This window comes from Eleginops maclovinus, chromosome 6 (assembly GCF_036324505.1).
Source record: "Eleginops maclovinus isolate JMC-PN-2008 ecotype Puerto Natales chromosome 6, JC_Emac_rtc_rv5, whole genome shotgun sequence".
In the NCBI taxonomy this organism is placed as follows: domain Eukaryota; kingdom Metazoa; phylum Chordata; class Actinopteri; order Perciformes; family Eleginopidae; genus Eleginops; species Eleginops maclovinus.
In genome coordinates this window covers 15,445,627-15,577,303 of record NC_086354.1, presented here as the reverse complement: position 1 = coordinate 15,577,303, position 131,677 = coordinate 15,445,627, and the positions used below count along the sequence as shown (strand labels likewise).

Sequence of the window (131,677 nt, the reverse complement as noted above, 5' to 3'; positions counted from 1 at the left end):
TGACGTATAGGGTCAGAGAGCAGGGAGGATATTCCTCTGCAAGAAACAGACTAGTATTATCTTGCAATAGAATGTTGATTACACGGGTCAGCAGTCCAGCAGGACACTGTATTGTGGCTGAGTGAGGCAATTTACACTTGAGCCTTCATTTGATCCCTGTTCGGATGACAATTTTTCAACTACTCTTATTGCTTCTTGAATCTTCTTTTGAATAAGGATAAGTCTTCCCCCTTTTGAATAATGAGACATCATTAGCAAATACTGATCTTCGGATATCATAGCTAACATAAATAATTCATCATTGCATCATTAATTTTATCATTAATCCTGCTTTCCATACTATATCATAAGCTTTTTCTACACAATACATCATAACAGATTCTTCGTTCATTTGGGCTTTCCTCATTTCTATCTCCAAATAAATGACTGGATAAATGTAGTGCATCCTCCACCTTCTCCACATTATTTTCAGTCCGGCCTGTTGAATCTGCACCTCTCGTTTCATTGCTTTACATCCTCCATACACCACACTGTGGCTGCGTCTGCAATTCAATTTTGATTGCATCTCTTTCCCACATTGCTTATTTTCACGATCCTCCCAACCTCTAGCGCATGTACTGTACTTTTACCTTTACATGTCAGAGCAGCAAGTCTTTAAAATTTAAAACCGCTTAATGGTTCTGGGATACTTTCTTACATCCTTTGAATCCTTTATTTCCATATTTGGTAAGCTCAATGTTAAGACCCTCACCCTGCCAGACGGCAAAGCTTATGCACTTTGGTGGAATGCTGTTCAAGTGGCGTTATGGGCTTAGGGATGAACGAAGACGCACAAAACATGCCATATGCATTAACCTCAAGCATTAACAGTGATACAATTAGTTTACTGATACTGTACTTTGGTCTGGCAAGGGATACCATTAGTGCCCCCTACAAAACTGGAATAATTTATACCTGAGTGTCCCTAACAATGGCCTTTGCCTAAATACATGCAAATGGTTAGTTGTAGCCTCTCCACATCACTTTCATTTAATTTGTGGCATAATGATCGGGGCCTGAGCACAGATTTCTTACAACACTTCGTAGACTTCTGTCCCATTTTCCTTTCACAAAATATAAATTGTTATCTGTCTATGAAGCAAGTATTTAATATTGCCTTATCTCTATGATTTCCATGCTGGATTTTCCATTTAGGCTTGATGATGATGATATAATATACTATGCCTTTTTTATGCCTTTACACGAAAATGACTTTTTTCAATAAAATATATTCGGCCTGTTTGTGACATCCTAATGACATTGAATGCTATGACTTTTGTATGACAAGTCTTGAGGGGTACAATGTGCATTGTATGTCCAACAAGAAACTATTCAAAAGTAAAAATAAATTGTCAATTTATCAGGGGCTGGTTTTGCTGTTGCCAAAAAGAGTTACGACACACTTTTCCCACCACCAGTTGTGTCGTCACTAAACAGCAAATGCAAGTCGTAAAAATGCCAAGTTGACTGCAACGCTCTTATGTATTGAAATCTAAACTTTTATATCATTATGTTCCATTTAAAGAAAATACTATCACAGTAGGAGCATGAAGGGTGGCTGCTTTCACACATTCACATCACAAAGGCAGCACTTGACCTTGCTGCTTGTTCTCTCCAGTTCAGTGACCATGACTATGACCTATAGAGACCCCTCCACAGCCATAGGCAGTGACATATATCTAGCTGTTGACTGGGAGTCCTCTCGCAGCCGTGAGCTCTGAAACTTGCAACCTTCCAGTTAATGGCTCACCTTTTATTGTGGCCATGACAGCAATACATTAAATGTTTTATGTTTTTTTCTCTAAGAAATGTGGGGCTTGGCACTTTACAAACATTTGTAAGTGGTTCCGAAGCTTCTGATAGTGTTGTGAATCATCTTGACCTGGCCTGAACTCTTATGTGGCCTGATATGAAATTCCACAATTAATTTAAATGTGTTTTGAGGCTTCGCAGTCTGCTGAAAACAAAATTAAGGGGCCTCAATTTGTGCAACCATGTGAGAATGCACTTTCTATTTTTGCTCCCCAACCTTTATTCTCTCTCAGAGGAACAAGATGAGCCCTGCCCCTCTAATTAAGTGGCTGTAAAAAGAGCTGGGGTGCTTGCGGAATGAGAATGAGCGCTGTTAGTCTGATAAACACAGCCTTTCATCTCCAAATCATCTGAAACATGTTTGACGTTCAATGCCAGAAAAGACTGGCAGGCTAAACTGTGAAGTTTATTAAAATGCTGGAAATGGAAGAGACAGGCATACTGTAAGTGACAGGCTAAATCAGTGTCGGTCATGGGTCCTTGCACAGGTCGGGAATGACAACACAATAGCAATGATTATGTTACAGAGGCTCATCAGCGGTCTCAATCTGTAGGTTGAAGGCTGTAAAATATACCCAACTCTGCTCATGGGCAATTTCTTTAATGCATTTCCTTTGAGTTCATTTTTCTATATCATTTATATGCTTGGTAATAAATATTCAGACTTATGAATCAGGTTTGATGGGGAATTACTGCAGAATGAAGTTATTCCTGCATACATTTCTCATGCTCACACACTGTTATTACCCGGAAGATATAATCTCCTGACGAGGTTCCTTTGCAGTCTAATAATGTTACTTGGTTTTTCTGGACTTTCCCCAGCTTCTTTAATTTCGAGGCCACTCTGCACTAAATAACAGAGAAAGACTCGGCTCTGGGCTCTCTGCAGTCGCCACACCTGGGCCTTTGCTTCCTTCCTGCCCTCCCCGGGAATTCTTCACTTTCACCACCTGCAGAGGGACAGCAGAAGGGAGGGTCTACCCCATTACACCTTTCCTCGCTCTTTGGCTAGGCTATGCAATTTTATTTCCTCTCAGCTCCATTAGAGCAACCAGTCCAGGCTTGTGTGGAGGTAAAATCCTCTTTAACTGCACTTCTTAAATGAGACAGTGGACATGTGTCAGCATTAGTACTGAGAGAGAAACACACAGATATGTTTTGTGGTCCTGTCAGCCTTAATTAAAGCATAAGTTCACCATTATTATAGTGTCATCTTTAAGCTACAGGTGAGAAAGTCAATTTTAACTGAAGGAATAAGCCACGTCACAAAACCACTCCACATGTTCAGGTTGGAAAGTGTTGCTAGTGTCCTCTGCTGGCTGCAAGTTGAACTGAAGTTATTCATCTATTAACATAACATATGTTTTGAAGAGTTTCAACATCACCGGCCTCTGGGCAGTAGTGTTGTGATCTTCAAATCTTCCTTTTGTTTTTCAGTTTTGAGAGCAATAATGAAGCTAAAAAACGGCAGATGGCTTATACTTCATCTCATGTGGTTAAGACTTGAGAAAAGGCAAGAGCTTTGCATGGTGTCTTTTGTTCAGCAGTGTGACCAAACGTTATTGAAAAACACAGAACACTTTAAAATGTATAAAGGGAAATCCAAAAGTTTACCTGAAAGTATTATCCTGAATGTTAAGTAAAATAATGCGTTCTGCATGAAACCTTTGCTTGGTCAGGAGAGCTTATCATTTAAACAACTTCACACTCCCTGGGGTCCTCCTCTGCAATGCATTTGAATAGTGTGACTATTAATTGAATCATCTACTGCAGAGAAAACCAAAGTACTGAGACAAATTCACAGTAACTAGTAAAGCTTTAGTTTAATTATATGCAAGTCAACTTACAAGCCAATGCACAATAAATTAATACATTTCTTTTAGACAGGAAGTTGCAGTCATAACTTTACAAATGTGCTGCTTTTGAATGTTTCAAATAAAGTGTAATAAGAAAAAACAAAAGTATTTACGTCTATGTTGACAGAAAATGTTGATATTTTGGAAAATGTGCCTATTCACTGTCTTGTTATCGTGAGCTAACTAATGCTTGATAAGACTCTTGCAAACCACCCCTCTCAGATCTGTTACGGCCAACAACTACCTAACCTAGCACAAAGACTGGACACTGAGGCAAAGCTAGCCTGGATTTGTCCAAAGGTAACAAAATCAGGGTAAAATAACCTCTAAAGTCCACTAATAACTAAATCTCTTTTGGTTGACTCATTGCAGTCTCTACCATTTCATATCATACAACATATCACAAAGACTAAATACGTGTTTAATTTTGTTTATTTACAGAACACAAAAAACAATGCATTTTCAATATACAAATAAACCGTTCACAATTAGCATGTTAAACACAGAGGCACAGTATCGAATGAAATAAGTATGAGGTACAGATAATAGATAACAAGATTACAAATGTGTACATAAACAATGAAGGAACACCAACAGAGCTTTATTTTGGCCGTAGGTCCCTCTTTCGATAAAATGGCTTCCAAACACAAAAAGTTGAAAGGAATAAAGTTGTATGGTCATCATCACATCTCAACACAATGTCAACAAGCTTTCAACTAGTAAAATAAAAGGCTTTAGCCAAGCTTCATCTTCTTGGTCCCAGAGCAAATATATTGTGTAATGTCGCTGACAATGGTCAAATCCTAAATTGATTTGTGAATTTCTAACCAAGATCTTTTCTTTATTTTAAGAAACTGTAAAATCCCACACAGACAATTGCAGCATTTGTTTGCCCTGTATAGCATATGCATTTGTGTATAGGTTCAAAGGTTGTATTGTACAGAAATCAGGGATACTGAAACACTGCAGTGCTGTTACTGGCCATGAGCGAAAAAAAGTAAAACAATTGGCAGCTGTGTGTGGAATGCCACTCATACTATCGTCTATGCAGAGTACTGATGAGTTTTCAACCAACTTATATCAAATCAATATATATTAGGGTTTAATTAAAATATTTTCTATGGTTTCTCTCGTTTCAAAACAAACACACGTTCATAAAAATGTAGTAGACAGCTTTAAAAGTGGTCATATTCACATACATCCTACGAAGACAGCTATTTAACAGATTCAGAGAAGCCACATACATGCTGTGCATGTACAGAAGGCTGAGGTTAAAAAATTAAAATCAACATTGCATAGATAAAAAGGTTCATCCTGTATGAGACATAGCCTGTCCCAAATCTAAATGATTCCTTTTTTGCTGCACTGCTTTTCCACATTTTAAACTCTACACAACACAATACTGCATGCTGGACTGATGCGGCAAAGAGAATGTTAATAGCTTAAATGAAGTTTGTTTTGGTTAAATATTAAAAAACAAAAATACATGCAACAAGGTACGGTTTTCTTGATCTGTCCATAAAAAAGGTGATGCACAAATAACAGAGGCAGCCTTTGTGGAATGTGCGTTATGTCCTTAAAATATGTTAAGAAAATATATCTAACTGTATCGCACAGTTGTAATGGATAGACATTTCTTATGATTTAGTTGTTTTCTAATTTACAGTTCATTGTACAGGAATGCAAAATAACCATAGAATGGATTTGTATTTGAAATATGTTATTAAATGTCCTGGTGCTTGAAGGTAACCAATATGTATCTAATATCCAGTTAAAATCCCTCAGACCTTTACATTTTGTCCCTATGTTCAGCCATTCAGTCTTTCTTGTTTCCACTCTTAGTAAAAGTATGTCTAAGTGATCAGCTTGGTCCGAAGCAGTCCTACTTACTCTTCTGCGAGCCAATCATCACTTTGGATACAAAGTTGACGATGGCGCTTGCTGGTTGCTCAGGGTCATGCTCTGCAAACAGGTGACACACATTGTCCATGGAAGTGCCAGATTTCCTCGCCACAAAGCCAAAAACCCTGCAGAGATGGATAAAAACATCAGAACCAGTCCAATCTCAAACTGAACAGGTTCCTTTAATGCTCTTCGATGCTGCTCTGGTTGATAGTCATTAACTTACTTTGCTGAAGTGCAGCCATCTTTTTTCCACCTGAGAGCAGCGAAAGGAGGATTGTTATTAGTAAAACTTGTAGAAATGTAAGTTTGTTGACATGCAGTACCAAATCTGGTTAGATAATAACACATTTGCCTAACAATAGCCATTATCAGTTTTTCTGGAAACTCTTAAATGACATGTGTTGACACTTAAATCAGCAATACTCACTTTCTATCTTGAGGGTCCAAAGCACAAAATATGACAGTATTCACATTGTAATGCCTCCTGAAGAACAGCCTAAAAGAAAACATGGGAGTTTGTTATTGTTAGAAACGGCCCTTGCAGATGTGTGATGTCTGAATATTCCTGTGTGCTACCCACTTCCTCTGGTTGTCAGTGAGGGTGATTCCCTGTGAAGACACCTTGAAGTGAACGACAGTGGAGGTTGGTGGAGGGTTGGAGCTCAGGGACATACTGGTGGCTTTCTGCACCGCCTGGACGCCTGTTAGTGACTCCATCTCCACGGAGCCAAGGTACCACACATTACAGGCTGCAGGAACACATAGATTCAAATTACTCTTGGATCACAGCTGCTAAATGCAAGTACCTGTGGAGTAATGTAGTGTTCCACAGTCAGTAATAACAGGACGAGGAAAAATGTTTGTCCCAGAACTGCACACAGGGATTGTGTCTGTGGTGTGAATGTAGAGTGCCATCAATGCCTTGTCATAATGTCTATTCACAGCAAGTGAGCTTAGACGCATCATTACCTGCACCCTGTTTAAGCAGCTCAGCCGCAGAGTTGGTGACAGATTGTGAGCTAGTCTCCACAACATCTTCAAGCGGATCTGATAGGAAGAAAAGCAAAAAATGTTAGTGAGATTTTTAGTGAAAACCTCAACAGATTACCAGCTGGCAAGACATCTAAACAGAAAGATTTGCAGATATACTAAAACAATTTGAAACCTTGACTTCAATTCATGTATTATGTCGACAAATTACACATAACTGTATTAGGTTAGTTGAAAGCAATAATATTAAGTTTAGATACAAATGATAGGTTCAACTTTCAACTGACCTAACACAATTATGTGGAACCTGTTGACATAATATATTCAATTAAAGTCAAGGGTACATTTTTTCAGTCAATTGGTAGCCTCAAATGAATGTTTATTTTCATTCATGACAATATAAATATATCTGTGACTGTGTGTGTACCTCTGTCAGGTATGATAAGTTTGCAGGGAAGGGCCAAGGGGGTGATTGAATGTTGGCAGACTAGCGCGGTTAAGCTTCCTGTAAAACAAAAAGAGTTTCATTGAGAGTTCATTAACACATCCATACCTTATCTTTAATACTTGCTTTTAATACTGTTTTAAATACTGCAGTAGTGCACAATATTTCTGAGTGCTTTCATTGCAGAATGTCAGCAACAGTTCTATATATAATTAACTGTATATCTACTAAATAAGCAAAAACATAACATATAATGCAAATATATTGCAATAACAGCATAAAAAACAGACAAGAGACAAGAAGTCAGGAGAGCAGGAGGTACCATTATTCTGGTTGAAGAGAACAGACTGGGGGCAAAGCATGCGGTGCATTGCTCATGTTATGCTGCAAGTAAATAATGAGCCTACAGTTGTCGATGCACCAAAGACCTATAGAGTGCACCAAAGACCTATAAAGGGCAGTATGGTGTGTGAGGTCTTTGTGCAGTTCATCCAAACAGCAAGGAGGCGTCACTGCTCCTTACCAGTTGTGAAGCGAGAGGATAGAACAGTATAGGTACTCACCAAAATAGGGCTCATTGGGGCAACCCTTCAGCCGCACACCTTTCTGTGTACACTCAATCAGGAAGTGGCGTACTAATTCACTGGATAGATCGCCTCCTGTGATAAAAAACAAGTCAGATAGAAGGTAAGATAAACACATATGTTACACAGATTAGCAAAAGATATATAACCTGTGGTCTGTTCAGCAAAACTCTTTTCTTTCTGACACCCTATTTACTCAGACCTGAATAATAGCTCCAAGCAGTTGTTTTAGTACATGTATTTTCCCACCATCAAAGTTCCACAAAACATATTAAATCACTACATTCAATCTCTCCAGAGATTAATGGGATTATGATTTAACAGAAGCGCCTCTAAAGGGGCAGGAGGAGTCTATGTGAGGAATGTCTGGATACAAAGGCTTGGAGAAAGCACAGCTCCTTAAGGTGGGTAGGGTTTCACACTTATAAGGAGCCACAATGCCCTGAGCTCAAAGGTGGGATAAGGACTGTGTCGTGATGTTACTACAGGTGCCGTTGGACTGCGTAGGAGTAAAGCAAACAAAAGGACAGGTGTGAACTGGGGGAAAAATGAAAGGATCGTACGCTGGGGTGGGCTTGCGCAGGAAGGGCATAAGGGCATCCTTTGTGTCATGTGTGTTGATTGTGATGGATTAATAGTCCAAAATGGTTATGATACACACCGTGTTGGATTTAATGTCCTCTGGGCCTTTTCTGAGTAAAAAGTGATATGTGAATCTCTATCTTCACTCAATCAGCCTTTGTTTTCGTGTTGAAAAATGGCCAGAGAATGTTTGGCCAGATTCCTCTTGAGACTTTGTTTTCATTCCAATATCCCTCCCTGTATTCTTGAATATCCTTTACAAACACACTAGGAAGTAAATAACCAAGCAGCCTTTTTTGACCCCTGTCCCTGGATATTACATCCATATCAGACAGAGTAATTTGGTGCAGACAGCTTCCCCTGGGCTCGGAGTTGGCTTAAGGAACCAGCACATCCTTTGTTAAGGATGTGAAACATTAGCTGTACATCTAAGACTGTGAGGCAAAAGGGGGTCTGTTTGGCTTCATCCTGATGATGCCCAGGAGAGAAGCACAGTGAAGAGCTCTCACACACAAACAGAGGAAGGGACTCTCATATTCCAGTGCGAGGGCAGGTACAGTGGGCTGTAACTGTAGATGGCTTTGTGATTATGTTATGGATGGGAATCTGTACTGTTGGGACAACCTTCACTATGACTAACTAACTACTAATAACTACGTTTAAGAAAACCCCATTTTTCTTTCTACAGCGAAATGGGCAAATCTTTTCACTTTGGAAGAAGCAACATATAGACATTCACCGCAGCTTCCATGCTTGTCAAGCTCGCTTAAACCCTACTAGAATTAAGCCTTATATGTATGTATTGGCAAGTCAAGAAAACGGTGTCAATCTTCACATTGTAATCAAACAAATACCTGTATTTCCTAAAAGGTTTAAACATATACAAAAAGGTAATACCTAATCAAATTAAAGCGTTGCTCTAAGACGTGCATACAATAAGGTGTTTATGATATTGTTTGAACAACTGATCTTATTTTGAACCCAAATAATATGTATAACCCAAGAACCTACCATACCTTTCTTGGTCTGTTGGAGAACTGAGGGTGGGGGGGTAGCAACCTTCATTGCCAGTCCATAAGCCCCTCTGAAGGAATGGCTGTCCCGGACAATGAAGCAACCAGGCTCCTTGTCCTTCAAGACTGAAATGGCTGAGGGAAGAGAAACATAATTGAGAGGCGGTTATTTAGGTCTGGGAAAAAATGTACCTTCTTTTATTACTATGGCACAAAAGTGGACTCTGGAAACCTACCTTGATCCCTTGAGATATCTGGCTTGTACCAGAATTTTGATGTGTCCTGCACAAATTTTACAGTAACCTGCTTGCTGGCCAGTACATCTGGAAAACACAATTATCCGCCATGTGATCAGCACAGTATTATGTGGGGTTAGCAGGCCGAGTGGCACCAATTAGGACATTAGCTTCATACAGGGATTATAGCTTACCTGGCAGAGGTGAGGATGTGCCCAGCGTCTGAGCAGCGAGTTCAGGCAAAACGTTTGGGAAGGGAATACTCAGGGAGCTCCCACTGTGGGGACTCGAGAACCCACTGAGGGCTGGAGAAGCAGTCCCTAGCGAATGCTCCCCATCTGACACCCTCTTCTTCTCAGGCAGAAGAGGAGGCTGGATCTGGGGCAGCTGTAACAGATTTTGCCCATCCATGGAGGTCAACATTTCCATATCCATGCTTCCATTTCCAAGCAGACTGGAGGTGGTGTTTGGACAGTCCGTGACATACCCGAGAGCCAAGTCATCGTGCTCGTCAAAGCTTTGAGCTGGACTGCGGCTGTGAGCATAGCGAGCCATTCGGCTTCTCTGGATGCTTCGAGGAGAGCTGTGGGCGTTGGGGGCGGGGTGGATGTGGGGGTGGTGCAGGGGGGGAGAGTGGTGACCATAGTCCAGTGACATGGCGTGCAGCGGTGGTTGTCTGTTAACTGGGTAGCTGCTCAGAGACGAGTGGCGGCTCAGGACGGGATGCTCTGGCCAGGATTGGTTCGTGGATGAACTTAAATTAACAGAAAAAAACACAAATAAATATTGGTAAATTCACAGTCAAATAACCAAAAGTAGATTCTTAGCCAATTTACAATAATATGTGCAAAAGATGCATGTTTCTACTGCAGCATAAAGGTAGACTTTCAATGGATGCCATAAAACCAGGGTCTGTTTTACCACACTTGACTCTGTGGCAGGTTGTTGAATATGTTTACCGGCCACTAATGTTTTTAAGTCATGTTTTTAGGTTCTTCGTGCAAAAATTGAGAATGTTGATTAAAAAGGGTAGATGTAACGACGTGTTGTTTGTTTTACTGGGTTTAGCACTAAAGCACATTACTACACCATTCTGAAGCATGTTTTGGAAATTCTGCGCCCTAGCAATAAAAGAAGTGATCCGCTTTGAGGTCCTGGATAGGACAGATATGTACCTGTCTGTCCACTGAAGGCTGGTCCCAACAATAGAGGCAGAGTGTGTAGCACTTAGCGTCCTGTGGCAGTTGATGGAGGGGTCCGTTAAACTGTCCACTCCAACATGACTGATCATCTCTGGGTATCCCCGGGGTTCTGTGTGAGAGAAGGAAAACAAATCAAATCAGGCACCGCTTTTGATTACATTTGGAATATAATGAGAGTAAATACAAATACATAGAATCCAAAACCCATCTATATAAAAATAACTTGGAGAAAACCAACAGAAAAACATGTAAAAAGTTCAAATATGCACACAAAAAAAACAGGACTGCATGAAACAGCAAAAATTATTATCATTATTTTTAATTATTTCCAGTAACAGGCAATCAATATTGGAGTTGAAAGGAAATGAGACTTTGCTCATGGCCTTGAACACGGCCATCAATCTACATAAAACCAATCACGATCTCTGTTGCCACAACCCATAGAGTAAACAAATCTCTATTGCATCTAGAAATTAAAAGGCCTCTGACATAATTATCTAAAAGCTTTCATTTCAATCAGTCATAGCCTGGAGCCACTGACAGCTCTGAATTTAAAAGCCATGTTCCTCCTCCAGCTTTGCGGCAAAGCTCTCTCTAGGTTACTTTGTCAGAGTTAGAGGTGCAAAGCTGAAACAGTTGCTGGTTTCTTCTTGTCCCTATTTCCCCTCGGTCTAAACAGAGGGACCTTCACGGGGGAAGAAACTTTTTTTTGTGTAATGCCTCCTGACCCGCAGTCACCATGGAGATGTGGCAAGAATGAATATGGTGATTTTAGGCTGGGTGTCTGAGGTCGTAAGAGGCACAGCAGGGGCACAGATCAGCTTCCAGGCCCTACAATGTTTAGAAATACTGTAGATCACTATGAAACGTAGTCCGTAAGAGCTCACTGAAAAATTAAGATCATCCATGTGGGGTGGGTAGTTGCTGACACTGAACTTCTCCGTTGATCCAAAAAAATGCCAAATATCAAACAGCGGACTTTATTTTACACAGCTCGGGGTGCAACATATAGAAACACAATTGCTGATGCTTCAAAAGTGTTATGAACGCACAACTCTTCCCATCTCGGGCAATCTTATAGCCAGGGCGTGTTTCATCTTAGATAAATACCACAAAAAACTACATCCATTCAAAAGGAAACAAAAAAGCCTCAGTTTTATTTTAAAGAACAACAATGTAATGTCTAAAAAAAGTGTTCCCTTTGGGCCGTGACCACGCTGACATTCTCTGAAAACCAAACATGAAGGGCAGAGACTGGTTAGGAATCTCCCTGCTCTCGCATTTATGAGACGTCTTTGTTTTCAGGCCTCTGTTTTTTAAACCTCTAAAATTCCACGTACAACAATGTCACCATTATTAGGTTAAGCTAGAGGGACCTGAAATAACACTGTTCTGAGGAGATAGTGTATCCAAACATAGAGTCAGAGGGCAGACATGAAACAGACTGCAATAAACTCCCACTAGCTGTGTTTCTTTTTGTAATTAAAGTAAGTTAATAGATTTGTCTTGTGTTTTCAACAGCTTTTTAACTCTCTTTGAACAGGCTTCTCAAACTCATAGGCTTAGAAAAAGGTCAATGATCCATATTTTTAGTTCACAATGGAATGACATTTCTGCAATTTAAATATATACCTTCAAATTATATGGGGAATTGTTTTCTATATCCCAGCTCTGTTATTCTACATTCTTAATTGCCGCTTTCAATTTCACAGAGAGAGACCAGTTTTCTTTCCTCAGACTTAAGAAATCTTAAAACTGGTTCATGTAATGCATTCAGTTTGCTCTCTGAGGAAATGCTAACCTACCGTTTTCTGTTCTGTAGCCTCCATACGACTGCATGCTAGGAGACGGTGTTTGCCTGAGATGGTTAAATTCTGACATACTTTTCACTGAAAACACAACGAAAACAAAGAGAGAGAGATTTAATTAAACCTATAAAACAAAAAACAAGTCACAATTACATGCAAAAATCTGATGCTCAGATGCAAGAAACATATTTACAATGACAAAGTAAACATACTGCACTTACCATAAGGTGTTGGCGGAGAGATAGGGAATGCAGGAGTGGGTGGAGTCATGTCACTTCCTGCCTCTACCCCGCTGTCCATGTCTGGGACCTGGGCCCTGTAGTCAGCACTGTCAGACCTGTACAACATGGAGTGCTGTAACAAACAACAAACAAAAAAACAAATGCTTGAATACAAACTTATGAAAACAATATTTCATAAAGTGGCCTCTACATTGTGCTGTATTTACCTGGGATGGTGGCACACAGGGTGAGTACGTCCGCTGGCCCCGGTACTCCTCTGTTACACCCCAGCCCGAGTTACAGAACACTGGGTGATCCGTGACATCACTTCCTTGGCGACTCAGACTGCGCGTGACGCCCCCCCGGCCCCTCACTGGACTGGACAGCTGGATAGACACAGGTAGAGATCCACAAGCAGGTCAAGAAATGCTCACAGAATTATAGTCATTAATGACAAAAAATAAACTTTAACATTTGGTACCCTTCAGAAAAAATCAACAACACGGCATCTTCTTTAAATGTTTGTCTACTCTAAAATTAGAGCTTGGAATATGAAGAAAATCATATATCATATGACCTTGTAGGGTTGATCATTTGTGCGTTCCCAAATATTTACACAATGAGAACAGTATGGTAAGTTCAGAAATGTTCCACAATGTCACAATGGGGAATGAATCCAAAGCGACATGTGAGTACTATGTTGTAAATACATTTGGGATTAATGACATTTTAATTTAGTCCGTCCAGTCAAGTGACACACTGCTAACCCCAGCATCCTGCCCTCAGTCTTGTTTTCAGAGGACAGCTGAGGAATGCCAAGGATCTGGCTGGTGTGGAGTGTGTGTGTATGTGGGGGGTCAATGTTGTGACTACTCTTAAGAGAACTGCCACTCAGCACCCGGGTGTTAAATGAGCCCTCCCAGGGAGCCCCGACCTCTCAGCCCTGAAGAATGCTAATGATGCAGAAGTGTTAATGCCGGGATCATTAATCACTTTGTCTGGGTCGAGTATTGATGTCACAGCCAGTGTCGTGCATGCTTGGCAGTGTTTCTCAAAGCATATTTTTCTCTTTCATTATAAACATCCGTGACCAACACTTTATATATACTAAGTGTTACAAATAAAATGGAGCCAAACGTTCCTTCACTCACATGACTCACTCTCCTTGCCATCATTTCTGTAACCTATTATGCCCTCATGAGTTGGGTTGGTGGGTAAGTCAATATGAGGATAATTTTTCCACAGAGATTTGGATATTTCCACTGAGGATTGCAAATCAATAAGCAGGAAGTCTTAAAGGCAATGTTGTCTTAAGAGAACTTTTGCATTAATGTGATTAACTCCTTAATGTGTTGCAGGTTATGCATTGAAGTCGCCCCAACACATTCCTGTTTCAGTTTTTTTTTGTAGCTTTAAATAATGTGATTAATCTTCTTAAATGTATGTTGATTAAATGCATAATGACTGCCAAGTGATAAAAATACAGTAATTAAATGTTACTGCCATGAAGTTCCTGGAGGTTAAAGACTAGAAATCGTTTTGTAAATGAACCAACTTTGTCCTGCAAGCTTAACTTTAGCCTCAGATGGAAAGCAGGAAAAGCATGACTGTTTGAGTAACATTTATACTAGATGCTGATTTAAACCAGACTACATTAGAGCTAGATTTACTTTCAGCAGTCAAACATTAATCAATATAATTTATGATAAATGACAATGATTTGCTCCAACAAAAATTGGGAGAATGACTTGCTATGAATCCTGGCACCAGTGCAACAGAAAGAATCCAACATCAAAAACAATCTGTTACTTCCTACTGATTATTTGCAAATAAGCAAAACGTATTGCCTTTGGCATTTATTTCTTGGAATGACACTGTGTAGATATGCACAGACAGGTATGTCTTTGAATTCGAAAGGAAAAACATTGCCTCCGGCCTCACTTGTTCCACCCTTGGAAATTCCTCAGGCCTCCCCATCTTGTGCCCCCCTGCAAACCACATGCCAGAGTGTGATTCATGCTCTGCTAACATCTAGACAGCTTTCAACTTTTTCTCTGTCTCACAGTTTTTTAAATAAAAAAGTAATAGCAAACTTGATAACCTTTAAGTGGGAGCTACATCTGATAGCAACAACGTTCTTATCTTTGTATCACTGGAGAGAGAAGCATTTATGCTTGTTTATAGAAACAGATGTTGCATAATCTCTCCCTGCACAACAAACCTACCAATTAGAGTTTACATTTAGGACTTATACTGACATATTATTGGAAAAAAAAGAGAAAAAAATCTGATTAGATGGAAGTGTACTGAACATTGTACAACAATGTCAAGCAACTTTAAATGAAATAAATGCTTTGAGTATTTGTGTTTGTTTCACATAATACTGTGTGTGCTCTGCTGTTTACATGTATGTGACTAATAAAGAGGGTTTCATCCTCCGATTCTATCTATCTATCTATCTACTTATGTTGCACACAACAAAAAGCAGTGTTAAGGTCTGAGTTAAACACAATGTTAAGGAATTTGATTTATGTGTATACCTCACTATGCGATCTCTATAATCAAACACTGCGATATGGCAGTGTTCAGAAGAGTCCGATGACAGCTGCTCTCCTTCTTTTCGTGTACCTTACTGATCCTCCAGTCAGATAACTATACATACAAGTCTGAACGAGCAATCTATCCGTAGATTCATACTGAAAACATCTGAAAGCCTGGCAACAACCCTGCTATTTCTGCCACTAAAACACGCCAGGTAGGAGCGGGAGAGGAGGAGTGCTTTGTTAGGTTGACTCTGTTTTGAACGGAGAAGAAAAGCTGATGCTGTTGGACAGGAACTACTAGGTTTTGGAACATTTCTAGCTTGTTATCTCAAGTAGATTTATAATGTATACCTTTGCCATGTTTATTAGACATTTCTAGCAAAACAACTTCTCTGATTTCACACCTTTCTTTTCATGACCACACTTACACCACATCACCACCACCACACCCAGACTGTCTGACTGTCTTACCTGTCTGCTGTGTGTTTTTCACAGTTGCTGTGGTATTATCGTTGAGTCTGAGATTGATACCGTTCGACAATTTGGACACGGAGCCGCTTGCTGGCGTCCCACCGTTCCTCTTTATGGAGCCTCCATTGTTCGATTTCGGCAGAAATGTGGGATCCAGGTCCATGATCAGCTGGTTGAGCTGGTCGATGGAGTTGTCAATGTCTATCGTTAGAGATTTGAATTCCTCGTCCCGTTTGTTGTTGTTATTATTGTTCATCGTAGCTTGCTCCTTGTGTGGCACACTGTTTCTCAGAGCATCTGTTGCCATGTCCCTGGTAGGGCCCTGTTTTTCAGTTGGCAGGCTAGCTTTGGGTAAACTGCTCCCTTGCTTGTTCCCTTGGTATCTTTCCGTATCGTTTCCATTCTCAGGCATGTAGATAAATTGTTGTGCAGCAACCATCTGCTGCTGGCGAACCCAGGACTGTGTGGAATAGCTTCCCTGTCTGTAGACATGCTGCTTGGGCATGGGAGCACTGCTGGGATTAGCGGAGGCCACAGAGTTGCTCCTGGTGCTCAGACAGCCCCTTTTAGTCTCAGCATAGGCTCTCTCATATTCCTCCATGTGAGGGGGGGCAGGGTGGTGGAGGTGGTGCTGGATTTGGTTTTGCTGCTCCTCTCCTCCAGGACTCCCGAAGCCATCTGACAGCAGGGAGTTCTGGCTGCTCTTGTGGCAGGAGGACGACAAGGTCCCTAAACTGTCCACACTGTGCAGATCGTGACCTGTAATGACCTCATCATCCAGGATGTCCGTTTCCCTCTCTCGGGGTCTGGTGTCTCCGTTTATGTGCACCTGGGCTGGGACTATCTGCTGGATGGCCACTCTGGGGCCTTGATCACCCATCTCCTCCAGTGAGGTGTCCTCGAGACCAAAGCCGCTCAAAAGGCGCTTTAGCTGGACCCTTTCCTGCTGGCTGGGGCCCTGGTTAGGCCTTATGGTGTTGGTGTTGGTATTGGCAGGTACAGGTGTGGGTCTGTCCGCCCACAGAGAAGTGCTAGACAGGCCTGAGTCACTGCTGACAGAGAGGGCGTGGTCGCTGTGGTCTGGGCTGGATGTGGCGGAGGTCGTGCGGGCCCCTCTGCCCAGCGTCGCCTCTCCTCCGCTAGGGTTCCTCTTGTTAGCCGCCTTGTCCTGGGTTAGGCCTTGAGAGCGTGGTGCTGCAAAATAGAAGAGATGCAGCGCTTCATACGGTCAGCTGGTATGTCAGCACATGTACACTCAGAGACACACAAACAGCAGACTCACACGGACGAACTCACACAGCACAAAACCACAGACAAAACAAGACTAACATACACAGTCATGTCATCCCATAACCTCCATAATTCAGAATCTGTTACTAACAAAGCTCAACACTTACGACCACACCTCACCTGACAAAGACAACATTATAAACAAAACAGAGCAATGATCAAACTACAAATACCAAGAACATTATTATATTGACAGAAAAATATGTGACTCAATGTGTTAAACGGATCGGTCAGGAAAACCTTAATAATAACCCGAGGTTATGTTATCATCATAGCCACTGCACTAACACTTTACAATAATTCCCCCGTGGCTGGCAGACAACTCACTGCTCCATAGACTCTCTTGTGAACTGGACATAACATGCACACCTTCACATTTGTATATTTCAGATTTTTACTCATTTTTATTCATTTTGGGAAAAATGTAGTATTTCTGATTCTGATTCTGATAATAACTCCCATCAGTCCACAATGTGATCTGCCAAGGTGCTAGTGTATGCCGCGGGTGCAGCAGACATAGGTGTTCCTCCTGCTCAGGTAATATAATAGATGTTAAGTCCTCTGTATGTCGCTACAAGAGTCCGGCGGCGGTCGATCTTCAGAGTCTGACCCCTGCATTCCTCACCCTGCTGTGATAAAGCCACTCTACTCCCTCTCGCCTGCCCCTTGACCCCCAGCATATGTCCAAAAAACCTCCTTAATCCTCAGAAGTGAAAGAAACAAAAACAAAAGTCAGTCATTCTGCCAAGGTTCAGTCAAATCCATCACAAAAGACAACAACAAAAAATCAAGTTAAGCCCAGACTTAGGCAAAATGAGGGCTGGAGTAGAACTGCGTGTGAGCAGCATTGCCAAGTAAGACATTTTCTTTCTGTTTCACTGTCACTCTCTCCTCAACAAAAGAGCTGGAACATGACTCCCATACTTCTCCCTCAATCTGCCGCCTTAAGTACTTGCCTTTCTGTCAAACCATGACTGGAGGATCTGAATACCAGACACGCATGATAAAAGCTTCCCTTCCTCCTCCTCTCCAAAAGCTCCTGTATGTATGGCTTGCCCCCCCTCTCTTGCTCACACAAACACACTAGTTAAACCTGCATCCGGCCTTTAGCAAACCACTGCTCAGGCCTCCATGCAGGTCAGTTCCGCCGGGAGATTTCCAACAAATCCCTCTCGTAACATTCCTCTTGGCAAGGTACAAGCAGGTTGTAAGACAGATGTTTTCCTTCTCCCTCAATGCTGGCCATCTCTCTCCCTCTGTCACCCTTGTCATCATCCTGCCTCCCTTTTCTTTTCCCTCCCCCTCATGGCCACCCATCTGTCTCAAGAAGAGAAGTCTCTTACCTTTGCCACAACTACCAGGTAAGCACACAAGAGAATTCCTCCGCTAAAACGCAACTTGCAGAGGAGAAGAGGCTGCGCAGACACACGAGAGCCGACATGGCTTTCAACCAGCAGATAATGGTCAGGGTCAAATGAAGAGATGCGAATAAGTTGGCCTCTGCTTTCTCTTCTGAGAAGGTGAGAGTGTTTGCACTCCACACAAGGGGGGGGGGACCTTGAGATCTCCAAATAAGGGCAGAGGAATGTAAACAAGTGAGGCGGGGTTTAGTGGTGGAGGCGGGCCCGAAGGAAGCAGTAACCCAACCTTTTGCTCTGCATAAGGGGACTACCCCACTGGGGAAAGAGGGGGGAAAAGGGAAGAAAGGAAAGAAAAAAAGATAGAGAGAAGGCGGCCCAGAAAGGATCAGAGAGAGAAAACAACATTCCTGCAGCTCCAGACTTTTTTACTCAGAAAAAGACACTTTTTAATTAAAGAAATCCTTGCCTTGTACTTGGAGCTCTGAAAAGCAGAAGCCAAGTTGTTTTTTCCTCACTATTGTGTGTCATGAAATTGCATGCCTGCCGTCCTGGTGAACAATAAGAGCAAGAAACAGATGTTCCCTCAACTCAATTATGGGGTTGGACAATTGTTTTAAAAAATGTTTTACCTACCACTACCACTACCTTACACTGCCATTAACAAACCAATGAATGGTTAACCAAGTATGCGTTTAGTTTAAGAAATCAGTCAGACCATTAAGATGTAGCATTCATCATGCTGGTTGTTGTGGTGTGGTCGGTCTTTGAATAATCCACCAATTACAGTGCAGAGAGCTGCGAAACCAGAACCTTTTCCTCAAGCTGCCCTCGTATCGCAGGAGGAGGTCTGGTTGTTTTTGGATATGCAATTACCCAACCCTTCCCATTCCTTCTCAGTTACTACCATCCCGCACCTCCTGAATGCCAAAACCCTGAGTCGAAAGCATAATCATGATCATCATTCCCGTTTTCTTCCACCCAATATTCTGCCTGTTCATCCGATGTGTAGAGGACAGCCCTCTGGGAAATATATTTTTCAAAATCCTTTGAACAATTTGTGCAGGACATTCTGTACAAACAGAAAAGCTTTTGGAGGGAAAACTCCAATATGGGAAAGCAAAAATAGCAGTTCTCATACAGTATACCCCTAGTGGTATCTCGTCATGCAGACACTTCTAAGTATTACCACCACTGAGTATTCTGCCTTTACTTCAATACCATAAAGGTGAATAAACAATGAATAACTACTTTACAAAAAAGTCAACATTACAATGTGTTGCAGAAACAGTGTCTCAGTTACGCTAGACTTTGTCAGTTTCTCTTTTCGCAATTTAAAATTCAACAAACTGTTTATATTTTAGGTTACTGTCAATAGCTAGGTAAAGTTTATTGCATTGACAATCTCCATCCAGTCGTATTTATTAACAACGTTTGCTTGCAGCTGCAAGTGTTTTTAAGAAGACAGAGCATTTTTTCATTTAGGCTTTTAGTCAGGTATAATGGGACAAAAGAGATAACAACTTCTATTGCAAGTGTTTTCATTATCTCTTTAATCACGTCTTGCTAAATGTGTTATTGGATGATATTCTACAAATCTTGTCCTAATAACCCTACAGTTTACTTGGATATAGCCCCTATAAAAAGTATTAGGAACATGTTGCCAGAAGTATGCGTATGCCCCACAAATTAAATTCCATTCACCTACATTGTCTTGAGATGGCAAGCCATATCATCAACTATCATAAACACAAACTATTTGCATGGCTGTATACTGCTACATGTAAGCAAAAAATAAAAATGTGCATGGCCAATTTCTATTCAGCACACTGCTTTCATTTAAATATGCACTATCAAATGATCATTTTTGCAGTGCGCATCCGTATGCCAAGCTACACAAAAACAACCATCTACTTTTACCGCAAACCTAGGGACACTCAAATTAAACTCTTCATTCACACATGGGGATAAGCACACACACCGGTGATTGACAAAAAGCCATTATAGCAAATTAGGTTTTCTTTTCAGGGCCTTAGCACTGTAGTGGCAACCGTTTTGTGGACTTCCTCCTCTTGACCAACCTCTGACTGACAGCCTCTCAGAGTCAAACTGAGCGTGCCGGAGGACTGGTGGTAAGTAGATGCAGAATTCCAACAAAGCTCCCAGTCTCCCGTCTCAGATGTTGTGTTTACATGAGAAAATAAAGGCTGTAAATATCCCACATGAATGCTTTAGAATCAAGGAAAGAAAAATAAATAAACACTCTTTGCTTTGATGGATTCTTGAATTTGAGTGTTTGGCTCTTTTATTGCATTCCCAGAGGAGCATATAAAATTATATATGAACGTGGGGTATTTTTAATGAAAATGAAAAAAGAGCTAATTTTCACCAAGCCGAACTGAGCTTATAAAAAGCACTCAATGAAACTGGGAAAGGGTGGATCTGTATTTTAATGCTACCACCACGTCTCTCTATTCTGGGAGGTTGTTGTGAATTCTGTGGTTGAGTGGAGAGCAACAACCGCAGCTAGGACGGGACGCCCTGTCAGGCTGGCTCTGAGTGTGTGTCTATGTGTGTCAGTGCTGGCGCTAGTGAGAGAGTGTATTTGTGTGTGTGTTTGTGTGGGATGGTTAAAGCTTGCCTATTCATTTGATGTTATGACAAACAAGAAATCTCTTGAGAACTAATTGCTCTTCCTCCGAACCCAACATTCCGTACATACAACACATCTCATCCCTATCTTTCACACAGAAACAACACAAAGGTAAGTCTTTTTCCCTTCCCTTGCCATAACAAAATAATAGTTTCCACGGTGCCTGCCTAGGTTTTAAGGCCCACTCATGAGTAATAACTTCGGTAAGCATCGCTTGCAACATAAACCAGGTTAGTGGTGACAGTGTGTGCATGTAAATGCAACACAGGACCTGTCACACTCTGTTCATTTCCTAAGAGTAAAAGAGCTGATGTGTGTGTTTGTGTAAAATAGAGAACACATGAATACTGGAAAAGTAACTGAGAGAGGAAAGGGAAGGAACTCCATTCATCTAAATAACACCCTATGCATAATTCTTCCATTCATAAAACAGGCAAATGCTTTTTTCCCTCAGGTAGAGTCTGATTCATTAGGCAGCCCTTGGCATGGTATTATGAGTCATGTAGTGACATATGCAGGGTAGTAACTATACCTTCAACATCACAGATGTTCTGGTAGGAGTCCCAGCGGATTAGAGGATCTGCTGTGTTGTAGTCCACAATAACATCCGCCCCATTCTGCCACCTGTCGGCACCTGGACCCAAAAATAACATCAGTGTTGAAACTGTATTGGTTTTTCTTTGTAAGGACAGTCAGTAGCACAAAATACTATTCCTCATTATTTTAAGGTAACATCTGTTTTGGCTTGGGGGAAGAGAAAAGAGGATGTGTCTAAGCAGGACATTAAGGTCTAAATATTTAGGGTTGGGAAATAATGGATATCACAAGCCCTCAGTCAATTGTATTAGTAAGTTTGGATCATAAGTGTTCAATTCATATCAAGCTTAATTTCCAACACAAAAAAAGTGATTCTCTTGTTTGTTTATTCATACTTTCAGGTAACCATATTTACAGGAAATGTTTTTTTTTTTTTGGGGGGGGACATATATTTGCATTAATAAAGGAAAGTGAGAAGAGAACTTAAATTCCTTTTCACATGTCAGTATGTTAAAAGGAGGCCCTACAGCCAGCAGTCAGTTAGCACAGTGTAGCTTAATGACTAAGGCAAAAAGACCAAGACAAGAAAGCGAACTTCTTAAACTATACCTTTAAAAATAAGAATTTCATTGGCCAATAACAACAAATCAGCTCCACACACGTTTCATTCAACGTTTTGCTTAGACCCCTGATGCTGTATATTGAAATCACATCCATCATATTGTTTTTTTTGGGGGGGAGACAATTCCAGCATGCCCCCAAAAAATGGCAAAGTAGTTAAATTATATGGCAGGTATTGTATTGTAACAAACAAATATAACCCTGTATCTCACATAAACAGACCCACACACCATAGTGCCACTCCTTTGGGGCTGTCGGGCAGCACATGCTGTGCTTTTTTACATATCTGTCAGCACACACTTCACACTACATTTCCCCTCTGCAGCATTCCACATCACTTCTCACAGGGGGGGCAGAGGGGGAGGTACAGAGCACAGGAAATCATAAAGGGAAAAATTAAGAATGTTCTGTGTGTGCTTTTCCAAATACCTCTCCCTGTAGCAGCATTTAATTTACAAAAAAAATTCTTAGGAATCTACCTTGGATTTTCTCTGGTCCCTCCGAGAACACCAGCTCTACTTTACCATAATCTGCAAATCTGGGATCTGGAATGTAAGCACACAGGAATGTCATTAGTGAGGCCTTTCAGAAGTGGAAGGATGAATGGTGTTGTCTGCAGGTATGATTCTCTCAGTAAAACGTAACATATTGTGGAAAACAAGATTATTGGTCTCAAAGTGCGAGGTCTAAATGAAACAGACTGAGCCCTTCAAGTGCTGCGAGGAGCAGAGAAGTCCCCGTAAAATTGCGGCAGCAGGTTGGGACCTGCTCTCAGGGTATTTTTTGCTAAGTCTACCTTTGTTGGCAGTCTCCATGTCCTCTTTTTCAAACATCAGGTTGTAGCCCTGCACTGCTCCCGTGTGGAACTGCATCCGGAAAATAACTTCACGTTCTGACGTTATATCACTCTTGTGATAGCATTTAATCTGCAAAAGAAAAAAACACAATATCGGGATTACTAAAATCAAAACTGATGTTGGAAACTCTGAGAAGGCATGTTTTTTTTGTTTTCTTTCTACCATAATGTCTCCTTTTAGAAGCTGGGCAGGCTCCAGGGTGATGCATACACGGTCTCTGTGGCCCGGACCAATGTGACTGAGTGAAAACAAACAGAGAAGTGAGTCAAAGTTAACCGGAGTGTGGAAGCAATCACTCATATTTACAGAAAGCAGTGACTGTGAATAAAAGTGCATTAAAGTAAATAAAAGAGAACATTTGCTTTGATGTTTTCCAATTGTCTTCGAAGTAAACAAATAACTGTACCACGTAATCTCACTTACTAGATTCCAGATGAATACACTGCTTGCATTCCCTGGTAAACCTTGATGTATGGACGACACACTGCAGAGAAAAAAAGATACATTAAATAAAAAGATAAGTGCACTGACAGCATGACCTTAAGAAGACTGTTAGGTAAGATATTCAAGAGTGCCTTCTCATATTGTTTTGCCCACAGCATGTGTGATAAGCTGTTGTTGTGAGTAAGGGATTTCATGTCCACGATATGACGAACACCTCTGTAGTTTCAGTGAAAATAGGGATTTGAATTCAAACATGGATGTGAATTCCCATGAGTATACTGGGAACTCGTAAATACGTTGTTCTCTCCTGTTCTGTTTATGTAAGTGCCTTTATCTGTCTGAGCATGCATGTGTGTTGGAAAAAACTATAAAGACCAGATAAGTCTCCATCTTGTTTACTACTCCGGCTCTGATGTGGTTGTGACTTGGTTCTTTTATGCCGTCATGGTGGCAGCGACTGTATTTTCATTTGGAGTAGCAGCTGTGTGTAGTGGTAAACAAAATGAGTTTAACCTCCAGTGGCGTCGAAGTTTGGGATCCCGTGTAGAATGACGCAGTGCAGGAACAAGGGTGAGGCGTTGATCTTCATGGATCCACTTAGAAGACTGTTGAGGATCCAAACATACCTGACATGGACGCAAAAAGAGGGTTGTTAATATTGTGCAGGACTATTGTCAGTATTCCCATGGTAAACACTCAAGAGTATCAAATGGGTTATTCTTAGAACAGCCCAAAATGGGTTTAGTAGTTACCTTTAAAAACAAAAACATATCTGCTGACTAAAACTGTGCAAATATTAGACAGCATTCAACTGAAGCCGATGTTTTTAGACCGCTGTTCCTTTTAAAATGATACCCCAAAGCAACAGGATTGCTCATAATTTGTGAAATACAGGGCTAAGATATACAGGCTTTTAATGCCTAGTATGGTTCCAGCACCACTAATATTGCACTAAACTGCATTTTCCATTATGCAACTTAATGATGTATTTTCATAAGACCATCCCTGACAAATGTCGAGGTCTTCAAACACAAGCCTGTAATTTGTAACTCACAGTTTATAAACTGGAAATTATGAATCAAGGGATACATCTAATGATCTAATCTAATCTAATTGATGTCAGTGTCCTTTGCGAAAATATCCAACCCAAAGTTGTTTCCGTTGGCATGTCTACTGATTAAAGTGTATGTAAGACATGTCAGGTACATAACATGTAATGTAATGTGACTATAAGATCATCAGGGTTATTTTCCTCTTAACGATAGTTCAACATTTTCAAGTTTCAAGTATTTTTTGCTTTAAAATTAGATGAGAAGATCAATACTGTTTATGTTGAATGCAAAGCTAGGTAGAAGCTTGTAATAGCTTTATATACTAGCAGTAAGGATTTGCCCCAAATTCTTTATGCTAACTAAGCTGCTGGCTGAAGCTTTATATGTAATGTACAAATATCAGAGGGGTACCCATCTTCTCATCGATCATTGATACATCCTAACAGTTCCTTTAAAACATCATTTAAAATTGGAGGAAACATGTTTATATTCTTCAAACAGAGCATTGCAAAATGTATCATCTTGGTTTTGGTTCTTGAAGCTAAAAAGTTGCACTGTTAGAAAACATTTTACAGGCTAACCAGACTAATTTGGCTCATATGTTGTTTTTGGTTTTGCTGAATTTCACTTTCAGGTTTTGAGGGACTGGAACTAAACTAAATAGAGAAACCAGTTCTGCATAAGAGCCATCAGTGTGAGCCATGATGAGTCGCAGTGGTAGACAGGGTTAGGATTACACCACGTCACCATGGGGTCTCATTCTCATTAAAATGATCCACAATGAGTGAAAAGGTAGATTAACAACAGTGGGACATGCAGAGTTTTTATTGAATCAGGTGGGTCTGTGGCATGAAAGCTTTTGGTCAACAAAGCACGAGTCAAACAACACACATATACTGTAGACGCATGCTGCTATGAAGAAGGGTGTGTTCCAGTTGTGGGTCTTACCGTTTCTGCGAGGGTGTCATCAAAGCTGAGACCTTATCATCGTAGTATTTCCTCATCGCAAAGCGGTCCAACGCCTGATCAGCACTTTAAGGGATACAGTGAGACACATTAAGCACTTTAGGTAATTATGATTCAAGAGAGAGATTACACTTTGCTGCTTTATAATTGAATGGTAGTAACCCTAACTTAAATTAGGACAAAACAGACAGACACACACACACACACACACACACACACACACACACACACACACACACACACACACACACACACACACACACACACACACACACACACACACACACACACACACACACACACACACACACACACACACACACACACACACACACACACACACACACACACACACACACACACACACACACATATATATACAAATGCTTAATGGACAAGAGTGAAAGTAACCGGAGAGACAGGGGATTCCAGCAGAGAGGAAGAGAATGCCAGCCTTAAGTAAACACGGAGGGGGAGAGGAGGACAGAGAGAGGCCAGAGTGTGTGCACAGCCCTGCTATTCAGACAGACCTAAAACCAACAGGCGCTGGAGCCTTTTCACCACAGCTCTGGTTCTCTCTCGTCGGCCCTCTTCCTCTCTCCCCCCACACCCCCATGAATCTATTCCATTGTAAATCTACCTCATTGTTTCGCTATCTCTTCCTCTTTCGATTTTTGCCCTATGTCTTTTGCATTTGCCTTACTTTCCCAGTCTTCCTCAAACACAAAGGGAAGCAGAGGCTAAATTGCAGGTTAATGTGTGCTAATGCCACAATGACGGCTGTGTGCAGAAAGGATCTACACAGTGGTAAAACACCAGGCAGCCTCTCCTAATGTTTGCTACGTATCTTTACTTTAAGGATTAGGGAATGACAATGGTTTGAATATTAGAATCGGTTTTCTTCATGATGAATAGACTTCATGAAACTGACACTGTGGCCAGGAGCTGTTACAGTAACTAACATGGTTCAATGCTGATTCATGCAATTCAATACGGGGTGAATCATGGCTCAAATTGTGTGGTTTTCTTTTGAATTTTTTAACTTTTCTTTGACTCACACTCGGACCCTAAAAACCCTAAATCAGAGTAGCTGAATAAAAGAGCCGTGGTTGGGTGTTGACTTTTGCCTGTGGTCTACAGGATGAGTCTTCATAAACTGTTGTGTGTTGTTGTTATCAAAATGAGTCGGCGCATTCTTTTATGATAGATCCTGACACAAAAGCAAACATTTATAGTAACCTATCATTGTCATAGTAGTGGTTACCTGGCTGATATGTCGGTGAAATGCACAAAGGATGAGATGACAACACCAATTCGACCCTTGCCGCCCTGGAGAAACAAGAGAGGACCGGAGATGAATCACTACACATGGAGCACTTTATCTTACCGTAAGTGATGGAAATAATCATAAACACATTTTTTTTATGTGCTAAAGTTAGAACATCATATTGTCTTCCCATGACATATGTTACTCTATATTTGTGAAGTGGACATGGCTAGTTTAGACAAAAACATTCACATATTTCCATCCATCAATCCGGATTTAGCATTATTTTATTAGAATGTGAGGTCATGAATATTCCAAGTCAAAGAAAAATAGTTAAAATATTATGTTTTTAAGGCAGAAAAAGCAACAAAACATGTCAGAAAAGTGCTATGACAAATGAGAACAATAATATGAAACCTTGAGATTGCTTGATTAATAAAGTGGAACTGAAACTAAAGCTGATATAACACAACCGCTGGATGCTCACCCTGCAGTGTATAACCACCACATGAAGGGGGTCAGCATTGAGCCAGCTCTCCATGGCCTTACAGATGGTGCAGATCTTATCCAGGGGTGGAGCGTGCATGTCAGGCCAGCCTGTATCCAGAGTCTGAAAACACATCACACACTATTAACAAATACAGTAGTGCTCAATACAGCTATGCATTACCAATTTAGTTTAGACTGTTTACTGTTGCTGGTTGGACAGAGCTGACAAAGAGTATGAACCTAAATCTATTTTCCCATTACAATTAATTGGTATTTGTTCTTGTGGGTATTGATGTCATTTCTTATTTTATTTTACTTTATAGATGACACAGTAAACTTACCTTGGGGTTCATTCTAGTGAGATCATGTCTTTTCTCTGACAGGTTGATAATCTAAAGAGAACATATGACAGAGTCAATAACTTAAAATGTTGTGTCTAAGGTTACGCATTCTGCTTTAACACTGGTTTCTACACTTATAAGAGTGAAGATGCACTATGCACTTTGAGATCAATACTCTCACGTCAATATCATATGAAAGCCTATTAGCCCTGACATCAATACTGTTTGCACTTTGACACTTGAGCTTATTCCAAGGTGAGACAGCGAGCAGCACATGGAGAAGAACTGACCAGGTAATTATCGGCATGCTTGGACTTGAGCATTCGAGTGACATCCTTCAGATTGTGAGAGTAGATCTCCTCTGTGCAGCCCCGGGGGAAGGACACAGCAATGATTCGCTCTGTGATGTAAGTCAGGTCGAGTTCATATCCCTCCTCCATCTTGAATCTTGGATCTTCCTGTTGAAAAAAAATTGATAAGAGACGCAGGTGGCTCAGGTACTTTAATAACCTCACACAGTTCCCGCTTAAAGCAGGTGACTTTGCACAAGTCAATATTTGGTGGTCAAAGTCCACAGCTTTAGTCATTGTGTCCAAGTTTGCCGTGGTATATCTTTAGAGATCGACCTCAATTCCAGATTGTACAACAGTGGGTGTCTTGTTTGCACAAAAAACGGTCAACATTGTGAGTCACACACACACACTGTACTTTTGCAATGGAAAAATATATCAAAGGCTTTTTAACACGTGAGAGATGAGTGCCTCTTATCACCACTGCAAAAATAAATACAGAGCAGTGCGATCAAAAGGTTGAACACCAGCAATCTATCACCCAATGTCAGTCAGTTGGAGCAACAGTGACAAAGACCAAAAAAAGCTTTCAAACAATACCGGTTAGAACCAGTTGCTGTAAATCCCTGAGTGATGCCGTGTCCCTGTGACCTCATGGCCATGTACTTCCTGCGGTGGTAGTCTGGAGAGAGCCTGTCTCACCCCACCACATCCACAAACACATCCCTTATTCTCTTATCTACTCATCTCTGTATGCTCTGTGCGGGTTGTCAGCCGTGTAATAGAAAGGTGTTGCCTGTGGCCATCACTTGTGCTGATGCTATTAGCCAATCCATCAATAGATCAAAAAAACTATTTTTGTATTGAGTGAACACGCCAAATATGTTTGTTGCTGTTTCCAGTTTATTATGAGGATCTGCTGCTTCCCTTTGTCTCCATTAAGCTTGTGAAATTAATCAATTTGGCAGGTTTTTTTTTTACATGCATTTCATTTAAAAATGTTCATTTTATCACATAGGAAATGACAACTGACGATTCATGAAATAACAAAATATACCTTGCCAAAAGGTACCATGAGGAAATTGTTTTTATTTTTGGACTGATTTGGAAATATTAGACACCAAATACATATGAAATGACTATATTGTATTATGTATTACTATTTTAATTATTTACAAATTATTATAATTTCCTCTAATTATATCATATTTTATCATTTCTATTGCTTTACTATACTTTCTATTATGTGTTTTATTACATGTACTGTATCATATTTATACATAAATAAAGCCTAACGCTTGCTATCATTACTTTATCATATGGTGTATTATTCCGATGATTGCTGTTATAGTGGATTCTATAAAATTGTATAATTACACAAGTTTATAACTTAAATTGTAACAGTATTGCATTAGTTGAAGTATAAAAATGTACCTTATGTGCACTGCCCAACTTGTAGTTTTTAGCTGAATTCATCTTGTATAGCTCCTAATTCTATATACTACATTATTGTCATACAGCAAACCCTACCTACCTACCTTTTAAGTAAGCAAGAATTAGGCTGTGTGCCCATCACTTAAAAAAACAACTCTGCTATACTCATGTGTAACATTAAAAGAGATAGCTGATCAACAGCGATTGATAAATGTTTCACACAAACACAAATGCACTCTCATAAACACATTCCTAAAACTGCCAGAGATATCATCATCCTTCTTAAATGACTCTGATTGTTTGTTGTGATTAAAAGATCCACTTTCAGGAATGTGTCCGTCAATTAAGATTGCACAGACTGCAGGCTACAACCCGACACTTTGAAGGGGGCCAGAGAGAGAGCCATTAACCAGGGACAGTGTAGCCATGGCTTAAACCAACCCTCAGAGCGGAATGAAAGAGGCCATGTGTATGAAGAGGTCATCACTTGGGGAAACAGAGCTTGGTGTTGTGTGCGTGTGTGTTGGTTGAGGTGGTGGGAGCGGGGCAACGAGGTCCTCGGGGATTGTTGGAATTAATGGTGGGGTTAGTCTATTTCCCCTGAGACTCTAAAGGAAAAACTGTTGACTAATGGGAAATTAATGAACAGGTTAGCTTTGTGTCTCTCCAGGGCAGGGGCATGGGAAGGAGGCTTAGTAATGTTTTGGAAGTGTCAAAGAACTCCTCTAACTAGAGATGGGAAAGATACCTAACCTACACTTAACCTCAATGTGACCCAAGAGCAGGAAAAAAACATTTATTAATTTGGTGTATAAAGTCAAACATTTTTTCAATTAAATTTGACATTTTGGGAAAATACTCAAACCATCAAATAACCGATTACATAAGAACCTCCAAGGTAACTAAACAAAGGTAAATACAGGTTTCAACTAACTCAAATAAAACCCAATCTAGATGCACAAAAGTAGTTAACATCACATTATTTAAAAACAAAAACAAATACAACTTTTAAATATCAATTTGTGGCTTAATAATGTCTCCTGAGAGCATTCACACTGCAGAACAACATCCTTTTCGTACTAGACATCTCATTTCTCCCACTCATAATTTAAGCTAACATGAGCGACGTGCCCCAGCACGCACTAAAGATAATTGGTCTTTAATTTGCACTGACTGCTTTTGTTCCTGGTTGAGGCGCAGCATTAGCTCACAAAGGCAGAATAAGCAGTGCCAAAGAACTCAAATCCTGAGCCCACCCATGGCACTGGGAGAGTAAGGCTGGTAAAGGAGCGGGGTAGGCAGAGAGATTGGAGAAAACGGGTTGCCAGGTTTTTCTGTGAACAAGCTGCGACAGGTTTACTGAGGTCAGGATGTTGGGGGTTTAGGGTGTGTCTGGCTCCTCCAGCTCCAACCCTGCAGGTAAGAGCTTGACTAAGGCTGCGTGGGTGCTGTCAGCCATGTTCACACATGCATGACCATCACTTGGGACCCGCTCCAAATGCCTCGCTTTCAAGTACGCAGAACAACGCTCAAAATAAATTAATCAAACATTCCATTTATGTGTAAAAGAAATGCAGGGAAGGCTAAACGGGAAGGCATATTAAAGAGCTTGGACGAATCTTTCTATTTCAAGAGCCACACCCTTCACCTGCCTGTAGGCCTATCTTTGTATGGAATCTTCCATTTTGTAAGAGCAGGTGAACCATGAGATGAAAGAAGGCGGCATCACGTAGTGTGACATAAACCACAGAGAGAACCGTCTCAGAATCCAGACATGAGTTCGTCAGACCCAAAAGGGTTAAATCATGCCAACAGTGACCTCATTGCTGTTTTTACTGAGTGAGTACCCTGTGGTAACAACAGTTGGCAAAAAACTTGAAATGCTTGTATGACACAAATAATATAGAGTCTGCCGAGCCTCGGGTTGAGCCACAGCAACCAAATACATTTATGCAAAAGTTTGTTTGTATGTGATCAGGCTGGTCGCTACATGTCTACAGGCTCCCCGACTGTATTTTCCATTAGCGATTTCAGTGTGGCCATTACAGTGCTGATTGCCTTCACATATTTGTGCAAACCACTGGAACAGAAAATACAATGTAGAGTGTCTTTGGTAAATAAGGGAAGGAACACAAAGGAAGTGCATATTCTCTTAAAGGCAGAAGTCATGAGATGAGGTTATCAACTCTGATAAAGTGACAGTGAAGCAGAAGGTTAAACTGTATTGAAACTTGTATTGTTTTCATCAATCCAGATTCAGTATTAAGTTCATAAAATGTATAAACAATGACAAACTGTACTTGCAATTCACTATCAAAGCCCACCAAATGACTTAAAGCCAAAATGTATTCAATAGTTCCTTGAAAAAAGCTAGAAAATCTAGTTTTAAATAAATATATATTATCTACTAAACTAATCCAAATTTAAATGGATAGGTTGCCAAGTAGTAAAAGGTGTTTGAAATAAATAAAAGAAAACTGAAATGTCATCCACATTATGCCTGCAAACATATGAAAGCAATCAAGGCAACCCCCCCTCCCCATCACACTTGAATGGTAAATTGAAATGCTTCTGTTGGCTCCAACTTCTAATTTATGATTGACATGTTGAGGTAAAGGCCTCCAATATGTGACAACTTATACTTTTATAGGTCCATTCAACTGAAAATATGTGTCTGAAACCAAAAATGATTGCATTGATATTCCTTAGAGCACAAAACCCCAACTCAACACAAACGTTCACTGGAACAGAGCTGTAGCTTTTGAGAGGTTGAATTCAAAGAGGGGTGATAAAGCTCATCCAACCCAGCACGTATGCCTTGGCTCGGTTTTGCACCTATGGAAAAAGCTGCTACACACCTCTGCCTCTTGGGAGACTCTGGACAGATTAATGATCTCCTAAACTGCTTGTCTGCAAACCTTAGTAACACCTTAAGTGCCATAAATGCTTCTGGCTACCTGCGGGGGGGGGGGGGGGGGGGGGGGGGGGGGGGGGGGGGGGGGGGGGGTGTTGTAGCTTTGTTGTTTGCCCATGTACATGAAAATAATGTTATCTGCCTGTTTACAACCCAATCAGATGACAGGAGTTTTACAACCACAACAAATTAGTTTCTTGCTAGTCCTCTGTCTGTAGCCCCCACTGTAGCGTTCACAACCTACAGCCACCTTAAACAACTTGATACCATCAGCTTAACTGTTCCAAACTGCCTTGTATTCATACTTGGCACGAGCCAATACTGTGGGATAACATGTCCACAGTGACATAACAGGCTGGTTGAAGGGCCCGGAGAGGGACAAGGCCACAGTTTGTTCTGGCCTTTTCCTGTCAGGGGTTTTATATGTTTACGAAGTGACTTTGACACCCATTCACTGCTGAAGAACTGAAATAAACAAAACCATGAGTACATCTATTGAAAAAGAAAAAGGCACAGAAGGGGGGAGCTGAGTATTTTTAGTAGGTTTATTTAGTAACCCTGGAACTCTAACATGTATTTGTCCCACATTTTCATGAGATATGTTGAAGGGAATAAAAATGACAGCCCTTAGCAAGTCTGTGCACCCTTAAGGCTCCTAAAGTGCTCCCTAATTACAGTTTTCTATCCCAAGGTCATTGTGGAATGCGTTCCAAAATGGATTACGTTCCCACTCTTGCTCTCTCATTCCCTCCATCTCTCTTTTTCTCTACTCTCTTTATAGCTGTTATAGCCTTCCTTCTCCTGGTCTCCTTTTCTCTGTTTAATGACTTACACATGTCAGCCAAGTGGCCATGGCACAGCCGTGACAAAGTGAAATGCCCAAGTGTTCTATCCCATGCTGTTCCTCCCAGGGTTAGATCACAGTGTTCTGTTTACAGTACACAACCCCAACCCTCTGCCAACCCACCTGTCCAAACCACACCATCAGGATCCCTATTCATCTGTCATCCTGCCAGCCCTTCGTAATTACCACCTGACACTTTGGGTTTTCTGATGCACTATTTTTTTGCCTTGAGGGATAGATATTAATACAACTGACTTCAAATTGAACCAAGGACAAAAGCTATAATTGCCAGTTCAAAAATGGTTCTCCTGTCTTACTGGGTCTGTTATTAAAGATAATCTTGAAAGAGTTTAGCTTTCAAAATGTTTTGAACAACCTGCATGGTTTATGTTGCCTGACAGAAAGAGGGTGTTAATGCAGGTGTGTGTCTGATTTCCAAAGGAGTGACTGATATTCAGGTGAAGAGGCTTGTAGCTGTTGTGATGTAAGGGCGCTTGTACATGTCATCAACAATGGCTGCCTGAGAAACACAGCCCTAGGGCCACAAATACCACGCAGCAGCTGTATCTCAAAGAGAAAAAAAGCCATACTCTTGCTCTGATTGTGTACATCATTTATCTACCGACTGAGAAATTCAAACAGGCCACAAATGGTTTCTTTTGAAACTTCTCAGACTACTGGATACACTTCTTCCACAAGAATGGCCCCATGTGTTTCACATTATAAAAAGGTCTCCAATACACCAGAGCCCACAATAGCAAGAAACCCCAAATTACAGCCACTGCAAAACACAGCTTATTGAGGAAGACATTTAAAAGATAAAAAAGACCCAAATAGTTCAATCCAAGATTTAAAAACTTAAATTCAAATGCTTTAAAAAATACTCTTTCATTTTGAACAGGGAATCAGTACTGGGTCAGTTTGAATGAGTCCCTTCTCTGTGCTGCTGGAGAAGCTGGAGCACAACACAAACACACATCTCTGATTTAAATCGGAGCCAAAATAAATAAAGACAGCAGGGGATTGTTTTGCACTTTGAATAATTGAGCAAACTCAATATAATGTGTCCGAGCAAAGAGCTGAAGAGAAGGGGAAACTAAAACCAGAGTGTGTGAAAGTCTAATCCTGCCCTTAAATACTGACCAGCCCAACTTTCAAAGGCCTCCCTGCTAAGGATTGGCCGTGGAAAAGTTCAGACACAGTGCCCTTACCTTTTAGAACGGAAAGCAAGCACTTCGGTTCTGTCCCTTTGTCAGTCGAAGCTGCAGAAAGAGTAGTGGGTAAAGTCCTGGCCAGAGAGCCCTCAGCCCGTCAAACAGGCTTAGTGCAGGCTGAAAGGCTCATTTTCTTCTGCTGGAATGTGATCAGCTGGACCCAATCCTCTCCCTTTCAGAGGGTGTCGGTGATAAAATGGAAGCCTGAGTTCGGTTCCTGATCTGCTGCTGTTCTGCTGCTCATCCCCCCTGCACACTTCCTCCAGTCCGGGCCGCCGCTGCAGCCGCCACAAGTCCTGGCATGGGATAGTCCTCCCACTGCGCCGCTTGGGCTGTCTGTCTCCCTTGTTCCCTCCCCCTTCCACACTCCCTCCCCTCTCTACGGCCTCCTACCGATGCCTGTCTCCATTTGTTCTCACCCTCACCCCTCACACGCAGACGGATACTTCCTCCAGCCACGCCCCCCCCCTCGCCCCCCCAACGGGACCCCCCAAAAACGCTTCATATGTGGATATCGGACCATGTAGTGGTAATGAAGTTAGCTTTTTCGTGCATATATACATTAAATATTCACGTAAAAGATATATTTTACATATTTATTGTTGAAGTTGTAATGTGTGAATATTAACTTTAACTTTTTATATAATTGTGATTTTTCATTCATGAAGCAACTGTCACGAAATCCATTCTTTCCCGGGATAATTAAAGTATACTGATTTGTATAAGTATGGAAATATATGTACTATATGTGAATATGTGCTCCCCCCTCAAATGCACTTTCCAAGTAAAAGGAATTCGTAAATCTTTTTTTTTTTTTTTTTTTTTTTTTTAACGATGAGAGCGATGTTAAAGTATCCCAATCTCCAGTGGAGTCTGCTAACGCATGTTCAATTATCTTAAGGTCAAAGGAGAGCTTGATCATTTATACTCATTGTATGTTTATAAACCATAGAAACCGTGTTTGTTCACGTATATTGTTTTATATTGAGCGTGATTGACACATTTATGAATATCAGGTTATGCATTAGTTGTTTGTCCATTCCAACATTACAGTGTTGCTATATTATGATATACAACCCAATTTGCAAACAGACTGGCATTTAGGTTTAATCAGTTTTAGCACAGACTGGCTTAGGTTTAGTATGACAATTAGCGCCACTCATTGGTTAAAATTGATACTGCTGAGCCTCTCTTTAAACAGTGAACTGTTATAAAATTGTCTATTAAGGCACAGCAAAGAAATATCAAGCTAATAAAAAAGGAAGGAAAAGAATGAATCAAAATTGTTAAGACAACTTTATTTTCAATTATGTGAGAATAACATGTTAGTTGCAAGGGATGTTTGTAGTTGATCATTAATCATACAAGTCAGTAGTATTGTTACCTAACAAGTCTAGCTGCAAACAACTGAGAATATAAAATAGTCAACTTAATTTTGACTTAATTTTGAAGCAGACTTTAAAATAACAAATTGTTCATTTCTGAAGCTAAGCAATATATTAAAATGAGCTGTGAAAAAGATATTCATTTAACATGTGTTGTTTAGAATAAGAGTATTAATCATACTATGCATACATTTGATTACTGGAAAACCTTATCACCAAAATCTGCAAACTATCAAAAGATTTAAATGCATTCAAAATAAGAATCATTATTCAAACAGTAGCAGAAAAGCATTTAGAAAACCAAACTGTTAAAAGAGTACTCAAACTGCAAATGACCTGTTGTTAATAACAGGTCTAGTTAACATTTTTATGCTGTGTATTAAGATTGAGAAAGGGAGCTAAAGTTGGTACTGGTGGAGCAGTATGAGTAGCTGCTAGAGGAGTAATCCACACTTCCTCTACGAGATCCACTCCTTGAGCCGGCAAGGGAACCAGCCCTGGACCCAGAGCGTGATCCTGGGTTGGAGACATTGTAAGGGCTGCTGATTCCCTTGGAGGATATTGAGGAGGCCTGCAGCATCTTCATACCATTGCTTTCTTCCACCATGCAGCTGTCCATGGCTTGCTTGTAGGAGATCTTTAGTTTTGTCTTTGGGCATGTCAGGTTCTTCTGGTGGTTCCTTGTATCCTGAAGCTTCTGGGCCCCTTGACCATCTAACCAACCTCTACGAATAGCCTCTTCAATGGTGATGCGACGTCCAGTGCCAGGCTCTATCAGGCCTCCTGTCAGGTACTGGAATTCTAGAAATCTCTGGCCAGCTTCATATGGCAACCATGTCTCCTTCACTGCCTCTGCTGCAGACATCTTTCTTTTAGTCTTCACATCCTCAAAACCAGCATAGGCTTTCTGGGCAGGTTTCAGCTTAGCGCTCATGCTTTCGTCGATGATACTCTGATGGACAGCATCCTGCAGCGACAGTCTCTCACCAGTGGCAGGGTTGATAATACCTCCTGTGCATGCCTGGGCCTCCAGTAGCCTCTGTGCTGTAATAGTGTCAACTATGCCTCTTCGGAGCCCTTCAGTCACCGTTACTTTCTCCAAGGTCTCTGTGTCGAATATAGCCCCCACAGGGCTGTGGTCATCAAACATTTCAGGTGGAGAAACAGTAATAGAAATACTGTTGAAGCGTTTACGAACTGTGGGAGAAGATGGTGTGGCTTGGGTTGGACTGCTGCAGGTGTGGATGTCATCAACATTGCTGGCTGCAATGTTCATCTCTATACTGCTGGTTCTGCTGGTGATTTGGTCAGCAAACTGTGTCAAGGTAAGGGTTCCGCTACGATACTCATTTATACACGTCTGATCAATGACACCGCGTTCCAGGCAGTCCTTGATGTCATACTGGGTTCCTGTTTTCCTATCCACTATCACCAAACGCTCAGAGCCATCAGGCCCCTTGATAGTTATCTCCTCCCACTCACACTCTTGCTCTGACAAGCCCAGGAAAGTGTCATAGTCAATAAGCTCTCGATGGTAGGCCTCCCTCACTGACATCTCCAGCCCGGTGTCTGGGTCAACGATGACAACCCTCCTCTTGCGAAGGATATTGGTACGGCTCTCCTGTGACTTCTTGGCCTTCTTTTTGTCATTGATTGGGAGAATTGTTAGGCCTGTTTTGGGATCTGTAATGCACCTGTCCTTCAGCTGAAGATATGTCAGGTTTTCCTTATCATTAGGGTCAAAAAAGCCTTTTGTGTCATCACCTTCATAAGTTAGGATCTCATTCATTTCCTCATCAAAGTATCCCCTTTTATAGGCAACAGCGATATCAATACGGTGGTTCTCTTTGGGGTCAATAATCCCACCGCTGGCAATTTGGGCTTCAAGAAGACGGATTCCATGACCTTTCTCAATAAGATCTTTGTCAATAGCCTCGAAGAGGGAGATTTTGTTTCCTGTAGATGGATCTGTGTATCCAGTTACTGCCTTCTCTGCAGATAGTAGCTTATTCTTAAACTCTTTTCCTATCAGGCCTCTCTTTGCGGCCTCCTCTACTGTCAAGAACACATTGTTGACTGGATCAACAATGAAGCCAGAAGCAGCTTGGGCCTCAAGTAGTTCCAGGGTAGTTCCTCGCATGAGCAGGCCTTCCTTCATAGCCTGATAGAAAGGCATTATTCTGTCATTGGCCTCATCATAGATCCCTGCAATGCAGGAGGAGCCATAGAGATAGGACTTTAGCTTTTCTTGAATTTCACTGATGGTGAGCTCGCCTGCATTAAACTTCGCAAAATCACTTTCACTCAGCAGTCCAGAGATGAAGAGCTCTAAAATTGTGACATACCCTCTGATACCTGGGATTTTATCAGGTTGTTCTGGACCAGAGAGCAGAAGCAAGCCAAAGACAGGTTCCACCACGGCCTTCTTCCGAAGGTCATTATAGCTTATCTTCTTTCCTGTTGTTGGATCCAGGTAGCAGGTGGGTTTTTTGTTCAAAGCCCTGTAGAGCTCTTCATCGATAAGATTGCGATCCAAAGCCAGATCTTTCGGAAGGAACACGCTCAGAACGGGGTCCAAAATGCCTCCAACAGAGTCCTGAGCCTGGAGCAAGCGGATGGCTGTGTCTTTTTTTACACGGCCCTGTTTGCAAGCCTGACCCACAGATAACATTTTGCCAGTGTATGGATCTTTAAAACCTGTGCTGGCAGCTTCAGCTGTCAGCAAGGTGTCTCTGTCTTCTGTGTCTACAATCCCTCTTGAGCAGGCAGTATCCACAGGCATCTTTTCATTAAATGCTGGGTCCATTATGTAGCCTGTTGCAGCTTGGGCTTCAAGGAGCATGAGGGCACTCTCTGGAGTGAGGAGTTTCTTGTTTTTCGCTTCAGTGAACGGCATTTTCCCTTGAGAACCTGCTTTCATGCCAGCAATAATGCCAGTGCCTTTAAGATTAAGCTGGATGTCCATGGCTACCTCATCCACTGTCTTTTTTCCATTTAGGAGTTGGTCCAGTGTGGTTTTAGTGATTATACCACAGTCACAAAGCTGATGGGCTGTGACTTTGCGGCGTACCCCATCAAATATCAGCTTGGATGGATCAATTGTTGAAACATTTTCCTTTGTCTGGGTCTGCCTGGTCATTGTGCTGGGTCTCTGCTGCAGCCTCTTTATCTCTTTCTCCAGCGCCGCTCTCTTGAGAGCCAGGTCTGCTGCCTCCTTTTCAGAGATCGTCAGGCGGCTCTTGTACCTCTCCTCAATACTCTTCAGTTCCCTCATGAGCCTATCTATCTCAGTCTTCAGGGAGATCCTGTCTCGATCAGCCTTGTCTCTGTCTGATTCACACTGCCTAATGTGGCTTTCTCTCAACTCATACTTGCTCTTCATTTGGTTGAAATCCTTAAGGATACCATTATTTTCATCTTGAAGCCGCTGTTTGTTGCGGAGCTCAGTATCTAACGTGATCTTGATACGGGTCAGTTCCTCTTCTATGCGCAGACTACGATTCTTGTCCTGATCCAGTAGTTTAAGCCTGGACAGTAAACTGTCCCTCTCCAGCAGTAGCTCACTATATTGGCTTTGGGAACTATGCATCATGATGGATGTCTGCGGAGAGATAAGAAAACACATTATTATTTCTGTAAAGAAAAGCCAATAAATGATGCACATAGCAAAAAGTAGTATTCCAATTCCATTCCATTTTTCATTTGTGATGCTACTGGCCAAATAAATGTACTGATTAAACTGATTGTGAATCTGAATAAATGTGTTCAATATATCATCAATTTATTATTATTATTATTATTATTATTATTATTATTATTATTATTATTATTATTATTATCATTATTATTATTATTATATATACATCAATTAGTATGCAGTAATGAATCAAGTTATTGTTATTTTTCGTACAACTGAGGTTGAATGGCATAATGTACGAATGGGTGAACATGCAGATCTGAGTAAAATCATTTGTAAGTGATTAAATTTCATGCAAAAACCTTTAACAAAATCATGTGCCCTAATATAACAGAGCCACTTTGAAATACTCAGATTCAAAGCAACCAAAGCGTTCATGCAAAAGCAGGAAGAAATTAGTTGAATTATGTGGGATGATCCGTCAATGCAATCAAAAATACCTCAATTGATTGCTTTTGGATTTTGTCTATTTCCGTTTTAAGTTTTTCCCTCTCGTTGGTCAGGTCATTGATGAGGCTCTGGAGCTCCGTGGTCCTCCTGTTGCTACTCTGAAGCTGGACATGCAAGGCTGAGATCTGAGTTGAAGTATCTCCATCAATAGCGTCTTTGCTAAGCTTCAGCTCATCCCTCTCATGTCTCACTTTCCTCAGCTCCTCGTCCAACCTTAGTCTTTCCTTGGTCAGGTTCTGCGTCAGAGTCTTCAGCTTTTCAATCTCTGTATTGAAGTTGTTAAGCTGGAGGCTCTTCTCCTCAATGGTTTTATACAGGCTCTCGTTACGTTGGTTGAGCTCATCACAACGAGCAATTTCCTGCTGGAGCTTCTGTTTAAGTGACCTCAGGTCAGCTGTGACAGTGGCCAGTTCCTGCTTGGTGACTTTGTGCTCTCTCAGACTCTTCTCCAGAGCCTCCTGGAGGGCGCTGATGTCCTGCTCATACTTCCTTCCACTGTTGGAAGTCTCTATCTGGGTAGATTTCAGTGTGCTTATTGTAGTAGTGTGTTCTCTGCAAGTATGTGTCACCCTCTCCAACTCTGCCTCCATTCTCTTTCTACGTGTGAACTCCTCCTGGGTTGCTTTCTTTTGCTTCTCCACCTCAGCTTCCATTCCATCCAAAGAGCACTGAAGTTCCCGAATACGGCTCTGCAGCCTGGCAGAACTCTGCTCAACCTTGGCTTTCTCGCTGGCCTGCTTCTTCTCCAGCTCTACCTGGGTGATGTGGATCTCTTGCTCTGACACTTTAAGGATGTTAATGGACTCCAAATAGGAGGCGTTCATTGCCTTCAGCTCTGCCTCAGCCTGTTTCAGGTGATTGACTTCCAATTCCAGGGCCCTCCTCTTCTTTCCCTCCTCCTCCAGGTTAAATGTTAGAAGACTGATCTGCCTGGACTTTTCTTGAAGGTCTTTGGTAGCCTCCTTTAGTTTGAGGTCATTCTCCCCTCCCTGTTGCATCAGTGTTCTCAGCTGAATCTCCAATTCACTGCGCACTCTTGTTTCTTGTACCACTGAGGCCCTCTGCTGGCTGACCTCCTGCTCTGCTCTGCTCTTCTGTTCTTCCGTCTGAGCAATGGAGTGCCTGAGCCTCCTCAGCTCCTCCTCTAGATCTCTCTTTTCACTATTGAGTCTGTCAGCTTGCAGCTTCAGTCCTGCTGTGTCTTCTTTTTTCTGCTGTTCGGTTTTCAGGATCGTGGTCTTGGTAACATGGATCTGTGTCTCGTATGTCTGCTTGAGTTCATTAAGCTCCTGGGTGTACTGTGTTCTTACCTTTGAGATATCTGATTCAGCATTTCGTCGACGCAGCTCTTCCTCCTCTAGCAGTATCTTCATCCTCTCCAGTTCACGTTCCTTGTCTTTCACCGACTTTTCCAAATCAATCTTGGTCCAGTTGAGTTCTTCCAACTCTTTCTGTCTGCGGCGAACAGCCCCCTCATACTCTTCTTGTTGGCTGGTGTAGCGCTCCTCTGCCAGTCTTCTTTTCCTCTTTTCTTCATCCAGCTCGTATTTAATTTGGATCAGTTGTTCATTAAGCTTTTGAAGTTGGCTGTGTGTGCTCTCCAGGCTATCCTTGGTGGCATTAACTTGCATTGTATGGCTTATCTTAATCTCTTCCATAGAAATTAGCTTCTCCTGTGATAGAGAGAGCTCCCGCTTTAAGCGGGCCAAAGCATCCTCCAGAGACTTGTTTTTCTGATTACGGTCCTGGATTTCGTCCTTCAGACGCTTCAGTTCCTCATCCAACATATCTATCTTGGTGTTCCGCATCTGTAGAGGGCATTGACAATAACAGGAAGAGCGTCAAGTAAAAAAAAAACCTATTTTATATTAATTTGATCATACTATTTATTTTACTAAGATAATAATATTGACTTGACCCAATGTCTTTAATGGCATTATACAAATCGGAAACCTACCTTTAGCTCCTCCATGTTCTTCAGGAGCTCCCCTAGGAACTTGTAGTAGTCACTTGAGCGGGTCAGGAGCTCTATGTAGTTGGACTGGAGACCAGACGCCTGTTGGGAGTCAAAATAAGAGGATGAAAAATATTCATTTGTTAAATGAATACCAGTGATATCTTTAAATGACATACTGTATGCAATTATGGGATCTACCCTCAAATTGGTTGTATTGCATATGCTTAAAATACAAAGGCAATAACCATTGTTTAATTCTTATTTGACAAACAGAAGATAAACACAATAGCTAATTGGAAATCGGTTTCATATGATGTAATGGAGAGATTCACACCTCTTGTCTGACCACAGAAGCGGGTGACTGCAGCATTGTTCTTTTGATAGGAATGTTAAGCAGTGTTTCCAGGCCTGAACTGTAGGAAGCCAGCTGCAGCTCATAGTCCTGAAAACCCATTAACACAACATGGACTTCATTATTTTGCACCACAACTTATTTTTTTCGTATTTAAAAGTACTTTAAAAGAAAACAAAAAAAATGGGGCAGATTTATTGACCACCTACCTTTATGGAGGATGCACAGGTGTCTGCATTTTTCTGCATATCCTCTACTTTCTCCTTCTTTCCTTTTATTTCAGTGTGAAGAGCCTGCGCAGTCAGCAAAAGGTGGCATTAAATTGACAGATTTAATTGAACAGAACAGAGCTATTACTTTATCAGACAAAAATATTAATGATATGATTATAAGTGGTTCCTAAATTAATAAATAAATTTGGTCTCAAGGGCAAGTAAGTTGACCTGTATGCGTTTTCAAACTTTTCTCTTTTGCTGTTGTAGAATGTAAAAAATCCACACGTACACAAATGCTCCAGCTGTCTCAATTAAAAAAGGATAGGATGAATATTTAAAATTCAATATCAAATCAGTTCAAATGTTATTACAATATGTTGGTATAGAGAAGACATGTGAAGACATGCCTTTTGTTGGTTGAGGTGGTCCATTAGAGTCTGGATGTCGCTGATCTTAACCGTCTGAAGGGTGTCCTGCCGCTTCCTGGCATTGTTGATCCACTGCTCCAGGAAATTGCTGCTCTGCTGATAATGTTGCACCTGTTTCTCCTGCTTCTCCAAATCCCACACTCTGAGGAGGAAAGAGTAGGAGGCAGAGAAAGGGATGAAGGGATATTTTTAGTGTTGTTACTAGCGATGACGGAGAGATGAGGTGGAGAATTATTCACAGGTATTAAAGAAATGTGTGTGCGTGCATAGACTATGTACCTGCTGTCAATCTGGTTTTGGATGCGGCGCCAGCGATCAGACATCTGAACCACCTGGTCTGAGTACTTGGCCAAGTCTACATCACACTTGTGGTAGGGCTCAGTGATTTGACCATTAAAGTGCACTGCTTTACTCAGGTCAGATTCCATTGCCGTCAGAAGGTCTCTTTTTTGATCCAGATCGCTTTTCATTTGCTTGAATAGAAAAATCACAAATTTGATTTAAATTTCCACAATAATGATTCATCCTATTTAAGACTGTTTTACATCAAGAGGTGTTCAATATGACAATATGTACATGATATGATCGACATTCATCAGAGAATCTTCAATTTTGTCACGTTTGGAAAAGGTATTAAGATTCCTTACCAAACTAAAAAATTGAAATATTAAAATAATCCAATACAGGTAACATTTGTGATTTGAAAATGTCCCTTTTTAAGTAAAAAGTACACAAGTATCATTGGCAAAATGCATCAAAAGTAAAAAGTACTCATAATTCAGAAAAATGGGCAGAACAACAAGTTCCATCTGACAAGTGACATTAAAATTGAATACTCAAGTAAAGTATAAGTCACTTTATTTTGTATTGAAGTACAATACTTACTTTATTACCTACTTTTACTATTCAAATACATATCTATAAACAGTGTATCAAACCTTCAGTGTGCTCCGATAGTTTTCCACCTCTCGAAGGTCCAGAGAGGAGGTCTCCTTCTCTGTCAGCCGGGCCTCATGGACTTTAATAATATCTTCAGCCTGATGGAGGCTGTAGAGAAAAGCCTGAACAGCTGACATCCTGTTAAATACACAAAGCCATCATGTTAAATGCACTGGTCCTTGCAGAGGACTTTCAAAGCGATTAATGAGAGAAAAATGGGTTAACTCTATAATCTGCAAAGCTGTATGTTGCAACCAGTTCTTGTCCCAGTACTTATTTATAGTGTGCAGTAATTTTTTTAAGAATAAAAGAAAAAACGATGTGAAAAAAAATGTACCTTTCAAAGTAGGCAGGGTAGAGAGCCTGCAGGCCAGTCAGTTTTTTGCTTATGATTTTCAGTTCAGAGTGGAGGAACTTGGCTTGCTCAGAGTCTCGAGGTATTCCCTCCAGTTGCTTAAGAATCTTTTCTCTGAGTCGCATGTACTCATCATAAATGGAGTCCAAGTCTTGGTGCACAGTCTGCATTTCAATATTTTATAACAATTAACATTTAGCATAATCAGTTGTTTTACACTAGCCTAAAAACGGGAAAGTAATATATTGTGTTTTACCTATATTTTGCACATTCACATCTCACTTGTAATTAGACAGAACTGTATGTTACACACCTTCAGCTTTGTGATGTGCACTGAGCACTCGTGCACGCTGTTCTCCCCCAGGGGAATGTGGAGATGGCTGGTGAGCCCAGACTCAGCCAGCTCCAGCCTGCGATGAATTTCTTGCAGATCTTTTAGCAGGATGACGCTGAGGGTAGAACTGGTTGAGGGAGGCTGGGTTTTGTTCGGGTTATCCTTTACTTCAATAATCGGGGATTCTGGTTTTGGTGGTTCAGGCTTCACCACTCCAGTCCCTTTATTGCCAGCAGGAAAATGTGAAAAATTTCAATGTTTAGTGGAAAGAAACAGCATTACTTTGTGGCCTGACGTTTTAAGAAGAAGATAAGGAAATGTGACACTTACCAGGGTGCTGGATAATCAGTGTATCATAGTAGCTCTGGGTTTTATCAAAGCGGTCCTGGATATTTTTCTTGTCGTCTTCCCCAAACATCTCAGAACCTTGGCTGGTACGCAAGAACTCTTGGTAATGAGTCTCCAGTGTTTTGATGATATTGCGGTACTCATCGGGACGCATGTTAGACAGCTGTAAGACAATGGAGAGGGGTAAGGTTAAGGAAAAGACACAGGATATGAGCCCACTTCAGCAAACCAAGTTTCAGATAAGATGGACACTAGTGGGAATTAGTGTAATAAAGAAGTGTTATTTACTTATCTAATAGCTTTGGAAAATTAAATATAGTCAAAGACAGAAGAAGTAAGTCTCAAACTTTTGACATCATCAAGTATAAGTCTAAAACAGCTTACAGAACATTTGTTTTTCTTTGTTATACTAAAATGACCCTTTTATATATATATAGAAGATCCAGACTTTAAACCTGATCATACATCTTAGTTTTAGCACTGCAGTTTTTGGATTTGAGAAAGACATTCATGTAGTTTCCCTTTGAGTGTATCGACTTCTTTGTGATATCTCACCATGGTGGTAGTGAGGGAGTTGATGTAAGTCATGTCTTTGAGGCAGTATTGCCATGCGATGAGACTCTTGATGTTGATGTAGAGCTGACTCCAGATGCTCATGATGGCTTCATAATACTGCTCATTCCTAGAAACAGCATAAGTCATTAACATCAGACACTATATATTAAACATAATATCATATTTATAAAAGAGAAATATTAACATTGTCATTTTAATATAATGATAACTTGTTTCTTTGTGCGTTATAGATATTTTCTTACCTCTGACACTTATTTTAACCTTTAAGAATCTATTGAACAATGTCAGCAAAGTATTTATAGCCAACCCAAAGGGAAGCTTTTTCCATTTATTTCTAGAAAATTGTGATGTATCCAATACAGTTACTACATAGAGAAATCTAAATTGAACCAACATCTAATCTGGGCTTTTTCATACCTACATTGGACAACATTGACTGCAAGGTTCTTACTTGTTGGCAAGGCCAATGCTGAGAGGGTTTGGTGGGGGGATAAGCAGACACACAGAGGGAACCAACATATCCAGACCGCCAGGTCCAGTCACAAGCCACTTGCTGCGCTGCGAGTTATCCTTCAGGATGCCTTCATTCCCTTTCAAAATCCCTATCTGAAGACAGAAAATCCAAACTGACAAAATGCTGATATATACTTGTAATGCTCATCTTATTATTCTGGGTCCCAGTGTGTGTGTGTGAGTGAGTGAGTGAGTGAGTGAGTGAGTGAGTGAGTGAGTGAGTGAGTGAGTGAGTGAGTGAGTGAGTGAGTGAGTGAGTGAGTGAGTGAGTGAGTGAGTGAGTGAGTGAGTGAGTGAGTGTGTGTGTGTGAGGGAGGGAGGGAGGGAGGGAGGGAGAGAAAGCATATCCTACCTGGTCTTGTTTAAAGTCACATAAGGCCTTGACTATGACGGGGCTGCTAGTCTTGTCCTCTGGGTTGCGAGGTTTCAGCCTGACAATGCTCTTAGATTTGTTTACCAGACTGTGGACCTGCCTCTTATTCTCCATGACTCGCACCTTCTCTTTCTGTAAACATGCAAACATCAGATCTGAGCATTTAACTGACCCACTGTATACGGCAACTGTAAACCAAAGTTAAAAACTCTACAAGGGAATTCAGACAATGAACTGCACATAAACAGAGAAACCAGTTCAAAAGACATGCAAATGGTTTAAACCCGAGTCATTTGAAAGACCAAATAGTTGAGCATCCTTTGTACTTCACACCTGCTTGAAAATACTTATATAAATAAATATTTAGATGTTTAAATGTATAGTGATACCTCCAGGTTTCTCAGGAGTTCGTTGAGGTTATCCAGCGTGCTGTTCTTGTCGCAGCTAAAGTTGTTTCGGATAGTGTCTTGCCCTTTCTGCAGCTTTGCATAGGTCTCATTGGCCTCCTTGAAAAACTGAAGAGGGCAGCAAAAAGCTTTAATTAGTATTCACACTAAAAGACCTGCAGGGCATTCCTTCATACCAGCTAGACCAGGATTGAGCACTTACTTGGCTGTAGGCAGCATTCTCCTTTAAGTGAACATGGATACACTTGGTGATCTGGAGAAGCCAGCTCCACTGGGTCTGTAAGGTGTCCATGTAGGCCTGTTGGCACACACAGTTGTCAGTACATAGCAAGTGAATATTTGTCTCTTTATAAGAATAAATAGTCAGATAAAACAAAACATCTTACATCAATTTTATCAGAGGCAGGGTGGTCGTTGTTCAGGAGTCCATCTGCTTTCATCTTCAGCTTGTTTAGTTCCTTTTCCTTCTCCTCAAGATCTCTCATCAGTCCCTGTCAGGAGAACAGGAAGTAAGGGACCAAGACGTACATAACATACTTAACTAAGAGCTTAATGATACAAACACCAAACCAAGAGAAAAGAGGAGTTCAGACAGAGTTTCCTTACCGAGTAGCTCTCTTGCTTCCTTGGGATATACTGGTCGATGTTCTTGTCTCCCCAGTCGAACATAAGCTCTTCCTCCTCTCTCTCATTCACCCACATGATGGCTTGGGAGATCTCATCAATGATGCCCTTAAGCTCACGCAGCTGATCCACACGGTTGTGGGACATTTTCTGAGACAGACAAACAAGACATTTCAGGAATATGTATTGTATTGTATGTATAACTAAAAAACGATAAACTATAAAAAATACCTTTGTAAAAAATACTTTGTAAAAAGAGTTTGGTTTTACCTGCAGACTTTCCCATTCTTGTTCCATGATTGCCAGGTTATACTTGTCACCCCTCATGTTCTGAAGAAAAATATTGTGTTTGTTGCTCAGTCTTCAATAAGATTACAAGTTGCACACATGATACACAGTTAAAGTATCCAGCCCAAACAACCACTTACCAGGTCATCTCTGGCACGGTCTACTTCCTGGCTCCTTTGTATAGAGCTGTGGCTTCTGCTGTGGCTTATGATTTGTTTTTCTATGGTTTCAGAGTCGTCTCCCCACGGAGCTGTCTCAATCATGCGCTATAAGAGGCAGAAACACAGTTCATTACTTTAAAATGCAATAAATGCTACACACATTTACAATCTCAAAATCAACCTCAATTGACATGACATACCATATTTTGTCGGAACATTACTGTACAGTAGTTTATGAAATACCAGAACTGCATACATACAAGTTTGAAGAAATAATTAATGAATTACCAACAATAAATAATCAGTCTGCCTTTCTGAAGACCTTTCCTATGCTAGTTTTTATTTTATTTAAATAGTCACAAATGCATTGTTTTCTTTTTAAATGATGCAGTGTTTGTGGATAGACAAAAGAAACAAAAAAACTGTTGCAAAATGTCAATCACCGTAAAGGTGTGGGTGTGGTTCATGTGTAAGAAAGATAGAAAAAAAATGTGCTCTTGGGCACAGAAGACTGATCTTTATCCGCTTCAGTCAAAAAAGGCAATGCTTTTTAGAAAGATCAACTTGTTGTTTTGGCAATAAATAGAAAAAAACACAGTGTGCCCTCTTTATTCTTTAAGGCAACATAATTCTTAGCCTCAACACTATTCTCCCTGACGTTTATTCCCTGACGCATTTTCCCTCTTTGTCCTCCAGGTGTCAGCCTTTAATCATGACATCGGTTGTTAAGCAGGAAACTATCCCAACTATTCCCCCCTTGTTAGCAGCCTTCAGCTTTGATAAGAGCTCTGCCAGCAAACCAACCTCAGCCAGTCCCTGCTCTTCACTCACATTTTTTCTCTCTTCAAGCTTTTGTTCTCTAACCACTCCCTTTTCCTTCATGACTGCTTTGCTGAAGCTAAACACACTTTCTCTGTAAAGAGACTGTCAGCAGGACAGCTAATGTCTATAGTAAAAATGTCAACAAAGTGGACTGTAGGTAATAAACATGGAATTAAACCTGTTTTCGATTCTGATGACTGGGAGTACGTAGAGAGAGAGGGGGGCAAATGTAAGCAGTAGGACATCAAGTGCTGTTTCTAGTTTCCTGGTTTAAATAAGGCATGTAAAGTAAGAACTGAGACAGAAAAATATGTGAAGAAGTATATCTATATCTCACGACGGGAGGTGGGGGGGGTGTGAATGATGAAAAAGGGTGCGGCTTGAAGTGGTGACAGAACGCAGGGTGTGTTTTTTGGTTGGGTGGAAGGTTTGGGAGGTAGAGAGTAGATGGGCGTTTTCCTATGAGCATGTCAAAGTTCTGCTAAACTGCCCTATCCCACACGGGTGTCACATTTCACACTCCTTTACTTCTGCTTTGCTTTTTGCTCCCCCAGCTTATTTATCACTATATCCCTGCTCTCCGTTTCTGCCTTCCTGTCTCGCCGTCTCATTCTGAAATGGCGCAACCCTTCCCTCCTCTTTGTTTCAATCCTCCTTCATCCCCCCCGGCCTCTTTCACTCACGGATCAGGTTTTGGCAGCGTGTCCAGATGGTTTCAGTTACAGGAGGTCAGAATAAGTGATAGTGTAAGTTCATCCCCCCCTTCTTCTCCTCCTCACTTCACATACAAAAATGGTGCTTATTCATTCACCCTGGCATACAGGCATGTACACACATGCAGGTGCTACCTTTTTAATTCTGTTCAAACAGGTTATCACACTGTTTATGCCGTCACAGATTGAATCAGACAAGTTCACTGTTACCAGCGACTAGTGGTATCATTTAGTGAAAACAAGTCATTACAACTACTTTTCTGATTAACAAGAAATGCATCATAAAAGTTTGCCATAGGTAAAAGGTGTTTTCCGTAAAGGGGAACACATATGATTAATAACATTTTTTATTCATACATTTTATCATTTTATTTTTGATTCTAAAAAGATTTTTTGTTATGTGTTTTAATGAGGAATTATTATCATAGTATTCATTTGTTTTGTTTTTTTATTATTGTGATCTTAGATTTCTCTAACAAATGAAGTGCTCACCTTTTGCTGAGCAATCCAGGCGATGGCATCATTAAAGATCCTCCCCCCCTCCTGGGAACCCACGCTGCTTTTTCGCCGTCTTATTGTCATATTACCGACTAGTTGCTGTTGGATAGCACCATGCATGTGCTGGAACTGTTCTACACTGTAGAAAAAAGGAGAATATTTTGTGAATCTTCCAGAGGGCACACTAAGCCCTGAACATCAAAGTGATCCACTGGGAAAATACAGCTGAAAACAATATTCAGAAGGCATATAACTCTTCAAAATGCTTTGTCTTCAAAAGCTTTAATTACAGAAGGAACTTCAGATGATCCTGTATGCCCTCAAATACAGCAATATTGTACATACTAATCTGTAGGTACTATGTATTCAAGAATGTATGCATGCAAAGACAGCAAAGTATCAGACTGCAACACATCTTACCTTCTGAAGACATCACTAGGTATACGCATTTGCTGCAGGTCCCTGCCACAGACCATCATCTGCTCCATGGTTTCTGCAGCCATCATCAACAGCTTTTCTGCCTCTGCAGCTTGACCCCCCTATAGAATCACACAGTACAGACACTAAGCTCTTTACTCCTGCCAAATTATACTCAATTTGAATCGTTGTGGATGATATTATCAATTTTTAAATCACATCTGATGCATGAAGAGAAAACATTATAACAATAAAGCTAACATTGTTCTAATAACCACAACCAGTGAAAACACACACTTGAGTTGAGTTTGGTTTGATATGTATGCTTCACTTACACCCTGGATAATCATTTCGGCCCTCTGCAGGAAACTGTGGCACTGGTTCGACAGAAGGATAGCTCTTTGCTGCATTGCCTGTGCACTACACATGAGGGGAAAAAACAAAACATGGTTTTGTAATACAACTTTAAAAAATATCAATGTGAAAAGTTGAATTTTAAAAAGTTAGAAGTTTTAGAGACAGGCACTATTAAAGTAGTAAGTAAGTTACTCGATTTATGTAAATGCATGTAAATAATTGTTGAATTTCATTGATTTTAAACTTTTCAAAAAAGATGTTTAAAGCTTGTATGAAAAAATGCAATGTCAACAGGTCCTTTCTGGTGAGGAATAATACGTTTTTACAGTGGTACAAGGAAAAAGGTCAACAAAAAATGAACCAACTCTTGACTTTCTCTCTTCAAAGAGATTGCAACTCCCCCATTCATGTTTTGTTTTAACCTTTGTTACCCTTAAGTTAAGCATCAAAAAAGTGTTTTTATATTTAAGGAAATAGTTTGAAAAGTTTTGTCACATACATCTTTCCAAACATTAGCACTCACCGCATAATGAATGGTTGAACTGGAAGACATGCAAGGGGCATATTTGCACGTAGGCTATTTCCTATATTGAATATTTGGCAATCCATCAAGATTAATACAATTAGGAGACGAAACTAGAAGAATTACATTTTTGGAAATGTAGGTAAAAATGTAGGATCCTGTTTAGATTTTGGATTTAAGACAATTATACTTGCGATTATGTAGGAACAATTATCTCGACAGTATTTGGTGAGCTAGCAGTGGTGTTAATGGAACCTGTTTGATTACATTTCTTAATCTTAATGCTGCTAATAACAACAACATTTTCGATTAAACATTCCCAAATAGGGTTAAAGGCTTTCCTTGGACACGGCTCACATACAGTTTCTTAATAATGAATGTGTGGCTTATAACGACTTGTAAACTGGGAAAAACGTGTTTTACGACATTTAAAGGCTTTTTAAGCAAAACCTCATGCAACAGGTGATTTCTTACCTCACTCCCCCACCTGCGGCACCCATGCTCATAGGCAACTTCTGTCCCTTAGCGCCGTGCGAGGAGGACTTGGAGTAGGAGTAGACTGTGGTGTATCCGCCGTCCGTTGGGTATTCTGCGTGGAAACCGTTTCCCCCGACCATGTCGCTTCTGAAACTTGCATTCGCCAAATCCTGTCGAGAATTACTCCTCGGGCCCATGGTGGCCAATTTCGGATTAGAACCGTATAAACTCATGTTTGCGGAGTTAGTTTTAACAAAGTCTTAAAATGTCGGTTTGCTGTACTGTCCACACAGGGGACATACCGCACTCCCCTCCCGTCTCCTGTTGCGCAGATAATGCTCTGCTCTGTGTGAATAGACGGAAGCTGGCCGCTTTTGGACAGAAACCACACCTTGCTGTGTTTACGAAACACTCCTGCGCCCATTGGCCTGTGTGGGAAGATTATTGCTGGGGCTGTCTTTTTGTTCTTCTAAAATGTTGTTAAGTATGTCGAAATCAACACTTTTGATTTCAACATGCATACATGAATTACAGCATGTGTTTAACTTCGTGCAAGTTAATGGACAGTCCTGGGAAAAGTCACTTAAAACCTATGAGACGTGCTACGTTGTCACTATTCTTAAAACGAACTACTATTCTTGTTTTGGCAATTGTATAAGAAAACGTATGCTATACGTTTAGACAGCTGAATGTCTAAATGACGTTTAGTCGTCTCTGTGATGAATTTTAGACAAGCTTTGTCATTGTATTGGATTAGGTATGGTAAAGTGTACCTCATACTTTTGTTTACAGTCTATTTACTTTTAGATTAGATAAAACATGTGTAGCCTGTTTGTAATTGTATCTTACTTGAATACATCATAGGGAAATGTGGCCTTCCCTGTTGATGATTTTAACATTATGTTTTATTTTTACTGAAATGTCTAATTTGTCAAGGAATAACAGTTGGAAATGATTCTTCATTGTGATGTATCACAACATTTTTCACGTAATAAAGTCTATAAATAAAACAACATTACATTCTTAATTATGCTTAGGACTACCTATTCTTCAGGCTTTTTTAGGTATCACTACATTTGACTAGTTCTATGAAGAATTGTTCCAACCTCATGATGTGATTTATTTTTAGATTTAGGTTCACACTGTGGTTTCTTGCTCCTTTTGAGCCCCTTCCCTTCATTTAAACCCTGGCAAGCAATTGTGCTGTATACAGTTTACGCTAATTAAAAAATACAGCAGCCAAAACATTTAATACACAGCAGTCAGGAGAGATAGTGGTTGCACAAAGAATTTCTCATCCGTGGTTTAACATTCTTGAGGTCAGAAGGAGTCCATCTGAGTGATGAGTGTTTAGTGTAGCTGCTTGAAGCTGACAAATTACCAACAGCAAGTATACAACATTTTTAATTTATGTTTCCATTTTGTTTCGATCACTATGTCCTTACTTCTCTACCATCTGCATTCTCTGCACACACACACAGCACACCACAGGGGTTTTATATTTTTCAATGTATACACTCCAAATACACATAAACACAAACTCTATTTTTCATCTTCTTTTTATTAACTGTTTTATGTGTGTTTTGTGTCTTACACATTTGTATTTCATTTTCATAACTTTTCCACAAATTCCCCCTTTAGCTGTTAGGCATCTCTGTTACACATCATTTGGAAAGTGAAAGGGAGGGAAGGCAGTTCTAGGGAAATAAAACTGAGTCTGAAAATAAAACGTTACTTGAGTGGGATTTTATTTCCAATCAACTTCTGGTACATAAACAATGGAAAAGACATAACATATACATTCACACTATGTCTCGAGTGTATTGGTCTTTATGAATTATGTCATTATGATGAAGTTTCTGAGCTTTTATGATCAATAAAAAAAAATACTAAAGTTCACTTGGCTGACATATTTTGCCCTCTGGTGAGTGTTAGCCACTAAGCACACACAGGCATTCATTCCATACAAGTGTGGGAACAGATAGAATGAAAGATAGATAGCAGGCAGTCACTGAAACCAACACCCTAAACCGGAATTTTAAGTCATTCAAGCATTACTGTCTTAATTTTTCCCAGTCAAACTTTTCAACTTCATTTAATTAACAAAACTTGGCATGTGTTGTCTGTGCTTGATATAACAGAACCTCATATGGTAATTATTTGATCTTTCAATTTTAATGACCTTTTCTCGAGAAACCAGTATGAAGCGCCAAACACACCCATCTAAATACACACCCAACATGTTTTTGGCTCAGGTGGGTTTGCTTTACGTATACTTGCTTTTTTCCCTAATAGATGTCCTCCAAACGAAAGACACTGCAAGAGTGAACATGTACAATTTTTAAAATTTCAGTCATTAATAACAGCTTCCGTGCCAAGAGAGACAGTACAGTCGGTCAGTGAACCGTGCTGTATGAGAATGAGATAGTGAAGAATAATTCGAAGAATTCCATTAATTATAAGCTGTGCAATAGAAAGGGTTTGGTCTTATTAAACCTCAGACACACAACTGTTTCTGACATTATTTTGCAGGGATTTTTTTTCACAGTATCATCACATGTGTTTTTTTGCAACATATAAATCTTTCTGGGAGATTCAAGTGTCATGACGGTTACAGTAAGGTGTGTCAAATAACGCAGGTATAGTTCTTAGTAATAGTCAGAATTAGTAATACCTTTCTGTCATGCACTGGAGCTACCCTCTTTCTTACCGCCCTTAATCCTTGTTTTCTTTTTAACCTTCACTATCTGTCCGCATTGTCCATTCAGATGTACACAGACCCATTTGAGGAGAAAGTGAACTGTCAGTTTACAGCTTCGGAATAAATATTTAACTTGAGGTTTGCTCTCCAAACAGGTCACTACAATATTTCCTGTTAGTGAAGGGGGAGATTTGTCGCAAAGAGGACTTTGTCACTCATGTAGTGGTGCAATCACCAAACTGATAAATGGAATATAAATCTACACGTATTCACACCAAAGTGCCTGATGTGATATCAAAACAATGCAAGGATATCATCAGATTAACTCTGATGAATCACGTCTGGTGATTCACAGTAACGGCGGGACCTGCTGACACTTGTAGACACAAGTATGATACCACTTCCAGACACTGACATCAGTCATGAGTAAACAGTTAGGTAAAAGTCAACCCTGACAGCTGGTTTATGAAATTACATAGACAATTAACATTGTCTCACTTATTAACACAGTGATCTGAGTTTCCGCAGCAGCTTGTTAACACACAGATGGTTCCTCAGACTTTCCACCGATTCATAGATTCATAGAACTATACATGTCTAGTGGGGGTGGGGGGATAGAACCAAGGATGTCACCTTCAAAACGTGTACCCAGCCCATTTCTATTCTTACCTAAGTTGATAATAACCCCACAGTAATAAATCCCACATTATTGCACTAGTCTATCTCTTGGACTAAAGTGCACTAAAAGGAATTTGTGGTTATATTGTCTGGGGAAGGAGTTTGTCTTTATCACAAAACTTTATGATACATAGACACACAAACACTTAGATACACTGTATCACACTGAATAAGGACATTTTTGTTTTCTCAGGAGACCATATCTGAATCACTAACTGGTGAGTGAAAGTTCAGTCACACCTCTGAAATCCTTTTTTTTTTGTTATACCACTCACCTGTAACCGGCTGATTTATGAGACACAGACAGTCACATAAAACATGCACACAGGTACACACATAGCTCGTCTAGGGCGGGTCCTGGACACACCTGAACTAGTTGCTAGGGAGTGGCAAGCAGGTTAGAATGACAACAAACATCACAGTGAGATAGTGTGACGGTACAACGGTCAACTGTTTTCTGTTGGCCTGCAGCCATGCGATATTTTCTACGGACATTGCCATAAAAGCTTTGTCTAAATGACAGATTTGTCAAAGTTTTTTTTTTAAATCCTTAACTTTCAGATAATAGCAGTGGGTAAAGAATAAAAAGTATAGTGTTATTTTTTTTCCTTAGTACACTGAAAGGTACATAATTTGCATCTAACTTCTTTATTTATTCCGTATTTTATTAAGTGAAAAAAACCCTAATGTCTTTTGTTGCAGTATAGTTTTGAGGTACAACAAAGAAAAAAGCAGCTGCTGTCAAGAAAGCGGTGCAGTTGCTCCAGTCTGCCTGCAGGGGTCACCAGTGTGTAACAAGACAGAACACGTCGTTTGAGGTCCCTCAGTCATCATTCCTGGGTTCAGGATCCAACATGTTTGTTATGCATGCTGAATGCCTGAGCACTGCCTCTTAAGGTCCAATGTACATCAAGCTGTACTCCAATGTTATGAGTCACAATTGTGAGAATGGCAGTTTTGAATAGTCAAAAATAGTACATGCTTACACGCATGTTCTTATGAAACTCAAATGAGAAAGAGTCAACGCATTGAGTGAACAAAAACAGTATGTAATAGCACATCATGGCCAGGAGGGTGAAGCATTGCTAAACATGTTCTGACCAAGTAGGAGTCTGCTTATCACATGGTCCGATAAATATAACCGAATAAGCTTGTGGGTGTAAATCATACCTGACCCGTATTGAACTCTTTATTATCAGAAATATTGTTAAGTTTATTCAATCAGGCTTCTCTAAATCATTTTACAATGAATATAACAACACAAAATGCTCATAATAATAATCCCTAATTTACGTTTTTCAGGTCAAATTTAAGTAATAATATAAAAAACAATAACAGATAAGAGGAAGTTTTGCAACCTAATGTTTAATAATGTTCACAATTATGCATTCATTATATTATATGTATTGCAAAACAATGAATAAATAAGAGAAAACAACTATTTCAATTGTTGATAATCTTCTCTGTTACTGATCAAATATATTTTGTTGATTAAAATGTGGGGGATATGTGATTTGTTGCTATATAGAATATACAAATTACAATGGACACCACTTTAAAAGGTCTGTATGTTATGACTTTATGAAAGATAATATATGATTTGTTAATGTTTTACAGATTAATAAAGAAAAGCTTTGGGTTGCCGGGTTTTGATAATCCATATCCGTAGGTCTGGTGCTTCAATTTTCTCCTTGTTGAATTGTCTTTTTAGTTCTTCAGGTCAACAAATGTCAATGTTTAGTTGAACCACTCAACTGGTGGAAAAAAGTAGAGATCATCTGGAACAAAACCACTCATCATTTACAACTTCTGACTATGAATGACTGCATAATGCTGACTTTCAACAGTCACCTCTATAAAAACTCAAACCTACAATAAAACTTGCAAATGATTGATTTTCTTTTCAGTCAGAACACAGTGTTTATATGTCAGTAGCATATCCCTTCAAATGCCAGGGGCGGATGAAATACTTCGATTTTTTACTTTAGTAAAAACAGCAATACTATTACTAAAGTTAACCTTAGCCTATAACAATAAATAATCAATATTCGTTAGAATCTGAATCTTCAAAGTAATTAAAAGTGTCAGATGAATGTAGTGGAGTTAAATGTACTAGTATAAAAGTAAATAATGACAACAATAATAATAATAATAATAATAATAATAATAATAATAATAATAATAATAATAATAATAATAGACAAGTATTTGCCTCTGAATAGCAGGGAAATATAAGTATGAAAAATACTCAGCTGAATTAAAAGAACATCAACGTCGTGCTTAGGTAAAGTACTTAAAGTGAATGTATTTAGTTGCTGTACACTACTGTGAAATGGTGCTGCAATACTGTAAACAAACCTTTGTTCTTGCATAATACAGAGGTTTGCTGACAACAAATGGCATGTTTATATTATTTGTGTGTGGACAGAGCTAGTTCCTCCTCTGTCAACAGGACATATGTGCTGTGCATACAATCTTTGTATTTATTGATGTATGTTTATTTATTCATTATCGCTACAATATTTAGGACAATGTTGTTTGGAAGAACCCAAGATACTGCACCATTAGAATGTGTGGAACAATGGTTGCCATGGTATGATTTTTAAATATACACTACCATGCAGTCTATATACTACACCAAGTTGCAATATACTGTATGTATTATAAAAGCACATACTCAACTATGTGTAGTTTTATGCACATAGTTTAATAATTGTAATAAGTCTTATACTTTCAAATAATTTGAATTAACAGTACTGGTGTTTTTTTGTTTTTTTTTACTGAATAACGTAATAAAACGTTATAAAAAACATTGATGACATTGTTTTTTATAAGTTGACTTGCTCTAATGCTGCACACACAATGAGCATTTTTCTTTCAAAGTGGTTACCAGTGGTTACAGGTAGCCATGTTGGGGAAGAGTCAACATGCACACAACCTTTATGGGCAGGTGTGTTAGCCTACCTGTGGCTCCCGCAGGAAGCACTTCCCTCAGCTGCCACGGTTGACCGACTGAGACAAAAACAAAAGACACAAGGGATACGATCAGTATTTCCCCTCTTCACTGCTCTAATTCCCTGCGATCCGCCCTTGTATCTGTGCTTGAGCCTGCAGTGAGTCTCGCACGGGTTTTGCTGGCAGACGGAGTGAAGTGCTTCCTGATAATAAAGAGGTGCGTCTTATTTCCATTCCAGTGATTGACTGCGCACGGCTTTCACCGGCGGAGCTGGGGGCATTGACGCATTGTGGAGTCAACAGGGGGTAGCACTGCAACCCGGACTTCGCTACACAACGGAGGCATCTCTCGGCGGAACCGCGATGGCCGTGGTGCAGCTCGACACGGATGACCACCAACCTGAGAACGGTTTCGTGTCCCCCGAAACCACGTCGCCGGGGCTGCTGACACTCATCGACGGCTCGGTGCTGCCATTTCTCGGGGGATTTGGGAAGTACCAGAAACAGCTGATCGTGCTGACATGGATCCCGGCGTTATTCATTGGATTCAGCCAGTACTCTGATAATTTCCTCCTTGCCCAGCCGAAAAACACATGTATCCAGCCGTTGGCAAACCAGACTTATCACAATGCAAGCCATTCCTCGTTGTTGGACAGTCCAAAAAACATCAGTGCGCGGGCAGCTCATATGTATGCCAATGGAAGTTACGGCATCCACAATGACACGGCCAACATGCACTGTAGGTGCAGTGAGTGGACTTTCGAGCTGCACACGGGGCTCGTACAGAACGTGGTTACCAAGGTAAGCTGTCCATTTTATGGATGGACATACTCTGTATCATATTGTCCACTGCATCGTTGAAACCCTATCCGCCCCAATCCTATTAGGATCGATTTACGTTAGAGGTAATTCTGGCACTTAAGATCGCTACACCCATCTTTCAATCAGCAGTCGTGGTGTTAATATACACTATTTGACAGAGCTAGATAGTAGTTGTGCCACAATAAGAGCATCAAAGGCGTGTTTTTCTCCACAGTGGGCCGTCTAGCACTGAGTCATTTTTCTATATTCTGTAAAGATTCACAGACTAGGTTCACATTGGACCTGAAAGTGGTAGAATTGTTTATATGGGAGCATTCACCGTGCTGACACATGTAACAGCTGACACAAAGTGTGTCCTATCAGAGACGCCATCATTGGCATATTGGGCAATACTGCCAGGGCTGTAGTCATTTGTCGGTTGTAGTAATGGACATAATAGACGTGAAGCCATTTAATTTGGAGCAAAGGTCATTACTGCTCTCTCTAGAATAATGCAATCCCATCCCTGGCCAAACATCACACCCTATCACTACACTAACCAAACAGCAGGGAGATACTCTTATTCTGGGCACTTTAAGTGTGTCTGTGATGTGTTTACCACCTATCACATTACCATTGTGTTGTAATATTCCCATCTGCACAGGCCTGCAGTCATCATAGAGGGTCTTGGCTGTAAGAGTTGAATACTTCATTAAGCACATCACCTCTTCTCCCATTGTGGATGCTGCATGTTTACACTAAATTATCAAGTTTTATATTTGAAAAGCATGTTTTAATCCACAGGGCTCTATTAGCAAACTTGACATCATGATTGATAGGGTAATGTGGTTGAATCATCTGAGAAAAGAGTCTAATTGCACAATTAAACTCTTGAAAGAGAAATATTATTAACTAATCGATATTAATGTTCAACAATCTACTTCGGCTAGAAAAAAACCAGAAATGTGGATACATACATTAATAACCTAACATACCCTTGTAAAAAAATAAAAAGTCACTTTATTTTCTGCAAAATCTTCACCTCTGAATAATATGGCATGCATGCAATAATCAAAAGGCTTATCAGAAAGATGGGTTTTGAAGCTTCTCTGTACAGGGGTGGCTGTGGCACCCTGATATTGCATCCAATACGTACCAACAGCCCATCTGCTTATGACTGATACTGTCCCCATTTTAATAAACAAATAAGATGCAACCTTGGCATTTCAATTCAGCTAGAGTATGAGCCAGGGGGACAGTTTGAGTCTTGATTTATTTACTGTCCGCAGGGTAATTAAGGGGGTGGGGTTGCATGAAGTACAAGCCAGGCTGAAAACGCATTCTTTTACAGATGGAAGCCTTTGAAATACTCTCAACCTGCAGCTGTATATGAAGTCATATGTGATGAAAATCAATTGGGTGGATCCCCATTACTAACAATAAAAAAATGTCTGTTCTCTCTTTGGTAAACAAGAAGAAGTTTCTGATATAAGAGGTTTGGTACAAACACATTTCCGGCTCTCCTAGAATGCTGGTGCTAACCTGTAGATGCTAATGTTTTTGTTGCTTTTGCACACATAAGGAGAATGTCATGTTGACACTACCACTACTGCAGGTCATTGACGGCCCTGAGCAGTTGGTGAAGTGTCTCGTCTTCCCTGACCCATTCCACATTCTGACAAGGTCACCGTAAGGAGAAATTGAATCGGATCACGAATCCCGAATGGGATCCAAAAGTGATGCCGAATTGGCTTCATCACCTCTCGTTGGCCTCGTCTATTTTGACATCCAATCCCTCACTCTTTCAAGGCCCTTGTTTTCTACCAGCAGCAGAGATACTAGGATGTACGATCTAGGATGCAGGAAGTGATGACTTGGCATTTCTCCCTGTGTTTGGATTGCATATACTGTAGGCATAACTGCACATGACTGGGCTCAGCTATCTGTGACACTGGATCCCTAAAAAAACTCTGCCAACACCTACGATATGCAGTAGTGTCTCTGTCAAATGTACCAGCACATTCAAACTTTGTGTTACTCCATGTAGGCCTCCATATCACGTGAAGAAAATATGAAAATATATGTAGATTATTTCACCTTATGTGGTGCACATAGGTTTTGTGTTTCAGAAATGGGAGTTCATTTCTGCTCACTCCATTTTGCTCATGGAGTCACAGAAAGAAAGCTTTGACGGAGGTGGTTGAGGTGGTGGTGAAAGATCCAGAGTGGTTAATGTGGAGACCTGTACTAATTGAGTCAAATCTCTCCTCAGGGTACGTCTTAATTGGACTGAGCCTTAGAAATGAGAATGTATCATTACTCAGAGACAGATAGAGTCTCTCTGCAACCTATCCTACTCAGCTCCTATTCAGACGGGTGGCAGCTGCACACGCCTGCCCGAAATAGTGGGCTGAGATGTGCTTCAAAGCAAAGATTAACCTCTATGCTGATTCCCTGTGAAAGCCCTCTTCTTGTTCATTATGTAAGAGACACTTGCCATTAAGAGATTGATGATTTTAACATCTAGTTATTTTCTAATGCGTTACCATACCATTCAGATTGGTACAAAGTTATGACAATTGGCAAAGCTATTTTGTCCTCTTGACCACACAATTAGTCAGAAAGAAGCCAGAAAATGTCTAAACAAGATGCGAGTTGCAAGTTTATGATTTTGATTTGTCTGATCAACAGTCTAAAAACCGCAGGCAAGCATCTTGCAGTTAACAGCTTTTTAATTGTTAGGTTTTGCCAGTTGTTATAGCAAACTGATTATCTTTGGTCGAAAAAACCAAGACGTGAAGATTTAGGGTCTGAACAATGATGGTGTACATTTTAAAGTATGTTCTTCATTTTACAACAGTATATATTTTTTATTATTGAATCATCAACAAGAATAATGGGCAGATTGGGCAATCAATAGTGTAAATAGTTGCTGCTCTAGTATGTCAGTGTCAGTTGAGTATTGTCTTTCTGTAGGAGTATTGTATGAATGCGATAAGAAAGATATGTTGTAAAAGCACATTGGTGGGTACACCCAGACCCAGTATCAGTGTGCTGGAGGTCGTACACCCATAGATCTGAAAGATGATACTGTAGTTTAACACCCGTGCAGGCCTCTCTGCTCTGTGTCCCTCCATACTGTTTACCCAGCTGGCTTGCTCCTTCCACAGACCCTGGATCAGTGTGGGACACTTTGAAACGGTCTCAGCTGTCGAAAGGCGATGACCCCACTGCAGATACCCAGTCAGCACACAATGACAGCCACTCACAGCGTCAGCTGGAAGGAAAGACACTGGTGTGACTGAGAGATAAAGCTGTGTGTGTGTGTGTGTGTGTGTGTGTGTGTGTTGCGTGTGTGTTGCAGGCTTGTTTCTGATAGGTTTCTTAACAAGGAGGGGTCAACATGGAGGGGTGTCTGACACTCTGCTGTAGTGGCGGTTTGTTTATAGAGTTGTGTCATGGAATTCAGGTTTTAGGATTGTTGCTTGATTGGTTGTTGATGCATATCAGGTCACTTTGATGACAGATATGTCTATGTATGTTTGTCAACTTTTGACAAAAGGAGGCAATAAATAATAGGTGGAAAGAAAAAAGTTTGTTGTTTCACCATCTGTCACTGCCGGTTTGCAGGGTTGCAGGGAAACATAACTGCCATCAGCTAACTTGTCCAACATGTCAGTTGTAATCAGTTCATATATAGCATAATCTGAAGGCTGCAGTAGTACGACAGTTTCATTAAAGACGGTCACACCTGCTCTCAGGCTGTGTGTCCCTCAGGCTACATCTCCAATGTCACATATCTGTGTATTGTTTCCTTCAACATTGCTTTTTACAACAAAACTGCCCAGGATAGACAGTATCCAGGTCGTGATGTATGTCTTAGCTCTTTCTTTTGTGATTCTTCATTTACCCTTACCTAAGCTACCAGCACATCACAGGATTTAAACCCTTTGGTGCAGCAGTGGTGCTAAAACTTGCACTTGGAAGCAGAAAAGAGTCTGATAACCAGCATGATGGTCTGTTGCTAGGCAGTAACTATGCAGCAGTCTGTTTTTTCTCCTCACAACTGCTTTAAAGCATCTCTTATCCCACTCTTTTAGCCTGTTATTCTTACCCATATGTTCCTTTATTCTTTGCTTCTCTTTCTATGCTCTGTTTCTACATTTTATAACCTTAATTCCTCCCTCCTCTTGAGCTTTCCTCCATCACCCTCCCTCCCCTTCTCCCCCTCCTTTGAAACCCCCCCACCCACCTTTCTGTAGTGCAACGGACCAGAATTTTGCAACTGTAGTTGAGAGCGTCTTCATCTGGGCTAATGAGACTCACTTGTGTGGACCGATCATTGGTGGCCGGTCTTTCGAGAGAGGTCGACAGACACCCTGGGGATTTTAACTGATTTGCTTTTGGCCCTTCATTGTTCTGTCTTTTCTGTCAGCAGTTACAATTTTTCTGAGTATAATCCGACTCTGCAAACTGAGTTTTAATTATTACTCCCAAATTAGCAAGACAATAGCAAGGGAGCAACTGGCAGTAATGATAAGGCCATTGCGGACAAGCTGCAAGGATTTGACTCATGCTCAGACAGAATAAAAGTTTTCTGGGATTTCTTTGCTCTGCTATAGTTGAAAGTCTTTATATCCTTGTGCTAATAGCAGCGTGGGCGCCCATTAATGATTGATGAGTGTAAAAGCTCAGTTAGAGAGTTGGCCCTTTAAAGAATTGTTTAATAAAACATGCAAATTAGCTTTGAAATAAACCCATTAATGATACCTTAGACCAGGGGTGTCCAAACTACGGCCCGGGGACAAATGCGGCCCGCAGGCCGTTTTGAATCGGCCCTCAGCAAATTCTAAAAGTATAATGGAATATGGCCCACAAATTAAACTTTTGCTTATATTGTACTTCTCAAATATATATGTTAAAATATATGACACAGTATTCATGTGTTAATGAGCCCCATTTTCAAATAATTCCAGTCAACAAATCTTAGTTGGAAAAAAAAAGCCCAATAACTTATTTCTATAATAAGATTGAAATGTAACCTTCATATTTACTGTTATTATAAGCAATCTGAGGCTTCTGTTTTAAGGAATGATCTGCCAACAAAAATAAATGAAACCCTAAAGAGAGATGGGATGTAGGCGGTTTTTTCCTTAAAGCATTTTCAATATCGCGCATTATTCACCTACGTTTGATTTGTTTTCCTAACTTATAACTTAATTTATGAGGCAATATTCACCTCCCATAAGTGGCCCAGCTCTCCGTATATTTTGGTGTATGTGGCCCTCGGTGAAAAACTTTGGACACCCCTGCCTTAGACAAAAGAATGTCCATGTCTCAATTTTAACACTTGCTGCTTTGTCACGTGTATAACTTGATTTTTTTCAAACATTGCTCATCTGTCTGTAGTCACCCGCAGATGTCTGTTCAGCACAATCAACCAACTGTCTTCCAGCTGTGCAGAGCCTGAGTCCTGTGTTATTGCAGACTCAGACTTTCAGTTCATTCCCTTTGGTCATAGTACCTCAGTTGTGCAACAGGAACTTGTTTTTACTTTCTCTGTCTCTTTTCTCTGCTGACATCGATACTGAAACCATGAGTGAGTTGCATGCTTGGATCATGTGATGGCCGGGTGGCTCTGGGTAATCCTGGAGCGTTCCATTCTGAACAGGTCACTGTGGCAGAGGTTAAGAGAGGTTAGAGCCCCAAATGTAAGAACAAACTACACTTTGTATATCAAGAAAAGCTTTATCTGCTACATGAAATAGGCTGAATGTGATTTTCTGTGGCAGTAAATGTTCCTTATTCCCTATAGTGGTAGTAGTCTGGTGAATAGATTAGGCAGAATTGCACCTGCTCCACGCCCGTCTGCCGAATCTTGCAGCTTCTGTCCGCACAGACAACTGGGCAGCATATGTTGCCAAAACAACCCCTAAAATCCATATCCTCTCTGAAATATATCTCCAGGCTAAACTACTTTACTAGGATCAATACATTATAATGTCAATGGCAGTCATAGTTGCAGGTTATGGTAGATTTTATTAGGTATTGAGTTTCTTCCTACAAGGACTTCACATGCTCATACTCCACTGGGCATTTAATTTCCCTCTGAACCTCTCTACCATCTTATGCTGTATACAAGTGTCTGTTTGTCACACCTTGTGTCAAGAGCTACTGTGTATTGGGCGTGTTTGATTCATGTGAAAGCAGGTACACACTGCATTGTTTGCACTCTAGGAATCCCTCCGTGCAGAGTTTCAAACAGCAAAGACAATAAGCAGACACAGATTTGGCAGTACATATTGTTTCTCCACAGTAAAGGAGGGATACATACAAAATAAATAAGAAATGACAGCTTATAGACCTGGTGATTTTTGTCATTATTTTTGTCATCATGACTTGCAGAGAAACAATAAGTTTTCCAACAGTTCAATATAATGCAAATTACACAATACAGGCTTTGCTTAAAAGTTTATATATACTAATGGTGAAAAATATAAATGCAACATTTTAACCAATTTATATTGCTAATTGAAACTTATTTAAATCCTATTCTCAAGACCACTTACTTTCTTGTGCTGATAACCAAGTCTATTAGTATTTCCTTGGGAGAAATTCTTGGTTTCAAGCTGTTTTAGACTAAAAACTAAAAGTTCAACAATAAGCAATAACTTAATAACATAATGCCCCGAATAATAAACATACAAAAGGTAATTATTGGATGAATATTATAACAATGTTCTGCAATACCAGGAAGCCGTGTTACAGAACCTACCCGTCTCATATTTGAATCATTTATGTTTTGATCGGTCATAATGGCCCATAACATTAGACAGACCTTTGTCAATAGATAAAAAATTCTCATGCTCAAAAAAACAGTTGTAGCTTTCACTTAGAATCCATTTTCTACCGGGCATAAATGTCTTTAAACTTATGCATGTGTTTATTTGTCTCTACAGTGGAGTCTGGTGTGTGATTCAGCATGGAAAGTCCATATCGCCAAATTTTCTCTGTTGGTGGGATCCATCTTTGGATACCTGACGTTTGGAGTCCTGGCTGACTGGTAAGAATACAAAAAAACAAAAAACGTAAAGAGTAACATACGGGTGTGTCATACTGAAATCTCTTTTTTCAAGGTGTCAATTGTGATAAAACATTTTCTTTATACCTCTCCCTGTAGGTTTGGTCGCCACCCAGTGCTGATCATATCGGTGCTGTTCATGCTGGTGTTTGGTCTGACTGTAGCCTTCTCTGTCAACGTCCCCATGTTCAGCACACTGCGTTTCTTTGAGGGCTTCTGCCTGGCAGGGATCACGCTTTCTCTCTATGTCCTCAGTAAGTCTTATCTCTCAACTAAATACTCTGTGCTAATGAACCTCTTGCTAAGCCTTGCCACCCTTGTTATTGTTAGTACGCCTTACAATATAGTATTGAACACATGCAGTTGACCAAATTTAACACTCAACATTTATAGTCATTTTAAACAGTAAGTCTTAGCTTGCCTTCAGAAGTATACACTAGCAGGATTTATGTTTTTAGCCATCGACCGTAGATTTTGTCAGCCCAAATGACAACTTTTATTGGCAGATTTTACCTACAATAGCTGACTAATTAACTGTGAGTTAGTTAAAACTGACTTATCAAATGTTTCCAGTTTGTTTAAGTGGAGAGCCGTATAAGAAGTCTTAAATAGCTAATGCTAACAGACTGATGAAGAGGACTAATTCATATGTGCAAAAGTTATTAAAGTTAGTAAAAAAATCAAGTGTCATCTCAAAATCTAATCAAGTGCAAGACAGAGCCGCCAGCTAACATTAACATCCTGGCTCCCAGACAGTTGTCCCAGTACTGAAATCCAACAAAATAAGGAAGTTAGCTTTGGAAGTATTCCATTTTGCTCTTGCGTTTGTTTGTTATTTAGCAAGGTTTATATAAAAGACATAACCCTACAAAAAAGGGAATATTTTTCATAATGGAGTACAATGCACACAACCACAGTATGTTGAGAAATCCAAATCTAGTCAGACCTGGTTATACTTGTAAGCTTCTGTTGGAAAATAGTTGCTTCGGGAGGGGTCTGTAGTAGGTGTAGGCTTCTTTTCTCTGAAACTGTGAACATTGAATATTTTTTGCTGACACATTTAGCTTGAGGCATATTTTTGAGGTAGCACAGTTGAAACCTTTGAATGCTAGTTGTTGCTTTGATTTAAGTGTGTAGACAGTTGCGTTTCACTTTTACACTTAATAAAAACTGCTAAGGAGGAATTGCGCAGCACTTATAATACTGTAGAAAAAATGCAGGCTTTTACAACGAACGTTTACGATTTCCTTGTAGGGAAATTGTGGTTTTACGAACTGGTTTGTTTGAAACTCGGCTTCATGTCTCTTAGCAGCAGTTGTTGCACTGCAAGTTGTAGCGATCAGTTTTGTTGTTAGGGCTGAGTAAATATTTCAACACCATCATGGAAAAATGTCACAATATCATTCCTCCTAAAGTCTTAAATGTAAGATTGTGGCCCACTAAAATAATTAAATAAACATTCAAATGAATGTGATAAATATGCATCGTTATCAAGTGGGTTTTGAATAGTTAAGTACCGTAACACATTAGTGTTGTGATGTTGGGATAATCTTAACTATATTGATTCAACCCATACCGCTCACTCTTACTCCTTCAGTGGTATCCTCCCACTCATGCTGTGTTCCCTCTGACCTGATACATCTTATCAAAAGCCTTTTTCACTTTAATTGTCATTTAAAGCTGAGGGTAGCATTCAGCTGATAGAAGAGTAATTGTGTTGCTATGACCTTCTAACATGTGTTACATTTAATGCCATTGTACATTCTCATCACAGAACAGCAACCAGTACCAGCCAACTTACCCTTGAAGTGAACTGTTTATTTTAGGTGAACAGCATGTGTCTTTTGCTGAGATTTTAATCCTTGTAACTGTTAATCAATAACCCGCTAACGCCAGAAGGGGTTGGGGGTGGTGTGGGAAGAGTGTATTTTTCTCAAAGATGAATCTCTGTTGATATGACAATCTCTCAGAAATCTGCAGAGTAAAAGTTTTAAATAATCACTTCTGTGGGAATGTAGCATTAGTCCCAAAGAAAACAGACCTTTTGTTAGCGCCCTGATAATTGGCGATGCAGTTGATGCACACTGTGGTTCCAGCGATGGATCCTTAAAAGCCTCTTTAGTTGCAGTAATTGACCAGTGCAGAGGGAGGTGGCAAACATTGAGGGAAGAGGAAATTGAGGGAGGGAGGGAGCAAGGGCAAAATAATGAAGGAAGGGGCCTTCTGTGTCCTTGTCATTCAAATTTACTCCACACTGTATACCTTGTAAAGCTTCCACATGCTCCCAAAATAGAAGGAACATTTAGTCTGTTCTCAGGACAAAGGAACGTGGGTAGACCAGAGGGTGGCATTTTATGAAATATAATTTATCTTGACATCTGCATTTGTTGTTTTCACATTAGCCCACTGTTACTGGTTCAGTAAATCAATGGTTCTCAACCTGGAGTTTGGAACCCAATAGGAGATGGTGGGGTCAATATTTGCCTTTACACAAGCTTAGATAACATGCCATTATTCTCTTTATAGAGGCACCATTTCACCCTCTGCAATCATATTCAGTTATCTATACAGTTGCAAAAGGGTCTATAAGTTAAACACACTATCTAAAGTTATAGCTTTAAAGTTTCTGTAGCTTCAAAGTAACTGTAGAGGTAGAAATTTATTCAACCTTGTTCACTTTGATGGGTCGAGCATAGCCAACATTTGGAGATTGATTATTTAACCCATACTAGTACTGCGACCAGTACCTAATATTAACTAATAACTACTATTTAGTGACTTCCACTTGAGCAGGCTTAGCAAAACAGAAGTTTGATTGGGCTCTGCCTTTTTGTATAGATTTTGTATTGCTATACAGCCGCCCTTATTTCTGATCATGCGTGCCCTCTGTCACATGATATTTACCCTGCACCTGCTCAGTATTGACAAAACTCCACCAGAGCTGCTCCAAGAGAAGGAGCCGAGTCGTTCAATAACACATTACTGGAGTGACTCAATTGGTTTTATTTCAAGGCGTTCTGTTTAGGCTATTCTTTCCATCTACATGATATGTGGCCACATGCTTATAAAAGCTATTAGTCATTTAAGTCTTTTGTCAGTCATATGACACTTCTGCATGTAACATTGTGAACCACATGACCCTCCTTTGTGGCTTTCTTTGTTTGACTCTGCTTAAAGAGGAGAGTTGGACCCAAATCCCAGCTTCAGCTGTGTTTGCACTAAAGAAATTACACTAATCCCCCCTTTCTCATCAAGCCATGTGCAATTAAGTCTCAGGTCATGGATCTTGAAGGCTGGGCAGCATTGTATGATGCAATTGTATTATAGAAAACAATCAGGCTTTGGGTTCAATCTCTATTTTTGGTTTGAAAGTATTTTCTACATCCTTATAATAATGTTGTGATTAAACTTCCTGGCCTCCTTATATACAGCCCCGGAAAAAACTTAAGAGACCACTCTAGCATTGTCAGTTTCTCTTGTATTATTATTTATATATACATCTTTTAGTTAAATGATTATTTTTGATTTTTTTACTGACAATTTTTCTCTGTGTTGGAATTCAACAGACACTGGAATGTCTGCCGTACATGTAGAGATAAAGATTTAAGAAGGAATTGGAGTGTTCTTTTTTTATCTACCATGCATTATAGCACCCTAGAAGAATCACATGTGCAAATCCATTGAGTTTTAAAGGACATGGGTTAGCCTCTTTAAGAGTGTAAAGCAATGTATGCAACCTTACTATACTTTCCGCAAGGATGACCTGTCAAAGTAAGCCCCATTGCATGGCCCTACATATCTGAAAAGATGTGACAGTTAAAAGCTAACTGCCAAGAAAGACAAAGAGAAAAGCATTGGTGGCCGTTTGTTTCAGACAAAGGGAGAGAATTGCAACAGGCTAATATTACAAGAGAAAAAAAAGACAGTGGAAATATTGAACAAGCACATGGGAAGGAGAAAGCATTTCTGATTCTGAAAAATAATAGACTAAGATGCAATGTACATAGCAACAACAACTGCACATGGAATTCCCTTCATAAAACTAGACTAATGCATTGTTCTAGTGCATTGATCTGTAATATATTGGCTCCAAAAAAAAGTGCAGAATAACATCGGCAAAAGCTATAGAAATGCATCTGAGGCAGCGCTGCTATTTATACCTGAGTGCTCCATCAGTGTGTGCTATTCTTTTTAGCATCACAGCTCCAGGCAGAGGCGAGGCCCATAGTGGGTCTCTCTTAGCATCATGGTGCTGCTTACTAAAGTGTGTTCACAGTAAACATCGTCACCACCCCACCTCGACCCTGGCCTGCTACCCCCTCATATACAGCCACACGCTGCACATCAGCAAGCTGAGTCCTGCAGCTGTCTACACTGGGCATTTGGGTAAGAATATTGTGACCAGCTCGGTCACAATATGGGGTGATTGGAGCCATAGCTCACTTAATGTTTGTGCTTCCTCATCAGCTAAATGGGGTTCAAATGCATTCTTTTTTTTCTGAAATATGTATTCAAAGAAATTATAGATTGAGCAGTATTTGTACAAAGGCACAAGTTGACACAAAAATGCCATCATAAGTGTGTACGTGTGTACGTATGCTTGAGCTAAATGTTTTCCATCTCACACATTTAATTTCCCGAGCAACTATTAAATGTTAATAGCAGGCAGGATGTTTACTTGAAAAGTATATATAATGGCTCCACAGCAAAGAGCAAATGTCTCTAAACTCTTCCTAAGTGGAGTCCCTGCTCACTGTACTACGTGTATGTGTATGTGTGTGTGTGTGTGTGTGCGTGTGTGTGTATGTGTGTGTGTGTGTGTGTGTGTGTGTGTGTGTGTGTGTGTGTGTGTGTGTGTGTGTGTTTCTTTCTGAGGTGAGATAGAGTAGAGAGGGAGTGGAATAAAAACATATGAGATGCACAACAGCAACAGATATTCCATGTAGTTCATTGTCTCATGGCATGCATCATGGTGTCGGTAACCTTTGGCATACATGCTCATGACTGCTCCGTGTAATGGTCTTCAAGTAAAAAGTAGTTTTTTTTTAATTGAAGAATATGTAAATAGCCAGCTCCAAATGTTATTAATTACTATAATTCGGTATGAGAATTCTATTGAGGTTTCATTGCCTCCATCTTGACTTTCACACACTAAGGATTTGTGATGTGTTACTTCAACTAGCCATGGGATATTTCTGTTTCTCATGCTTGAGTCTTTCTGTCAGATTTGGTTTCTTGTGATCTTGATTGGTTTTGAAAGACTCACCTGCTGCTATGTGCCACAAAGTACTGAATATGGAACAACTCCCTAAGATACATTTACCTTGTTTCTAAAGCCGGTTTAGTCTTGGCTAAAAATCGCATTACATACTTTATTCCTGTTGTCCTTTTGATTTTGTTAACAATTGTTGTTGCTGCGTATGGAAACTTCTCATGTCTAGGAAAGACAATGGACGACAAGTAGAGAAAAATGGACATAATAAAAATGAGAGACACATATTTTAGCAAGTGCATTGTGATTATGTCAATAAGGTAATATTGCTGCTGACGGTCCAGATACTCAGACAATATTGATTTTGTAGGTGGCGTTTGCTGTCACTCCTTTTGTACATTAACTGGTCCAGTATGACTAGTGATCATGTGCACACAGGCATACAGAAAACCTGTTACCAGCAACACTAGGAAGGGAAGTGCATGATAATGAATTCTCCGCTGCAGTTTTCTAAAACGGTTTGTATTGACTTCTCTTAGTGTAAGTGTGTTAGTTAAAACTCTCTTCAAGGTTTTAATCATTTCTTGCAACAATATTATGCCATTCAATCACCCTGTACTACTCTGCTCATGTGACGCTTCAGAACAAATCCAATCGCGCTTGACACAGTCTGACCCTGAGCTTGTGACCCCTCCGGCACAGCCTTAGATAAAGTATCACTGCTCTGCTGTACTCAAATTGAACAAGCTTCTAGAAGGATTTCTATACACAGCAATACTTTTTCAAGGAAAATGTAAAAAAATAGGGACGAGTAAAAGCATTTGGGATTTTCCTCATATTCAGCATGCAAAACAAGTAATGGTAGTGGGACAACACTGATTTGAATGCTCTCATGTGGTCAGTGACGTATGTGTTCATGTGTGTTCCCCAGCTGCCTGTTTGCATGTTTCCTTCATTATGAAAGTAAAATAATGCTTCTTGCTTTGGATGGGATGATCTGCATTGCATGTTTCCTGCCGCAGTGCTTTGCTGTGTTTTTAAGGTTGGCCATGCAAGGACATTCTTCACAGTTCCTGTGTTGCCTGTAATAGGTGCTATTTTCCTCTGTGGTGCCCTGCTGTCATCACACGCATTAATCTCTCTATGCGTAGGTGAGGCACAAGGGACAGCAGAAGCTCTACGTTTTTTCATCTGTGTAAATAGCTTATTGTGGAAATGTCATGTTCCTGTTTGTTGGTATATTGTGACAGACAGAAGGCCTGTATGCTTGCCTTCCTTTCCTTACCTGTCATGATCTCAGGGTTTAAACTGTTTGTGCCGATGGCATTGATGGATATCGCTCAATCTGGCCTGACCTGAGAAGTGCGTGCCAGATCTGCTTTTCATTTCCCATCTTATGGCTATCCCTCCCTGAGGACAGCAGTCAGCTTTGGCCCACACAACTGCAGAAGTATTGTGCTGCCATAAGATGGACCTTACTAAGGAGACTTTTGATTTAATTTAAATGTTAAAAAAATACGAGAAAAGGAAGATTAAGTATAGTAAGAGGGAGGCTAGGACTTAGATGTAGACTGTACAGGCAGCCAGATTTTTACCCAAAGAAAGGTATTTTCCATGATACACAGGTTGACCCCTCCTCATCCTTCCACGCTCTAGCTGTCTCCTGATAAATGGGTCAAGGTGCAAACTCTCTTTCCCTCTAAGCAGGGTTAAAGTTTCCTTTTGTGCAGAGTTTGCGTTTTTGGTTGCCCAGCAGACTTCCTGTGCACAGGAAGTCTGCTGGGAAACCAATGTGCAATAATGTGTTAGCATGCTAACACATTAGGTTACATGGAAATATCCCACATCTGTTTTTTTCCTGTTTCTTTATTTAAGGAGAATGCTTCCACACTGGGTGGCCTAATTGTCATGGTCTACTTTATAACCTTTGTTGTTTGTGAGAGACACTGCATGAGATATCTTCAAGCTATCTCATGTCGCAAATTCCTGAGTGAAGTCCAGTGATTGTCAAAATCAGCATGGGTAACCTTTGCCCTTTCTTTTGATGTGTTAAAAGGGTATGCCGTTTCATTTGTGTCAGAGTGCTATCAGATACTTCTGCATCTCTAAAAGAGCCAGTAGCTCTGTTTTGTGCTGATCTTTCTCTGTGTAGGAGGAAGGAGGGTGTGGCATATTGGTGGGGTAGTTAGGACATACAAACACACTCAAGCACAAACTATATCAAAGAAAAATGTTTTTCCGGTGGGTTTTTACTTGTGGTTTGATAACGAGAATTTCAATACACACAGATCAAAGGAAAAGGCCTGTGGCATTCTTTTGGCCTCAAGATAACGGACTAATCAATGAGTATGACCCTATATTCTGTCAATAGCCGCTCTTCAGTGCTTGAAAGAAAGGGGGAGACTTCAGGATATTTGTGTGCTAACACAATCACCCAAACAAAATGATAAAGAAAACTACTGTGGAATTTCCCCTTTGAGCATTGTTTGGAAGTTATTTCAAATAGTATTTCACCATATATACCCAGAAGCATAACAATCTACCATCATTAGGATTGCCTTTCTGCCACAGCTTTTGGATAGTTCAATTCTATAACCATGTGAGGGACACTTTCAAAGAAATGTGTCCTCTTCTCAGAGAATGTGCCTGGAAACTGTGGGTTGAACAGTGTGCACTGTGCACTCACCCCCACACTGTTTGGTTTCCTTTGCTGCGTGGTCACTGTGTTCCACTGAGGAAGCAATTTGCCTTCACACAGACATCTATTCGATCTGCAGTAACTCCAGACCAAGGTTCATTGGTTCCTAATCAGGGAAGTGCTGTTTGCTGACAATGCTGCACTGGCCTGTCACTCACAGGAAGCACTCCAAAAACTAATCATCAGCTTTGCACATGCCTGAATCCAGTTTGCTCTTGCCAAACATTTCCATCTGTGACCACATCTTTGAGGGCGTGGAGCTTTAACAATGTATTGATAAAGCTCCACACCTACCCAATGAGGTCTGGGTGAGCCCCATGCAGACCACCCACATGAAGATGAAGACTTGAACAGTTAGCATCAGTAAACACATGATACATTAAATGCCTAAACAAATGCAAGGGTGCTTTTTATATAGGGCACAAAAGGTCCTTGGTTTTATGAGCCTGAAAATGCTTAAATGATGTGAATCATTGGCCTTTACAGTCACCAGATCTCGACTTAATTACACACACGAGAGACCTGGGAGCTCACAATTTATAATGTGTGTGGAAAGGTAGCGAGTCCCATTTTTCAATTATATTGACAAGGCCTTGATTAGTCGTTTGTTTCTCCATCTAAAGGAACATCAGAGTTATGTAGAAAGCTCAACAAATCAGAGATAAGGGAGGAGTTCAGAGTTCTTGAACCATCTGGTACTTTTGACCCTGAGGCATGAGAATCCACAGCAGCTGCAATACAGATGCACTTACCTTCTCACCTGTGATACCTGCTCCAGTCTTGTGAATACGTTCTTATTACAGCATAACAATTTAATCGGCTCAAACCAACCTTTGTTATCTTTCAGTGCAGTTATATGCCTCAATGTCTTCTCATCATTAAGTTGTGCTTAACAGAAAGCGTGGCCAGGATAGGCTGTGGAATCATGGCACTGGGCCATATGGACCTCATGTGACCAGTGAAAGGTCATGATAGCCTGTGGGTACAGGGCGTGGCTGCACTGAGTGCATTGAGTGGTCAACTAATCTCTTTCTATTGTAAAACAATGGCCCTCCTTGAGCAGTGTGCTTGACATAAGGCAAGGTAGCTACTACTACTAGAGAGAGGGATTTATATTCTTGTATTGCCAACCTCAGCAAACCTGCCAAAGCTTTATGGGGGATTATCATGATAATTAATTGGCTATTTGGCTTGATCAACGATGATGTCATTTCCACTTTGTACAGCGTGTCTAAATTAATTTCAATGAGGCTATTTTTAATGGTTAGTAAGTCCTACTTGTTTAATCACCCCAGAGATCCTATGTTAGCATCTGTGGTAAGTTTTCTTTTGTGTTTCATCAGATTAGTTTGTGGTAGATTTATGTCAGTAGAACACAAGCTTCAGCAGGGCATTGTGGGAATGCTGATCTTGTGGGTTGTGGAGGATTAGGGTCAGATTGAGGAAGGAGCTCAGGCCTCTTTTCCTTTCACCAAACTATGGTCCCATTCTTCAGCTCCATCTGCAGGACATGTGCCTTTTTATATACATATTTACATTTATTATTAAATCTCTCTACTAATCAGTTTGTCCTGTCATTTCTGTATCAGTGCATGTCAGCATTTTTCATAGCTCCCCACAGGATGTACTTTTCGAGTCACAATGCAGTGGCCTGTTCAGTGCACATGACGCCTTATATATAACCGAAGAATTCAAATCCCATGCAGTCTGTAACCAGTGAACCGTCACTTTTCTCCCAGCAGTACACAGAGAAGGGGTCTCGAGGTTAGTTGGTTCAAACTCAGCAGGTCTTGCACCCATCGCCCCGCTCTCAGCTCATTGGCTTTGTCATTCCAGCTGCGATAGTGTCTGTGAACAGAGAGCATTATTCATGTCCTCAGAAGGGGGCAAGTCCTAATTTAAATTCCGGTCTTTTCCACTGGAATGAAGCAAGCCCGCCGACACCCACTGTATTATGCTGGCCCTGTCACCTTGAAAGGCCCATCTGGAGGCTGTTACATTCTTGGGCAGCAGAAATGACCCATACGGGAAGAAAGTATAAGAAAAAGGATGAATGAAGCAGGACAAAAGATTTAAGGTTTTCAAGAATAGCAGCATTACTGTGCTGTTCAGTATTCTATGGTCTGATGTGAAACCACCTTCTACACTGCAGTAACTGAAGGGCTGGACTGTCTTTGGTTGCTGGCTGCCAGTGTGGTTTGAATGCTAATGGTTGGGTGAATGAATCAGTGCCATTCTGATAGAGGAGAATTGAGTACAAGGAACCTCTTTCTAGTTAGTTCACTCTCACAGCAGCCTACTGTCCTGGTCTGTCTGTTGCCTCTGAACAACAACTGTACGTGCAGATTTATTGCCTTTTATCTAATGTCCCAACTTTTGTAACGCTGTAGCTCTTAAAGTGGGAATAAATGTTTAAACATATCATGTGGTCAATAAAATGTATTTCCAAAGAGATCTAATTTATACTTATAGAAAACAGAAAAGCAACTTTGGAGTCACTTAATATTGTGACACTAATTGCCAGGCCATTCGTGCATATTTTTCTGGATGTAACTGCTTCAAAGCTGTAAACTAGTTTGAGGTATTTATTTGTGTTAAAGTCACAGTAATAAAACAGAAGTTGTCATAATAAATCATGTCTGTGTTGTGTCATAACAACATTTTGATAATAGATTTACCAACTTTGACCTGTTTCTCTCAGCAGAATAATGACTTTAGTTTTTTACCTTTGATGCCACTTTTGCGTCTATGCTAGTTGTAAATTAAACTAAAGTTCAGATCGCATGTTCGACGTAGGATAAATACTGGATGGATTGCACAACATATTGAATCCATAGCCAAGTTTGAATGTCAAGTCTCTCCTGTGTTCTTAGTGGCAAATTATTAGTTTTAAAGGCAATCTAGCATCACAAGCTGTAGCATAACTTTCAAATATTACAGGGATCAAACTATACATTAAGGGTAACTGATTATTATTTGTTTATGTAGGTATAACCTTGTTTAATAACCTCCGCTAACAGGGTTATGTTTTCAGTTCAGTTGGTTGGTCTGTCAGCATGATTACGGAAAAACCACTGGCCCAATTTTCCTTTAACTTAGTGGAAGTGTGCAGCATAGACCTAGAAAATACTTCTAGTTTGTATATATTTTTGTAGATTTTGTAGTATTCTTGCAGAAATATACAGTTGTGCTAACCTAGCTGACATTTTTTGTCATCCTCTTATATCATTGGCATTACCTCATTAATATAAGATAAGTTAAGATGTACCTTTATTAGTCCCAGTGGGGAAATTCAAGAGTTTATGCAACAACAGATTGAGAAGGAAAAAAAAACAGTACAGATTCACACAAGGGTATGAAATAAAAAAAAAAATATATATATATATAAACGTATAAAACAAACTGTTAGAACATTAAATAATTAGAAATGAATAATTAGTAATTAATTCATTAGTAATTGAGTTAGATATGCCAACCATATTCCTTACATCAAGCTAACATTAGTTTGTCAGATAGAAAAGAAACAGCAATAAATTGTGATGTTTGAAAACCTCTAACACTTGCCCTCTTTCTTTTTCTCTCCTCTGTTCTCTCTGCCAGGGATCGAGCTGTGCCTACCAGGATGGCGTTTTTCCATGACCATGGTTGCTAGCTTTGTGGTGTTGGGTGGTCAGCTGCTGATGCCCGGAGTGGCATACCTCTGTCGCGACTGGCAGGTACTCCAAGCTGTCATCATCTGTCCCCTGCTGCTGATGCTGTCCTACATCTGGTAAGGAAAAGACCCGGGCATCTGCTGCACTTTGGCATCAACCCATCTTTTGGTTTTCTTTTGAATTTTAAAAGTGTTTAAAATCAGTTGAAATTCTACAAGAGGCTGAAATATGTGGCGCCATCTGCAATCAGACTCTACTTGTATTAGATTCTAAGCGACCAATGTCTCAATATGACATGTAAACCATATATGCTCTAGGAGATTTACATTGCTTAAACAAAGAAAGTGTTCTTTGCGAAGACATTTTGCTTATCAGGGAATTCCCAGCTGGATTTAATGTAATGTATTTTGTTTACCGTAATTTCCGGACTATAAGCCGCTACTTTTTTCCCACGCTTTGAACCTCGCAGCTTTTACAATGACGCGGCTAATTCATGGATTTTTCCCGCTTTCACAAGCTTCATGCCGCCAAAATGGGATTTTGAAAAAAAATATACAAAAAACTGAGCACCGTCACATAATGTGACGTAAATCGAGCGTGCTCAAACTTCCCATCATTCTGATTACGGTAGTCATTTTGTCACCCTCATCATGGCAAAGACACGGAGAAATGCAAATGATGCAGCTTTCAAGTTGAAGCGAATCATCAGTCACGCTGAAAACAATTGGGCAGGAAAAAACGCACTTCACCTGTGTTCTGAGCTGCACGGCATCGGGAGAAAAGCTTCCACCGATGTTGATTTTTAAACGCATGACGATGCCAAAAGAAAAATTCTCGAGAGGAATTGTTGTGAAAGTCAACGAGAAAGGATGGATGACGGAAGGCCTAATGCATGAATGGCATACGGAGTGTTACGGCAAGCGACCGGGAGGATTCTTTCACAAGAACAAGGCTTTGCTCGTGTTGGACAGCATGAGGGCCCACATAACAGATTCTGTGAAAGAAGCCATCAAGAGGACAAACTCAATTCCAGCTGTGATTTCCTGGGGGCACAACAAAGTATTTGCAGCCACTCGACATCAGTATAAATCGTGCATTTAAGGTGGCGCTCCGTGTTCAGTGGGAGGCTTGGATGACAAGTGGGGAGAAATCCTTCACTAAAACGGGCCGCATGCGAAGAGCAACTTATGGTCAAGTCTGCCAGTGGGTCCTGACAGCGTGGAGCATTATCAAAAAATCCACTATCATCAACGGGTTTCGAAAGGCTGGACTGCTGCGTGTTGAAGAGGGCAGCATGAGCTCAGCGGGGAATTTGCCTCCGGATGAAAGTGACGAGAGCAACAATGAAGACGATCCAACATCGGATGAAGCAATTCTGAGGCTATTCAACTCCGACACCGAAGGAGATGACTTCAGTGGTTTCAGTGCACAGGAGGAGGAAGATAGTGACCAATGACTTTCTTGGTAGGCTACTGTTTACTGCTATTTTTTTTATTTTTGTTACAAGCCGTGTTTCGTTAAAGCCTATTTATTTTTGTTACAAGCCGTGTTTCGTTAAAGCCTATTTATTTTTGTTACAACCCGTGTTTCGTTAAAGCCTGTGTAAAGTTCATTTGTTTCAATGTACCGGTAGGCACCTGCGGCTTATAGACATGTGCGGCTTATTTATGTACAAAATACATATTTAAAAAAATTCTGTGTGTGCGGCTTATATTCAGGTGCGCTTAATAGTCCGGAAATAACGGTACTCATTTGCATTAACCTCTACAGTAACATTTCTTTTTGCTAAAGCTCAGGCAGTATAAAGTTAACAACCATGTGTTCTATGTAAAGTGCTCCACAGCACAGCTGATGTGTTCAAAGCCAGCAAAAAGGAAATCAAAGAATAAAGATTTATATCTTGAGTTATCAAAGACCTTGGATTTCTTCAATGGTAAGGAACTGTTTCCATTCAAGAAAATTCAAAAGCACTCCAAAGCACTTGTTTGATCAAACATCAATACTAGTGATATGATGCACTTCAATAATTGTAGGACAGAGAGAACAGAACAGATAGATGGTGGTTTCTACAGACACAGAGCACGAGTCAGTAACCTTCAGCAGGGGTAGGCACTGTTATCGTGGTGCGTGAGTCAAAGCAAACATCAATAACCGAGCGGTCAGGTGACTAAGCTGTGGAAAGGGTTTTGTCATTGTCTGCTTTGATGTGATCATGGCAATGCTGGATTGAAAAAACTAGCAGAATGCAAGGACATGAAGTGGGGTGTGAAACTGATACTTCTCACATATATTACTGGATTTCAGGCTGAAGGGCAAGCTTTTATTGGCAAACCAGCTAACACGGTAGCCTTTTTTTCTACTGATGGAATAATGCTGTTCACAAAGCACAAACTACTGAGATAAATAAATGAATCAGCAAGCTTGACTCAGGATTCTGGTTTGCTGATTTTGGGGAAAAAAAGTCAAAACAACACCAGTGAAAGGTAATTAATCATGTACTTTTACTTGCACAGACATCTGTTCCAGAGAAATGCAACTAGCTGAATCAAATGAGGCATTGTTTTTGCTGACTGTCTTCATATCGACGTACTTCTGCTAGGAGAAACCTGATCGCTCACAGGAATGTCGCACATTATGCAATACACCTACAGGATAATAGAGCATAGCACATGAAAACAGGGATGGGATGACAGGGACAGGGGTGACAATGGCTGACAGTCATGTGTTTGTTTGTTGTTCCCACTGTGAAGACATCTGGGTTGACTAATTTGAGGCCCCGCCACCTGTAAATGGTATGCAAGTGTTTGTTTGTGAAGCTGGATTTCCTGTTCAGGGTACAGTTTCTAATCCTTCAGTAGGTTTTCATTTAAAGTGTTTTTTTTCTGCATTTAAATCAACGTGTGTTTAAATGGCAAACTGGTCGACAAAAATCTGGATTTTATACTTCTAACCCTTATTAATAGAGGATTCAATCAGCCTTTTCAAAGCAAGATTCATTTATTTTGGACTCATTTCTTATGTGTTATTAACGAGGACATCCCCATCTTTCTGGCAGGATCTTCCCTGAGTCACTGCGTTGGCTGCTGGCCACTCAGCAGTACTGCCGCTCCAAGTGGATCATGGGACACATAGCAAAGAAAAACCGAGTGAACATGGAGCTGGACACGGATAATCCGATAAACTCAGGTAATAAAATACAGATTTTAAGAAATGTCAATTAATAAAAGGCTGCTTTTTACATTTTCATATTATGATTACTGCATGCATTTCGATGGATTCTTCATGTAAAAGTAGTCATTGTGTCAGTGCCAAGCTTTTAGTTTTTTCTCCTTTTTTAAAGAGCTCGGTGTTTGGTACTATCTCCAGCTGTGCTTTCCTTAATAAGACAGATTGACAAGGTTATATCTGCTTTCTGTCTGGTTACCATAGATACGCACCAGTCCAGAGAGCAGTGGGTGTTGAACATTACATTATGACACTCTACAACGATCATTAATTTCGTTATAGCCTCAGTTAGGGGTTCGAGCTGGCAGGATGGTGTGCAGACGGCAGATGGGCGCAGGTCATGCACTCTGACTCTGAGTTAACTGTCTCTGTACTCAGAAGACCTGCCATCAGGAAAGAGCAGAGTGAACTGTGTTGTTGTTTAACGTCATAGCAGAATGCATGCGTTAGCACTCTCACTGTTGTGTTCTTTTCCATTCACTATATTTATCAGTCCATTTAGAAGAAAAAAAACAGAGCCACAGCTGGGAAAAGGTTCAAAGGGGAACTGCTCGGTGTGAAATTGACTGCACTTTTTAAAGAACTGTGTGCTGATGCAGCATTAAGTAAAGTACATGGCCACAGATAATTTATTGTCTTTTTATAGTAACTGGCTGTCCTCAAGCCTTCCTGTAATATTTCCTACTTTTAACTGCTCAGCATGAAATACAACATTGGGCACTGGATGTACAAATTTCAGCTATAGCGCAGCAACTTTTTTAATCACTCAGACATGACAGATGCATGTGTAACTACTGATTAGGTCATTTTTGGATAGTGAGCGGAAAAATGCAATATATCTTGGTGGGGAGAGTCTTACCCCGTTTGAAGCCTGGCCAGGAAATCACAGGAAATCCTGAGTAATGCAGCCGAGATAACCTTGAGGCAGTGTGTGGAATTGTGTCACATGCCTGAGTCAATGTGAACATACTGCAATACAAAGCAGAGGTGTGTTTCTGTGGCAACCCGCAATCTGATACCAACACATCCACTGTATGCATGTCACAAACCACCAACAGATTTATCATGAACTGTTCCCGCTCTACAGTGAAAACTGTTATTCGTGTGTCTCTCAAAGCAGTGGGAGATCAAATGTGCTCATTAAAAATAAATGTGTATTTTTCTGTGATCGCAAATTAATCAGGGGTGTCTTTGTTTGATACCAACACTTCTGTTAAGTTCTACTTTGACCTGACAAAACAAGTTATTATGTTTATATTAACTAAAGCCTGATGGATTAATACTGTGACCAGGCTGATGTTCGTACATATCACAGAATTATTTTAATGGAATCCGTTTAAATGTTGGCTGACATGCAAATAGTATTTTATAGCCTGCATCTTTAGGTATTTAGGGCTTTACCCATATTTTCTAAATACTAGTGTAAGATATTTGATTAAACTGCTGTTTAATGATTTACAGTAATGTATTACTTATAATTTGCTGTCATATTTTGTTTAATGTATCTGTCATCCTCGATGGAAACTTAATTGTTTAACTGTAAATACCCTTGGTACATGTCACAGCCCTTTGAAAAATATGACAGCTAATTGGCAAAGGAAAGATCATTCAAGGATAACTACTAGGCATATAAATAACAGGATGAACAATTTTAATTAACAATACATAGCTTACATAGCAGCCACATTACATAAACTATATATTGTGGGGGGGGACAATCTATCCCAATGCAGTGATCTACTATCCAAAAGAAATGTAGTCAGTTACGTAGGGAGACCTTGCAGTTAAGACTAACTACCCTTTGCATTGCTAGACTCAAAGCTATGCGCAAACATTGATATGGGCCTCCAACATGAGGTGCTAAGATTAACATGTTTGCTTGTTTCCAGAACTGCAGAGAGCTCTTCATAACAAACACAAGAAAACGTGCATTGTGAAAATGGTCGGGACGAGAAACCTGTGGAAGAACATTGTTGTGCTCTGTGTCAACTCGTAAGTGTTTGCCATTTGCTTTAGCACTTAGAAAAACAGCAGCAACAAGTTTCAAGGTGTGTGTGGAAGGAAGACAGGAATGTGTGTGTGGGGCGAGGCAATGCCAGACAGACGCGCCATTTTGTGCAGTCGAGATGGCACTATTAACCTTGAGGCTTAAAACGGCATTAGTCAGTAGCCCTGAATGCTTTTGCCCTTCCATATTGGTTCTGCTCTCTCTTTTCACCTCCGGTGGGATATCCCCTCTCCATCTGACAACTCATCTTTAGCGAGGCTGACCCAGCTTTAACTCATGTGCTTTAGTGCACGGTTTCCCTAACCCCCCAAGTCAGCATGAATTTTACATGAGCTGTGTCCTTTTCAACATTAGACAACCAGCAGAGAGGGTGTGTGAGTGTTTGCTCCTGTTTGTGTGTGGGTGTGGGTGTGTGTGTGTGTGTGTGTAAATGAGTCAGTGTTTACATGTCTTTTGACGTTTCTTTTAAGATATGTTGGGATGAGTGAAAACGTGATAAACCTTGTACAACCCCTCTTCATCTTAATGTTTGCTTGGATCTATTTTCTCAATATATTGTTGTGTTTACAATTCTGCCCCTTCCTTCTTTTGTTTCTTTTAAACATCCACTATTTTCTCTCTGGCCCAACACAGTTTTACCACCTCCTGGTATCTCCTTACCAAGCCCTGTTTTTGCTCTTTACCCAGGCTAACAGGCTATGGGATCCACCACTGCTTCGCCCGCAGCATGATGGACCCTGAGGCTCAGGAGACGACCATGTTCCATAACTTCTATGCAGATTATTACACCATGGCGGGCATCGCGGTGGCATCCTGCATGGCGCTTTGCCCGGCAGTGGGCCTGATGGGCCGGAGGGGTGGCCTTCTCATGTTTATGATCATCACTGCCCTGGCATCTCTGCTGCAGCTGGGCCTGCTTAATTGTGAGTATTTTGTGAGGGACACATGTCCGCTTAGGATGATATCACACTGATGGGGTTTATCAGCTGTAAATATGTGTGGCACGCGTAATCACTCAATCCAAATTTGGTGTATCGTATTTTGATTTCAGTGAAGATAAATGTAGTTTTTGGGCTGATACTGTTCTATATTTCCCTTATTGCCAACAAATCCCATGAGAAGGCCTAAACCAACAATGAACCGATACAAACTATCCACTATATTATGTGTACCAAAAGCCACATACTAATTCCTCTGTGCCACAATGCTCCATTGTTTTCCAATGACTTCATTACCATGAACATGGGCACTGTTGTTTTGAGTCCACATACACATCCCGCTGCTGAAAATACTCACTAGTGTACCAAATGTGTTTTCCTTTATGGCAAAAACAACAAACAAAACAATCAACAATTCCTCTGTGTTTGCCTTTTAACCAAATGAAACAATATATTTGAGACATGTGTTTTTAAGCTTTGATCTGAGGGAAGTTGAGGGAAGTTGGGTGATAATTAAACACGTGAACTCACTATCAAAATTTTAAATGAATAAATTAAATATAAAAATAAAAACAAATGGTTTTGGACAGCATTGGAAAAAAATCAAACCTCTATCATAGCGGACATAATTCAACAGTAGTGTTTATTGACTTGTGCAATCAATTAATTGCTTTTAAAAGAAAAAACAATCTGACCCCATCCAGCATGTGGCTCATACACACTTGCTAACCATAGTGTGTGAGTGAGCTATGTAGGACAGTTGATCCTAATAGAGTAGTCGAACATGATTACAAACTGCTGTTTTGGTCAATGTGTACCAAAAAGTGCTCCAGGTGAACAAAACCATACACAAGTCAGTTTATTTAGTTACAAATGACCTAGCATTAATGTTTAACCCGAGTCAACACATCAAGGTTACGCTCATGTTTTATGTTCTTCTCCAGAGCTTTTTATGTTGTAACAGTGAGCGTGTGTGTGGGTGCGTGCGTGTGTTGTTTTTAATGTTTGACTCGAGATATGTTTTTCTGAGTGTATGTTATGATCTTCTTGCATCTGGCTGATGCATATCTGTTTCTCTCTTATTTCCCTCTAGTGCTGGGGAAGTACAGTGGCCATCTGAATATAGGTAAACCAATATCTTCATTTCTTTACTTTTCTATCTGTAATAGATAAACCGATCAAGTATTTAGTACTCTTGCTCAGATGTTTTTCTAATATCATTTTTTATCTGCTTCACATTCTTTCCAAGTGTGAATTGAATCCTCTGTCACCACCCATCACTTAAGTTACTCCATTATCTTGATGAGGTTTTGGAAATGTGCTGCATAGACATCCTGCAGTATTTCATTAGGCGTATACAAGCCCTGCAGATACATAATGAAGTCCTAGATGTGATTATGTCTGGCTTTTCACTTATTTAGCCCCTTTATGTTGGAGAGGATGAGTCTCTTTTGTATTGAGCTGTGAATCTCACAATCAGCCTTCCTTCACTATTCCCTCTGTTTATCGTTCTCTGTATTTGCTCCTCACTCATCCCCCTTTGGAAAGCAAGAGTGGATCACAGAGCAGTCTCCTCTGATCTTCTTTATGCCATCTTGAACAGGACTCATTCAACAGATATCAACTGAATTCAAACCATCTTTGATCTGAATGGGCTGTTAGTATGCAACCCAATCCGTTAATAACTTCAGAAAACACACATTAGCGTTGGACAAACGTTCTTATTGGCACTTCTCCTTTTGGTTTACTAAATGCTTGAGCAATAATAGACACATTAATTCTACATCCATCAGTTTAATAGACTACAATCAGACTACATTAATGTGAGGAAAGCAAAAAAAATGCCACAACAATTGTTTGCTTTTTTTATTCAACCACTACTCGATAGTTAGTTAGTTCTTGACATTTCAATTGGTTTGTAGCATTGGAGTATTTTACCTTGCTTTGAAATTAAACAACTTCAAAAAGTGAAGTGCCTTTTTAAATAAAATAAAAAAAGGATCAAATCAGGTCTAAAACGAATCAATCAAACCTCTCTCCCATCAGGTTACATCCTCTTAGTCATGCAGTATGATAAAATAGTTTCCATGACTTACTGAAAACACTGATACACTAGAATTTTCACTTTCATTTGTGGAACTGAAAACATGTTTTTTCCAATTTCACAACTAAGAAAATAACCCCTATCCTAATAAGTACAATAGAAGTATTTGAGTCTGGTTGATTTTGAAAGTTCCACATTTGCTTATATTATTCTTTACTTCCATACATCCTTAATTTTCATCTGTCTAATTACCAGTAACCCATTGTCTATTCTCTTTATGTCTTTATGTAATAAGTAATATTAAACTATATATTGTGCTTTTTGAAAACATGTCTTCCAGCTTCCTTTACCTAACCCTTCTACCGATTACACATAGTACAAATTGCCATATGTGTCTCCTGTTTTGTCTGCAGATAGCTCAGGTACGCTGAATAAGAACTTCTCCATTGCCTTTTCTATCATCGGCATGTTCTCCTCCCACGCAGTCAGCAACCTGAGCATCTTTTTCTGTGCCGAGATCACACCCACTGTGATAAGGTAGGCCCACTGAAACAATGGGACTTGTACGATTAGAGAAGGAACAAAAAATGTTGGAAGAGAAGGGGAAACAGCTGTGTTTTTATTGTATTAGACAACGTTTGGTATTACAAATGTAGATGAACAGTCCACAATGTACTCATGTTTGCTCTAATTGGTGCATTGTCAAGCCATCTGGCTGGATGTGTTGCAGAAAGATCTGTTTTAATGTCCTGATTAATTTACAATTCAGTTAATACTGTTTATGGTGTCCATAGCATCACATGTTCCCACAGATGGATTAGCATTTCCACCTCCTGTTAAAGGAGGGCATGAAATCATTGAACAGACTCTCACAGTTCAGTGTCAAATGTAATCCACATCTTGTACAAATTAGCCATCCCCTTTGAGAATATATGACACAGCACTGGATGTTTATTATCTGGGCTTATGTAAACGGTGTCGTTGTACTGTCAGTGCTCCCAGAACGACCTCTGGTGGTCGACCTGGGCAACTACAGGAGGGGAATTAGTCTGCTTTTAGAGGAGGGTGTTTAATGGTGCTGCAGCACTCTCTACTGCTGTGTGCTAAAATGGCAATCACACATCAACAGAAGAATAAAGACCAAAAAAAGCTTTCTTTTATGCTAATTAAGTAGGTGAAAGTTTAGAGTAACGTGTAGATCATGAATTACTTTAATTATAGTAAACAGTCTCTCCTTCAGTGGTTTGTTTGGAGATTATAGGTTTTTAGGTGTGTCTGATCATAAATAAAACCATGTGATAACATTTTCCTTCTTATCACAGGGGTGGGGGGCTGGGTCTGGTCCTAGCCAGTGCAGGATTTGGCATGTTGACTGCGCCCATCATGGAGCTCCACAATCAGAAGGGCTACTTTCTTCACCACATAATCTTTGCCTGCTGCACTCTCATCTGCATCATCTGCATTCTCCTGCTGCCCGAGACACGATACCAGCCCCTCCCAGAGACCCTGGCTGACGGCGAGAGATACACCCGTCAACCTCTCCTCCCCCCGAGGAAACCTGGAGAACAGCGCCTCTTGCTGGCTCAATCTGAGAGCAGCAGGGACTACACCAGGGTGCACGACACGCCACTCCACGAAGCAGCCGCCACTGTGGTGTCCACCATGGACTCCACCGCTTCTTCAGCTGTTGATTTGACCGCTCTGTCAGTGGGAGATATATCAGCTCCAGTGTTCATCGAGGTAAACCCAAGCAAGCCTGAGCTGAAAGACCCCAACGGTCACTCACTTCCATCCTTATCTATAACCCCCATCAATCTAGCCCTAGGTAAAGATGCCGTCATATATGCCAGTAAAGAGCAGCTGCGGTCTTCCTCTCCACCCCCATCCGCCACAGACCCTCTTTTAGCCCATGGCGAAGAACCTCCAGCAGTAGTCGTGGAATCTGTTGACCCATTGACAGAGTCTACCATTCCTGAAATGAATGACACTGGTCCCTCCCTTACAAAAGAGTCAGCAGCGACCCCCTCTCCTTCATTAGACCGCTCCACTCCCCCCGTTCCCCAGACTGTGCCTGCATCCTCCCTGATCTGTACCATACCCACCATCGAGCCCCCACCTAGCTCCACGTTAGAATCACCCAACCCAATGGAAAAGGAGATCAATGGTATCGCCCTGAAAATTGACCCACCTTTGCCTGAGTCACCTCGTTCAGAATCGCCTACTCCATCCACGCATGACAGCCTCCCTCCATCCACTTCCCCCTCCCCATTTCCAGTACCAGATTGCCACATTTCAACTGACCTTCCACCCTCCATTAGTGCAAACTCTGACATTCCCACCCTGTTAGAAATAGTGGAACAATCTACATCCACTCCTTCAAATAGTGACTCCCCTATACCTCCTGTTATAGACCACGAACAGCTACAGTTAGACCCTACCGCTCCCTGTGTTAATGATATATCCCCTCGTTCCTCTACCCCCCCTAGCCCAGAAACAGTTTCCCCTTCACCCCCTCCCCTCCCACCCATTGACTCAGGCCATACACCCTCCGAGGCCTCTTCCACTCCCCCTGTTATAAATAATACTGTCAGCACCACTGCAGAAATTCCTGCCATTGTCCCCGTCACAGACATTGTGCCCACCTCCACTCAAGAATCTACCACTCTGACTATTCAGCCCACGCAGGATTTAGCAGCTTCCTCTTCTGTAGATTCAGAACCAACTCCCATCCCAGATTCAGGATCTACAGAAGCAGCTCGCTCTTCTCTTATGGACTGCACCGTTTCCTCCCCAATAGACTCTGGCGTCCTTTTTATCAGTGACATTGCCAGCACAGAAAACAACACTGTCAATGGCGTGGAGTCGTTATGATCCAGTGTTGCAGCCAGGAGAATGTTGCATGAGGAAGATGCCCAAGCCACATGAATAACCCAGATGAGGGCACGGAGGGGGACGGAAAGTGTCCTACTCAGACTTCAGGCACTTCCTGAAGATTATCCCCACCTGGAGTTGAGTGGACATGTCTTACGGAGATGCTGTACGTTTCTCAATGTCCCCCCTTCTTGCATTTGGCCAATAAATGAGACCACGCAAGTGAGAGTGCCAGATGCTGGTTTTGTGAAAATGTGACGGTATCTGCTCATTTTGAATGTCACTGGAAATCACCAGCCTTTAAACTACTTTAATGTAAATGAATGGAAAATCACTGTCTGTTATTCTAAAAAGACTTACCACTAAAAACCACAATCACTAAGTACTGGTGAAAAATACAATGATGCTAAAAACAAACAAACAAACAAAAAAAACAAAAAAAATCACTGGTACTTTTGCTCAAATGAAATGTCCGTCTAACATATCTGTATAGAAATATCGCCTTACCTGTGTACCTGCAAAAGAAAATCTGAATGTTACAATGTATTTTTTGCCATTAAAGAGGTAAACAATCCAAATTGGAGGGATTTTTCTAAATACGCCAAAAAACTACTCTGACCAAAATTAAATGTAGACTGTGCCAATTTTTTTAGAATAAATACAGTTTTGTCCTGTTTCGGGAAATACTGTTTAGTACAGTCCCCTGCCATAGACTGTATATAGAATATAGTGAATCAGATGACCCCCTTCCCAAAGTAAAGAAGAAGCAGATTGCTAATCAAATTAATAAAAGACTGAAAGCTATATCATTTGATAAATTGAAATTGAGATGAGATAGTTGCAAAAATTGTTTTCACCAACATGTGGTTCATTGTATGAACATTGATATTAGAGGAAATGATGACCCATATTTTGTCGGTCTGAAGAAACTTTTATTTTTTCAATCGATTCAGTCAATGGAATTTATCGTATGCAATTGCGTTTATCTGTAAATGTGATATTGTAAGTAAATGCATAATTAGTTGTTTGGCTTGATTCAGTCTTTTTTTTTAATTCAAAGTATTATTAAGATTTATCTCCCATGGCGTGCCCTTATTGTACAAAGCTATGCTACATTCTTACAGTATTTGTGGCACCTCGGTGTGGTGCCACCTTATTCTTTGCAGTTGGGACAAAGCATGAACATAATTGTGAATGTGTCAGCAAAACAAATCCTTAAATGCAAACCTTAACAAGACACAAAACCTATTTTTGAAATGAAACCAATGGATGACATAATGTTCAATGTGTTTTCCAAATCCTGTTCTGGCATTAACATAGTTTATGTATGTCAAAGTGTTCATATATTCACACGCACAACTAAGTTTACCTTTTAAAAAAATGCAATACATCTTTGTCGAAAACAAATCTTAAAATACAGGTCAAATCCTTATTTATTGGTAGATTAACCTATTCATAATCTTACATCGACAAACTCTTGCATAAGGAGGCACTTTCTCTTCCAAAGCCTGTGTCCATCTGTGGACAGCATTATACTTGACTTGTGTGAAACTTGACAGTTGTTGTTACACACTTCATGGATGGAAGTTGTAATATTTGTCAGAGAAATATGTATGATTACGGATAGAAAAGTGTTTACAACAATAATAATGACAAATAATAATATTAACTTTTACTGTAAAAGAGCCAATTGAATGATGTCTTGTCATTTTAACTGTGATAAAACCCTCTCACGGTATATCATATAACATTAATCCAGGGAGTACTGATGATCTATAAAAGTGGCATTCAGGAGTCAAAGATAAGAACAGACTTGTGTCATTCACCCTATGTTGTGGTTATCTTACAGGTACTTAATCATCAATATCCTCTTTTGCTTTCATCAAAGTTTAATATGCACTGACGAAGGTGGTATCTGAATGCTTTAGTAAACCTGCTTTTCTTTCATCAGATGCAGTTTTTTCTATTATTCCATTGATCTTTATTAGATCCTCAAGTCAACAAACTTCCATTAAGTGAAAGATTCATATGAACATTTAATGTCTAACATGCCATGCTGCTAAGCCTCAAAGCACAATGCCCTGTAATCATGTGATGTCAAATTAGGTGGAGCATGGCGTCTTCACGGGTAAAAAAAAGGGAAAATGGAATGGGATTTTGAATACAGAAATGACAAATAACACAATAACCTTTGCAATAGAGCCACATATAATCCACTTAGCGGAAGAGGGTGTTGACATTGGATTTAAGAAGGAATTTTTGGCATCTGCAGTAAACTGTTTGTTGACTGCAGTGGTCAGTGGCTTCACATTACTCGGAGTGCTTGTTGTCTATAAGCGTTGGTCTATCTCGTCTCAGTGTGCGTATTGCAGATATTGTGTATTGTATTGCCAAACCTCCATTCAACACCAGTGTAAAGACAGTGACTAAGATCAGTTGCTTCCATTTTTCACAACTCCCATGCAGCTATTGCTACACGGTGCTGGTGGAGGTCATTTATCTGGAGTATAATTAAAGTAAAATCACTGAAAGCAATCCAAAGCAATGTAAGCACCAGCGAAAGGGTGGAATAGGAGACAGTAATAGGCAGAAAAGCAAAAAAAAGAAGACTGGGTTATGCCTTTGTAAATAGTAAATGTGTGGAAACGCCCAGTGCCCCCAGTATGATATGATAACATGGACTGATAAATAGATTTTGAACATAGATAAAACTCTCATAGACATGAAGTTCAGGTTTTGCTTCTTTCAACCGTGCGACTCAGATTCTCCTGATGGGGGTTTTGAATGAATGTAAAAACTATGGATTGTACCATTTATAATTTCTGATTGTTTGGTTTCATTTTGTTTTTTGTTTTAACAGACATAATGCACTTGTATATAAGCCATACCTGTTGTTAAAATAAACCACTATTTATTGATCAACTGGATATCAGTGAGTGCTTCATTTTATTACATTTCATAGAAAGAAAATAAAGAGGCTGTACATATGCTGCGTTTGAGGCACACCCATTTCAATTATTTTCAATAAATTTGCCAAAGCACAATTAAAAAGGCCAAGAGTCTGGATTTACAAGTTCAGAAAGGCTTTGAACTAAATACTTACATTTGCATCATAATATGCTTAAAGATAAGCTTTACCACGTCTAATGTCAAACATGTTCATATTAGCTTCGGTTTATAATACGTGGCTATCAAATTATCAAAAGTGACTGCAGCAAATCTGAGGCAGGATAGCAGAATACAAATACAAGTTGGTGTCTGGATCTCCAGCCAAAATGGGTTGGGGAAGGAGCATTTGGAGCTGGGCTCAAAAAATAAGGACAGGGCAAGTGCAGCCATGGCTGTGCCATTTTCTTAATAACAAAAGTAACTTAAAAACCTTAAAGTTCATAGTCAGAGTTAAAAACATAATCAGAATTGTAAATAGCATAACAGCATAGGGTTTGACACTATTTTATAAAGGTAAATAGTAGCTGCTTCTGATCAATGTTTGCCATAATTCAATCCTTTTAAACTGCAGCCTTCAGTAGGATATAACACTATAAAGTTAAGTATTCATGACAGAGAGCATTATTCCCTGGTCTTTATAGAACAACCTCAGTCCAGCGATGAAAGGCAACATTTGGCCTGCATCATGGGACAGGGTGATGTCAGGTGGATGATGCGGCACATTCGTCTAGCCCACTGCATCAAACTGGAGCTCTCCTATTGGCTGACGGCGACATTGGGATGCTGAGCTGTGTGTCACGTCATCTGACCAGCAACACGTTTATCTATCTCACCGGCTCAACACTCGCTCTAGAAATGAGGCAAGTGCAGATTTAGAGAGGAAACACAGCAACAAGAGACTGAAGACTGGACGCCGGTGAAGTAACAACAACACTCGATCTCTGCCCGCATCCGCAGCTCACCATGAGGGAAATCGTTCACATTCAGGCTGGACAGTGTGGTAATCAAATTGGAGCGAAGGTATGAATATTACTATTACTTTTTGGAAGTGAGATAATAAACGTAATTTAAATGCGTAACGTGCCACGAGTTAATTTCTGGGCTTTTTTTTTTCCTGTTGAATAAACCCGAATCATTAAAATGCTACTTTTTCACACTCATGTATGTATACCAGTTTAAAAAGTTTTCAGGTATTATTATTTGTTTATATATGTGCAGGGTGCGGTTTGGTCGGGCAGTGCAGTGATGTGGCCCCAGCTACTGCGCGTCATTTTGTCACCAGACAGATGCGCAGTTACTAAAAGGAGGCCTGACGCACGCGCTTTAACCTGTCATTATGCCATGTTATGTTGCGCCATAACCACAGCAATTAAACGTCATGTGGTTATTATGTTTCCCATGACAGTTCTGGGAGGTGATAAGTGATGAGCATGGCATCGACCCCACTGGTAGTTACCAAGGTGACAGTGACCTGCAGCTGGAGAGGATAAATGTCTACTACAACGAGGCATCAGGTAAAACAAATAAAGTTTGTTTTAAATAAACCACGTTTGTATACGACTAATTTACATAAAGCTTTGTTTCCATAACTAATATTATTGCATGACCTTATGCTACACAGACCTAATTTGAATGCCACAGTGTGTCAATGTCACTAATTTAGCTACAAGGGGAAAGTAGGTCCCACTATGAGTGCAATGAAAAATGAGGGCAGTGAATATGCTAAAATATCTCTCCCTGTCTCTCTCCCTGTCTCTCTCCTTCTCTTTGACTTTCTCTATAGGGAGCACAGGTACCTGCATTCTCTGTATAGCTGACCCTGAGCGCACTGTGCCTTGGTCCCTCCTCAGTATCTGATTTTATTTGTGCAGCATGTTCAAGGTCATTCTAAATGCATTGCGTGTCATTCCTCATAGATGCTCTGCATGGAAATCAGTTATTCAGTTCAGTTCAGTTATTATGCAGCTCTGCATCTAGTGAGCTTGTGAGTGTCCGAGAAGGGCAAGTCAGTGCAGCTTTCATTCCATGTGTAAAACAGGGTTGGGTCCCTTATTGTTATTGAAAGAATATCAGGCCGTGCAGGAGGCGAATACAGGCCTAAACAGAATGTTCACTTCCACTACCCTATTTTCTAGCAGCAAGCTTTATTGATCCTTTGTTTTCACATTGCATGCTGACATGTACTGGGTCACTATTGAATGACAATTGACTGAGCATCACGTGCATTTTATGGTACTTAAATAATGAAGAGGATGGACTTCCAGAAGAAGCAACATTTAAACATACGCAGACAAGGAGTAAAAAAACAGTGGTAGGGGAAAGAAAAACTGCATCTTTGATTGAATAGACTCTGCAGATCTCAGCACTCTAAAGCCCCACTGGTCTAGAATACGAAGTGCAGCATACTGCAGCAGTTTGACCGCAAGAAGTGTTATAGTTGACAAGGGAGCAAAGTGAACAAACAAACAAACAAAAGAAAGCACAACGCAATCTTATCCAGCTTGATGGACAGGTTCTAGTATAAATCAAACAGAAGGTTGTTTACTTAAACGATGACATAAGGTCACAGAACTGCTGCATTAATATTCATATAGATCGTTATGGTTACCTTGGAGACTATTTTTTTGCAATAGTTAACCACATGGTCTGACGCCATGCACACTGAGAATGTTGATATCTTACTCCACCCTTCCATCCATTACCTCTCTCTATCCCTCTATCCTCTGTTCCGTCCCAAGGCAGCAAATATGTCCCTCGTGCCATTCTGGTGGATCTGGAGCCAGGAACCATGGATTCGGTTCGCTCCGGGCCGTTTGGACAGCTATTTAGGCCTGACAACTTTATCTTTGGTGAGTGGACGATAATAGACAATGTCACCACTCACCATGAATCAACTGCACAAACAAAATGTGTGGCTGTCAGCAGACGCTGTCATATTGTGTCAAGCTTTGCTTAGTTTCACCTGCTAGCACTGTACAACAATGTTTATTTACAGTATGTAGCTACTGCAACCTTTCAGCAATGTGTCAGTTTTGTGATGCATTGCCTATGTGCAGCTGAGTCAGGCTTAGACAGCTCTAATGGTGACTCAGCGAAAAAGAAATTTACAAGGAGATGATGCTGCATTGCTGCTCACATGTAGGGGCAATAAACTGCAACACAGGATGATCCTCCATTAAAGATTTTTAAGTTAATCAGAAATATAATTTACTTGTCTCAATAGAGCTAAAGAGCTCATTTATTAATGATTATGCCACATTAATTGTTTAGATCTTCTCATGTAACAACTTTCTTAACATGGGCCTTTTTCAAAGGAACACTTTACAAAGATTCTGAGTAATATATTAATATGTATAAAAAATGGCATTATGAATCGTTAAAAAATATATAGCAATGCTTGATACTGTAGACATTAGAAAACATAAGGGCTGCCAAGTTGTAAGGGGGTGTCCATCTATAGTGGCTGTCGGGCAGTCCTTAGGAACAATGCTGCTATGAGTTAAATAGTTGACTATATAAACATGTTGATGTTTAGTAGATATGATGTTTAACATATTCACCATGTAGTTTAGATGAATACCTTTTCCCAATAGGCACTTTATACAAAGTACAGCTGGGCTGATGGGAATGTATTAGGAGAAAATGTTATCTAATGATGTGGCTACACAAAGCGTTTACCGAGTTCTTCTGAAGGGGGGCAGGGTTCCACCAAATCACCCATCCTTTGGATATCATGAATGTTTGTGCGCAATGTTATGGTAATTCATCAATACAGATAAGTGTCACCATCGTTTTCCAACAACCCAATGATTTGTCTTTAAACATGTAATGCATCATGCAGGTCAAAGTGGAGCAGGAAATAACTGGGCCAAGGGACACTACACCGAGGGAGCTGAGCTGATGGACTCGGTACTGGACGTTGTGAGAAAGGAGTCGGAGAACTGTGACTGCCTGCAGGGCTTTCAGCTCACCCACTCCCTGGGTGGAGGCACAGGTTCAGGTATGGGTACACTGCTCATCAGTAAGATCCGTGAGGAATACCCTGACCGCATCATGAACACATTCAGCGTCATGCCTTCCCCAAAGGTGTCCGACACTGTGGTAGAGCCCTACAACGCCACTCTCTCCGTCCACCAGCTAGTGGAGAACACAGATGAGACCTTCAGCATTGACAATGAGGCCCTGTATGATATTTGCTTCCGCACCCTGAAGCTGACCACACCTACCTACGGGGACCTCAACCACCTGGTGTCAGCCACCATGAGTGGGGTGACCACCTGTCTGCGCTTCCCTGGCCAACTCAACGCGGACCTCCGTAAGCTTGCTGTCAACATGGTGCCATTTCCTCGCTTACACTTCTTCATGCCAGGCTTTGCGCCCCTAACAAGCAGGGGCAGTCAGCAGTATCGTGCCCTCTCCGTGCCAGAGCTCACACAGCAAATGTTCGATGCCAAGAACATGATGGCAGCCTGTGACCCTCGTCACGGACGCTACCTCACAGTGGCAGCCATCTTCCGCGGCCGTATGTCGATGAAAGAGGTGGATGAGCAGATGTTGAGTGTACAGAACAAGAACAGCAGCTACTTCGTAGAATGGATTCCAAACAATGTCAAGACCGCTGTTTGCGACATCCCACCCCGTGGCCTCAAGATGTCCGCCACCTTCATTGGCAACAGCACAGCCATCCAGGAGCTGTTCAGGAGGATCTCCGAGCAGTTCACTGCCATGTTCCGCCGCAAGGCCTTCCTCCACTGGTACACCGGCGAGGGAATGGATGAGATGGAATTTACTGAGGCCGAGAGCAACATGAATGACCTGGTGTCTGAGTACCAGCAGTACCAGGATGCCACGGCTGATGAGATGGGCGAGTATGAAGAAGATGAAATAGAGGATGAGGAAGAGGTTCGTCATGATGTTCGCCACTGATTGTAAAACACTGACATGACACTGAGTGAAAGAATCCCTTAAAAATATGAATTGTTGTTGAACAGCGCAGTGAGATCATTTAAGGTACTCAAGAGACGCAGGTGTACAAATACATATTGCAGTGTGCAAATCACAAAAGAATATAGCGATTAAGCTAAAAATAATATTGCATAAACGAATGGCTTATACTGACAAAAATCCTGAGTGGTGCTAGAAACAAAAAAAATGTGCAAGTACTATAATACTAGGTTTTCCAAGTCACGCTTTCCCAGAAAATAAGTACAGTCTTGTTCTAAACACCGTTTTGTAACATACTCCAACATGCATTCACTGTTTAACTCTCCAATAAAGTTCCAGTCCTGTCAATACTTCTCCTCTTTTTATTTGATATTAACATAGGTGCAACAATAAGGGAAAACCTGCCTGTGCATTTATCGTAATGTATCTCCATGTTGTAGCTGTATCGTGTCATAATGTCTGAGATATTATCCATAAAACTCTGTATGGTTTTCATGAGACATCCTTTTCTTAAGGGCTGATGGTATTGTATAACATTTTTTTGTCCATAAATTCCATTAAACCTAAAACCAACAAACAATGCTACATGTATTATATAAAGTACTGTACAGTATGTTTAGCTAAATCTCAAAGTCAACTTTATTGTCAATTCCTCTATTTGTGTTACATGTAGATTATTAATTTGTGCCACAGACGACACCTGTCTTTCAGAAACTATGACAAACCCATCAATAAACTGCAAAGATGCCCAAGATGACATGCTCCATCACAACAATAAACCAGGGCATTGTTGTGTACACATAAACAGTCTTAATGCTGTAAACAGGATAGTCTTCCTTTTTAAGAACATAATTTATTTACTTTTACAGATTGGGGAAAACATCTGTGAAAATGTTGCCTTTTCACCTGGTCCTATTCACCAACCTCAGAGTTATTATCTTTAATTATAAGTTTGCTTTTGTTCTGCCTGGAATGATGCGATACAGAGGAACGTCCAAACATGTTTCGCAATAACTTCCTGTTACAGGGAGGGGCTGGCCACTACCTACATATGTAGGAGGATCAGTAAACAAGTTCTTCAGTTGATAAAATGCTATGTATGGTGCGCTCTTCAGTATGTAATGACTGCCAAACATGTCATTAGTAACTCAAAGGTTTTGTATTTATGGTGGGTTCATTATGTGTAATTTTGGATGCTTACTAAGTTCAGATCACCCTGTCTTAAAATGGGAAGGTGGTAGGATCCAGTTAGGTGTGGCTGAGAAGGTGAAATGTTATTCAACTGTGAAAGGAAGGGTGGGGGATGTTAGCAGATTGCTGTGAGACTGCTGTTTTCATTTGCCTGGGCTTCTTTTGCTTCGTGATATTTCACTTTTATTGATATTCCCGTCATACATTTTTGCCCTTGTGCCCTTTTTGTTAAAAAAAAAAAAATTCGCACAACTCCTGCTTTTTTAAAGTTTTTTTTACATCCTTTTCCAAGGTTTTGCTCACCTCATTTGTCCGGTATATGAGGTGCCAGTACTACAAAATCTGCTTTTTTAACATCTTTTATAGGAAGGAATGTGGTTGGGGCTCAAATCCATTATGCAGTATATAAAGTGGAGAGCTAAACAGCTTGAAATTTGACTAAAGAGAGTTTCGCTTTATATGAATTGCCTAAAAGTGTCAAAGCCATTTAAAAAGATGTTGAAATCTTTTATGCAAATATGTATCAGACTGACTCACTCCAAGCAACCAGGGAGGAGGACAGTGACAGTAAATAAATAAAGTCACAAAACATGCAGAGAGTGATTTCAAAACATGTGTGAATCACTGACATTCTTATAATGTACACGATGAAAGTTACATGATGAAACTTGCTGATAAGATGCTTGGAAACAAGACAAGACACTTTGCCTTTCAAAAAGTAAGAAACTGGCTGTTGAAATATTCTCACAGGGGTTTTAAGTTTTACAATCAAAAACTTCCCTCCACACCCCAATCATGGCTGTGAAAGCAAGAATGTTCCATTTGACATGTGGTTAAACACAGCTTAAAATGACTGATGGCTTTAGCAAAACAAAAACAAAAAAAAACAAGTAGAGGAGTAGTGGAGTTATAATGTCTTGCCCTGGACCCAAAGGAAAAACAATTCTCATAACAATGGACCTCATATGTGAAAAAGTAAACTAGAAATAACACATATTTTTGGGGACAAATAAGATTAAATAAAATCAATATGGATTTGAAATAAATGATCCCAGACTTGCAGAGAAAAAAGAGAAAGATTTTTGCTTAATAGAACTGAGTTACAACACATCAAATACACACAAATAAAAATATGTATTGTTGAGTGTTAAACTGTGTGAACAAACAGAAGTCCCTTTAGAATATGTTGTATTTTTTAATAATCATAATGAGAAGTTCCTACTTAGTGTAATAAGTTGTATTGTTAAACTTTTCCCAACTAAACGGAAAACACTTTTGCGGTGTATCTTAGACTCTATATCTGCCAACTACGATACATAACTTAGTGACAGAATGCAGCTTGTGTAGCATCTAACCAATACCATACGCCCATCTGTTGGAAGCATGACTAGTAACTGATACCGGAGAGAGCGAAAGAACATGTTCTTTGACTGTGTGCATTTCAAAATAATAATGAAAACCTCTCTCAGCTCAGCTCTGGTTAAAAGATGAAAACTACACGTAGGCCTTTTTAAAGCCAAATTTAATGTAAAGCTTTTGGCCATTTTCAGACTACCTGCATTGTAAATGACCTGGAAACTAATCCACGAGGGATACCTGATGTTCTACTTTTCCTTCTTTGTTTATGTAAAGCATGACTGAATCCTTTTTCATCAGATACAAAGAAACCAATTGTATTTGTTCTACATAGGTATGCCAATTGTCTACCTGACAGAGCTTGAGGTTAAATTCTCTTGAAACCTCCCTCTATGAAGCCTTTTACAACGTTTTGTGGTTTAGGTACAAAAAATAACTGCAAATTGGTAAATGGCACTATGTATACATTATATTTATATTATTTAAAATGTAGTATTTCTAACACCATATATTTTTTCAAATACTTTTAGAAAGACAACTTTACAAAACAGTTTGGGGGTGTTTTTGTGTAGTTCTTTTTAGCGGTGAAAATAAAAACTCAAATTGTATGAATGATGTTGTTCCTGTTCCCTATAATCTCTGTTAATGTAGGAACTGGGAAATGTTACAACAAGCACAAACAGGTCGATAAAACAACTTTTTTCAATTCAATTTTATTACGACAAAAGGTGCAAAGCTTTAAAAAAAAAGAAACATCCCGTTATCATGATCAATACTGCTTTTATGAAACTATAGCAAAAGCAGCAATATCAAACAGCGTCATTTAACCAAATGTTTTCAGTGCTTGGCAAGCTCATTCATGATAACTTTACCTAACTACAAACCGAAAACCATTTCCCCTTTACACACAACAGCACACAACAAAACAAACAATCAAAAGCCTGTCTTAGTTAAGTAAGTATGGCACAATATACATTTGTTAAAAGAGGTCCATCAGTTACACATTATTTTTGTTAAGGTTTGGCATTAAAATCTTTTGTGCTTATGGAAAAAAGAGAATTTAGAAAACCAACATATGTTCTGTAGAAATAATACAAGTAGTGCAATAATAAAATAAAGACTATGTGCAGTATTCTCTTTGGTTTATAGTCTGTGAAGTCTGCACTCTTTTTTTTGCCATTCATCATTCAAACACTTTCCTCAGGTCTACAGTAAGCACAGCCTTTATCTACAGTATGTCCCAAACAGAGGCCATCCATATTGTTTTTGTATATTTGTTAGTATAACTAATTTTAACAATTTTTAAAAAAGGTCAGTGACTTTTCAGGCATGACTTAAGCTAAAATATTACAAAATGTAACCATAGCATCTTTAGAATTACAACACATGATCAAAATAGAGATTTTAGAGGACGGAATCTAGTGTTCAAAGCATATATTGTAATGTGCAAAATTTCAGCAGCTACAAAAACCTAGTTTTTCTCTGCCTTAGTGGCTCTCTCAGAACTTGTGCAGCTCAATGTTAACAGCTTACGGTTTAATTATAGTAATTTAACTTTCAGTAAGAGACTAGAGTTTAGGATTCTATGGATTTAATTTTCTGTCTTGTTATATTATTCTGTCTCATCAAAAATAAGTTAAACAGTTAACTGTCCCAGAGTACATAGTAATCATGGTATAACTTTACCAATTACTGTACATGAGTCAGATGCTGGGATATTTGGATTTTAAAAACTACATATCTGCATCCTTCATAATAACCTTGTGAGACTTGAGGAGCATATACCTGGACAGTGACATTTAACTGCTATTGGAGACGTTTGAAGATTAGGTCAGAGGTTTAAATGTTACATAAACACTGTTCCATTTCATATACTTGGCAGTTGCTGCACTGTCTCTATTTAGTTTTGCACCTGAAATATACACACTGCATTTATGGCTGTTCTTAGGTGCCTCAATGGTAATTTTTGGGACCAAGTTAAGAAAGTTATCACACTTGCCAAGGTTTTTCCTCTGCTAGTGTGAAACTATAGAAGAAAAAACAGAGCCTCTCAATGTCAGAGGATGTGTCCAAATTCAATACTTTACACTAATGTTGACAGAGAGACATTTTAGCAGAAAGCAGACAAGAAATGGATGCAACAAATTTCATTACAATTTTCCTAAGCGATGTAGTATGGAAATTCAATGTATTTTATAGCTAGCACTGTCATGTTGCCAAGTTAGCTACACTGAGCATCAGTGTTACAGTATTACTAGATTAGGACATACAGTAATGCACTTTTGGTCAAGTAGCTTAAACTATTCTTTTACCAAATCAACCACAATTTATCCATCTATGTGTGTGCATATACAGTTTAGTTTAGTATATTAAAATGTAAATAAGGGATGCTCTAAGCTCCTGTATTCGATTCAATATTTCTCTCAGTGACTGTCATCTTCTTACGTTGCACAACCACTTTTTTGCTTCCCTGTGCCCTGGGTGTGGCTTTCAGAGCAGCGTCCTCATTTGACCCTGTAGAGCCGCGAGAATTTGTAGAAAATCTCTGACTTTGAAACTGCAAACCTTGTCCTCTAACCTCCAAACCCTGTCCTGCAGACCCATGTCCTGTCTGAATGAAGCCCTGTGCTATCTGTGCACCTTGCTGTCCACCTGAGGAGCCACTGTCCACCACCATCATTTGTCCAGACCTGGAGAGGGTTCCTTGTGAAATGCCTTGTACTAATTGTCCTGTCATTCCACCCATTCCTACTTGCCTATCCACAAGGACCATACCCTGGGAACCTTGCAGGCCACCAACCTGTACCAGCCCCTGACCTAACCCAACTTGTCCAACTTGAGCCACTGCCTGCTGGGTTCCTCCTGTCACAAGCATCATTTGGGGATTAGACTCAACTACATACATGGGTGTGGCGGCATAGTACATAGTGGGCTGCTGTATGAGCATAGGCTGACTGGGAATCATTATCTTGTCTTGGACATGAACTGTGGGAAGAGATGCTGAACCCTGGGCTATCTCAGTGACTCGCTCCTCCTGCACAATAGTGGAGGATTTAGATGCTAAATTAGAGGTGTTGAGAGTGTTAATGTTGACGTGGTCCCTTTCCTTGATTGTTTCTGAGTGAGTGCTTACATGTGTATGTGTGGAGGCCGAGGGCCAGACAGGAGATACTGGTCTGGGTTGAGAGATAGAAACCCCTGCATGCACTGACTCGCTCACAAAGGTTGACCCATGACAAACCTCAGCCAGGGTTTTAAATTTAGGCCCAAGGTCATTGAGGAACGCAAGGTCATCTTCATTCTCAAGAAGGCTGCAGCAACCTATAGAACCTGCCAGGGACCCCTGACCCTCAAAGTTATAGACCAGCAGAGCGTCCTTCCCCTGGGATTGTTGTGCAGCATGGTTGTATTTCTGCAAATCAGAAAAACAGCAATATGTTTTCGTTATAACAACGACGATCAAATAAATAATTATTTTATATGTTTGCCGTGGGGTTTTATGTACTCACACTTGAATAATACTCCTCCAGGAACTGGTTAGACAAAGCCATTCCATCAAAAGCCCCAGCCCCGTAACGAGAAAAACTATGGTCTTGTCCCGTCATCATCCTGCCATCAACGTAGTCCATTCCGTTATAACGGTTGTACATGTTCATGTGCATGTTCTCTGATGTCAAGGTGTGACCACCACCTAAGCCTAAGCCTAAACCTAAGCCTAAACCTAAGCCTCCTCCAGTATTCACTTCATGTTCGTACATGTTTTCCCCAAAGTTGTTAATGTCCTTGATATTCACATTGTTTCCGCCATGTTCCAATGGTGCAAGTAGAAGCGGAACTTCCTGTGTGAAATAATTTAGCTTTTGTCAGCAATGCCACATTTAGGCTAACTTGTTTGACAGATTTTGTTAAACAAAATACATCTAAACATTGTTTAAGTATTGTATATTAATCAAAGTACCTTGTCTTCTCCTTGTCCCTCTGTGTGATATGAGATGAGTTGTTGTTTTGTATCATATGGAATAGCCTTGAAATCTCCAATAGCTGCTGCACCTCCACACAGGCAGAACAGCAGCAGCAGGGGCAGCACTGAAAAATACACATTTTACACCATGTCAACAGAAATTAATTTAAGGTAAAGTAGTAACTTTAAATAAGGTCCAATCAATAATCAGTGATTACTATTTAACAGAGGGCTTGACCTCATGGATAAACATAACAAGTAATTGTGATATGCATGGTCGCTTCTTGATCTGCCATGCTATGTATGTCAGGTATTGCAAACAATCAGATTAAAGTTAATGATTGTTGTGACAATAACCAGCCAGAAAAAGAAAGTATATCCAGATATAATCTACTCACACAGCAGGAGCAGCAGGCCTAGGAGCATAAGCAGGATACCAGAAGCTCCAAAATCGGCAGTCTTTAGAGTGCGCTCCCTACAGGTTTTGGTTTGGTCGTCGCAGCTGCACACATCGACATCCAACATCTCAACCTCATCACATGCATGTGCCTGCTGGTCTTTAACCTCCACCGCCACTCTGTACGAGCCAGGCCACAAGTTGGCATGATCTCGCAGAATAGATGTAGTTTCTGAATAAAAAGGAAGAAATGTGTCTTGTAATAAACAGTAATGCTTAATTTCAGAAGTTTCTGGAGCTTTACAAGTGGTAATCATTATCCTACCATTAAGACTCTCCACAGTCCATTTTCCCTTGCTGCTCCCCCCAATCACAGTGAACTCAAAAGGGGCAGAATTGGGGAACTCGTCTTCGTCTACAGCCGTGACGTAGATCACTTTATCCTCAAGGCACATTGTCTGCTTTGTAGTGGTCAGTTTTGGACAATGATCATTAAAGTCCTGCACCTGAATCGCTATGGTCCCCGTGGCTGTTGTTGAGGGATTGTCTGAAATCCAGTGGAAAGAAAGATTAATATACAATTTGCAACATACCACTGGAGAATAGTGTTCATTTTTACAGATCTCACCATCAGTGATGCATATAATTTTGGCATAATATGTTCCATTGATCAAGAAAGTGGACTCGCGGTCAGGCAGTTTATTCAACCGGATATCTGCTGTCTTTCCATCAATAATCAACCAGTTGTCATCATCTTTGATTTTAGCATACCTATACGAAAAACCATATATGTGAGGACAAAAGAAGAAGCTGTTCATGTAAAATACATCAACTTAGAGACATCTTTAAATCTGTTCCTCTTTCACTATGTGACCATACCTTACGTTGGTGGCTGTCTTTAGGGTATCACTATCAATAGCAGCATAGGTGCCAATGATTTTGTTGATGGAGACAGAAGAGTGGTCCTCAGAGATAGTCACCACTTTCACACTTGGTTTGAATCGGGGGCCTTCCTTCTCATTGATCACATTGATTTGAATGGGGTAGGCTTTTGAGATTACAGATCCAGACGAGGAACTACTGCCAAAACTGTATGCTGCTTTGTTGGAAACAGCCAATTCCAAGTTGAGTGACTTTATCGTCTCATAGTCCAAAGCCTGCCGATTTGAAGATGTTACAGTTTGTTGGTGAGATTAACTTATAACTTAACAGTATATTCTTACTAGGTAAAATGAAACAGTTTACAAATTAAGGTCATCAAAATGACATTACACTCTCTTACCTTATTAATCATGATAATTCCTTCATTAGTCTCAGAATCAGTAGTGATACTGAAATAGCCGGCCTCATTTCCTGAACTGATTTTGTACACAGCTTCCCAGTTTGCAGTGTGAATCAGATCCATGTCAATGGCTTTGACCCTCATCACTTCCACATTGAAAGTATTCTCCCGCACACTCCCTTCATACTGCAAATAAAACACACGCAAACTGTTTCATCAGAACATTATTATGAGGAGACAATAAAAAAAATTGGTTAATGTATTGATGAATGATTCACACCTACCGATTCTTTTTCCAGGGTTGGAACATTGTCATTTATGTCCAGAATTTTGATCGAAATGTCTCCACTTGCACTGTTTCCTCCAGCTTGTCCATCCATGTCTGCAGCCCTTATAGTCAATGTATATGTATCTTGTCTCTAAAGAAAATGATCAAATATTCAATGCACCGAGTAACATATTATAGTTTTCATTCAAACTTGCTGAATTATATTTATGGTGAAATATATAAACGGTTCAAGAACTAATAATTAGACTGTAGGATACTGATCCTACTACTTCTTCACAACTTGAAAGCTCTTCCAAAGAAGACAATTGTAGACAACAAAAGAAGAATTCAAGTCAGTAAAAAGCCTCACCTCCCTATCCAGAGTGTTCTGTCGAACCATGACTTCCCCAGTTTGAGAGTTGATCTGGAACATCCTAGCTGAGCTACTCTGCTCCACAATGCTGTAGAATATCCTGGAGTGGAGTGTGTTCTTCTGATCAGCATCAGTAGCTATTACTTTCATCACAACAGTACCTAGAAATCACCAAAGGAAATACAATAAGTATCACTTCACTGAGTGCAGGTTAAAAAAATGTTGCTTCTTCAAAAATACTGCAGATGACTACCTGCTGCACTCGATTCATTGACATATCCAACTTGTTGTACTTCGATGACTGGTGGGCAGTCATTCTCATCCAAAACAGTAATATTGAGGTCAATATCCTTTTCAGCAAAGGTCCCGTCAGCGTATTTCGCCACACCTTTTAACTAAGAAAAGGAAATCCGAACTGCTTTACCATTCACTCAATGTACAACCCAATATTATGACTGTAAACTCTTTACATTTTACAAACAGGATGTCTAAGGGCTTTTACATGAAAAAAGGGGGTCTTCTCTCGGTCCAAAGAATCAAAGATTTTCACAAAGCCAGTGTCACGGTCCACACCAAAAAAACCAACAGGGGGCTGGTCAACTCCAGGCCCTGATAGGTAATACAATATCTTTGTGTAGTTCTCCTTATCTGAGCGAATCTGAAAAATAAATACACAAACACAAAATGAATCCACCTGGACTTTAAATCTTGTTCCTTGGAACTGGAAAGAGCTACATTTTCGAGTTTATTTTTTAATTAAGATTTTACTCAATATATAAAATAAGATCTAAGAATAAATGAATGAAACTAGACAATCTTTAGAAGTCTGGTGAGTGTGTGTCTAAACATCAGACAAAGATGTACTCATAGTGCTTTCTAGAGTGATTCATGAACATGGAAGTGTGCCACTGCCTGGTGTATTGTTGTCTCAGACACTAAAACTAAGCTAGGCTTAGCGCAAACAAAGGTGAAATGAAGGTAAAACTAATACCATCGGATAACTTGACAATAGTTAATTATTGTAAGAAATGTAACGTTGCTGTGACTACCTTCAATATCTGCACGGCTGTGAAAACATGATTCAACAATCATAAATACCTCATTAGAATATAAATTATTAGTAGAATTATTTAGAAATTAATTTAAAAAATAGGTTACACACTCTAGCAATATACTGCAAGCCGGTGTAATCATGGTTCTCCTTCAACTGTCTGGGAGCTATGATCCATTCTCTTTTGTGTCTGCGTAGTTCTTGCCCTTTTCCTCTGGCTTCCACAGGAACAGCCTGCAGGTAAACAAATAGGGAGGGAAAACGTGATTAATCCGTAGAAAATACTTTTTTTTAAGTCATTATTGCATATTATTGTTGCTCCAGGCCTTTACACAAGTGGCATTAGCTTACAAATAATGTATTATCTTGATAAATAAGGCTCATTAGGGTTCCTAAAGAAGACACTAACATGTATCCTCGCAGCAAATGTCCAAAAAAATGTATCATGTTAATCATGTTTTAATGAACATACAGTATTTCATTGTCTTTTTCACTTTGGAAACATGTGCTTAACATTACACAACATAATAGCGACATGGTAAAAACCTTTAGAACATATACTTCTTATTTGTTTCAAGGCTTTAAACCTCTTCTAATCGTACGTTAAAAAAAATCATCAGGGGAGTCGACGTGCGAGAACGTCTTGATCAATACGTAAAATATTTGCCAGACCAAGTTGTGGTTCGTTATTCGAGGAGAAAAAGAACGGTTCCGTGAACTCCCAGCATAATTTATGGGTGGCTATGGAGAAAGCCCATTTTAACTGCAAACGTTATGTTTCTACTTTAACTATCTGAACAAATGTATCAAACGCTAAAGCACAACAGCAATAGCCACACCTGTTTTAAACCCGGTACACACACGATAATGGATATCTGAACAATGTAAAGCGCTTATTGGGTTATTTACTCACATTCAGGAAGAAAACCAGCAGAATACAAATACTGCATTTCAGCAGTGTTTCCATCGCCTTCAGAAATATAAACTCCGTTAATCCTGTCCTTGAAGTGAAATCGTGTCAACTTGACTATCCGTGGTCCGGAGTTTCGTACAGACTTTGACCCTCCGGAGGGGAGGAAGAACTTTTACAGCGAGAGGCGGTTCCCCTCTCCTTTTGATTGCTCACAGTTGCTGATAACAGGCGGAGAAGGGAGGAGGTTATATCCATGTTATGCTGTAATATGTATGTGTAGTCTATTGTTTTAAGAACAAAAGATTGTGGATTGGGAGGAAATCCCTTCAGAATTGGAAAAAATTGGTCCAAATTGTACAAGCTTTTATTATGAATGTGAAGTGGTGATTTTGAGATAATGCTTTCTTTTTTTTGATAAAAATATGCTTTACAATACATGTCCATCTTACATATTTCAGTTTTTTAAATTACATTTATTTGAAAAGTATTGGATTCCATAGAGACCAACTTTCCCACGGATCTGTTAAACATCACCTGTGCCTGTGACATTCCCAGAATGCAGCACTCATTGAGCTGCACACTGGACTGTGATGTGTGTGGATGTAGGCGTTGGTCAGATTGTTTAACAGGGAAACACAGAAGGAAATAAAGTTGTTGTTGCCAGGATACATGACACTTTCAATCCAAATGGTTAAAGGTGTGTGGTAGAGGAGTAACAGTATCAGTATTATGTTGCCTGATCAGGCCATTCGTTTTTACAACTAAATGATGATTAATTTGTCTGATGGTAGGGACAGTGCCGCTGCTAGCCATTTTGGTGCCCTAAGCATAATTCCTTCATGATGCCCTCCCCCCCCCAATAAAAAAACATTATGAGTTGTGATGAGTGAGTGGGGAGGGGAGGGGGGAGGGGAGAGGGGGGCACCATCGGTACCTTTGAGTAGTATGCCTAAAAAGTGCCTCATATTTCTATAGTCTACTGAAATAATTTCGGCCTTATAATTATTATGACGATTTTTCATTAGGCTATTTTTGGTGGTGCCCCCTCGACACTTGGTGCCCTACGCACAGCGCGTAATGCGCGTTATGGGAGCGGCGGCACTGGGTAGGGATAGTGAGTGATTTTGGAGCAATACACATTTTTTCATTGGCTTTCCTAATCAGCGTCTAACAGCAACATAAGCACAAAGGTAAATGGGAGGTTTGGACAGTTAAATATGATATGAGACAAATACTTTAAAAAAAACGTTGCACCTCAGAAAAATAAAAGTTTTTTGCTCACTCGCGCTGTGTGAGATTGTAGCTATCAATTCCTAAATCATTATTTAAAAAATAATGAGTTTAACACAGCTTTGATAGAGATAACTGAAATGTTAAAACACCAACAAAGATAAAATAATAATCACTTTAATGTGTTGTTTATTTCATTCCAAAAATGCAGCAGAGCGGGTCATGTTACATAAACTTTGTGCGTCCCTCCTGTCCAGATTGAGTGAACAAACCACAATTCTTGCATTCTCCCAAAATTGCCCCCAAAAAAACACCATCCTGTTTGTGAGTATGTAATAGCTGTTTTGACAGTCTATTCACTTTATTAGCAAGGATATAATCAAGGCATTAGTGGCACTAATGCTATGTATTGTCATAATAAACAGTACAGTGTAAAGATTTTCAGTAGACACACGCACATTATCTTAATTATAATGTACGTCAAATTTATTTTTATACTTGAAAAGATAACAATAAAGTGATGGTTTTTTGTTGAAACTCTTTAAGAGTTTTGTCCACTCCATTTATATTTATAAGGGTATACAACATATTAAAACATCTCTTAGCATATCTCAGTACAATTCAATACTAAACATTACCAGGACATGGAGTGGAAACCTTTCTAGAACAGTTTGAACACCAGACAATAGGTTGCCAAGGGATCAAACGCTGCGATGCCAAATAGGGTCAGGGACTTTAAGTGGAGAGGGGGCCGAACACTGGGGTGGGTAGGTGTCATTCCGATGCCATTGCTCAGGTCACATCCAGCTTTGGACTCAGCCTTCTTTTTTCATTCCGACCAACACACCCGTAGAGTTTGGTGACTGCATCTCTAACGGTTGGGATGCTATCACGTTTGCAAATTACAAACACAGACTCACAAGGTGAAAGCAATAGCTGTATGAGTTTCAGAGGGGTGTGCATAGCTCTAATAATCTGCTACCGTAAACGGTTTCTGGCAAGCAAATCTTTTAAATATTTGATCACAAAGTTTCATACATTTCCATGTTATAGTGACACACTAATAATCATACAGTTGTTTGTACTCGTATACTCTATAAACACCAGTGAGCAACCTGTCTCACCCAAATACTTACCATCACATTTGACGTAACGCTCCAACCCTGCCTCTCGCATGCACCCACCCAACAGGAGTGGTGAAAAGGGTGGAGCAGTTGCATTGTAACAAATGAACTCAGCACATGTATGTCACTATTTTCAATTAAAAAGTTGGATCTATGCCTATAATAAAGTACAATGTGTCTGAACACATGAGCCCATGTTGATTCCTGGCAGCACACGCAATTTCTTTGCTCAAGCAGGTGGTTCTTGCCAGACCAGATTTCACAACTTATTGACATTGACAAGTCATACCTGGGAAGATAATCAAAGTATCAAACAGATGTGTTCCAAAGACATATCACTCCTTGCTATCTTTTAAAGTTCAAAATGGAGACGGCTGAAAAATTGATCATCTTTAGCTTTATCGAACTGTACTAATTAGCAGAAAGGCCATTATTAAGTATTGCTTTGGGTTTGTGAAGAACCTAATAAACCTCTGTAGTAACTGGTTTTCCCACAGTATATCACAATGAGTGGAGAGTGTGGGAGTGAGAGGTCAGACATCCTGTCACCAATAGAATAAGTAGAGACAGAATCTGTAGATTTGTCCAAACATACATATTATGTGTACTCAATGCACACACTGATGCCTGAGTGCAACTATAACTCACTCTCATTTTAGCTTGGGAGTTACACAAGATGGTATTTTGCTGAGGTTGTTTTGCATATTCTGTTAAGACACACAGCACCAAGCCCTTTCAATATGTCTACGCCCATGACTCACAACAGAGCAGCCTTCCTGACATTTTGCTCACCTTTCCTGTTGCAGCCCCTACGTAACCGAACTTCCCTATGCACTTTCAAACAAGTCTCCCTACCCCATGAAACATATTGCTGGCTCTGGGTGCTTTTAATTTTATCAGTAGTTTATACAGATAGAGAACGCTTCACTGTGAGAGCAGAGCCTCCCCCACACCAGGCTTCATTCAACTCACATTCCTGTGGTGTTAAGTGAGGAGTGCAATTCGGTTCCTCCTACCAGAACGCTCCAGTGGGGAGGAGAGGAGGGGCACGCAGAGGTCAATCTCCGAGGAGACCTGTGACAGCTTTCTCCGACCAGAAAAAGAAGCAAACAAACAAGTAATTTTTCGAAAGAATGACACAAAAAGAATAATAACTTAGTTTACACATACATTTACTTTAAAGCTAACTCAACTAAAACCACCTGCTCAGCATGCATATAGATCAATATAATTAAAATATACCTGCAAAACATTACTGCACTTTTATATGCATGTCTATCACATATGGTACACTAATATAATTCCATTTGAAATGATAGTGCTCAGGTTTGTTTGCATGTCATGCAAAGTTATACAATTTATTACAGAGTTACATTAGTTGGCAGACCATTTAAGCACTGTTTCCCCCTGCTGGATGAAAAAAAAAAGTGTTTTAAAAGCTAACTTTTTTATGAGTTGACGTGTGCATCAATAGCAACACCCTAAGGTGCATTCGCCTGCGCAACTTACTAGGGAGGCTTTCATTCTGGGTGTGGCAGCCAAGGTGTGTCTGGGTGTTGACTCACTGTCAGATACCAGGGTTTAGACTAAAGTCTGCCCGTCCCCATTCAGGCAACAAGTGCCGGATTAGACGAGTCTCTTCTTTTAACGGTGTGAGAAATATATCCTCCTTCACTCTTTAGACGGTCTACTAGCGGAGGAGTTCCGCTCCTAACGACAAAGTGCATTGAAGGTCTCAAGAATGGCGAATGTTTTAATTTCCAACCTCTGCTTGGTATTGGTAAGTGCTCCCAGTTTATTTTTGAATTCCTCTGTACTAGTACGAACTATTTTATCGATACAGATGTGACGTCTGACTATCGTGTTAAGCGACTACATTTACGAGAACGTTGTTATAATTTAATGATTTCCTATTAAAGGGATTGTCACCTGTATTTGGTTCGACACATATTATGAAATTCACTATAGGACCTACTTTCTACTGCACTTCAGGTACTGTCCGTTGTGGATTCATGTTTTATTCCGGACTCTCTGTACATAATTGTGCCAGGAACAATTCTGAACGGGCGAAAAATCACCACAGGTACTATACTCTTCTCCACAAATTATTTATCGAACACGTTATTTCCATTTCAGCTCGAAACATTTACTCCTGTATTGCCTTCTGTTGTGTAGCCGCCCTTCATATTAATCCATTCACTCTTTCGCTTTCTTTAGTTGAAGTTGCCGACTGCGACACTAACTCAATGACCTTATCTTTGAGCGACCCGAATTTCACAATAAAACGGAATGGAGAAATAGAAGCTGTAAGGAGTGTTTCAGTGCCCGGACATGGGCGGACATTTTCTGTGTGGGCCCGGGACAACAATGGACCGGAAAGTGAGATGGTTGTCCACCTTGTGCACAGTGCAGTACAGGAAAAAAAGGTAAGCTGTTGCACATTTTGCAAGTTTGTGTATCCTTTTATACAACATTTATACATTAATGTACTTTACCTGTTTGTATGTCACAGCCCATTCCCTCAATCTATCTGAGACGTACCAAGAGACGTTGGAGTCCACCACCCTTCAACATATTAGAGAATGATAAAGGACCTTATCCAAGAAACATTGAAGAGGTAAACTTAATCTTGAAAGTATAACATCATTTGGAATTGTAGCATTTAAAAGTTTCAACACTCACTCAAGTCTTTTTTGCTGCATTTTCAATACTAGTACAAATATTCACTTATTCCTTTACCTGCTCTTGTGCCTCTTTTCTCACTTCCCAAAACAATCTATGAATCACATTACTTCCAGCTGTCTTTATGCAGTGATTCATTCCTTTACGCATGACAAAATCGAGTCTTGAAATGTATTGAATTGTGTTATCATTTTGTGTTTCTGTTTTAGATCGTGTCGGACTCTGAAGCCAAACAAAAAGTGTACTACACCCTCAGTGGACCTGGTTTCAATCAGCATCCAGTGGGAGTGTTTTCTCTTGACAGGGCAACTGGGATGTTGGTTGTACACAAAGCAGTTGATCGTGAAGAATTCCCAAAGTTTATAGTAAGTGTAAAACTGGGCTGCAAATACATGTCTTGGTAGATTCATCTGAAGATCATCTTTAAAAAGAATTGAGGTCAAACACTTGAAATTAAACCTTAAATTAAATAATTCACATTTCACATTGTTTTAGATCACATGTGAATTGTAGGGGTGTAAGGCTAATCTGGCATTGAAATGATGTGATATACTTTGCTTTTTTGTGTGTTCTAACCTTCTAAAATGTTTTTTTTTGGGTCACAGTTAACAACCAGAGTTTTCAACAAAATAACTGATGTGGAGACGGACGAGCCGTTGGACATTCAAGTTATTGTAGATGATGTGAATGACAACGCTCCAACATTCAAAGACCCACTACAATTCACAGTGCTTGAGAAAAGCCCCGTAGGTGAGGAATACGAGTTACACAAAGTTGTTTCTGCACTACTTGGTATTCATTGGGAGATTGTAAACTTGATGATTATGTTTTACACTAAAGGGTCAGAGGTTGGGAAAGTGAATGGTGTCGACAGAGACCAAGAGGGAAGCCTCCACGTCAAGATCAAGTACACTCTGTTGGATGGATTAGACCGGTTTGCCATTCACCCAGTCACTGGTGTCATCAGCACAGTCACTAACACCCTGGACAGAGAGGTGAACACCAGCCTCTTCTATTTATCATGTAGTTTGAAATACAACAAATGCTTTATCTTGGTCGTTTTTTCCCTAAACTTGAAATGTTATTTACCTTATTTTTATGTCATTTTCTCACCTGTTAATTAGGAGCAAGAGAAGTGTTTGGTGACTGTACAAATCAAAGATTTGGATGGTGCAGATAAAGGTCTATCCAACACAGGAACAGCAACCATTACTCTGGGAGATATCAACGACAACCCACCAACTTTCACAAAATCTTCTGTAAGTGATAAGCCAATACATAATACAAATAAATCCAAACATTTCACATCTTGAATCTAAATCTTAATGTTTGACAATGACCGTACAATCAATCAGTCCTTGCTATTGGTGTTTAATAGTGTGTAGTGTAATTGAAACACACTTTTTGTTTCCATTCAGTATGCAGCCGATGTCCCAGAAAACGTCAATGAAAAACTCATCCTCACAATTCCCGTTGAAGATAAAGATTTAAAAAACACACCAAATTGGATTTCCAAATTTGTCATAACCAAAGGAAATGAAAAAGGACATTTCAGGATTGACACTGACCCCAAAACGAACGAGGGGCGTCTGTATGTCTCAAAGGTGAGTGAAATCTTGTATTATTAGACGTAGTTGTGATAGTAATAATACATAATAGACTTACTGCACATGGAAAGCCTGTGACCTTTGAAGAGACAACAGATTTTTGTTTACAATACTTCCCTTGCTGTTTTTCTAGCCCTTGGATTACGAGCAGAACAAAAATGTGAAGCTTGAAATTATGGCACAAAATGAAGTTGAACTGACCGGCACCACGGCCAAATGGGTGTCCATCCCTGTGGATGTCAACGTCATCAATGAAGATGAGGGTCCGGCCTTCACGCCTCCTACTGTGAAATTCAATGTCAAAGAGAACACAGCGAACGGTACATTGATAGGAAGTTACATTGCTCTCGATCCTGAGACAAAGAGCAGCAACGGCATCAGGTAAGCGATCTTACTTCCTGTTTTTCTGGGAGAAAATAACTTTCCTGCAGTGAAGGATGACTCATAACAGACCCAAATCCAAAACCTAAACTTCATGTTTATGTTTCTTCATTTAAACACTGGAGGGCAGACTTTCACTGCTGAACTGGGGAATGTGCTCCTAATAAACAATTACTGTTTTCCCCCCTCTCTCAGGTATTTCAAGGTCAAAGACCCAGCTTCATGGATCAACGTCGATAAAAATAGCGGAGAGCTGAGGGTGGCGAACACAATTGACAGAGAGTCACACTTCGTCCAGGATGGAATTTACAACATCACCGTGAAGGCTGTTGATGCTAGTAAGTTGCTTGTGAATGCCGCACAGTATGGACTTTTTTTTATAACACAACAAAAATGCTAGCATAAGCTCTAGTATTTCTTATGTATTTCCAAAATCCTGCTGAATATTTTACCTAATAAAAAAATAACAAGCTCTGACAACACACTCTAGACTTCCTTACTCGTATTGACCAGTTTTATAAACTCACTGTCTCTTTTCAAAATGTCGTCATGTTTTTGGTTTGTAGTTTCACCAGCCAAAAGTAATTAGGAACACCAGCTCCACCCAGTATCCACCCAGGTGTTCTCAGCACATTCTGAGAACACCTGTAACAAGGTGTGATGTGAAAAATCATCTAGAATGACTCACAATTCTCCAGTGTGATTGGGAAAATTGGGCTCATATCCCAGATGCTTGTCAGAATTTGTTTTTTCCCTGCAAAAACTCACACTTAGCAAAAATACAACCAACTTATTTTTTCTTTTTTGTTCATGCATCGACATGCCCTATTTACATTTTTAAATAGATATTAATGTAATACTTTTTCTCAGGCTCCAAGACAGGAACAGGAACAGTCATAATTGTGGTGGAGGATGTCAACGACCACATGCCTGAGATTCCCACCAGCGAGTTGGTCGTGTGTGAGCAGGAAGGACGGCTCGGCTCTGTGCTGGTTGTGGCTGAAGACCTCGACTGGTCTCCCTTTTCTTCCCCCTTCAGTTTCAGTTTACCAAAGGATATCGAGGGCAAATGGTCTTTGACAAAGTTTAATGGTAAGTGGTTGTATTTTTTATTTTCTTTCTTTTAAAAACAAAATTCCCAAAACACAATTTTTAACAACAAAACATTCTCTAAAACACATTTTCATTTTTGAGAAAGGTGTCAGAATAATCCATAACTCAGAATCCAACAGAGCACTAGTAAACGAGCAAGAGTCCGGCCTAATGTGCATTACTTAGAGCGCGACTGATTTCTGAGGCTGATAAAAAAGTGGAAGAGGACTTTTTGAAGTAAAACTAGCAATACCATAAAGTATAAGCCACTGCAAGTCCTGCATTACAAAATGCACTTAGTTTCAAAAGTCTAAGTGATTGCTACATATAATTATATATAAAACTATAGATGACATTTTATCATTTAAAAAATCCTACGCCCCAAACTTAATTTAATGCTGACCCTGTTTCTAAATCTTGCGAAGACATCTTTTGTAATGCAATTTGTAATTCGCCGACATATGCCCTGTTCTCTATGAGTTTGATAAACTGATATTTACACTATTAAACGTTTGATAAGTTGGATTTCTAGAATGTGTTTGCAAGTATATACATTAATTCTTCAGACAGATTTATTAAGATAAGAAGATCTCACATGCTGACTGTTTTGATTTGTTAAGTGTGCAAGTTATTTCCTTTTACAGCTCTGGAAAAAATGAAGAGACCACTCCAAATATTTTCTTAAATTGTGTCTCTTCATGTATGGCAGCCATTCCAGTGTCTGTTGAATTCCAACACAGAGAAATGTTGTCAGTAGTTTATAGAATACAATAAAAACATTTAAAAAGTTGAACTCAAAGACACACCTATAAATAATAAAACAAGAGAAACTGATAAGTGCTGTATATGTGATGGCAACCAATTTTGTAGGAGTGTTTGGTCTGGCAAGTCTGTAATATAGGCTGCATACTTTTTTTTTTTACTCTCTGAGAACTTAACTTGATTTGTAAAATGATCTGCAGTACGCTACGTTGCTATTTCTATGAGAAATGTGTAGAATCTCCATCTAATTTTAAACGTTTACGCCCATAGACACGGCAGCTACGTTGAAGCACATCAAAGACCTTCCTACAGGGATATACGAGGTTCCCTTGGATGTCACAGATCTGCAGGGCTATGGGAAGACTCAGGTGGCGAAAGTGAGGATCTGCCAGTGCAGTAATGGAGCCTGCTTGGACAAGGACCACTCTGTGTCGTTAGGGCCAATGGGAATACTGGCTCTGCTGCTGCCTCTGTTGCTCCTCCTGCTCCTCGGTGAGCCCCCCACCCCCACACACACTGCTCTTCTCGTGCCAGCACAATTGTGAAGCTACACTGTGTGGATAATGAAACAGGAAATTGTGCTCATGCATTTGTAAAGTTTCAAAAAAAGTACTAGAAAAATTGGAGGTTCTTTTAATGAATTATGCAGCGTATATTGGGCACAGTGCGATGATGTGTGGTATAATACGGGGTAATATGACAGTATGCTCTCTCCTGTGATGATCCACACAGGAAGCCCTGTTTGTTAAAACACGCATTCCTTTGTGCATTCATTTCTCACATGTTTGCTTTGTTATCACAGGCTTGTTGCTAGCATTCTTCTGTGCGACAAGCAGAGAGAATCTAAAAATTGAAGATGGGGATAGTGGAGGAATCCTGCTCAAATCAAACACGGAGGCCCCAGGGGAAGAAGTGGTAAGAACGTCATTATGAAAGCATTGCCTGGGCTCAAACCCTTGTTAAAAAAGTTTTAAACTTTAGTTAAATGTAAATGACTCATTCCATTTTTCTTTTTCTTTTACAGGATTCAAATCTCATTAATGTTCCCATTGGTGTGGGTGAACACGTAACAAAGGGCTCAGTTAAGGGGAATTTTGGGAGTGCAGGAGGGGCATGGACAGGGAACGGTGGCTTGCAAGAAGAAGGGATGTACACGAAAAGCGATATGCAAGATTTCTATTCTAGCCAGTATGACCAGTACGGTCAACAGATCAGTAGTATGGGTGGCGGTATGGGTGGCGGTATGGTTGGCGGAATGACCTTTGACAGCAGATACCTCACCCAGGACTCCACCTTTCTCCGCAACTGGCAAACAAATGGCCGCTATCTAGACAAGGTAATGTGGTTTCATTTTTATTTTTTTTATTGAGACGCAGCAGAATTAAATGTGACCACCTTTTCTTTTCCTCCCAGGTTTAATAACTTCTTTTTAATCTATAAGCACTAAGGTAACTAATCTTGTTGTCTTAGCCGCGATACTATATTTACTAACTTCTTGGTGAGGGATATTATTTCTCTATGTAATAAGTGACTGCCAGTCATACCCTGTGCAGCCGTGTGTTATCACATGGTGCAGTATCTCCCCCTTCTATCGCTGAACCGACAAATAACACGCTTCCTCTTCCTTCCGTCTTGTAGAAACTGATGTACTTTGGAACTGAGGAGGACGGGCGGTACGCAGACGACGTCATCCATTCCTACGGGTTTGAGGGGGTGGGCTCGGCAGCTGGCTCTGTGGGATGCTGCAGTGACTTTGGCGACAACGGTAACCTCGACTTTGTCAACACGCTCGGACCCAAGTTCAAAACTCTTTCCGAGGTGTGCATGAAGACATGAACAATGAAGCGCAACATCTATTGGTGTTAACTGTACAGGATGGGGAGAGGCCTAGGATCTGGTATGCCCCTGAACACGGAGGAGAAAAACAACAACGTGGTGGCGTCACTGTGTGCTGGGCTATTGCTTTTTGTTGTTAGTTATGCTTATTTGGGGAAAGAAATGTTGCACTGGAAACTATGCAAATGCAGTCAGTTGTACATACTTTGTGTTTGTAATGTGCTTTTTCCTTAAGAGTCTTGGTTTCCCGACAAACCTTCCATAAGCTTTACCTGCTTCTACTCCTGAAAGGTCACGGGGGGGCTTGTTTTGCAGGGTCATAATGGTAATGGTTTTGATGTATGCAGCGAAGGGCTGACGGGTTTTTTTATCTGCTGAAAGTCATAAGTGGCGTTTTTGGATTTTGTAAATAATCTCTGTTCATTGTAAATGACACAAAGATGCATAAGTGGCTTGCTAAATTATGTAGTTTTGATAAGGTTTTTTAAAGAAAAATAAAACTAATAAATAACTCAATGAAATAAGGCAATACTTTAACTCCCGTCTTATTACTTCTTTCAAATGACCTTTGCTTGGAGTTATGAATCCATTTTAAACAATAATGTGGATTCGTCTGTCCTGGATTTCAGAATCATTCAAAATCGCAGTAATTATCTGAGTAAACACATTCCTGTATTCTGGCTGTTGACCGTTGATTGGGCGTAGCTCAGCCCTGTGTGTCATAGAGGATGAACCAACATACTGACTGTAATCCTGTGAAAGTCAGCACAAGGGCGTGAATGTGATGAGTAAGATGTCACTGTCACTGCATACTACTCTGTAAATACAAGATGAGCAGACACAAGTAAAGCTGTGCAGATCAGAAAAATGTCCTTGAATCAGAATCAGAATCAAGGTTATTGCCAGGTACGTTTACACATACAAGGAATTTGATTTGGTGCGAACATAAACTATCTCAGAAAATAATTTGCAATAGTATAGGTAAAGAATGTAAACGTAATAAAATCAGTATTTAAAAAAACCTATATATTTAACGAATTAAAAAGAGCTGAGAGCCGTAAGAGCTAAAAAAAAAACAGAAACACCTGATTGAACCTGATAATATAAAGGAATCTTTACATATGTGCATATTAAGTTGTTTAAGATGTAATTGTGCATGGCCATTAACGACTGTTTCTCATGGTGCTGCAGTAGCAAAGATGATATCAATTTATTTTTAATATAATTTGAGATTTCTATAAAATTCAATTGTTTTAGAATAGGTTATACAGCTAATGAAAAACTTAAGAGACCACTACACATTTTTTCTAAATATTTACCTCTTTATGTATGGCATCCATTCCAATGACTGTTGAATTCCAACATAGAGACATGTTGTCAGTACTTCATAGAATACAATTAAAATAAATAAAACAATCATTTATCTCAAAGACACACCTATAAATAGTAAAGCCAGAGAAACTGATAAAGCTGCAGTGGTTCATTTCTTTCTGGAGTTGTATGTTTTTTTAAGTGAACTGTAACTCAACTATATGCTCTAAAGATGGCTCATCGCTTTGATCAAATGTAACAGTGTGTTTTTTATTAGAATTACCTTAAAATATGAAATAAAAAAGGTTTTCTCTTACTGTTTTGACTTTGTACTTTGGCAGAAGGACAGAAAGGCTGTAAGAGCAGAGACAGTGGTTCTTTGTGCCCAGTCTCTGTGTTCTCTGGTGAATGATTTACTGGGTGTGGCACTCTGACCCCTTACAATGGAAAGTGCAGAATGTTTGCCAAGCTTATCACGGATTGGCTAATGTTTACCACCAGTTTTCTGCAGATCAAGTCAGTGCACGTAAAAGTAATTCTCGTGTTTTTCCCATTAATGAAGCGATTTCCGACACGGTTACAGTACTGTACCTGTTGCCCTACAGTTTAGGTGCACCATGATTTTTAGTTTTGTAATTGTTTAACAGTATAATACTGTCATCTTTAAAACTGGTTTTCCAGTAAACTGTATGGTCCGATTAATGACATTTTTAATTTATTCATAACATATTTAAAATAGTGAGATTCTGCAGATAACCAGCGTAGCTACATTATGCACAGACCTCCATGAATAAATGATAACACATAACAAATGTACTGAAACCCAAATTGGAAATCCCCCATGAGTTCTCAAGGCTATCAAGCTTTAGCTGAATATTGATTATTCATTTAAAGATAATATAAAAAAGCATTGGTCCTCGTCAACAATTCACCAACTATTGTTTAGATGACATGCAGATCATGCATCAGTTTGATGAATTACAAATGTGAAGCTGGAAATATAATTAGAGGGTCCAGAAAGGACCATCTGTCATGTGATTGTGTTGATGAGTATTAGAGATGACAGCAGAGAGCAGGGGGGAGAGGGAAATTAAATCTTGGAATGAAACTCGTCTCTCTACCATCAAACACTGGAATCTTGTTAAAAATACAACAATATTATCTGCGCTGATTACAATAATACTGTCACAATTACAGGAGGATGTGAACGAGATGGGAACATCAAGGGGTTTTTGCTCAAAATCCCACCAGGGCCAATTAGAAGAATCTTGAAAAGTCACTTAACTCAAAATAATGAAAATAAGCAGTTAACCCAAATATCTAAGGAAGGCACTGCAAGCACAGACGGCAGCTGCATTAGCCCTATTTTGCTAGTAAACAGTCATTTTTATTATTTTTAATTAATAGCCTCTGCAGAAATAAAACGCTTTTGTGCAAACCTGCTATTTCAGAAATCTGCAACGATTTGAATTTCCTAGGAATATTTTTGAAATACATTCCTGAACTCCCTGCAACCACTTAACACGTTCCGCATGAGCCAGATATTTAACATGTATGACAGATCCTGCTCTCTGCTGTGTTGTTAATAACAATCTGGTGACAGTAATGACACAGCATTTGGACTTGAGAGTTAAACAGCATACATCATCTGACACACAGTTTATTTACAGAGATGTATCGCGTGGGTGTGAAATGTATCATGGAAGTCCAAACTGAGCACCGAGGAGGAAGAAGTTTGACATGCTGGTAGCAGATTTCACGAAATAAGAAGCCTCTTTTGGCCTCGCTCTTTAAACCACTTACTTGCATTTCACAGGAATTACAGTTAGCAAAATTGAAGCATTTTTGTAGAGGCTTATTGCACAACACAACATGTTCAGCTGTTAAAACATATGGTGTATATGTGCCATGGGAGTCGCATGACAAAAATACCTTTGCAGCAATTTAAACAACAACAAACGTGAGCTTTGGATCATTTCTTTGAGGATTATCAAGTGCGTTCCTATGTAAAGCAATGGCACTGAGCAATGTAATTCAATAGACCACTTTGTGTGTCCACTCTTATCAGGGCTGCTTGAGCCATCACTTCCAGTCACTTCTGTAAAGATGCAATTAATTCTAAAGCAGTAGCGTGAAATTAATTTATTGCTAGTAATTAGTTTTCGGCATACTGTGAAAACAATCTCTCTAGATAGGGTGTTTTCACCCACCCACCAGAGAATCTGAGGACACTTGGCTCCATCTGAGCTCAATATGGAGTGGAGCCTTCAGCTGCCAAGTGCGCAGAAACTTCTTAACCCCCTGTTGACTCAGGCCTCAGGATTTATAGTTTTAAATGACATCTGCAACATATTTGACTTGCTGTGAAGGCACACGACAGTCATTTCTTCATTTTGTGCCTGGGGAAAACACAAACCAGGCCATGTTTATATGGAATTTAGGTTGGTTTGGGATTAATTAAATTGCAGAATATGTGTGCGTACATTCAATGGGTCAAATCGTTTTGGATACATTCATGAAAGCGAAGACAATTACATTATTTATGTGTCACTAATCATACATGATTCATTTGCATTTTTCCTCTTAAAAGGCTGTTATAAACACAGGGTGTAATTGTTGTCACTGCCACTAGGTGTCACAGTTACCTCTTGTCTGAGTTTGACTGGCTGTTGAGATGGCTTCAGGGGAATATTTGAAAAAGGTGGCTGATTTCAGTCAAGACACTTCATCTGTCAGTCACATGTGTAACCAAACACCTGAAATCTGTTCAATTAAGCTGTGAAGTCCCGACAGCACACTTAAAGGGAAGTGATGAGACAATTTGTGGCAGGGGCATTATTGTTCTGTGACATGGCATATCCCCGACTTTACAGTTATGGCATGTTCTAAGTCACCTTTGCTGAAATGTGGTGTCATTTATCCAGCAACAGTCAGCTTCTTATTGCACCTTTATGCTCATTATGACTGAAGTGACTTTTATGACTTTTAATGATATCTGCTTCCTTACAATTAAATCACAGATGCATGCTCTTGTCATTTAAATGGTGCAGTGTTTATTCACAGAAACCACAGCACCTGATTACAAAGATAATGCATTCATTATGAAGACTATTTATATTATCATAAATTGGGATTTCTGGTAATCATATAAATCATTTGTAGATATGGAATTTAATTAAGAGGAAAAAGGTGACAGATTTTTCCTTCTTCTATTTAAATATCACCAAAACACCTACAATAACGTACATTTGGCCGAATGTGCTTTACAATAACTATGCAAGAGCTTAAGCGACTTGTTACACCGTTCGTTCAAGGTATTGTGTTTCCTCCTTCCATATCTTTCAGACTCAATCGGAATGCGGCGGCTTACATATTAATTAGATAAATCTGTTTGGCAGCGGAAAGCCTCAGTGAGACATCTGGGTCTTAATTAGTCAAAAGGATTCAAGTGATAAACAGACGAAAGAATAGGTTTTAAAATGCTAAATTAACTCAATTATATTCATGACTATGAACAGTAAAATATCAACATGCAGGCTGAATATGAATTCCACATATATATTTTTTACTTCTATGACTTAATAAAACAAATTACTGCTTTCCTTACTTATGATTTGTGTTGAGTTTTTCCACCATTGACATCCAATCATTATCTCATAGATCAGAGATTTCATTTTATCTCTAAAAGGCTAATGAGTGGACTGACCCTGGTAAACGCTGTCTGAATAAGTATGCAATTATTCTCCTTGGATTTAAATGACAAATCCATCAGGATATTACCCAACAAAGGTCTTTTTTTTAATCTGTAATACTCAGCGAACACAAGGACGTGAGTGTCGCACATGGTAAAAGCGTAGATGGAGGAATTAGAGAAAAAAATTGCAATCATTTGAAACTATTTTTGTATTGACCTCTTTTCCTTCCAGTTAATGGCAACAACATTTAAAGGAAAGTAACAAACACGGTGAGATGAAAGCTCTACTGTCAACTTATGTCTCCTATTGAGAACATTGGAGAGCGAGGAACAGGCTGCTTAAACCATCGAGTGTCCACCAAGGTAACAGCCGCGAGAAAGAAAAGCCTCATACTCATTACTGTATCGAATGAATTGCTGAGGTTGACCTCGACTGAGTCCATTCATCTCTACAGTCACACCTCTGAACCACATCAAAAGACGGTCTAGTTGTGTGGCTAAGATATCTGCTTGTATTTGTGTCTACGGAAGTAATGAAGTGCAATGCACTAGAGGTCAGGGTGCATCAGCAGATGCAGTACAAGCAAAAAGCACAAAGGACGACTCCTGTTCATTATTGTTCATCCAGCCGAGGATTACAAAATGACACTCCGGGTTTGCTGGTTAGACTTTGAAAAATGTTCTGAGAGACTTTCACAACTTGTCTTGGCCTTGGCTGGTGTGAGGTTGAAACATACTTCTGTAACCACTGTATGTCGAAGTACTGCAGAGCACAGTCTGTTTAATGAATACCCTCGTATAAAACAATAACAAAAAAGGAGCAGCTGCAAACAAAATGATTAGAGATTCCTGCAAAAGGACGCTGTCGATGCCAAAAGAAAAACATTTGTTACTAAAGTTTCTGTCTGACTTCAGTGTGACGTTGCTGCGCCACATATTAGCACAGTGGCCCCATTACATGTATCTGACAGAAACAGAAAAAAAAAGGACCTGACAAAGTGTTTCCCTCTGTAGGAGTGGTAATCAAAGTGAGCCCTCTGCAAAATCTTACTGTCATGTTTCACAAACTGCTAGGATTTAACAGCTGAACACGCAAGGATCAGCAGAGTGCGTGTTGCCGGAGTAGAAAGAAAGAGATAGACGGGGTTAGACAGGCTGAGGGGGGGGGGGGGATAAACAGGTAGATTAAGAGCATAAAGACGAGAGGCAGAGTGCCTGACATACACACACTAAGAGGTTTTTCAGGTGGGTGTTTGTGGGTTGATTTTGGGGACTGATGTTGAGCATTAAGACTCTGGCTCTTAGAGTATAACCCCCGTAGTGAAGATCTATACGGCTGATCAGACCACCTTCTGTGTGAGCTGCTGCTTTTGCCTCACTGCCAGTCTCTTGGCAGGCTTCAGACAGAGACTTCAGCAGACTACAAAACGCTGTCTCACACAGGGGTTATGCCCTGATAACCACATGGTCTTAGTGAGGAATTTAATTGGCCCACTGCACATTTGACTTCAGGGAATGTTTTGACACCTACTGTGTCAAAACAAGACGAGCTAAAGGTTGAAGCGGTAGATGCAAAGCAACTAAATCTCGGCCCCCTCAGCCCTCTGAGCTCAATGGCCATAACCACAAATTAGCATATTGATGAAGTTGATTTGAAAGTTTTTGAGCTATGTGTAAACATGAAAATTAAAAAATCAAAGACCAGGATTATTGGACTAAAAGTTAACATCACTTTTTTTAGGAAAGCACAATTTTCTGCAGTATTTTGGGGGAAATATTGCCTTGATTATTATTATTATTATTATTATTGTTATTATTATTATTATTATTGTTATTATTATTATTGTTTTCTGTAAATAACATTGCAAAGCCGAGCTGTCACAGAGGATCCGCATCGGCAAGTGGGAGAATATACGTAAAAAAATCACACACTGCATGTATAAAAAGTCACATAAGAATACAAATTCAACATCTTTGAATACGGGGGTTGGAAAAAATCCGATAATGCACAGGAGCAAATCTCCTACTAAGCCCTTTGACCACTTTGTTGTTTATTTGTACAAAAGTCTGGAGAAGTTAAACCACACAGACATTCCTTACATGTTGATGCGTTTCATGTTCTAAGACTGGGCTCAAAAGCTATTTTTTATATCTACCAACAACGATGCTAAGGGAATACAACGTATTGATTTGCTGTCAGACTTGGATCAACGCGGTCCTATCAGGAGGCTCGGTACAAAACAACACAGCCGGCGGAAGGCGAGCACAGCACAAATAGACCAGCAAATGATTATGTGCACCCTGGAAAACACAGGGTTGACCCCATATATCACACAAATGGCTCAAAAAGTAACATCACACACATCTGATGAGCTTCCATTGAGTTTGCTTGGTTTTCATTCCCAGACAATTGTCAGCCAGGTACTATATGTCAGTATAGACTCGATTTAGCTGAGTTAGTAAATCAGATGATCAATAAAAAAAAAATGAATCACAGCAGCACACTCTCTCTTTCTTGTCTTCCATATTGTAAAGCTGTGGATTCAACAATCTTAGCAGGCATTAATACCACATTTGACTTTATATTGAACTTATCATTTCGGGGAAGATGCTTATTCAATTTCTTATACAGAGTTAGATGATACCACTCTCATGTCTCATGAGCTTAGCTTATCACACCGACAGGAAATACTGGGACACAGCTACCATAGCTCTTTCCAAAGGTAACAAAATCTGTCTACCAGCATCTCTTTGTTTGGTCTGTACCTAAATCTAAGTGTACCAAAAAAATGGCTTTTAGTTACTCTGGGCAATATAACTTCCTGGAGTCAAGAAATAGTTTGTGACAAAACCCTTTGTAAAACTGCGGGTGGTCATTTTTATACTTTAAATTGTATACAAACAAGATATAATGTGTTTGTAGTCCGATCTTGTAACACAATATCTGGCAGCTGGCTTAGCCTTGTATTTACTGGACAGAGATGAGAGTGATAGCCATCTTCTCATCTAACTCTGCCAAAACAAGGAATAAGTGTATTACCCAAAATGAAGAAGTATACCATTAAAAAAGAAAGGAAGATACATGCATTGGTTTGTGCATATATTTCTGGTACTTAGAAGATAAATACAACCCAGAAATATATGGTAAGTCATTTGATCTTCCATGTAAACCTTCCAAAAGGTAATCTACAAGAAAAGTCCTAATTCATTGGTCAATAGAGAGCATGCTAACAACATGTTGCATTTTGTTGAGCTTAGGTCGAGTTAGAATCATTAATGCTTTCACTGACATGAATGAAAGGGTTGTTTGTCTCAATGCTATTGTCAGTCTTCATGTTCATGTTGCCATAATGTTTGATTTTTAACCCCTGCTCACAACGCACGCCTCATTCAGCAAACGGCCTTGACCTATTTGCTTTGCATGCAGGATCAACTGTTCCGTTTCTGTCATACGTTACTCTGCCTGTGACCAACTTAAAACCACGCATTTCCCTTTAAATTAGGGAGATTTTTTTTCTCTGGTCTTTCACTCACCAATGCAACCACTTCTTCTTCTCTCATCGATTGCCACACCAACATCCCAGAAATCACTCCATCTATTGTGAGTGGCAGGCTACGGAATGACGGAGGAGGATAAATCGATGTACATTTGGCAGTCTTTCCTTTCCTCTAACCTTTCATCCTCTCCACCGAGAGGTCAAATCAGAGCCCCATCATCAGCGATTCTAAAGATGTGGAATGAATTGTTGCATGTTTTAAAAAAATCCACTCAATAGTGTAAGATGTTTCTAGACAATATACAGGACCTCATGCGGCCTTCTTACAGAATCAGAGAACCAGCATTTCCTTTCATGACGGGCTCTTTTAGCATTTCTACTTGTGAAACCATACACTGTAAAATATCTAACTGAATATTTATTGCGATGTGTTTTTGGACGCGTAATTTATCGGCAAGGTGAAATTACCTCTGCACATTAAGGGAACACATTTTAATTCAATCTTGGCACCGACTCATTTAATATGTGCATAGTGATTAACTGGTATTGACTGGAGGAGCCTCCCATGCATCGTGCAAATACAGGAATGACCAACACCCGGGGGGGCATTGACCTGTCAAGGGTCACTGTCCTGCACGATGAATCCCTCTGAGATCAAATGAATGCATTACCAGGCGCCTGTGATTAATTACTAACAGGGCCACAGCAAATTACCACCACATATGACAGCTTGTCTGATAACATTTCTTATCAGCCACCTCCATCACCCCTTCCAGAACCCACATGGATCACACATCGCTGATTTAGCCTTTCTTTCATGGAGGGCATTAATGGAGCCATTGTTGTTAAATGACTGTAACCTTTATTTTCACTGCATATTGAACAGTTAGGGTTACAAGATAGATACAAATCTAAAGAATAACATTTTATAAAGGAAACATGTCGAGAGCCTTTTTAAGAAATGGGGGCAGTTTAATTCGGAGACTGAAATTATACTTTAACTTTAAAATATAATAATGAAACCCAAGATGGCTATTTTAGGGCATTATTACCTGAAATGGAAGGTAATGTTATCTTAGTCCTTTTAGCTTAAATGTGAACGTTTTTTGGGCATTCCTAAATAACTGTGAAAGGTTTTGTTTTCTGTGTCCCACTAAAGTATGGTGAAGTTTAGGCATATAATCAGATTTTATATTAGAAAAGGGTTGTTAAAAAATAATAAAAATAACATTAAGTATTGCATCATTTTGAAATATTTGTACTTTACTTGAGTATTTCCATTCAATGCTACCATATACTTCTACTCCATTTCAGAGGTGAGTCTGGTACTTTTAATCCACTACATTTACTTTGTACCTTTACTTACTTTGCAGATTTGGATTAATGATGTGAAATACAATCAACACTCAAAAAGGACTTTAGTTACACCTACACATTAATGATCAATAATTATAAAACATATCATATATATTATTCTGAAATAGACTAATTTGCCTAATAAGCAGTTTTACTTTTGGTACTTGAAGTATATGTTGATGTTAATACGTTTGCACTTTTAAATGAGCAACCTTTTGAATGTAGGACTTTTAATGGTAACAGAGTATTCCGACACTCTGGTAGTTCTACCTTTACTCAAGTAAAGATCTGAGTACTTCTCAGGCCTCTGGATATCACTATTAGGATTTCATTTAACTTCATACTTTGAAACTTAAACATAGACAACAAACATAAAAATATATTTTACTGAAGGGTTAGTATTTCTGGTGAGGTAAGTTCAAAAAGTTGTAGTTTTCTCATGCATTATTTAAGCCATGTATCGGTAGGATCTTTGGACAATAGAATTTTAAAATATGTGCTGGGGGTGAGAGCAAAGGTTGTCCACAACACATGAACTAAAGGTCGCCTGCATGTCAGAAAAGTAAAAGATGGTGAGTTTAACAAACCTCAAAATCTATATTAACACAAACTATGCAAATGATTTCACTCCTTAACTAATTTGACCCTTCAACATAACTGAAACTAGTTTAATACATTATCTATATGTTATTCAAAAGATAATTTATCAGCATTAAATATCTACAAAATCATTTTGTAAAGTTGTCAACTCGATCATGGTTGGCATATTGAAGAGGTAAAGCTTGTTTATAATCAACATGGACCCTGGACCCTGGAAAGTGCTCCTATTAATGCAGCTCGAGGGTTACAGTATGTGGTGAAAAAAACATTGTATTCCCAGTAGTGGACAGTATATTTACGAGGTAAAACATTTTCCATTAATGACGTGGAGACTAATGGCAAAGGCTGCTGCCAGCAGAAAAATAGATAAAGCCCTATAGCTCCCTTGCTTTCAGCCCTCAGATAGAATTAAATGTGATTCAGAAAACATACTTATATTATAAACCTGAAAACAACATTCTTGTATTTAATTAGAAAAGCACATAGTGCCTATAACCACATGCTGTACAGATGCACTCGAAAATGTTGCTCATCTAAACAGAAAGACAACCTCAATTATTCATCTAAATAACTATTTTACAATATGCCATCATCGAGCCATGTGAGGATGCCTTAATGTGAGCTTATATACAATTCCATGAAAAAGTAAATTAAGGCAGCATGTGCGTGTATCTCTTTAGAACTTTATAAATGATGTTTGTGTCTCTGTGGAGTTATCCAGCTAATGGATTGAGAAGTCCAAAGGCGACAGCAGCATAGGCACACTGACTCAGTCCATAGGCAGCAAGTAGCCATAACAATGGAGAGTAGGGCAGTTGAAGGTTGCATGTAATTACACCTACCCTCAGGCTTAATTAGGTCACCCTTAAGTGAGTAATGTGTGCTAGTGTGAGAGTGTGTTTGCCCGTGAGTGAGAATGTGTTTGAGAATGCAATCTCCAAACAAACCTAGGGGTTCAAGCCCAGGGTGAACACAGTGGACTGCGGAAAAGTCCCTCTCCACTCAGCTGAGAGCAATTCCAGTAGAACATACTTGTGCAATGAGTGTGTTTACATACACACCCCTAGATATGAGTCAAATCCAGTTTTGGGAAATGATGTTTACAAGGAACACAGAGGGGTTTTTATATGCCAGGTTTTTGATCATTGTTTGTTGTCTGCGATGCCTCATCATCACTCTCTGTCTTTTCTATAGGCCTCATGATTACAATTTCTCAATAGCTGAGTATAAAACCACGTTAGTGTATTGTCTGCTGAGACACTGCTGCATTTGAATGTGTTGTTGTGGGTTTTACTTCCTCATCGTATTGCTAGTAATGGAACATTCGAGCTTACCTTCATATTGTTTGTTTTTCTGACTAACTCCTGTGTGACTCCAGATAACAAACGGCCATCAGATACCAGGATAAAAGTTTGCAAGATTGAGTATTTTCTTTTATTATAAGAGTCCAGCTACACAGTTTCTGCAAGTGCCTATCAAGTTTCTGTAAACAGTATGCTGCAAGTGCCAGGAAAAAATGTTTCCCTTTGCGTTTTTATCTCCAGTGTGTAGTTTTCACATAAGCAATGTTTTAGGGATACAACTTTACACCCACGTTTGTGGACTTCAGTTTTATTGACTCTTTTCAGATATTGTCATCACAGAGAAATAGCGGGAGCTACTCATTTAATCATACTGAAATTATTCCAAGGTGACATTACTGTCCGCATCCCACATGTTTTTCGTTTTTTTTTCTTCCATTGCTTCAATTTTTCATCGTCATTTAAAACTGTCAACCTTTGTGTCCTGCGTTCTCTCTTTTTCTCTTGCTGTGTCCTTGATACAAGTACCCACTGCTTCTGTCTGAGAACACATTTATTACCATGCATGACTGTTTACTGAAAAAAAAGGAAGAGAAAAGCTAATGATGTTGGCTCTGGCTCAGAACTAATTAAAATTCTATAAATATGGTGGAGGTAGGTGGCGTGATGGATGTAGTGTGTCAGAAGTCCGGTGAGCAGGGATGTGCGTGGAGATGTCCGTGCGATCAATACTAGCATAGCGAATGCATGACACTGCATATGCATTTAATGAACCAACAGTTTTATCTGTTAATTACACGCCAGCACACACCTTAGCATTCCTCTCGCTGTGCTAAACCTTCCTGGCTGTCCAGATAATGGCCTGCTATTTCACACAACAAATCTGCAAACGATGGGCACATTCCTCTATTTTTACCGGCTCACTTTATCTGCCTCTCCTGCCTGTGCTTTCATGTATTGCAGGTAATTCTCCATGCAACACACTCCATGCTATATCGTTAAATGTAATGCATTTCTTCTTTTGTCCCTTGACCGCCTAGTTTAGAGCAGTATCAGTATTCATCCTGCAAACAGTGTGTCTCTAAAGATGCCTGCAGTTTCACAATGTGCTGAGAAAAATCATGCAGTTAGGCAGAGAGGGTACGGGTTAATTGGCCTTATAGGTAATGTTGGTAAATCGTGAAATAAAACTCTCATGCTAGAGCACATCGAAATAATATTCACTAGCTAAAGCGAACAGTTTTTTTTAAAAGAACCTATTTTACCGATGTGCTTCTATAAATCAGAAACAAAGCAATATTTGAAGGCCTCTTTTTTCCGTCTAAGCCACAATCGCAATGAGGCTGTTGCTGGCGGTGGAGTACTTTATCTATCAACGCTTCTATTACACCAAAGTAATAGTAGTAATTCTCCTTTTCAGAGAACTTTGAGCTATTTCAGCTTATGGCTTTTAACATCCTGTAGAGTAAGCTGCGGTATAATCCCTTATTACAGGAAAAACTTGTCTGTAATGGCAAATTATTTTGAGGGTTAAGCTTTGAATATTATCTCGTACAAAGCAGTTTGTTGTGGGATTAAGATGTTATATTGCACACAGACGGTTCTTATAGTAATTTACTTTCAAATATGAATGAGGGATAAAGGTGAATAGGACATCAGCAACATGTTAACCTTTGCTCTAGTTTACTCATAAACTGCCAATCATGGGTCTAACAACAACATTTTTACATCTTTTTAGCACTAAAGTTAACTTTGATATCAAGAAAAACAACACTATTCATGTTCCCCCTCCCTTAAAGGCACTTCATTTTTTTTTAAATAGGTCTATATTGCAGCATTTTAGAATTGATAGGATTTCAAAAAATGATAACTTTCATGTTTACATCCTCTTCCAGTTAATCAATAAGAGATGTTTACACATACTCTAAGTTATAAAAGCACAGCAGGTAACCCAATAATGTAAAAACCTCCAAACACACTCACTTCAATTCAACACTCACAGCTTTTGTTTTCATTTCCAAGAAGTGGAATAGGGCATAATAATAAAAAAAACACCACTTTCTTAACAATTAGTCAGATATTCATGACATAGAGTAATAGTCACACACACAAGGTCCTGCACGAGTTTAGGTTCAGCTGGAGGAGGTAAAGGAGGGAGCACAGGGGG

General features: G+C 39.9%; 6 protein-coding genes across 8 annotated transcripts; 3 read left to right on the top strand and 3 right to left on the bottom strand.

The window, feature by feature from the left end:
* Positions 1–4,121: 4,121 nt before the first annotated feature.
* LOC134865926 (tensin-3-like) lies at positions 4,122–34,566 on the bottom strand. Its single transcript, XM_063885768.1, has 27 exons — positions 34,276–34,566; positions 27,873–28,040; positions 27,583–27,633; positions 27,240–27,362; positions 26,750–26,814; positions 25,468–25,551; positions 23,981–24,093; positions 23,447–23,507; positions 23,186–23,261; positions 22,963–23,092; positions 22,646–22,711; positions 21,541–21,642; positions 15,686–16,901; positions 12,921–13,071; positions 12,694–12,826; positions 12,470–12,553; positions 10,638–10,773; positions 9,657–10,216; positions 9,463–9,549; positions 9,230–9,361; positions 7,611–7,706; positions 7,030–7,107; positions 6,582–6,659; positions 6,193–6,361; positions 6,040–6,108; positions 5,836–5,865; positions 4,122–5,734 (listed from the first exon to the last, which is right to left on the bottom strand). The coding sequence occupies exons 2-27, from the start codon at positions 28,020–28,022 to the stop codon at positions 5,590–5,592; spliced, it is 4,185 nt and encodes a 1,394-aa protein (XP_063741838.1). The 5' UTR covers positions 28,023–28,040; positions 34,276–34,566; the 3' UTR covers positions 4,122–5,589.
* Positions 34,567–35,555: 989 nt separating this feature from the next.
* Positions 35,556–51,834, bottom strand: LOC134865925 (desmoplakin-A-like). 2 transcript variants are annotated; one of them, XM_063885765.1, is made up of 24 exons: positions 51,485–51,834; positions 50,466–50,550; positions 50,134–50,252; positions 49,708–49,852; positions 47,660–47,785; positions 47,502–47,561; positions 47,214–47,381; positions 46,994–47,098; positions 46,810–46,905; positions 46,590–46,715; positions 46,180–46,332; positions 45,766–45,920; positions 45,294–45,420; positions 44,721–44,901; positions 44,370–44,611; positions 44,039–44,220; positions 43,701–43,839; positions 43,042–43,235; positions 42,742–42,904; positions 42,329–42,412; positions 42,102–42,209; positions 41,768–41,866; positions 39,801–41,618; positions 35,556–39,264 (listed from the first exon to the last, which is right to left on the bottom strand). In XM_063885765.1, exons 1-24 carry the CDS (start codon positions 51,718–51,720, stop codon positions 36,043–36,045), a joined length of 8,133 nt encoding a protein of 2,710 aa, XP_063741835.1. In that variant the 5' UTR covers positions 51,721–51,834; the 3' UTR covers positions 35,556–36,042. The 2 variants fall into 2 exon arrangements, with proteins under 2 accessions (XP_063741835.1, XP_063741836.1); XM_063885766.1 differs by having other exon boundaries at positions 41,121–41,618; positions 51,485–51,832.
* A 5,987-nt stretch (positions 51,835–57,821) lies between these two features.
* Positions 57,822–91,279, top strand: LOC134865494 (solute carrier family 22 member 23-like). The gene is made up of 10 exons (XM_063885041.1): positions 57,822–58,622; positions 65,582–65,685; positions 65,803–65,957; positions 77,214–77,382; positions 80,322–80,452; positions 82,381–82,483; positions 83,187–83,422; positions 84,531–84,563; positions 85,895–86,018; positions 86,804–91,279. The coding sequence occupies exons 1-10, from the start codon at positions 58,185–58,187 to the stop codon at positions 88,350–88,352; spliced, it is 3,042 nt and encodes a 1,013-aa protein (XP_063741111.1). The 5' UTR covers positions 57,822–58,184; the 3' UTR covers positions 88,353–91,279.
* An 801-nt stretch (positions 91,280–92,080) lies between these two features.
* LOC134865495 (tubulin beta-2A chain-like) lies at positions 92,081–96,593 on the top strand. Its single transcript, XM_063885042.1, has 4 exons — positions 92,081–92,321; positions 92,707–92,815; positions 94,040–94,150; positions 95,143–96,593. Exons 1-4 carry the CDS (start codon positions 92,265–92,267, stop codon positions 96,225–96,227), a joined length of 1,362 nt encoding a protein of 453 aa, XP_063741112.1. The 5' UTR covers positions 92,081–92,264; the 3' UTR covers positions 96,228–96,593.
* A 2,893-nt stretch (positions 96,594–99,486) lies between these two features.
* Positions 99,487–107,236, bottom strand: LOC134866101 (desmoglein-2-like protein). The gene is made up of 14 exons (XM_063886066.1): positions 107,038–107,236; positions 106,236–106,358; positions 105,576–105,731; positions 105,327–105,468; positions 105,071–105,234; positions 104,717–104,851; positions 104,433–104,618; positions 104,030–104,307; positions 103,779–103,921; positions 103,476–103,697; positions 103,152–103,382; positions 102,751–102,878; positions 102,302–102,631; positions 99,487–102,204 (listed from the first exon to the last, which is right to left on the bottom strand). The coding sequence occupies exons 1-14, from the start codon at positions 107,089–107,091 to the stop codon at positions 101,185–101,187; spliced, it is 3,312 nt and encodes a 1,103-aa protein (XP_063742136.1). The 5' UTR covers positions 107,092–107,236; the 3' UTR covers positions 99,487–101,184.
* Positions 107,237–110,912: 3,676 nt separating this feature from the next.
* On the top strand, positions 110,913–119,378 carry dsc2l (desmocollin 2 like). 2 transcript variants are annotated; one of them, XM_063886046.1, is made up of 17 exons: positions 110,913–111,171; positions 111,384–111,474; positions 111,609–111,817; positions 111,904–112,008; positions 112,283–112,438; positions 112,679–112,823; positions 112,914–113,068; positions 113,198–113,332; positions 113,492–113,677; positions 113,814–114,061; positions 114,257–114,399; positions 114,932–115,153; positions 116,186–116,407; positions 116,718–116,830; positions 116,940–117,251; positions 117,329–117,363; positions 117,554–119,378. In XM_063886046.1, exons 1-16 carry the CDS (start codon positions 111,133–111,135, stop codon positions 117,332–117,334), a joined length of 2,487 nt encoding a protein of 828 aa, XP_063742116.1. In that variant the 5' UTR covers positions 110,913–111,132; the 3' UTR covers positions 117,335–117,363; positions 117,554–119,378. The 2 variants fall into 2 exon arrangements, with proteins under 2 accessions (XP_063742116.1, XP_063742115.1); XM_063886045.1 differs by lacking the exon at positions 117,329–117,363 and having other exon boundaries at positions 110,916–111,171.
* Positions 119,379–131,677: the final 12,299 nt, after the last annotated feature.

Bases quoted from the DNA above. Each gene is read 5' to 3' on its own strand.
- dsc2l (XM_063886045.1), top strand. From the start codon at position 111,133: ATGGCGAATGTTTTAATTTCCAACCTCTGCTTGGTATTG. The intron at 112,824-112,913 runs GTGAGGAATACG...TTTACACTAAAG, and splicing joins GCTTGAGAAAAGCCCCGTAG to GGTCAGAGGTTGGGAAAGTG. The intron at 115,154-116,185 runs GTAAGTGGTTGT...TTACGCCCATAG, and splicing joins GTCTTTGACAAAGTTTAATG to ACACGGCAGCTACGTTGAAG.
- LOC134865925 (XM_063885765.1), bottom strand. From the start codon at position 51,720: ATGAGTTTATACGGTTCTAATCCGAAATTGGCCACCATGGGCCCGAGG. The intron at 50,253-50,465 runs GTAAGTGAAGCA...GTGATTCTATAG, and splicing joins CCGAAATGATTATCCAGGGT to GGGGGTCAAGCTGCAGAGGC. The intron at 47,382-47,501 runs GTAAAACCAAAC...TGTCTGTCTCAG, and splicing joins AAGAATGGGAAAGTCTGCAG to AAAATGTCCCACAACCGTGT.
- LOC134865495 (XM_063885042.1), top strand. From the start codon at position 92,265: ATGAGGGAAATCGTTCACATTCAGGCTGGACAGTGTGGTAATCAAATT. The intron at 92,322-92,706 runs GTATGAATATTA...TTCCCATGACAG, and splicing joins GTAATCAAATTGGAGCGAAG to TTCTGGGAGGTGATAAGTGA. The intron at 94,151-95,142 runs GTGAGTGGACGA...TGCATCATGCAG, and splicing joins GCCTGACAACTTTATCTTTG to GTCAAAGTGGAGCAGGAAAT.
- LOC134866101 (XM_063886066.1), bottom strand. From the start codon at position 107,091: ATGGAAACACTGCTGAAATGCAGTATTTGTATTCTGCTGGTTTTCTTC. The intron at 105,732-106,235 runs GTGTGTAACCTA...TTTATTTTTCAG, and splicing joins GCTTGCAGTATATTGCTAGA to ATTCGCTCAGATAAGGAGAA. The intron at 105,469-105,575 runs GTAAAAGCCCTT...TCCTTTTCTTAG, and splicing joins AGAAGACCCCCTTTTTTCAT to TTAAAAGGTGTGGCGAAATA.
- LOC134865926 (XM_063885768.1), bottom strand. From the start codon at position 28,022: ATGGAGGAGGGATATGAACTCGACCTGACTTACATCACAGAGCGAATC. The intron at 23,262-23,446 runs GTAAGTGAGATT...GTTTTCACTCAG, and splicing joins GTGTATTCATCTGGAATCTA to TCACATTGGTCCGGGCCACA. The intron at 13,072-15,685 runs GTGTGGTGGTGG...CCAGCTGTCCAG, and splicing joins AAGACAGTCAGACAGTCTGG to TCCAGTGAGGGGCCGGGGGG.
- LOC134865494 (XM_063885041.1), top strand. From the start codon at position 58,185: ATGGCCGTGGTGCAGCTCGACACGGATGACCACCAACCTGAGAACGGT. The intron at 77,383-80,321 runs GTAAGGAAAAGA...TCTTTCTGGCAG, and splicing joins CTGATGCTGTCCTACATCTG to GATCTTCCCTGAGTCACTGC. The intron at 80,453-82,380 runs GTAATAAAATAC...GCTTGTTTCCAG, and splicing joins GGATAATCCGATAAACTCAG to AACTGCAGAGAGCTCTTCAT.